The sequence below is a fragment of the Myotis myotis genome, unplaced genomic scaffold, assembly GCF_014108235.1.
Source record: "Myotis myotis isolate mMyoMyo1 unplaced genomic scaffold, mMyoMyo1.p scaffold_m19_p_6, whole genome shotgun sequence".
NCBI lineage: Eukaryota > Metazoa > Chordata > Mammalia > Chiroptera > Vespertilionidae > Myotis > Myotis myotis.
Window position 1 is genome coordinate 31,922,886 of NW_023416368.1, and position 144,179 is coordinate 32,067,064.

Consider the following 144,179-nt stretch of genomic DNA (forward strand, 5'->3'; position numbering starts at 1 on the left):
GCGAGAGGCCTGGTGACCCACCGCTAACAGCTCCCAGTTTAGTCTCTCAAGGAGGCCGGCAGCTTCCCAGCTGGAGGGCTGACGCACACAGCAGCACTGTGGGTCTCTTGGGGCCCATTTCCCAGGGCTCAGGCACTGCTGGGTGTGGCACACTGTGCGACACGCCTGCCACGCCCCGTCACCGAGATGTTCCCCAGGACGCCACTGTCAGACTCCCCAAGCTCCAGGACCCCAAGAACCCCCGAGATGGCCTCTCTGGGGCAGCGCACTCACCGACCCTGCAAACATTGTTTAATTTCTCCGTTCACTGACAGCGCTGAGGACACCCCAAATGTCTTCCGGACTCCACAGGAGCCTCCCCTGCAGTAAGACCAAGAGAGGGGGCAAGTCTGGGACAGGAATGGCTCCCTTCTTTAATTCAGTGTGTGCACGCGCTCCCGAGTTCTAAGACTGGCAGCACACTTGGCCTGCAGAGGCAGGAGAAAAGACTAGCACACAAGGAGGGCTGAGGATCTGAATTAATTAATCTTTCTCCAAAGAAGTCTTCCTTAGGACAGTGGTTCTCAATCACGGGCAGTTTTGCCCCTCAGGGGGCATATGGCAGTGTCTGGAGGAGCCCTGTCATAGGGCAGTGCATGGACGCCCTGTCCAGTCTCCTGAGGAGTGGCCGCTGCCGAGGACAGAGCCTGGCTGGTGCGCTCAGCCACTCCTCTGGGACGGGGGTGGGGCAGCTTAGGGCTAGACTATTGGATAAACGCCAGTCTTTCCTCCTTAGCTCAAGGAAGCCCGTTTCATGTGCAGCATTATTTGTGTGAGGTTCTTATCAGCAGACGACCTGATTGGCCCAGACTGCAGATGGATTAGATTAGAACTTTCCTGTTGCCTTAGCTGTAACTGCTTCCAAACTAAACAAAGCTCTCTGGTCCAGGAGACCTTGGAATCTCATCAAAGCTCATCTTCCAATAACAGCAACCAGTCCACCCAAATCAGGGTCTGAGGAGAAGCACAGCCTGCTGGGAGGGTTGCATCTGGTGTCTAAGTTCAAGTCCAGGCTCAACCACCATGGAGCTGAGAGGAAAGCCCTTAAACTCTCTCCTTCTGTGTAAATCAGAAATAACAGCAGTCTTGGTGGTAGTGGCTCCCCACCCAGTGCCTCATCCATGGAAGAGGAAACTCCAGTAGTGAGAGTGGTATCAATAATTCCTCAGCCACAGACGTCATCAGGAGATGATTTTCTCATTTGTATCCTGCAGGGCTGTTCCCCCAGACTGGTGGTTGGCAAACCGTGGCTTGAGACCCACATGCGGCTCTTTGGCCCCTTGAGTGTGGCTCTTCCACAAAATACCACATGCGGTATTTTAATACCACATGAGGGAAGCTTTTTTTTTTTTTAATATATTTTATTGATTTTTTACAGAGAGGAAGGGAGAGAGATAGAGAGTTAGAAACATCGATGAGAGAGAAACATCGATCAGCTGCCTCCTGCACATCTCCTACCGGGGATGTGCCCGCAACCCAGGTACATGCCCTTCACCGGAATCGAACCTGGGACCCTTCAGTCCGCAGGCCGACGCTCTATCCACTGAGTCAAACTGGTTTTGGCGAGGGAAGCTTTTCTCAACAGGTTTCAGGAATTCAGAAACAGCAAAGCGATGTTAGCCTTTGTTAAAAAAATACCTCTCAATGCTACTGTTACAGAATTAAATTTTTCTCCCTTTAATATTGACATTGGCAACTTTGAAATGCAATTGCTGGATTTAAAAAACAAAGAACTGTGGAGCTCGAAATTTGAACGTCTTTGTGCTGATACAGAAATATTGGAGAAAAACAAATGTGAACTTAGTTCACAGCACAAGTGGTCTGCTTTGAAAGACCTGGAGAAGGAAGATAGGTTGATTTTTAACACCTGGAATAGTTTCCTGACTCATATAATCAACTGAAAAAACTAGCGTTTGCTGTTCTTTCCTTATTTGGGTCTACATATTTAGGCAAACAATCATTTTCAAGCATGAACCTTATCAAGAGTAAATTGAGAAGTCGTCTTATTGATGAGAACCTGGAATCGTGCCTAAAATTAAAAACAACAACATACAAACCTGACTTACCCAAACTTTCCAAGGAGATGCAAGGCCATTGTTCACATTAGTGTTTGTCAGTCATTGTCATGATTTAATTTTATGGATATTGTAAGGTAAATTGTAAGGAATTTAATTTTATCAATAAATAATATCGTTATTAAGTATGATATCAAGTTTTATTCAACGTACCTATAGTTTAACTAAGACTTAAAACTTTAAGTAAAGTTTATTAAGTTAATTTTAGGGAACGTTGTGGAGTGAAGGAAGATGTAGTGTCGAAAATTGAGAAAGGTATGTTGAGATGGTTTGGACATATAGAGAGGATGAACGAAAGGAGATAGTGGAAACACGTATACAAGATGAGTGTGGATGGGAGAGTTGGAAGGGGTCGACCTCAGCAAACGTACCTCAATCAGATTGAGGACATTTTTAGCAAAGGCCAGCTTAGGAGTACCCTAATTAAGTAAATAATAGTGTACCTACCTATATAGTTTAAGTTTAAAAAATTTGGCTCTCAAAAGAAATTTCAGTCGTTGTACTGTTGATATTTGGCTCTGTTGACTAATGAGTTTGCCGACCACTGACCCAGACTATGTTTTATGCTTGTGCAATTGTGTTTGTTTTCCAAGGACTGTTATTTAAGTAAAAAATGCTACTTATTTTTTTTCTTTTCTTTTTTTCAGTTTTATATATATATATATATATATATATTCTTTGTTGATTAAGGTTTTACATATGTGTCCTTATGCCCCCATTCTTCCCCCAACCTCCTGCTCATACCCTCACCCCCCTGGTGTCTGTCCATTGGTTAGGCTTATATGCATGCATACAAGTCCTTTGGTTGATCTCTCCCTTTTACCCCTGCCCTCCCCTATCTTCCCTCTGAGATTCGACGGTCTGATCTATGTTTTTCTGTCTCTGGATCTGTTTCTGTTCATCAGTTTATTTTGTTCACTGTATGCCACAAATGAGTGAGATTGTGTGATATTTATCTTTCTCTGACTGGCTTATTTCACTTAGCATATGCTCTCCAGGTCCATCTATGCTGTTGCAAATGGTAGAAGTTCCTTCTTTTTTTACCGCAGCGTAGTATTCCATTGTGTAGACGTACCACAGCTTTTTAATCCACTCATCTGCTAATGGGCACTTAGGCTGTTTTTTATTGTGGTAAATATAACATAAAATTTATTGTTTTAAAACATTTTTAAAAGATAATGACTCAGTGGCATTAAGTACATTCACAATGTTGTGCAACCATCACGATGTTTCCAGAATTTTTTCACCATCCCAAACAGAAATTCTGTATCCATTAAAGAACAGCTTCTCATTCCCCACTCCCGCAGCCTCTGGTAATTGCTATTCTACTTCTGTCTCAATGTGTGTAACTTTGGTAGGTACCCCAAGTAAGTGGAATGATAGCGTACTTATATTTTTGTGCCTGATTTACTCAGCATACTGTTTTCAAGGTGCATCCGTGTTGTAGCATGTCAGCGTAACTGAATTCCAGCACCTTCTTTGTGCCAGATGCTGAGGGCAAAGCCGTGAGCTTGGCTTTGCCTGGTGGAGCTTGCTTTTCCTTGATGTGGCCTCACCCCTTGATGTGGACTCACACCTGTGGTCCTTCACAGAGGAGGCCAATTTGGGACTCAAGTCCTATCCTGACTCAAATCCAGCTTCTCTCCACTCGGCCATGCCACCTACTAAGTGCCCGGCATTTTACTTGGTATTTCCTACATATTCTCTTTCCATCCATTTGGGCTTTAAAGTTGAACAGACAGGGGTGTGGTTTTAATTTCTAGATCTGCCACCTACCTGCTCATCTATAATAATAAAAGCGTAATATGCTAATTAGACCAGACATCTTCCGGATGTCATTCTGGATGTCCTTCCTGATAAAGCCGGGCCTCAAGGGAAGCCAGCCCAGGTCCCGGGTGCCTGCCAGTGGCCAGAGGAGGGAAGCCCAGGTCCTGGGTGCCTGAGGGAAGCTGGTGCCGGCAACCGGGGGAAGGAAGGCCTACTCTTGTATGAATTTTCGTGGATCAGGCCTCTAGTCTTCAAATAATACATGAAACGGATTTAGCACAATGTCTGACGTATAGTAAACATACATAAACATTAGCCACGTTTTTATTCAGTCATCAAATGCCGATCATCTGGATGTGACCACGAAGCGTCCATCAGGCAGGAACCATACGGCCTGGTGCTTGGCAGTCAGTGTTTGCTGAAAGAGAGCACAGCCAAGGCCTCAGAGCTGGGTAGGCACTCCAGAGGCTGAACTCTCTCCACAGCTGCTGGGGAGGCAGACAGGCCCACAAAGAATGGCCACAAAATGTGACACTAGTGACTCTCCTTTGACCAGGGGTCAAAGATGCTGTGTTGGCACTTAGAAGGGAGGGGATTTCACAGGACTTGACTTTGGTCCCTGCTCTGACTTTGATGGGCAGGCTTTTACCTTATTGACCCTGCGCTGCTAGTAACTTCTGCTATGGTAAGATCAGAAAGAAGAAATTTCCTCACCTGTAAACTGGGATATACAATTTCTACCTTTACCATTCCAACTATGTTTTACTCTAACTCTATCAAGCTTGAGGGCCACCCCAGAGATCTGAAGACAAAGGATTCAAAGGTGCTTGAAAAGAGGAATGCCGAAGGCACATTGATTTATTGGATAAACATGTAATGATCACCTACTGTGTGTCAGGCACTGTGCCAGGAATGCAGGGGCTAGTGAAGTACTGCCCCTGCCCTCAGGCCTCCCTGTTTAGCAGTTTTCATTTTAAATAGAAGACAGACAGCAGAGGTCACGGTGTGGCTTCAGCATCTTTCCCCAAAACGGCCTTGCAGAAAGATCATTAAATTCTAAAGAACCAACTACCCAGAGAAGTTGGGATGTTCTGTGAGGGAACTGAACTTTCCTTGCCCTTTCATGAAAATGGTTTTAATTCCACAGAAAATATAATGACGATGTAATGGGTGACAATTAAGAGCATTAAGATCTGTCACTTGGAGAGTGAGAGTGCCCTGGAAGTATCAGGTATGAGAATTCAGAGAATTCACTTTGCAGAGAGAGCTTCAAGGAAGAGCAGGAAGTTGGCCTGGCAGGGCAGCCTGTTGCTGAAGGACAGGTGCCCGCACACTGGGCCCAAGGGGACATGTGCTACAGGCTTGTCGGGCAGGGAATACCAAGTCCATCCTCTCGGTCTATAAAACCTAACTTTATTCACAGTGCAATAGGCCACACTAAATTAACAAGATCATTGAACGGAGGAGATAGCCAATGGAAAGAGAAAATGAGTTTGGTGGCAGGGAGATGTGCTTTCTGATCTGACCCTATAATTAGTAGGTGTCCTTAAGCAAGTAATGTTTTTATGCCTATAAATGGGGCTACCAGCAGCTACCAATCTCGCAGGGTTATGAAAAGGATGTCCTGGTGCTTGATAAAGGTACCAACCCTGTAAGCAGTTTATAATACATAGATAATTACATATAGTTATACATGTAATTATATAGTTTTATACATATGTAGTACATATAGAGACAGAGAAAGAGGCAGTGTGTGTGTGTGTGTGTGTGTGTCTAAGGGATTGGCTCAGAGGATTATGGAGACTTGGCAAGTCCAAAACCTGCAGGGTAGGTCAGCAGGCTGGAAATTCAGGGAAGAGTTGTAGTTGGGGTCCAAAAGCCTTCTGCTGGCAGCATTCCCTCTCTTCCTGGGAAGGTCAGTCTTTTTCTATTAAGGCTTTCTACTGATTGAGTGAGGCCAATCCACATCAGTTTATTCATACTTTGTGTGACTGCTAACATATTTGGGTTTAACTTAGTATCTGTCTATGTTTTTTTCTATTTATCCCATATATTCTACAATATTTCTTCCTCTTTTGTGCTATTCTTTATCATCCTAAGTGTTAAAATGTAACAGTATTTTATAGTATAAATTGGCTTTTTTTGTTTGTTTACGAAACCTCACCCGAGGATATTTTTCCATTGATTTTTAGAGAGATTGGAAGGGAGGGGGAGAGACATAGAGAGAGAGAGTAACATCAATGTGAAAGAGACATCAATTCGTTGCCTCCCACACCCACCCCTGACCAGGGTTGAGGATCAAGCCTGCAACCGAAGTACGTGCTCTTGACCGGAATCAAATACGGGAACCTTTAGTCCAGTGGTTCTCAACCCTCTGGCCCTTTAAATACAGTTCCTCATGTTGTGACCCAACCATAAAATTATTTTCGTTGCTACTTCATAACTTTAATGTTGCTACTGTAATGAATTGTAATGTAAATATCTGATATGCAGGATGGTCTTAGGCGACCCCTGTGAAAGGGTTGTTCAACCGCCACAGGTTGAGAACTGCTGCTTTAGTCCACAGGCCGGTGCTCTATACATTGAGCAACACTGGCCAGGGATGGATTGCTAACACTTTGTTTTCTGTGGCTATAAAATCTATGACCAGCACTGAGAAGACATTTTTAGGTACAACAAGTTCTGAACACTTTGAGACACTAGAGGGCAGAAAAACCACACTCATAAAAGGATGCACAGGCTGTTGAGGCTCTTTACAGTGAGAAAAAGGCTCTTGCTAAAGTGCATGCTTTCCTCCTGCCTAGGTGATTCTGCCCTGGCTGCCAGGCACAGCTTTCCCTCATCACTTTTATCTCTGACATAGGTCAATTTTACAACCATCTTCCTGCTCTTAATCCTCACTCTTAGTTGACATACAATATTATATTAGTTTCCAGTGTACAATATAGTAATTCAAAGTTTATACAACTTACAAAGTGACCACCAAGTCTAGTAACCATCTGTCACCATACAAAGTTACTAGGGTGTTATTAACTATACTAGAGGCCCGGTGCATGAAAATTTGTGCACTCATGGGGAGGGGGGGTCCCTCAGCCTGGCCTGCACCCTCTCGCAGTCTGGGAGCCCCAGGGGAGCAGGCCTAAGCCATTAGTCAGACATCCTTAGCACTGCTATGGAGGTGGGAGAGGCTCCGGCCACTGCTGCTGGGCTGTCCAGCAATCAGGGCTGATCAGGGCCTTCTAGCTGCCAGCCAGGGCCTTCCTTCATTCCACACCACCCCCTGGTGGCCAGTGTACATCATAGTGAGTGGTCAAACTCCCGAGGGGACAATTTGCATATTAGCCTTTTATTATGTAGGATTCCCTATGCTGTACATTGCATCCTCATGGCTTATCTATATATATAAAAGCCTAAGCAACTGTTCGACCATTCGACTGGTAGCTATGATGTGCACTGACCACCAGGGGGCAGATGCTCAAGGCACAGGCATGGAAATATGGAACATGATGAGTCTCAGAGGGAAGGGGGTAAGGAGGAGGGCGGGAAGAGATTAACCAAAGATCTTATATGCATACTAGAGGTGGGGTCCCTCGGCCTGATCTGCAGGGATCGAGCCAAAACCAGCAGTCCAAAATCCCCCTGAGGGGTCCTGTATTGTGAGAGGGGGCAGGCCATGCTGAGGGACCCCACTGGTGCATGAATCTGTGCACCTGGCCTCTAGTTTATTTTATAACTGAAAATTTGTATTTCTTAGTCCCCTTACCCTTTTTGTCCATCCACTCACCCCCACCCCTCTAGCAATCATCAGTTTGTTCTCTGTATCTATTAGTCTGTTTCTATTTAGTTTTGTTTTCTTTTTAGATTCCACATATAAATAAAATTATTTAGTCTTTGTCTTTCTCTGATTTATTTCACTTAACATAATGCCCTCTAAGTCCATCCATGTTGTTGCAAATAGCAAGGTTTTGTTTTTTATGGCTGAGTAATACTCCATCACACAGGGTGTGGCAAAAGTAGGTTTCAGTGATATGTGAAATACAGTTTATTCTTGTATCATTATTTATTAATTATTGTATTACTTCCTATAGGAACAACTGTAAACCTACTTTTGTCCCATCACACCCACACCGTCCCTCTACTCCCCACACATACATACACATACCACATCTTCTTTATCCTTCACCTATCAATGGACAGCTAGGTTACTTCCATATATTGGCTGCAAAAATAATGTTGCAATGAACATAAAGGTGCATATATCTTTTAGAATTAGTGTTTTCATTTATTCTGGATAAATACTTAGAAGTGAAATTGCTGGGTCATCTGGTAGTTCTATTTTTTATTTTTTTGAGGAACCTCCATACTATTTTCTACAGTGGCTGCACCAATTTGTAATCCCAAGAATAGTGCATCAAGATTCTTTCTTTTCTCTTCATCCTCACCAACACTTTTGTTATTTGTTGTCTTTTTTTATAACAGCCATTCTAACAAGTGTGAGGTGATATAGTGTTGTAATTTTTACTTGCATTTCCCTAATGACTAGTGATGTTGAGTATTTTTCATGTCTCTGTTGGCCATCTGTATATCTTCTTTGGAGAAATGTATTCAAATTCTCTGCCCATTTTTTTTAGACTTTTTAATTGACTTTTAGAGACAGAGGAAGAAGGGGAGAGAGAGAGAGACAGACAGAGAGAGAGAGAGAGAGAGATAGAGAGAGAGATCAATGTGAGAGCAAAAGATTGATTGGCTGCCTCCTGTGTGCCCCATTCCAGAGATCAATCCCACAACCTGTCCTGACTAGGGAATCAAACCAGCATCCTCCCAGTATATGGGATGAACCCAACCAACTGAGCAACACCAGCCAGGGCTCTGCCCATTGTTAAATTGTGTGTTGTTTTTTTTTTTAGAAATATTGAGTTGTATGAATTCTTTATATATTTTTTAAATATTTACCCCTTATCAGATACAGCATTTGCAAGTATCTTCTCCCATTCAGTAGGTTACCTTTTTTTTTATTAGAAATAAATTAAAGGATATACTCTTCTCATGATTAAAAAAATTAATATCATTAAAATGTCCCAAAGTAATCTATAGATTTAAAGCAATATCTATCAAAACATCAATGGCATTTTTCACAGACCTAGTACAGATCATCCTAAAATTTGTATGGAACCACAAAAGACCCTGAGTAGCCAAAGCAATCTTGAGAAAGAAGAACAGAGTTGGAGGGAATCCACTCCCTGATTTCACACTATATTACAAAGCTATAGTAATCAAAACAATATGGCACTGGCACAAAAACAGACACATAGACACATGGAACAGAACAGAGAGCCCAGAAATAAACCCACACTTATACGGTCAACCTATATGATATAGGAGGCAAGAGTGTACAATAGCAGTCTCTTCAATAAATGGTGTTGAGAAAACTGGATAGACATATGCAAGAAAATGAAACTGGACCACTTTCTTACACTATATAGAAAAATAAACTCAACATGGATAAAGACATGTAAGACCTGAAACCATAAAAGTCCTAGAAGAAAACATAGGCAGTACAGTCTTAACATCAGCCTTAGCAATATCTTTTTTGACGTGTCTCTTCAGACAAGAACAACAAAAGCAAAAATAAACAAATGGGACCATTCAAACTAAAAACTAGAGCACAGCACAGGAAACTGCAGTGACTGCTTCCATGACTGAAGTTTAGGACTCCTCATTTGGAAATAGAACGTAATATTTGAAATTGGACTGTTCTGAGAAATCTGACATAGGGTTGTTAGAGCTAATAGCCTTCCGATCGCAGTCCCTTCTGGTTCAACTCATGTACTGAATCAGAGTGGAATAAGTAAACTCACAGATTGAGCACCAAATACTTGTTTGTAAGTGATGGCGAGAGGGCACAGAATAAAGGCATTTGGGGGATGTTGACCCCTGGCACTCTGGTGGTCCCAGAGCTGCGGAGCTGAGGCTGGGAACCTCAGTGTGAATGTGCAGCAAAAAATCAGAAACCAGAGGAAGGAGGATTTAGAGCTTGTAACAGTGAAGGGCTTCTCCTTGTCTGTTAAAAAACAGAGAGTGCAGCAGCAGACGTCAAATACAGCAGCAGTAATTTTGATTTAAGATCAAGAGAAAAGGTCCCTGACCCTGAGGTATAAGCTGTCCTGGACAGAAGCTTATACTATTAATCAACAGGATGCAAGGGTGGGAAGGGCCCTTCAACTGTGTAGGCCCAACCTACTCAGTATGTAGATGGGCAGATTGGAGCTTAGTGAGGGGTTATCCTGAATGAATGCTCACAGCAAGCCTATGGCAAAGGCCATCCTTACTGCAAGTGTTGGTCCAAGATGCTAATTCCTTAAAGTTCAGATTTAGGGAATAAATAATTTGCGGGCGACCAGCTGGTATCCTGTTGTTGTTGGCGTGCTTCTCAGAACATGCTGAAATGGCCCACGCTAACTGGATGGTGCAAGTTCTAGCTGATCGTAAATGGAGACGCTAAAATCATCGTGCTCCAGAACGTACTTCCAGACAAGGTCTTTGCTCAGTAGGTCGGTCCCTTTCTTGTGCATTACAACGCTTCCATCATTCAAAAGGTTTGATGGCCACTGAGAGAGGCTGTAGGCTTTTTTTGTGACCAAATCTCCCTCCCACCCTTTGCTTTGATAAGGGATGACAGCTACCTTACTCAACCTGATATTCCCACCTTCCGTCTTATCAAAGAGTCTGCTTTTTGCCCTCTCCTATAAGTGGAAAGATGAGCTTTTTAATTAGTCCAGGTCACTTAAGAGGAAAATGGAAGGGGGCTAATGTATATCTTATACTCATTATGAACCAGTTAATGGGGGGAAATGGAGGACCTATATAATACTTTCAACAACAAATATTAAAATAATAATAATGCATTCTAAAAGTGATACTTTGAGCATAAGACTTTATTCAATTCTCAAAAAAATCCTGGTTAGAGAGAAACTATAATGTCATCCTATTTTTCAGATGCAGAAACTGAGCTGCAAAGCCCAAATACAAAATCTGGTAGGTTTGATTTTAAAATTCATTCTTGTTCAAATAAAATGAGAACCTTGATTAGGAAGTTAGTACTGGAATATGGGACACCCAGAGCAGGGCAGAGACAACCAGAGAAGGAGGGGCTCTCAGACAGGAAGAGGATCTCCCCAGGCTGGCTCAAGGCTGAGCCCTGTGATGTAGACTTAGATGGACAGGGCTGTGGTTATGAAGTGGAGGCCTGCCGATTTAACAATGCTGGATGCTAATGCTTCATGATGCTTCATACTTCATGAAGCACTTTTATGTGTGTTATCTTATTTGTTTCTCACTGCAATTCTGCGAAATGGGAGGAAATGGTGTTGTAAACGTGTGGCTGTGTTTGAATAGATTATTATACAGTTTGATAATTTTTCAGAAGGAAGGAAATAACAGGGCCATGATACAGTCTCCCATGTCCAAGATTCAATAGCTGGGGTTTATAAGAATGAATTTCACTGTCATGACAGCAGAAGGCAGCATTGATATATGACAGATTCTTTGACTGTCAGCCTCAGAGAAGAAAAAATCCTCTGGGCAATGCCCAAATGAGCCTCTATTTTGCCTTGTGTTTGCAACGAATACACTGCATGAAGGCTGTGTATCGCACACATGTCATTCTCATTTATTTGTCCACACATTCACCCATCTTCAAATGGGCATTGAGCACCTGCTAATTGCCTGCTACTGTGCTAATGTTTAAGTAAAATGGTGGGCAAAACAGATTCTGTCCCTTCCTCATGGAGCTGGGACTTTATGTGTTGTGCCAATCAATAGGTATGTCCTGATCGCTAATTGTGGTTGGAGTTTTCATTTCCGGGTCACTAGTGATCAAGTACCTTTTCCTGTGGGCAGCCATTAAAATGCCTGTGTGGGGAGTGAAATGAAAAGATTTGCATTTCTGTAAGGTCTCTCTGCTTCAGGACAGGGAATGAACTGAAGGGAACCTGCTAGGAAGCTGGTTCAGCAGGCCCAGCCAAAGATGGCAGCTCAGTGTCGGGGCAGAGATGAGAGTAATGGGCTCTAAGAGAAACTTAGGAGATAACATTGCAAGCAATGTTTCCAAATTCCCTGGAATTCCTGGGAAGTCTCTAAAATTTCTGCAATCATGAGTTTTACTTAAAATACTCCCAACATTTTTTATATTAATTAATCATTATTAAGGTTATCTGGAAATTTATTTGATGTGTATGAATAAATAAGGTTAAGAAATGTAAAGTCTAATGTCTTTATAAAGGACTGTAACTTATAGCAATAGTTAAATATTATAAAAATGCCAGCAAACATTACAAGATAGTATCCCAATACTGTAGCATCCTAGCAAATTTAATGACAACACACAGAACCACGTCAGACCTGCCAATTTAAGGAATTAGTTTGCAAAATTTATATCTTGAAACATTACTGATAGGATTTGTGCAAAGCCTACTATGTGTATAAGTTTCAAAATATACATTTTATTTGCAATAATGACTATTAGCAGTAGATAGGGCCAGTGACACCCACTTACAAACATGGCAACATGTTTAAAAGGGTTTTGAGAAATGCCCTCCTTAACCTTGTACTCTCCTTTTCAGCTTTTCCTGCTCTTGCTTTGAAATTGAAGTCAGTGGATCTCTTCCCACCAGTAATGCCTCTAAATTCCTCAAGTTTTCATTCTCAAAAGAGATTTATAATACTATTTCCCATTTTTCTGACTTTTTGATTAGTTCTTCTCAGAACTGGGGATTCAGAAAATTGAAAATTACCTGAAAAGCACTGTTCAGAATTCCAGTATGTGCAGGAGTTGTTGTAGACTGGCATGTTGGCACAGTCTGGCTTAGAGGTAGCTGATGAATTTCCTGTCATTTTTATCAGCGTTTTCTCCAAATTGATTAGTCTTCCTAAGACAGGTTATCAAGGAGCAGGTCACAAACAAAAACAATCAGATAAGTAACCAACCCCATCCTACTCTCCTAAGTGAGAAATAAATCTTCAAACATCGCTCTTGCTCCTTTGAGTAAAGACCAGAGTAAACACCTTTTGAAAGACCAGAGAACAGACTGAAATTCAAGACTTTCTGACATCCAGCACTTCCCCTAACCCCCTGCCCCCACCAGACCACAAACTCCGGATTGGAATGGAGACAAGACGGGTCAGCTGGAAATTTGATTCAATTCCTAGAGGGTGACTTTTTTGTAGGCTTATTACAAAATATTTTTTGATTTAAACCCTGAAACAAAATATTTCATTCACTCATGAGCTATTCCTGAATATTAGGAGGTTGACCCACTTGTAAAACACGTTTAAGTATTTCATACTGAACTATAACTATGCATGATTTAAAATATAGGATCAGGACAAAAACAATGCAGAAATGAATTGATTGAGATAAAAAAAAAAAGAAAAAAAATGGGATTTTTTTGGGTTTCTCTTTCTGTGAGTTCATTACTGGTGTATAAAAAAGCCATAGATTTCTGGGTGTTAATTTTGTATTCTGCTACATTGCTAAATTCATTTGTTAAATCTAGTAGTTTTTTGATGAAGTCTTTAGGGTTTTCTATGTACAATATCATGTCATCTGCGAATAATGACAGTTTTTCTTCTTCTTTTCCAATTTAGATGCCTTTTATTTCTTCTTTGTATCTGATCGCTAGCATTCTCAGTAATGTATCGAACAGGAGTGGTGAAAGTGGGCATCCCTGTCTTGTTCCTGTCCTTAGAGGAAACGGTTTTAGTTTTTGCCCATTGAGTATGATGTTGGCTGTAGGTTTGTCATATAAGGCTTTCATTATGTTGAGGTATAATCTCTCTATTCCCACTTTGCTGAGAGTTTTTATCAAGAAAGGGTACTGGATTTAGTCAAATGCTTTTTCTGCATCAATTGATATGATTATGTGGTTTTTATTTCTCAATTTGTTTATGTGATGTATTATAGAAAGAGAAACAAACAAAATAAAAATCCCATGTACCATTACACCAAAAATAATTAAGATACCTAGAAATAAACTTAACTAAGGAGGTAAAAGACCTGTTCTCAGAAAACTATAGGACATTTAAAAAAGAGATAGAGGAAGACATAAACAGATGGAAGAATATACCATGTTCATGGACTGGTAGAATCAACATCATTAAAATGTCCATGCTACCCAAAGCAATCATAGATTAAATGCAATCCCCATTAAAATGCCAACGGCATATTTCACAGACCTAGAACAAACACTCCAAAAATTCATATGGAATAATAATTTAAAAAAATACCCCAAATAGCCACAGCAATCTTGAGAAAGAAGAACAAAGTTGGAGGGAATGCAATACCAGATATCAAGCTATATTACAAAGCCACTGTTCTCAAAACTGCCTGGTACTGGCATAAGAACAGACATATAGACCAATGGAACAGAATAGAGAACCCAGAAATTGACCCAAGCCATTATGCTCAATTAATATTTGACAAAGGAGGCAAGAATATACAATGGAGTCAAGACAGTCTGCTCAATTAATATTTGACAAAGGAGGCAAAAATATACAATGGGTCAAGACAGTCTCTTCAATAAATGGTGTTGGAAAATTGGTCAGATACATGCAAAAAAAAAAAGAAAAGAAAAAGAAAGAAACTAGACCACCAACTTACACCATAGATAAAAATAAACTCAAAATGGATAAAGGACTTAAATGTAAGATAGGAAACCATAAAAATCTTAGAAGAATCCATAGGCAGCAAAATATCAGACATATATTGTAGCAATATCTTTACCCATACAGCCCCTAGGGCAGCCGTGGGCAAACTACGGCCCGTGGGCCGGATCCGGCCCGTTTGGCTGGTCTCTCCGGCCCGAGGAGCCGAAAGAGTGGAGGGTTCTCTTGCTCTCCCCTCTGCTCCTTCACCAGCAGCAGTGTTAACATGGCAACGTCGGGAAACACGGCCGTAGCTCCTTCTTCTGAGTCCAGTTTAAGAACCCATTGTGGCCCTCGAGTCAAAAAGTTTGTGCACCCCTGCCCTAGGGCAATGGAAACTAAGGAGAAAATAAACAAATGGGACTACATCAAAATAAATGCTTCTGCACAGCAAAAAAAAAACACAAAAAAAAACCAACAACAAAACAAGAAAACCCAATGCATGGGAGAACATACTTGCCAATGTTATATCTGATAAGAGCCTGATCTCCAAAACTTATAGGGAATTCATACATCTTAACAAAAGGAAGATAAACATCCAATCAAAAAAATGGGCAAAGGATTTAAATAGACACTTTTCTAAAGTGAACATACAGAAAGCCATGAGACATATGAAAACATGCTCAAAGTCACTAATCATCTGAGAAATACAAATCAAATGACAATGAGATACCATCTCACAACTGTCAGAATGGCTATCATCAACAAAACAACCGACAAGTGCTGGCAAGGATGTGGAGAAAACAGGAACGCTCATGCACTCCTGGTGGGAATGCAGACTGGTGTAGCCACTGTGGAAAACAGTATGGAGTTTCCTCAAAAAGTTAAAAATGGAACTCACATTTGACCCAGTAATCCCACTTCTAGGAATATATCCCAAGAAACTAGAAACACCAATCAGAAAGGATATATGCACCCCTATGTTCATAGGAGCACAATTTACAATAGCTTTGGATTGTAAGATTTGGAAACAGCCTAAGTACCCATCAACAGATGAGTGGGTTAAAAAGCAGTGGTACATCTACACAATGGAATACTATGCTGCTGCAAAAAAGAAAGAACTCTTACCATTCGCAACAACATGGATGGACGTGGAGAGCATTATGCTAAGCGAAATAATCCAGTCAGAGAAAAATAAATATCACATGATCTCACTCATTTGTGGTATATAATGAACAACATAAACTGATGAACAAAAATAGATCCAGAGACAGAGAAGCATTGAAGAGACCATCAAACTTAAGAGGAAAGGCACGGGGGGGGGGGGGGGGGGGGGGCGTAGAGATCAACCAAAGGATTTGTGTGTATGCATATAAGCATAACCAATGGACACAGACACTAAGGAGGTGAGGGCACATGCTGGGGGGTGGAGGTGGCCAGAGAGAGGTCAATGGGGGGTGGGGAGACATATGTAATACTATATGTAATACTTTAAACAATTAAGAATTTTAAAAAATAATCATCATCACCTGATTATCTCAAGTGGTAATAAACAAAGTCTCTAACCAAATAATCTCAATCATTTTCCTTTTATTCTGAATCCAAAAATTTCCACCCCAGATGCATTCAAGATTCAGAGCAGAGATGAAAGCAGAGATTGGATATTCTACCTATTGGCTTATATCAGTGGCCACTGGCAAAGTTTCTAATAGCAGGGGTTTCTCTAGGTGCTTTTCCAGGATTGTGACATGCACACTTATCTAGGAATGTGTGGTGACTGGCAGTGCTGAAATTTATACCTGAGCTGGAAAGACTCTGCTATTTTTCCATTCATTCATTAGGTCCTTATTAAGTTCCCTCTGGGCACTTGGCACGGTCCCTTTGTTTTGGTGCATTCGTCATAGCTTTCCCCGTGGGGAAATATGTTCCAGACTGAGTGGGGAGAAGGAAACTGGTAGGAAAATGAATGCTGCAGAGATCAGAGGAATAAGGTGCTAGAAAAATCTTAAAGACCCAACAGCTATTTATAGATCTTGAAATAAATGGCCTTCCTTTGATTGGAAGAGGCACTTCTAAAAGAACTTTAAAAAAAATAGGACAAGAAAATGGTGATGAAGTGGGAAAAAATTATCTAAGACCTGTCTGGTACAAGTTTTTCTTAGGAAAAAAATCAGAATTACATTATCGCATGTACCAAAAAATAGTCATTTGAAGAAGTGGTAGTTCTTCCAAAAGGTTTTTTTTTTTGGGGGGGGGGATGTGCCGGCGGGGGAGGGGGGACTAGAGAAAAATCAGGGAACTGATTGAAAATTGGAGAAGAAATCTTTGGCTGGCTGCTGTTTTTTTTAGAGTTGAAGTTTATTTTGCAAAGGCATTGGTGGCTAAAGAAATTGGATAGCATGTCATTGTATTATTAAAAGACATTATATGCTGGGAAGACCAGGAAATACATGGACAATTTTATGCATTTTTTTAAGTGTAAATGAATCATTTAACTCCAGTTTACGCTCAATTTGAGAAAATCAGTGCAAGTAAATAAGGATACAGCGTATCAGAGATGGGCAGTGAGAAGGATGTGGAGCGAGGTCTGAGCTGACTACATGGATGAGGGTATAGAGCAGATTATGAAAATCTGCCAATAATTTAGGAAATTCAAAGTCAAAGGAGTATTTTAGAGCAGTGCCTGCCTATTAAATCACTAGAAGAGTTAATGATGTTTATTTTTAATCTCTGAAGTGTGGTTCTCATCAATTCTTATTTAATTGGTCTGGGATGTGGCCTGAAATTAAGATTTTTAAAAGCTTTCCAGATAATTCTGATATCCAGCCAAGAGAGAGAACCACTGCTCTGAGAGTCTGGTCAGGACAGTAAATTAGCAGTATGTCTGTCCCTCCGCAATCTCAGGTTAACTGAGGACTTGTCCTGGGCCAGACAAGACAGACTTACAGAGGACTGTGATACCTCCCACCGGCCGGCTCCTCTTCTGCTTCCTGTAGGTGTAATGCTGTGTCTCTGCCCTGGTTCCTGAGTGGTTCCCCATCATCAGGCAATCGAATGCTTACATGATCTGTGCAGCTGGGGTTGCAACTCCACAGTTATACGCATAGTTTTTCTTTTCCTTTTCTTTTCATGCTTTGTTTTGCTTTGTATTTACCTTGATTCAAAATACTGTGAATCTCACATCAACATAAAACAAATGAAACTCTGACTTTTGCTTCCCAATCCACATAGCTAGCTTTGTGTAAGGTCATGTTTCAAACACTGAAAGCTTTCTGGAAAACCATTTATATCCTCCTGTCGGATGCAGCCCTGTGACCCGCCAATGCCCCCAACTGCTGTGCTTAGGCAGCCTGGAGCTGTATTGTGGCGGTTGCGCGCAATGAATTTCAACAGGGCTTTAAACAGAGCTCCTAATCAATTACCCACTTTCCTGATTTTGCATTGCTCAGTTAATGAGGATACAATGTCTGGGGTCAGTAGAAAGTGTGTTTGCAAACCAGGCAACTCCTTGCACATACCGTGTATCTGCACTTGGACTGCGTGCACATTAAGAGCGGAGGCTCGACCTGACCTGAAGCGGACACAGAGAAGCTGCCTCATGGGAAGGGTGGCTCCCATTCTTTCTCTGTGAAGTTAAATCTCTTGCCAGCACCTGCAATTAGAGGTTGGCCAGGCCTCAGCGGAGAAGGGAAGCGCCTAGGACAAGGGGTGGGGTCTTCTGAGTCCCCACATTAGCCACCCCCTGGCAACTGCTTCTTCCTCCTCCCTCTTCTTCCTCCTGCCAGCTGTCACTGCGTCCTGTCGGGCTGTGTGTGGGGCAGAGGTAGGGGGGAGGCCACATGCCCTCAGAGGGGCAGGCAGAACAAGTGTGTCTGTTTTTGATCCTGAGACAGTGAAACCAGATCCCCACACATGCACATTCAGATGTTTGTAGCTTGGACAAAATGAGTAAGTCTGGGTGCCCTGGGCATGCTCTCGGTTGGCAGTGTCTCCCTGGGCACTGGCCATTAGAAATCCTACAGCCTGCCACTCTGGGGCTAGGCTGGCCTGATGGGCTAGCCTGATGCACGAGACTAATGCTGCTCCCTGTCTGGGGTCTTTAAAGGCTCAGTGGTGTGGAGCCCACCTTTGCCCTCTCCGCGGGAGCCAGGCCTCAGGCAGAGAATCAGGATCAATGTCAGCGACTGCTGCAGCTCAACAGGCACAGGCATCGTCAGCCCAGGCCACCCCCAAATGCAAGATGACACCTAGTGAAGGAAGCAAGTCCCTTCTGACATGAACTTGGGTTGGTTTTGAGCAAATTATTAATTAGCTACCTAGAACAGTGGCTCTCAGTTTCCACGTCACTAGGGAATTTGTTAAAAATGCAAATTCCCAGACCCGACTCCAGACCTATTAAAGCAGAATTTCTGTGGATGGAGCCTTCCAGGTGATTCTGAGAGCCACTGCTTTTGGGTACTGTATCAAAGTCTGAACAGAGAAGAGGAAATCAGACTGACTGGCCTGAGATCCCATGAGCAAACGACCTAAACTAGGACTCCGTGTCTGGATCACAAACAACCCCCTGCGAGTGCTCTACAGTGAGTTGTTTCAGCCCAAATGTGCTCTCCCAACCTCAGTATTCAAAACCAAAGGCATAGCTCTGAAATCAGTTACTCCCACAATCCATGTCAGTCAAGGTTCTTCAGGAAGCTGATGATACTGATCTAGGAAATGAGCTAGTGCCTTCACACCATGCCCCCTGGCTTCAGTGGTTGCTTGGTTTTGCCCTCTCCCTACAATGACTATTTTCTTGGTGTCCGGAGGTTTTAGAGGTGCTTTCTTTTGACCCTGCATAATTTTTCCCTATCTAAGTAGCTCTGAGGCTAGTGGCCAAAGCTCACATGGACCCAAATATGAACTTGGATTAGCATCAAGGCCCAACCCAGCACTTTATTTCACTTTTATTCTAGCTATTACAGATAACAATTACCAAAGGATTGTATTTTACCATGCTTATTATTTTTCATTTTCTTATATATCCAGTGGTTCAACTCCCCAGGAATTTGATCCATCTCTAGATTCCATTTTTAACTTTTACATTTAGTAACTGAGTACAGCACAGCTGCTATTCCATACCACAGGTGACTAGTGGCCACCTAGGCATCAAAGGTTCTTCATTCCTGCCCTTTCATCTTTTCTCTTCCCAAACACATTTCTGTGAGACATGGCTGTCTAGAAAATTCCACTTCTAACACCAACTAAAAGAGATTTGGGACTCAATTCCAATAGAGGGGGTGGGGTGTCCCTCCATACCACCAAGCAATTCTACACCACCAGCTGGGTAGCCTACAATTCAACTCAATTCTGACACTATCCACCTAAAGAAAGCATGGTTGCATGGAACAGACTGACAGATATCAGAGGAGGGGGGAGGCAGGAACAGATTAACCAAAGAACTTGCATAGCCCATGGACATTGACAATAGTACGGTGAAGGCCTGAGGTGGGATGGAGGCTGAGGGGAGGGGCAAATGGGAAAATGGGGGACAACTGTAATACTGTCACCACAACATGAGGAACTGTATTAAAGGGTTGCGGCATTAGGAAGGTTGAGAACCACTGCATATAGGTTCTCTTGGCAACCAGTCCCTAACCTCAGGTGCATTCCGAAAGCCACCTCATAAACCCCACACAAGACACCTTTATTTCTCTCATTACTCATGAAATTCCAAGAGGTTTAGGAGCTCTATACCAAGAATAGTGGAGTAGCAACAAAAATATATGTCTTATTACACATCACAATATCACACTTTACCTGTGATCACATGCTGTCTTATTTGGTTTCATTGCTCCTTTGTGGATATGTCTTTACCTTCTGGTGATATTATATTATTTTTATGGAGTACACTGTATCCCTGACAGCCCTAGTAAGAGGGGTAGGAATATGGTGTCTACAGTGTTTAAAGAAATTATGGAAAAGTAAATAAATAGCCAGCTCAGAAGTGCAGTGAGCCTACACAACCACTGGGGGGTGGTGGAGGACTAGCCTGTGATCTTGGCTGGGTCCTCTAGACAGAAACCCAGGTGAGTATTCAGGTACCACTGGCCCCCTCACAGCACAGCCAGGGAGGATGACCCAGGGAGAGACTCTCCCAAGGTTGGGAGGACTAAAAACTAGGAGAGGAAATGACCCAGAGACAGGCCCCTTCTAGTCTTCCCACACTTGTAGGTATATCCGCTATCACTCCATAAGTGCCTGGAACTTCTTCTGGGGAGCCCAGAAATGCGGGGGGAGGTTTTACCAAATGAGCACATCCCCGTTGTGCCACACACAGCACTGATATAGTGGGGTCCTCTCCTTCAGGGCAGCCACTTTAACCTGGGCAAGGACCCAGCCAGCATCATGGGGAAGAGACCACACTGCCTAAGGCCTCAGGAAGCCAAGAAAAATACCCCAGAACAGGGGAATCCAAGGTCTCAACCAAGTTTTCCTCTGAAAGCTGCTGCTAAAAACAAAAGCTAGCACCAATAGTTCCCAGAAAATATGCCTGACTGGCACTCTCCCTGCTGGTGTTCCCAGCATAGCTGTCCTCCCTGCTGGACCCTGCTCCCTCCTCTGAGCTGACAAACTGACTCCTCCCACTGGTGAGGTGGGAAAGTGGCCCCACGGGGCCCACCCACACACAGCCTCAGACAACCTTCTGGGGGAAGAGAGAGAACAGGGCTCAGGGGGTGGGTGGAGGTTGCGCCACAGAAAGTGTTTCAGTATCTCTGAGTAGTTCTATTTCCTTTAGGCCTTGACCTTGGCAGGAGAGCTCCTTTCTGAGTGTTCAGAGTGAGAGATGAGAGGTCAGGAGGCCTCTGTGGAGAAGCAGGCCCAAGCAGGGTGGTGGGGCACCAGACACAGGGACTGGCCCTGCCGGCTGGACCCCGTGAGGCTTCTCTCAGATGCCTGTGAGGGCGCCTGGGAACTGCCTTTGCATGACAGATGTGCTGCTGCTGTCTGCCTCTGCAGCCTGGAGAAGGAGCTTTGCCAGTGGCTCTTGGCAGATGATGCGAGTCTTCCCTGTCCTGGTGGGAATTCACTGCACCTCTCCCTCTCCCTCTGCTGGCCACGTGGAAGGGAAGCCAGCCCAGCCTGCCTGCCTACCTCTCTTCTCTCCCTGTGGGCCTGGCCCATTTGAATATTGTAGAATATTGTAGACCATGTTAAGTGGTACAAATGTTTTGGGTTTTTTTTTTAGCTAAGAAGCCACTGGAAAGCTTTAAGCAGTGAAGGCAGCAATGTGCCCTGGAGTTCACCGTGGATGTGGTGAGAAGAATGACGGGAAGCAGACAGCCACTGGTGGGACAGCTCAGGAAAGATGCCAGTGGCTGGGACCAGGGTTGTGTCAGTGGTTACATATGAAGTAAAGGCTGGGAAGAATCTGGTGTCCAGGGCCACAAGGACTCTCTGTGTGGCCCCAGCCCACTGTGATTTGTCCTTATCAGGTTGGGCATCAAAGATGGTCCCACTGCTGGCTCCTGGGCAGAGGCAGGATATTCTCTGAGTTCATCTTGTGCAGATGCGAGTTTGAGCTGAGCCCCCCGCAATCTTCCCCGCGTGTCCGATGACAAGCATGGGCTATGCTGTTTCTTGCTCTCCCACCCCACTCCTCACACATGCACCCCTAAATGTGTTCAACACTGTTGCGGGCTGGGGTCTCTGAGTGCAGATGCTGACACAGACTGTGAGGTACCAGATGGTTATTAGAGAAGAGCACGTGTGAAAGGAAAGGGAGGAAGCAGCACTGGACAGAGGGAGCAGCTGAATTACGACGTAGGCCTCACAAAGCCTCAGGCAACCTGGTGGGGAGCTCGGAGCCAGCATCCTAGGTTGGGCAGAATGGTGGAGCCTCACCCCACTGAATAGACCTGCCCTGGAAGGGTGTGACCCAGGTGAGGTGAGGCAGACCCTGAAGGCGCTGACAGCAGGAGGCATCTGTTGCCAGCATTCCCTAAGTCCATCCTTGAAGGGACCTGAGTGGCATCTCTGTGTCTGCCATGGAGAGTATCCAATGGTTGTGGGTTGTTCAGGCAAGGCCCACAGTCCCTCCCTCTCAGGAAGGGTTTCTGCAACAGGTTGGCTCTCTCTAGGCCAGTGGTCGGCAAACTGTAGCTCGTGAGCCACATACGGCTCTTTGGCCCCTTGAGTGTGGCTCTTCCACAAAATACCGACTTCTGTGCATGGGCCACGATGTTTCAATCGCACTGTACATGCGTGCCCACACGTGGTATTTTGTGGAAGAGCCACACTCAAGGGGACAAAGAGCCGCATGTGGCTCGCGAGCCACAGTTTGCCGACCACTGCTCTAGGGCTCCCAGCCAACTGGCCTGATTGGGCTCCTGAATAAGCCACTGGCTGTGTATCAGAGCATCTCTTCAAACTCTAGGAAGTGCTTACAGATGGAGCTAGATAACCTGAAATTCATGTAGAGGGCTATTTCAGTGCATTTCAGCAGCTGATGAGTCGTGGAAAGATACAGGTTTTGTGGTCAGACAGTTTTCCAAGCCTGTGTCTGTCACGTGTCAGCTCTATGAACCCAGGTGAGTGACCAAACCTCTGGAAGTACTTTCTTTCTTTTGTAAAATACCTGGAATGATGTTCAAAAGATAGGCAACTTGAGATTAAGGGCTGTGTCTTAGTAGTCCTGTCCTCCCATTTGTCAGGTATTTGAGGTCTTGTCATATGCAGGCCACAGCAGCTGTAAGCTAGGGGGTGAGGGGGGGTGAGGGGGGAGGCTATTATTCACATGTGCACAGGTGTGAATAGGAGTTGCCCCAACACTAGTACTTCTCACATGGCCTGAAGTTTATTTGTCTGACTGCCACTTCAGCCACCGTGGGCACTGCCAGGTTCAAGGCCGAGAACTTATGCCCAACCTCAGGGCCCGCCATGTTAGCTGCCATAATTGGAACCTGCCATAACACACTGAGGTGTCAGCAGCACCCCAAGAATTAGCTCACCACATACTCTGCGAATAAGGCCCAACCTTAACCTGGCCTCAGCCCATCTTTCTGGAACCTCATTGGTATGGCAGACAGCATGCTGCCTTGTCTGGATTATTGGTTTCTTGATGAGGGAAGCATTTGCTACTGCTGCTGGTTCACTGGTGGTTTAGCTTCAGTCTGGTGAGCCCTCCTGAGCTCCTTCCTGTCAGTTCTCTCTCACTCACAGATATCTGCTTTTTCTTTAGGTCGTGAGAACAAAGACTTTAGTGCCACAGAGGAATACACAGCCTTTGGTAATACTGCAAAGAATCTAGGTTTGTTCATTTCAGGAAATTTCCCTCTACTTTTTCCAAGCAGAGACCTTTTTTTTTGTTGTTCCATAAAGTCTGGTGTGCTGGGATAAGCACCTGCTATATGTCTAGCAAGACCTGAGTTCAATTCCTGGGTGGTACTGAGCAAGTCTGCCCAACTTCTGAGCGCTTCCATCCTCTTATCTGTAATGGTGATTTTGCAGGTCGGTTGAGGGTTTAGGAAAGTAGTTGCTTGAGACAGGGCATCTGCTCACTAGCACAGTTTTTATTTCCTTTGCCAAGGTGAGGGGACAATGGGTGAGCAGTGCTGGTGTCTGTCTTACAGAACGCCATGTGACTTGCACTGGATGTGAGAGATGGAAAGTTCTGGCATCTGTGGCACATCATGACTGAGGAGGTGAGCAGGGGCCTGGAAGGGTGCATCTGTACCCTGGTCCCGAGAGGACTGTCCCAGGCAGTAGGAGCCTCTGACCAGTGACAGAAGACAGAGGGTTGTGCTTCTCTCTAGCACTGTAATTCACATGTACACTATCCTCTCTCCAGCAGGACCAGGAATGTGGCCCAGACATACCCTCTGTTTTCTACATGCAGGGGAGGATAGCTATATACCCCAAACACTGAGAAACAAACTCTTAGATTTCTCCAGGTAGTGAGAAGGCAGGAAGTTGGGCCTCATAAACTTATAAGCTCAACTGGAAGCTCCTTAAGAGCAGGAACCATGACTATCTGGTGACTGTTGAATTCTTAGCACCTAGCACAATGCCTGGCACAAAAGACATAGGCAATATCTGTTGAATCTAGGCATTGTGTATAGATTTTTATTCATCCATCCATCCATCCATCCATCCATCCATACATACATCCATACATCCATTCATCCAGCAACCATCTGCTGAGTGCATCCTCTGTCTTCAGAGACAAATAAAGCCAGTCTCTGGCAGCTCACAGCCTAATCAAGGGGGACAGGCACTTTAACAGACAATCCTGTGTTGTGGGGAGGGGACAGTGTTCTGCTAGAAGGAAACTGAGGGAGCTGTGGGAGCACAGGGGACACACTCCACCTGTGAGGTGGGGAGGGAGGCCAGGAGAGCTTTTTCAGAGGAGGGGACATCTAGGCCATGACCCAAAAGGAGAGTAGGCAAAGAGAATAGTAGTAAGAACTTGGGGTCAACTGACTTATCAATCCAAGTAGTGCTTCTATCAGATTTGACCCTTAATGACCTTTGCCTATTTTCCATAATTTAAATCTATCCTCCATAGACAAAGATTAGGCATCATTGAGGAGATATCAAAAGAATGTTCCATAACCTTGGGAATTAATTTTGAAGTTGGAATTAGCCAAACATTTTAACAAAAGAAGCATTTTTAGGATAAGAATCAAGTCTACCAAAGAGACTACTTTGAAGAATAACCCTCATTTTGTCATTTGATTTTTTAAAATCCTCACCCAAGGACATTTTTTTCCCATCGATTTTTAGAGAGAGTGGAAGGGAGGGAGGGGAAGAGAAGGAGAGAGAGAGAGAGAGAGAGAGAGAGAGAGAGAGAGAGAGAGAGAGAGAGAAACGTGAGAGACACACTGATTGGTTGCCTTCCCCATATGCCCCAATTGGGGAAGGGAATGAACCTGCAACCCAGGTGGGTGCCCTTGACCAGGAATCAAACCAGCAACCTTAGGTGCTCAGGCCCAGGCTCTACCTCTGAGCCGCATCAGCCAGGGCTGTCATGTGATTTTTAATTCTGTGCATTAAGTTTCCAGGTTCTTGGTCTACATACCTACCAGTGATACTCTGGAATAACAGGCTGGGATATATGTGGCTTCTAAAAGGCTCCTTGGGGTCTTCCATACCTTCTTGGTCAAAAGCAGCCATTGCTGGTGAGCCAGGCTTTGATACACTGCTATTTGAGACCTGTGTCTCTTGGCCATATCTAGAGGACTCAGTCAAACAATGGGGTGAGGGTGGGGGACAATTTAACAAATGTCAGAAATGCCAGAGAAAGTTATTGTTGGCAGTTGCCTGTTTGGGGCTATATCAAGAACATCCAGACAATCTTCCCTTTGGTTACCATAACACTTTCAGATTAAGATGTTGTCTTAAAGAACAACCTAGAATAAATGGATAAATGTCTAGAAATATACAACCTTCCAAGACTGAATCATGAAGAAATAGAAAATGTGAAGAGATCGGTTAGCAGTAAGGAGATTAAACCAGTAATAAAAACCTCCCTACAAACAAAAGCTCAGTACCAGACAGATTCACTGGTGATTTTACCAAACACTCAAAAAAGAGTTAATATCAATCCTTCTCAAATTGTTCCAAAAAAATAAAAGAGGAAGAAACACCTCCAAACTCATTTTATGAGGCCAGTGTTACCCTGATACCAAAACCAGACAAAGAAACCATAAGTAAAAATAATTACAGGCCAATATCTCTCATGAACATAGATGTAAAAATCCTAAAGGAAATATTAGCAAACCAAATTCAACAGTACATTACAAGAATCATACACCGTGATCAAATAGGATTTATTCCACAGATGCAAAGATGGTTCAACATCCATAATTCAATCAATAGAATACACCACATTAATAAAATGAAGGATAAAAAATCATCAGCAAAATGAAAAGATAACCTACTGAAGAGCAGAAAATATCTGCAAATCATATAGCTGATAAGGGGTTAATATCCAAAATATATAAAGAACTCATATAACCCAATAGCAAAGAAAAGCTATCCTATAAAAATTGGGCAATGAATCTGAACAGACATTTATCCAAAGAAGACATAGAGATGGCTAACAGGTACATGAAAAGATAGTGAACATCAATAATTATCAGGGAAATGTACATCGAAACCATAATGAGATATCACTTCACATCTGTTAGGATGGCTATTCTGAAAAAGATAAGAAATAACAAGTGTTGGTGAGGATGTGGAGGAAATAACAAGTGTTGTGCGCTGTTGGTGGTAATGAAAATTGATATAGCCACTACGATGGAAAACAGTATGGAGATCCCTCAAAAATTAAAAAACAGAACTAGCACATGATCCAGCAATTCCATTTCAGAGGACTGATCCAAAGAAAATAAAAACACTAACTGGAAAAGATATACACTCCACCCCCATGTTCATTGAAGCATCATTTACAATAGCCAAGATATGGAAACACCTTAAGTTACCATTGACGGGTGAATGGGTAAAGAAAATGTGGGATTAAACAACAGGCCTGGACGGAAATGGCGGCACTATAGGCAGATGTGTCCCAGGTCGTGTCCGGAGCAAATGGAGTGAGCAGCTGAAACTAGTAACATCCACCCCGAATTGGCGAAATTGCTCAGCTGGTGAGACGGTTTGCAGCCGGGAAGAGCAGAGCTCCCCTGGAAAGGTAAAAAAAAACAGGGATTTGGGCAGGAAAGTTTGCCAGACCTCTGAGCCCAGAGAGTCGGAGGGAGACCGCATGGCAGACAGCCGCGTCCCTTGGGACAGGCACAGCCCCTGACAGGAGAAAGGAGAACCGCGGGATTCATGGCGCCGCCAGGGGAATTGAGAGCTGGTTCTGTGATCACAGAGGACTGAGCCTAAAGGGGGCAGCCTGAAGAGCTGACCAGACCATGCAGTCCCAGTAAGAGAAGAAGCTTACAGAAACCAAGCCTTTCCCGTTTCCACGGCCGGCGTTTGTTTGTTTTTACTGAATCCTGTTAATGGGACATTTCGGATACAGACACTCACCTGTGCTGAAGAGAGGGAGAGTGTGCGGAGGAGTGGAATCTGGGGAGAGACTGAGGAGAGAAGGGGGGCCGGGAGAGGTGGCAGCGAATTGAGTGCTGAGACACCCCTGAGCCCAGGACTGGGACAGCCATTCTCTCCGGAGAGTGAGACTCCTCCCCCCAGCCCCCAGGCAAGGAGCACAGCCACACCCAGATTCCACCCTATATGAGATCAAGGATTAAAATAACCTGATCAGTCCCTGGGAGTTAACAGGGTCTGGCCTATAGAGGGATTTTCAATCCCAGCAACAACACAGCGCCAGTAACTAACTGGCCAGCTCTGGGCAGTGAACTTCCACTGGACAGAGAGGCCCTATAGCCTCAGAGGCCAACCCCAGAACACTGCCACCCAGAGGCTGACCCACAAATTGACTCTTTGCTAAACACAAAATAAGGCAGTCTGGGAAACAAATGCGGCCTGTTTTAAAATAAGGACTGTGGTTTACACACAGAGGAACAGTGTATCGCAGGGAAACTCAACACTCTCCTGAATACCTGGCAGGTCTAAGGTGAGCCACACTGAAGAATAGAAGAACCGAAGGACCTTCACTACTACAATTTTTTTTTTCTTTTTTCACCTTTTAACTAAGAAACCAATTTTTTTTCTTCTTTTTTTTCCCTTCTTTTTCCATCACCTGATTTTACCCTTTTAATTACTACCTTCTTATTTTTAACCAGTATTATTACTGCTACCATTTTACAATTTTTTTTAAAGTGCCATTTTATTTTCTCTTTATTTTATTTTGGGATTAGTGTTCTCCATTCTATTTTCATCGTTATATTATTGGTTGTTTCTAGTTTGCATTCATCTCCAGGGGGCTGTTGCTGGAATTTGTTGGGATTAATGGCTGTTCTATAGGAGTATTCTCCTCATATAAAAAAGTCTCTTCCCCTCTTCCACTTCATTCTCTCTTTTCACTCTTTTTTTTTCTTTTCTTTTCTTTTCTCGCTTTTATTTTCCCCACTCCTTTTTCCCAATTTCATTTTTGCACTCCTTTTTTGGTCCCTAATTTTCTTTTCTTTTTTCTCTTTTATCTTTTTCTCTTCCTTCTTCCTTATCCCCTAATTCTCTTAATTCAGGTGGTCACCTTTATTTGGGGTTATTAATATCGTGAATATATTTGTGTAGAGTTCCTGGTACGTGGTGCCTTATTGTGTTGTATTTTGTGCCTTTAAATCAATGCAGCAGATCCAAGCAACAGCAACCTCCTGAGCACCACACCCTCTGCTGAGGAACAGCAGCTGTACGTGAAACCTCGCCCCACCAGCCAGAAGAGCCACCACAGCTGTGAACAGCACCCACCAGAGGAGCTGCTGCCAACTGAAGAGCAGCTGCTACCGCAACCGCCCGAAGAGCAACCACAGACCAAGGAGTCACTGCCACCAAGGGAGCAACCACTGAACGACTCAACGTCTAGATATGTCAGTGAGATCAAACATGGGTAGACAAAGAAACCCCCAAAGGAAAGAGAAGGAGGACTCTCCAGAAAAGCAGCTAAGTAATACAGAGGCATGCAACATGACAGAAAAAGAATTCAGAATAAGGGTCATAGAGTGCATAAACCGGATGGAGGAAAAAATCGACAACCTCTGCAAGAAGCAAGAAGAAACAGATGAAAAAATCGATAACATATGGAAGAAGCTAGAAGAAACAGATGAAAAAATCAACAACTTAAGTAAGACCCAAGAAGAAATGAAGAGTGATATAGCTGCAATGAAAAACTCCATTGAAAGTATCAACAGTAGACTAGGAGAAGCGGAGGACCGAATTAGTGAATTAGAAGACAAGGAAGCAAAACACACCCAAAATGTACTGCAATTGGAGAAAAAAATTAAAAGAAAGGAGGAGAGCCTAAGGGAGCTTTGGGACAACATGAAATGAAACAACATATGAAAAATAGGGGTACCAGAACAACAGAAGGATGAACAAGGATTAGAAAACCTATTAGAAGAAATAATATCAGAAAACTTCCCTGAGGTGGGGAAGAAAAAAGTCACACAAGCCCAGAGAGTCCCAAACAAGGTGAACCCAAAAAGACCAACACCAAGACACATCATAATTACCATGGCAAATGTTCAGGACAAAGAGAGAATCTTACAGGCTGCAAGAGAGAGACGGAAAGTTATATACAAGGGATCTCCCATTAGATTCTCAAATGATTTCTCAACAGAAACACATCAGGCCAGAAAAGAATGGACAGAAATTTACAAAGTGATGCAAAGCAAAGGACTGAATCCAAGAATACTCTATCCAGCAAGGCTATCATTCAAACTTGAAGGGGAAATAAGAAGCTTCACAGACAAAAAGAGGCTAAGGGAGTTTATCACCACCAAGCCAGCAATGCAAGGAATGCTAAAGGGACTGGTATAAAAATAAGAAATAAAAAGCTCAGAAAGAAAACAGCCACACAAAAACAGAAATGGCTACAAACAACTACCTTTCAATAATACCTTTAAACGTAAACTGACTAAATGCTCTAAACAAAAGACATCGAGTGGTTGAATGGATGAAAAAACATGACCCATACATCTGCTGTCTAAAAGAAACCCACCTCATTAGAAGGGACTCACACAGACTGAAAGTGAAAGGATGGAAAAATATCTTTCAGGCAAATGGAAAGGAAAAGAAAGCTGGGGTAGCAATACTTATATCGGACAAAATAGACCTCAAAGTGAAGGCCATAACAAGAGATAAGGAAGGCCACTTCATAATACTAAAGGGATCAATACAACAAGAAGATATAACCCTGGTAAACATATATGCACCCAATGCAGGAGCACCCAAATTCATAAAAAAACTCCTGGAAGATATCAAAGGAGAGATCAAAAACAATACAATCATAGTAGGGGACTTTAATACACCACTGACAACACTGGATAAGTCCTCTAGACAAACAATCAGCAAAGATATGGCAATCCTAAATGACTCACTTGATCAGATGGACTTAATTGACATCTTCAGAACACTTCACCCCAATGCCACGGAATATACATTCTACTCAAGTGCTCATAAGACATATTCAAAAATAGACCATATATTGGGTCACAAGCAAAGTATCCCCAAATTCAAGAAGATTGAAATCATAAAAAGTGTCTTCGCAGACCACAATGGCATAATATTAGAAATAAACTACAATAAAAACAACCCAAAATACTCAAACACCTGGAAGCTGAATAGCATGCTATTAAATATTGATTGGGTTACCAATGAAATCAAAGAAGAAATTCGAAACATCCTGGAAACTAATGACAATGAAAACACAACAATACAAAACCTATGGGACACAATGAAAGCAGTCCTGAGAGGGAAGTTTATAGCTCTACAGGCCTATCTCAAAAAACAAGAAAAAATGGTAGTAAATCATCTAACTCTACAACTCAAAGAATTAGAAAGAGAGCAACAAGAAAACCCCAGAGTGAGCAGAAGGAAGGAGATAATAAAGATTAGAGCAGAAATAAATGACATAGAGACCAAAAAAACAATACAGAAAATCAATGAAACCAAGAGCTGGTTCTTTGAAAGGATAAACAAGATTGACAAACCTCTAGCCAGGCTCACCAAGAAGCAAAGAGAGAGGACCCAAATAAACAAAATCAGAAACGATAGAGGCGAAATAACAACAGACCTCACAGAAATACAAATGATTGTTAAAAAATACTATGGACAGCTCTACTCCAACAAACTAGACAACCTGGAGGAAATGGACAAATTCCTAGAAAAATACAACATTCCAAAACTCAATCAGGAAGAATCTAATAATCTCAACAGGCCAATAACTATGGAAGAAATTGAAGCAGTCATCAAAAAGCTTCCAGCAAACAAAAGCCCAGGACCAGACGGCTTCACAGGGGAGTTTTACCAAACATTCAAGGAAGAACTAAAACCTATCCTCCTCAGACTACTACAAAAAATTCAAGAGGAAGGAACACTTCCAAGCTCATTCTATGATGCCAGCATCACCCTAATACCAAAACCAGGTAAAGACAACACAATGAAAGAGAATTACAGGCCAATATCCCTCATGAACATAGATGCCAAAATCCTCAACAAAATCTTAGCAAATCGGATCCAGCAGTGCATCAGAAAGATCATACACCATGACCAAGTAGGATTTATCCCAGGGATGCAAGGATGGTACAATATCCGCAAATCAATAAACGTGATACATCACATAAACAAATTGAAAGAAAAAAACGACATGGTCATATCAATTGATGCAGAAAAAGCATTTGACAAAATTCAACACCCATTTTTGATAACAGCTCTCAGCAAGGTGGGAGTAGAAGGATCATACCTCAACATAATAAAAGCCATATATGACAGGCCCACAGCCAACATCATACTCAATGGACAAAAACTAACACCATTTCCCCTAAGAACAGGAACAAGACAGGGATGCCCCCTCTCACCACTCCTGTTCAACATAGTACTGGAAGTGTTAGCCATTGCAATTCGGCAAGAAGAAGAAATAAAAGGCATCCAAATTGGAAAAGAGGAAGTAAAACTGTCCTTATTTGCAGAGGACATGATATTATACATACAAAACCCTAGAGACTCCATCAAAAAGCTACTAGACTTAATACATGAATTTGGCAATGTAGCAGGATACAAAATTAACCCCAAGATATCTGAGGCATGTCTATACACCAATAGTGAACTTTCAGAAAGAGAGATTATAAAAACAATCCCGTTTACCATCGCACCAAAAAAATTAAGCTACCTAGGAATAAACTTAACTAAAGAGGTAAAAGACCTCTACTCAGAAAACTACAGGACGTTGAAAAAAGATATAGAGGAAGACATAAACAGATGGAAGAACATACCGTGTTCATGGATTGGTAGAATCAACATCATTAAAATGTCCATACTACCCAAAGCAATCTATAAATTCAACGCACTTCCCATTAAAATACCAACGGCATACTTCATAGATCTAGAACGAACTCTCCAAAAATTCATCTGGAATAAAAAAAGACCCCGAATAGCTGCAGCAATCCTGAAAAAGAACAAAGTAGGTGGGATCTCAATACCAGATATCAAGTTGTATTATAAAGCCACTGTTCTCAAAACTGCCTGGTACTGGCACAAGAATAGGCATATAGATCAATGGAATAGAATAGAGAGCCCAGAAATCGGCCCGAACCAATATGCTCAATTAATATTTGACAAAGGAGGCAAGAACATACAATGGAGCCAAGATAGTCTCTTCAATAAATGGTGTTGGGAAAATTGGACAGATATATGCAATAAAATGAAACTAGACCACCAACTTACACCATACACAAAAATAAACTCAAAATGGATAAAGGACTTAAATGTACGACAGAAACCATAAAAATTCTAGAAGAATCCAAAGGCAACAAAATCTCAGACATATGCAGAAGCAATTTCTTCACTGATACAGCTCCTAGGGCACTTGAAACTAAAAAGAAAATGAACAAATGGGACTACATCAAAATAAGAAGCTTCTGCACAGCAAAAGAAACCATCAACAAAACAAGGAGAAAACCCACTGTGTGGGAAAACATATTTGCCAATGTCATATCTGATAAGGGCCTAATCTCCAAAATTTATAGGGAACTCATACAACTTAACAAAAGAAGATAAACAATCCAATCAAAAAATGGGCAAAGGACCTAAATAGACACCTTTCAAAAGAGGACATTCAGAAAGCCAAGAGACATATGAAAACATGCTCAAAGTCACTAATCATCCGAGAGATGCAAATCAAACAACAATGAGGTACCATCTCACACCTGTCAGACTGGCTATCATCAACAAATCAACAAACGACAAGTGCTGGAGGGGATGTGGAGAAAAAGGAACACTTGTGCACTGCTGGTGGGAATGCAGACTGGTGCAGCCACTATGGAAGACAGTATGGCGTTTCCTTAAAAAACTGAAAATGGGACTCCCATTTGACCCTGTGATCCCACTTCTAGGAATATATCCCAAGAAACCAGAAACACCAATCAGAAAGGATATATGCACCCTTATGTTCATAGCAGCACAATTCAACATAGCTAAGATCTGGAAACAGCCTAAGTGCTCATCAGTAGATGAATGGATTAGAAAACTGTGGTACATCTACACGATGGAATACTATGCTGCTCTAAAAAGAAAGGAACTCTTACCATTTGCAACGTCATGGATGGAACTGGAGAGCATTATGCTAAGTGAAATAAGCCAGTCAATGAAGGAAAAATACCACATGATCTCACTCATTCATGGATAATAGAGACCATTATAAACTTTTGAACAATAATAGATACAGAGGCAGAGCTGCCTCAAACAGATTGTCAAACTGCAGCGGGAAGGTCGGGGAGGGTTGGGGGGCAAGAGGTAGAGGGGTAAGAGATCAACTAAAGGACTTGTATGCATGCATATAAGCATAACCAATGGATATAAGACACTGGGGGATAGGGGAGGCTAGGGGACTGTCTAGGGCGGGGGGATAAAATGGACACATATGTAGTACCCTTTGTAATACTTTAAGCAATATATTAAAAAAAAAAAAAAGAAAGAAAACAAAATGTGGAATGGAATATTATTCAGCCAAAAAAGAAGAAAACCCTGCCACTTGTGACAATATGGATGGACCTTGAGGGCATTATGCTAAGTGAAATAAGTCAGACAGAGGAAAACAAATACTATATGATCTTACTTATATATGCAAGCTAAAAAGATTTTTTAAAAAACAAAGAAAACCTCCCAAGGTCAAAGGTATATAGAACAGCTGGTTCCCAGCTGCATAAAGAGAGTCAAAAGGCACAAAATTCTAGTTAAAAAATGAATAAGTCATGGGGATATAATGTACAGCATGGAAGCTATAGCTAATGACACTGCATTGCACATTTGAAAGTTGCTAAAAGAATAAATTTTATAAGTTCTCATCACAAGAAAAAAATATGTAACTATGTATGATGAAGTTAACAAGACTTATTGGTGATCATTAAGTAATACAGTTGGCCCTTGCACAACACAGGTTTAAACTTTGTGATCCTTTTATGCAGATTTTTTTCATCTTGTAAACAGACAACTTAAAGTTACAGTATCAACAGGTACATACAGTATTGTGTATTTTTACTTCCTTGTGATTTTCTTAATATTTTCTTTATTCTAGCTTATTTTACTGTAAGAATATGCTATATGATACTACAGCATATAAAAATGTATGTTAACTGACTGTTTACTAGTATATTATCAGTAGGGTTTCCAGTCAACAGTAGGGTATTAGTAGTTAAGTTTTGAACAAGTAAATAATTATATATAAATATATGACTGCATGAGCAGTTGGTGTCCCTAACCCCTGCATTGTTTAAGAGTCAACTATATATGCAAACATCTAATCATTATGTTGTACCCCTGAAAGTAATATAATGTTGTATCTGAATAATGCCTCAATAAAATAAAAGTAAAAATAAATAAGAACTTCATGATTTAAAAATAATTAATTAATTAATTAATTAGACATTAGTGGCAAAAACCAAGAAAGATGTAGTAAAGAATTGAGAAACAGATAATACATATTTTAGGTTCCTGTTGGGAAGTATTTTAGTTAGATTGATACTTCCATGTAGAATTCACAGGAAAGGATCAATCACATCAAAGAAAAACAAATGAAAAATGATTGCTCTAAAGGAATGGTTTTAGAATTATAATCATTTGATCTACAGAAGGGAAAACTAACATATAAAGTTTGGTTTAATTATCCGATTTAATAAAAGCCTAATATGCTAAATGTCCGACTGTTCATTCAACCGTTCGACCAGTTGCTATGATATGCACTGACCACCAGGGAGCAGATGGTCTGACCAGTAGGTTAGCTTGCTGCTGGTGTCCAGCAGATCAGGACTTGGTGAGAGGAGCCGGACTCGCCCTGGAGCCCTCCCGCGGTTCCTCCCCAGCCCTGATCATGCACTGGTGAGGTCTCTTGACCTGGCTTATGCTCTCTGGCAATCCAGGACCTTTGAGGTTGGAGAGCCAGTTTCGGCTGGATCCCTGCAGGCCAGGCCAAGGGACCCCATCAGTGCATGAATCCATGCACCGGGCCTCTAGTAATATAATAAATAGTTTGAATTATAACAACATAAAATCCCCAATGATTTTATTCTTTTATAAAATTTATCTTAGTCCAAAAAAAATAAAACTGTTGTCTCAAGGAGCCCCTGTTAAAACAGGAATACATACAGTACCTGGAAGTAGAACACACTAATATCAGCTACTAACAGTTACGCAGGAAGTAGATCACATAGTCACCAGGAAGCTGCTTCAAGATTCTGTGGAGTGAAGGTTGGGAAGGAGGCAGCAAAGATGGCAAAGGTCTAGCAGATGGGGCTCTGCTTAGCAGGGCATTCCTGGAGGCACAAAGGGAACAATGAGATACTTTAGGTAGAGCCCAGAAAGGAGGCCTCTGGCAACCTGTGTTCTCATCTCTTACCAAGGTGTGGCCTTGACTAATTTGCAACATCACTGTTACCTCTCCTATCAGCTTACCTGGGAAAGCTGCAGAGGACAGCTGCTAGGTGGGGATTAGGTTGGAAAAAATTCTACTTCCTATTCTTTCCTAAGATAAATCCAAGTAATCTCTCTCTAAGGGATGATGCCAACCTATGATTTGAAGCTGCAGTGTAGTGTTGCTAGAATGCTGTCTTTTATTCAAGCCAGGAGGTGCCTAGAGCCAAAGGGAAATCTTTTTTGTGTCTTTTCAACTTTGTCTTGTGATTTCTGACAGTGCTATGGTCCCATGCAAGCTGCCTTCTGCAACAACGACCCTTCAGCTGTCAACAAAGCCCTCTCCTGGAGAGATGAGAGCAGGACAGTCAGGCTGGGCACAGCATTTGGAACTTCCTTTGCCAATACTACTAAGCTTTTTTAATGCCTTTATTTTCAGTAAAAACTTTCTCAGTCATCCTGGTGCACAAAATTCCAACTATATTTTTCATCTCTACTGGCTCTCAGAATCCACTGTCATCACATTCAAGAGAGACCCTTCGTTGTGCAGGTGGAATAACAGCTCTGGCTCATAGAGAATGAAATGAGGGGCTCTTTCTAGAATCTGGAACCTGGAGTCTGGTCTCTGTGGCTATCCTGCTATATGATCTTTGAGTAACCATTTCTGGCTCACTTTTCTCAAAGGCAAAAAATAATTCAGAGTGATGCCATTTTGTTTTATTTCATTTTTCAATGCTTAGGTTTATGTAGTGTTTTCAAGCTTCTCAGTGTTGAGGGAAATAAAAACATTAAAATGAGAATTGCAAAGGCAATAATAATAAAACCTTATTCAATAACAGATGGAAACTAGGAGGGTGTAGACAACTGTTGGTGAGGCTTCCTCATAGCTCATCTGGATGCAGCCTACACCAGTTCAGCATGTAATAAGACCAGACTTTAAAAATTCATTCTAAATCTCACAGCCTCTTGTCCATGTACAAATTCCATGCCAGTTTGGGGTAATTTCTGCAAAGTGACTGTGCCTTTCTCATAATTTATGTTCTTTTTCACTCTGTGGGGATGAACGCAGATGCCTGCAGGAGTATGCATTTGATTAAGTCACCACAGATTCTGGCCTGCGTGGGTGGTTCTGTGCTGCTCCCAGCTGGGCTGGCACTTCCAGACCCCCCGGGCAGAGGGCTGAGGAGGAAAGTGCTCAGACTGTGCACCAAAAAGAGTGTGATAGCCCAGCTACCAACCCCAATAACCTCAAGGAACAGAGTGATCCTACATCCCCTTATCCAAAGAAAGCTCTTTTATATTCCTCCAAGGGACACCCTGGGCCTGAGCAAGCTGTTGGAAAATTCAAAGGATGATGGGTCAGTGTAATGGGCCTGAAGACAGCTGGAGAATTTCCTGATCCAGAAGCATGGGGGTGGGATAAAGGGAGGTGTGTGTGCGCACTGGGGAGGTAGGGATAGGAGAGTCTGCCATTGCTGAGAATCCATGTCCTTTTGGGAGTAGGTTGCTTGTACCTGTGATGTGATGAAGCATGTGTCCCCAAAGAGCTGAGTCCACAGCCCCCTCCCAGGGAGCACCAGGGCCAGTGCATGGACTCCCAGACATTTCAGGGAAAAGGTCTTTCCTGGCTGCAAAGTGAACCTCTCTGGGTAGCTTATCTCACTATCAAGACATTATTCTTTTATGTTCAATTCTGCCCCCTCAAAAGGATTATTCTTATTGTATCACAATTCTATTCAAGTCACCAAAGAACACCAAGCCCCTATTTCATGTCTGCATCAGAAACTGAGGACAGTGGTAAACATGATGGTGGTTCTGATTTCAGGAACTTACGAAGCAACAATAGCTTCCCATACATTAGCCATATACCAAGCTCGGTCCTAAGGCCTTAACTATTTAATCCTCACTATGGCCATATGTAGTGAATGTATTACTATTTTAGTGATAAGAAAATCAAATCACAGAAAAAAGAGCAGTTACCTTACCAGCTAGTGAGGCAGCCAGATACTACTTCCCAGGTGAGGTCTAAGTGGGCTAAGTTGACTTAGTTGAAGAGGACTAAACAGCCAGAGCCAATTTGTTTAGCACCTGCTATTGTCAGGCATGGTAAAGACAACATTAATTACTACAAGTAAGGTAATGGAGATTGTAGTCCATAAAATGAAATGATACTACCTCATCTCGCTAATTAAGAACTAAAAGTAGATGAAAAGGTGAGTAGCAGGATCTTCCAATGTCAGTTGGGACACTATTAACAGATTCACGCAAAGATTTTTTATCTAGACTCATGAGTAATGTGCCCGTGTTTGATTTTGCTATTTACTATAGATATGAAATCAGACTTGTGTGAAGTTAAATGAACCACATATAGGTATCTATCCATTAGAAAAGATATAAGAGGTTATTATTTTAATGGCCTGTAGGATATTAACAGATTGGACCTCTATCTCGGTTTATTAGTTTTTATTGTTGCCATAACTAATTATTACAAACGTGATTGCTTATGACGATGAAGATGTATTATTTTACAGTTCTGAAGGTCAGAAGTTCAGTTCAGGTCTCACCAGACTAAAGCAAATTGTAGGCAGATGGTGTTTCTTTCTGGACACAACAGGGAAGAGTCCTTTTCCTTGCTCATTCCTGCTGCTGGAAGAACTCAGTCCCTCCAGGTGCAGGACATAGATCCCTGTGTTTTTGCCAGCTGTAAGCTGAGGGCTATTCCCAGCTGGTAGAGGACACTGTGTCTCTGGGGTCAGGGCCCCCTTCCTCCACTTCAAAGCCAGCAACAGCAGGTCCTTCTTGCATGGCACCTTTCTGACCTACTCTGCTGCCTCCCTCTTCCATTTTTAAAGTCTCATGTGATTAAAGTGAGCACATTCAGATAATCCAAGATCTCCCCATCTCAAGATCCTTCACCTAAATTGCATCTTCAAAATCCTTTCTTCCATGTAAGGCACTTACAGGTTCTGAGCATTAGAGTGTTGACATCTTTGGAGAATCAGTTTTCACCTACCACATTATAACAACTGCCATTACTTAAGAATACCTTTGGAGGGCATAAACTGTTTTGCCAAATGAAACTTTAGCATTACTACCTTACTGGTTCCCTTATTAATGTCAGGAAATCTTTGACACGTGTTCATTCTATATTTTTATATGTTTTAACTTTTTAAAAAATGTAAAAACTATAACTATAAGTTTTGGAGGCTTCACTGAGATTGCCAAGTGGACTAAGCTGCCAGTGCCAATTCAACTGAGCAGCACAGGATGGGCACCTCATGGATGGTTCAGCCTAGCATGCTATTTTGGCTCTGGGATAGACCCCAAGTGCTAATAAAACTTTGTTTCCCCTCCCCTCCATCTCTCTCTCCTCTCTCTCTCTCTCTCTCTCTCTCTCTCTCTCTCTCTCTCTCTCTCTGACTTAATTCTGTTTTTCTTATATTTCTGGTCCTTGAAATAGTTTTAGCTGTGGTTCTGATTTAAGCATGCCAGCATGTCATTCCACACTGGTGGCTACAATGACCGGGGTCAGTGTTATGGTCTGGTCATTTGGTGATTTTTACTAGGATGATGGAATCTGTTCTCTGTTGGGTGGGAAACAGCAGAAAATCCAGTTTGTTAGTCTTTTCAGCCCTTGGTGAGCTCAAATCCACTAAGAACGTGTTTTGTGCTTCCTGGAATTAAGAATAGCCCGGTGAGGTCTGACCGGTGAACATGTGTCTGTTCTTGACCTGGGACTGAGTTTACAGAACGGACACTGCAAGTTCTCTGTAGGTTTGTGTGTCTGCAGTAAAGAAAGTTCTCATTATACGAAGTGTTTTCCTCCTTCTGAAGGATATTAATAAATTAGATTGCAATGTCTGTCAAATTTAATTAGTTGGTTCAGAGAGATTTTAAGCACTTACATAAATAATATTCCAAGAATTCCCCCAAAATAAAGAAACTGAATTTCTACTATTTTAAATAGACTTAATACTGTAAATGATTTACAAAAATTCTTTCTTACAATAAATGCTAGCTAAGAGGCATTTTTATAATCAACATTCAAGTAATCAAGTTGAATCCTTAGGCAAATTAGATTGATTTAATTAATTTTGGCATATATATGTATATATAGCCTCTGGTGTTATCAGAATGGGGTATAATGTAAGATTTTTTTAAAAACAAGATTTTGGTATGCTTTTCATGAACAGAGAGGTTAATCTTAACTTCCAAAACTTTTTACACTAATTTACTAATGTTAATAGCTAATTTTATAACTACATAATATTTAGAATTTTGGAAAATGTAAAATTACAATCAAATTGAATTCTATATCTGATAAACTATTTACATCAACAGCAATTAGGACTGTAGCATGGCAGTTTGAAGATAACTCCTAACACAGCGGTTCTCAACCTGTGGGTCGCAACCCCTTTGGGGGTCGAACGACCTTTTCACAGGGGTCGCCTAAGACCATCGGAAAACACATATATAACTACATATTGTTTTTGTGATTAATCACTATGCTTTAATTATGTTCAATTTGTAACAATGAAAATACATCCTGCATATCAGATATTTACAATATGATTCATAATAGTAGCAAAATTACAGTTATGAAGTAGCAACGAAAATAATTTTATGGTTGGGGGTCACCACAACATGAGGAACTATATTAAAGGGTCACGGCATTAGGAAGGTTGAGAACCACTGTCCTAACACTTGAACTTGAAAATCACAGGCTAATGTAAAATTGAGTTAATTAATGAATAATTTTGATACCTGGATAATTTCTAAGTAAACTAGAATACATCACTCTTGGTTATAGCGTACATTCTTAATATATAAGTATATATACTTTGCTTTTTATTCTCCTATTTTATTGAGACACTGCATCTTTGGGTCATGTTAATGGATGTGTTCCTTTTTACCACTTTGAGAAGGTATAAAGGTATGTGGGTCATACTGTATGTTCTTGTGAGCTTTTTGGTCTGTATAAATGCTTGTGTAAAACAGGTAATTCCCAATTATCTACCTGCCTCTAAGTTGTGTCTTTAAATTTGGTTATTTTAGCTAAGTTTTATTGGGTAAGACTATATACTAGGAGTAATGGCAATGAAATTCAACTATTTGCAAGATAATGGGATGTTTCTCAAGGGAAGACAGGGAAGTTTTGACCTAAAGTCTCTGGCTATTTCTGAATGTAAAAAGGAATAAGGAAAACTTGTATTGTGTTGTAGAAGGTTTGTAGAAATGAAATTTTATTTGCCTTAGTTTATAATACTTGCAAATTCGGAGTCTGAATAATTTCAAAGGAGTGTGCTAAGATTTTGGAAAAGTTTGCTCAGTGTTAATGGGCTTATTCAGAAGATGTTTAATAAAACAGCAGGAGTGTCTGGAACAGCCTTATTGTCCAATCTGTCATTAATGTAAAACTGGAATTTTATTTCTCTGTTAAAATGATAAAGGGATCTTAGCGCATTTAGTCTGCCTTTACAAGAGAGAACAAAAGATCATTCTTTACATTCTGTGTTATCCATCTGGTCAGCGAGGATTAATTTTCACCAGAATAATTTTCTGTCCTTGTACTGACTTTATGCCCTCGATTCTAAAACTAAGCTACCATGAAACTGTGCCATTTTTTTCTATGTTTAGAATATTATATTGCCACTTTGATTAATAGCTAACCAAATTATTGTTTCTATCTTAACTGAGTGCCCAAGTTTCCTTTCATAGCTTTGCTTCCCTGAAATTGGCCTCTTTTGGTGCTATCACCAAATTAGACAGTAAGTTAGAAAAAAATTGGAATTTCGTTTACCCCTAAACATCGTTGCAGTGTCCCAAAACTCCCACCAGGACTCACCAAAGTTATTCTCTAATCTTATTTTATAAAGGGGGAGGTTAGAAATAATTAGGTTTGTTTTACATATTTCTTAATTAGCTCCACCAGTTGTAAAAGCTGAATGATAAAAACTGTTTTGTCAAATCAGAAAATAGTTCTATAATGGTAGAATGTTATTAATATGAATGTTTCAAAAAGTGGCCATGTTACAGAAGGGGTTAGGAGGTGTAGAGATTTGCCAGTGCTCTCATTGTCCTTCAGGCGTTCTTGCCCAAGGAGGGGACATTACTTGAATTCTCGGGGGGTAAAGTTAAGCATTATATCCCAACAAAGAAATGAACTCTCCTCCATTTTGATATTATTTACTGTACAAATGAGCCACAGACACACAGTCTCATCTACAGGTGGTTTCCACTCTCCTCTGGCATTTTCCCAAAGGCCCCCGGGCTAGAATCCGGACCTTTAACCAAGAACAGATTCAGTCTGAGGAAGGACTGGACTGGGTGTCCACTAATACTGAAATCTCAAGGACTAGACACTTGAGGATGAGCCTGAAGCCTGAAGCTGAGTGATTTAGACAGCGGCCAGACTGTGTTGGGGAACTGGGCACAATGTCCAGGACGTTTTCCATTCACAAGAGGCCAATTTCAGAGAAGCAACTCCTGACTCCCACCCCAGAGGAATGAACTTAATGACCAAGGACTGAAAGTCATTTACTTTGGCATATTGTTTTTTTAATATTCTGTTTCTGATATGTTTATGAGGAAATCATTTTTTCTTTCTTTTTAATCTATCTCTAATTTAGCAGGCTCTGCTTTGGCAAACTGAAATATGACACTTTCTGATAATTACTGACACCTGATAAAACAGAAACTAATACCTCTACTGAGTTTCTTTACTTTGCACAGCAATATAATTGTTTGCTTAGGTTCAATGAAAATCTGGTCTCCTTTCACCAAGATATACTTTGACATATTAACTGTGCAACCCAGGCCATATCTGAAGTATCATGTTAAAAATTAACCTCATTTAATAAAGTGTGACAAGCTCACCTTTAAAACGGTATACTTAACATGCAATGTCAATATTTACAAAGTGCTCCAGGAAACCTGGCCCGAGACCTGCTCTATGGCTTACAGGGGTCTCTCTCTCTCTCTCTCGCTCGCTCTCGCTCTCACTCTTGCTCTCTCTTCTCTCTCCCAGCCTCAGAGGAGGTATAGAAGGGCACTACCTGGCATGCCAGTGATCTTAATAAAATTTGCAGGATCTTGAAGAGAATTCACCAATATCTATTGTGACTGCATGTGAAGTCTGGTAGTTTCTTGGGCTTAATTTCTAGCCTGGAGTTACAAGAACAAATAGTCAAGCCTTTTAAAAAGCCCAGCCTGAGATTCCTTAATGAAATTTCCAGACATAAATGAATTATCTGGCCTTAGAACTTTGTCAATACTATCTGCTCAAGGAGTTTTAAATGATTAATTGATACCTCTTCCTTCACCTTTGTTAAAAAAAATGGGACCAGCCTTTTCTGTTATCAAGAATAATATCTGAATATTCTGTATGATCAAAATAAGTAGGCTGTTAGGAAAAATCTTTTAGAACTTGGAAAAGAGGGGGGCAGCATGTGTCTTTAATGTTATACTGGAGAATCATTTTGAAGGCTTCTGAGGATTAATTAACTAACAGACTATAGCTACATTTGGCTCTGCTATAAAGGGATTAGACTCACTGAAGTTACATGTAAAATGTAGATTTCTCTCAGGTAAAATGATAACCTTATAGCTTATATGTTACTAGAGGCCTGGTGCACAAAAATTTGTGCACTTGGGGGCTGGGGGGTCCCTCAGCCCCGCCTGTGCCCTCTCGCAGTCTGGGACCCCTCAGGGGATGACCACCTGCTGGCTTAGGCCTGCTCCCTGGGGGATTGGGCCTAAGCTGGCAGTCAGACATCCCTCTGGCAGCCCGGGAGCCCTCAGGGGATGTCCACTTGCCAGCGGGGACCAGGCCTAAGCTGCAGTTGGACATCCTTAGCACTGCTGAGGAGGCGGGAGAGGCTCCCACCACCACCGCTGTACTGGCAGCCGTCAGCCTGGCTTGTGGCTGAGAGGGTTCCCCCTGTGGGAGCACACTGACCACCAGGGGGCAGCTCCTGCATTGAGCATCTACCCCCTGGTGGTCAGTGTGTGTCATAGTGACCAGTCATTCCCAGTCCTTCTGCTGTTAAGGTCAATTTGCATATTACCCTTTTATTATATAGGATAGAGGCCTGGTGCATGGGTGGGGGCCAGCTGGTTTGCCCTGAAGTGTGTCCCAGATCAGGGTGGGAGTCCCGCTGGGGTGCCTGGCCAGCCTGGGTGTGGGGCTGATGGCTGTTTTCAGGCTGGCCACAGCCCCTTCAGGGTGGGGGTCCCCGCTGGGGTGCCTAGCCATCCTGGGTGAGGGGCTGATGGCTGTTTGCAGGCTGGCCACAGTCCTTTCAGGGTGGGAGTCCTCAGTGGGGTTCCTGGCCAGCTTGGGTGAAGGGTTGATGGCTGTTTTCAGGCTGGCCACTGCCTCCAGCCACCAAACTCCCAGTGGAGGCCGGCTGGAAGCAGGTACCTGGGATTTATTTATCTTCTATAACTGAAACTTTGTTGCCTTTAGTGGAGGCTGCAGCTGGCCAGGCAGGTGGGAAGCTTGGCTTCCTCCATCACTGGGGCAACCAAGCCTCCTGCTTGCTCCAGCTCCGTGGCTGCTGGCTGCCATCTTGGTTGGGTTAATTTGCATATAGTCGCTCTGATTGGCTGGTGGTCGTGGCTTGGGGCATAGCGAAGTTATGGTCAATTTGCATGTTTCTCTTTTATTAGATTAGATTGTCCTATAGGAAATTCCAGTTTTACTTCTAATGCAGCACATGTATTTCAGAGGCCTTTTCTGGTAGACTGTATAACCCTGTTCTTCAAAAAGGTCTTTGAATCAGCTTACAGGCCCCCTCATTATTTCATTGATAATGTTTGACACATATTCATTCCATATTACAAGAGAGTCATGCTTTTGATTGTTTTAAAATTATAATTGTACACAGCTTGCCTATCAGGATAAAAGCATGGAGAAGAAACAGCCGCTTGTTCGTTCCCAATGCCCTGGCTTCTGAGTTAATGGCACTTCCACATCTCTTCCCATCTCCCTCCTCCATACCCAGAGCTGTGCCCTTGTTAACTGCCACAGAGAGTCCCAAGCCTGCATTATGATTTATGCCTCACTTCTCTGGGAGTAAATCAGCCGCTGCCCTAAACTGCTCCAGACATAGCCAGGCAGGCACAGGTCATCTCACCCCCCTGACAGGGCTTTCGTTTATTTATTTATCCAATGATGTATTTATTTATCCACTGTTTATCTCTGCAATGATTTACTCAGTATGCATTCACTAAGACCTTAGAAACTGGCATCAGAACCACAGTGGATGGTTGAATTAATTAGGTAAAACCTTAAAAGCTGCTAATTAACTGTATGTGGTGAAGTAATCAATAAAGCAAATAGCTTTTCTTGGTATATAGCCAGACATTTTTATATGCAACTGGCGGTTATGAGAAACCCCAAGTTTTCTGCAGCTGAGCTTGGAAGCTTGTTTCTTATTCTTCAGGGTCCAATCTGCAGTGGAGACATTCATTCAGGAATCCAGGCCACATGTTCAAAGTGTGGCTTCTTCCTAAGTTGCCCTGGACGCTGGCACTCAGTTGACAGATGGGTGATGAGAGAGACTTGAAGATTGGGTGAGAGGTTTGCATGAGCCGGGCTGGAAAAGGTATCTTCCACCCACATCCCATAGGACAGACCTCGGTGACGTCACACCTACCTGCAAAGGAGGCAAGGCACTTGTCCAGCTGTGTTCCTGGGTGGAGAGGGAAAAGGCCTGGTAAACACCACGGAGTCTCTGCCACAGCTTCTAGTAATATCCCGAATCCCAGGGTCCTCTCAGCCCAGGGGCACTGACTCTGCAGGTCACCAGAAGGAAGCTGAGGTCATGTCCATTGAAAAGCTCATCTCGCTCCATGGAGCTGCTGGCTTGGCAGCAATTGCTACCTTTGAAAGCATATAGTGAAAGTGACTTACTTCTCACCTGCAGATCCTGAAGGCAGAGATAGTGCTCTCCGTCTTTCCTTTATCCTCGGAGACGAGAGCTTCCACTGCTCTCTCAGAACTCTGTCAGTAGGTACTGGGACCTGACAGTTCCGGGGAGGGGACTGACATGACCCCATGAAGGTAGCTCTGCTGATGGCACTGGCTTCGCCTGCAGTGCCTGGTGGATGCTTCAGGGCACCTACAACTACAGGATTTCAGAGAGTCACTATTTGGCACCTTGGTTTCCAGTTTAGCAGAGGTTGAGAGGTCTCCCTAAACCTCCAGCCCACACTCTTATGCCAGGCAGCACCTCCATCAAGCAGTGAATGACTTATTTTTTTATTTTAATGCAAAATCTAATGAAATGTGGAGTCACTAGAAATATTAGTGAATTTTCTGAACTAAATTTTCTAATTAACTCGTTTTAGCCAGGAGGTCTTTTATTTCAAACTGTGGGGTTGAAAATCGCCCTAAGACAGACCAGTTGGCTTTTCTGCCTTAATAAGCAATGTTCCAAATGAGTAAATAATATTGCCTTGATGTTTTCCTGCTGTCCATATGAACAATTATTATTTGGAAAGAGGGAGGAGATGGCCATTTTCAATAACCTAAAGCTCAACCATGGTGACCTGAATAAACTGTGAAAGTCTGTTTGCAGGTGTTTTCTCCCTTCAAGAACCTTAAATTTCAGAATTCAAATCAGAGTGCCCAAACTACTTAATGTACGTTCTTGCTATTAGCAATGGGAGCCTAGGAAATTAATACATCTTTACCTCGGCCACTTCCTCACCCACAGTAGAGAAAAGGCCAATCCAACTAGGCCTCTGAATACATTTCAAAAATAATAGAGTTCACTTTGTGCTTTGTTTTTAAGTAATATACATTAAATAAGAACCATGCTAATTATGGTTTCCATAATCATATTTCGGGGTGACTTTTAGGTCATAAATCCATTCAATGAGTGCCTGTATTGAATAATAATAAAACCTTTTCCTTATAGTTATCATTGCTTCTCATAATTTTAGATTGCTTTTTTCTTAAAAATATATTATTTTATTGTTACAAGAGTCTTTAGGCATGCTTCCTTATAGCTATGGAGGAGTTGAGGCCTGGAAATGTGAGGTCGCTTGCCCAGGATCACAAGATAGAACTTGTGACAGCCCAGTGCTCCTGCTTCAAGTTCAATGTCTATCTCTCCATCCAGGATAAGGACGACACAAAATCACCCATTTTCAGCTAAAGCCTGGGAATGTGTCACCCCTCTTTCCCTGGTAGTTGGACAATAATCATTTTTGTAAGGAAAAATCCCATGGCCATATAACTGAGTACTGGGATACTGGGATGGAATTTCCCTTTTCAAGATGGGAACAGTACCAAGGAAGACAGTAGAAGAGATATTTGTCTTATTTGGGCCAGGGAGCACCTCTTTTTATTTTCACAGTGTTATCAGAGAGATGTCATCATCTCCACTTTATAGATAACAATATGGTAGCTCTGAGTTACAAACTTGCCCCAAATCACAAAATTAGTCTATAGAAAACCAGACTGAAACTTGACCTATCTGGCTACATCCTTGGTGGGACTCCTCCCTCCCCGTCAAGCTACCAGAGGGTCCTATTCATTCCCTAGTTTACTGCTGGTCTTCTAGTCCAGCTACATTGCAGAGCGGGTCTGCTGAACATGACTCTTCCCAGCCTGGCCATTGGGCAAACTGAGAAGAAACTCCCAGAGGTCCCCAAATTCTCTTAATGCTTAAAAAACGACATGGATTAAAGTTCCCAAATAGTGGGAGGACCTTCTCCCAAACCTGACATCAGGTGTGTACTGTCCAGAGACATCACCGTGCTAAGTAAAATCTTGCAATCTGGGGATGTGTGGGAGTCTTCAAACTCAAAGCCTTTTCTTCTATTCATTCCCTTTCAAAAATATCTTATTGTGAAATTACTTGGAACACACAGAAAAGTACTATCATCCAGTCTTTAATTTTTAGGTTGGGCTCCTGTCATGCTTACTTCAGATTTTTCTTTTTTAAAGGAAAACCCAAAACTGATGTTTATTCTTTCATTCATGTTTTTATATTTTTACCAAGAAGTGCATCTATACATAGTCTTTGTTTGTCTTTTTAAAATTCACAAATATAGTTTTATCTTTCTGCAGGTTTGCTTTTGCACTGGACCATTGTTTCCTAGACACACCCATGTGGATCCACTTAGCCCTGGTCCCTGCTTGTTCACTGCAGTTCAGTACCCCAGTGTATGAATGAACCACAGTTTCCTGAGCCATTCCCCTTAGGAAGGACTCTTAGGTTATTTCCCTTTTTTTTTTGTTTGTTTGTTAGTATAAACTACGATGGTTAATTTTATGTATCAACTTGACTGGGCCATGGGGGTGCCCAGACATTGAGACTAGCACTATTCTGTGTGTTTCTGTGAGGGTGTTTGGAATGAGAGTAACATTTAAATCAGTAGGCTGAGCAAAGCAGATAGCCCCCTCCTCCCCCCTAATGTGAGGGGGCTCATCTAATCAGGTGAAGGCCTGAATAGAATGAAAGTCTCACCTTCCTGAGTAAGACCTTCCCTATCTGGCTGCCTTTGAACTGGAACATTTGCTTTTTCTAGGTGTGGGAGATTCCAGCAAGTGTTAACATAGCCCTGCCCTTGAGGACCTGCAAGTTCAGCAAGAGTGATGCACAGGTAAACAAACCTCATACATGAAGGTGGGGCCTGCACACAGGGAGCCACACCAGGTGCAAGAGGCCCTGAGAGGGAGTTAGGCCAGGCTCACCCTCAGGAAGCGGAGGACTGTTAGAGCAGGATTTGTGGAAAAGAAATTCTGCAGCCAGGTCTGAGGGGATGTAGGGATTTCTCAGCTGTACCCAGGAGAAGGAGAAGAATGGAAAAGACATTCTAGATAGAAGAGTTAGTATAAAGCTTGGGGCTAAGAAGTAATTGAGTGCAATCAATTCAAATGAGCAGAATGAGGCCTGAGAGAGAGGTTGGGAGGGATGTTGCGGGCCTGCTTCCCCAGAGGAGAGGCCTCTGAAGACGTTAAGCAGGACTATGTCGGCCTCCCCGAGCCCTGGGCCACAGTGGTTCACTGCTCACCTGGTTTGTCTAGTTTTGATTCATTGCTAACCGTGTGATGTGCATGCCGGGAGAGATTTATACATAACAAACACTTCAGCTAGAAACAATATAAAGTGGTTCCTATTTGGATTTTCAGATTATCCTTAAGATCACATTTCTGAGAGTGAGAATAGAGTCATGAATCTGGCCTGGTTTTGCCTCATTTGTTCTACAGAGAGGCGGGGCTTGGCGGGGCATGTGACCTGAGAGCTGTAAGAGCTTCCTTTTGACAGGAAGGGGTCTGAGACTACTAGAGACACCAGCTCTTTTTTCAGAAACACAATTGATTTACTTGACTCATTTCATCAGCATTTTCTTGAACTAATGAGGAAAAGAAAATTCATTTTGAGAAGTGGCTGTTTTATTAGGTTTTCCTGGCTCTTTCTTCTAAAAAGGAGGTTCCCCTAATTTAAGGACAGAAAGTTGGGTCTTGGCACTGCTACCGAGGGAGGGAGGGCCTGCTAGTGGGAACCTCGCTGACTTCAGGATGCTCTATCACTGCAATGAGATTAATTCACTGAAGGAGCTTATTTCTACCTGCTGTTAAAAATCACCTACATTACGGCACACAGGGTAACAAATGCATTTTGTGGGCTCATTTCCTTTTTCACCACACAGCCCCTCGTCTCCTCTTTCTCATTGGTAGTAAAATGGGGAAAGTAAACAGAAGGTGCCATGACACCTGGGGATGCCACGCTTCTCTTCACATCTGTGCTCCTCTCTGTCCACTCCCTGCTGCTGGTGGCCTGTTTAGGTGAATTTGCCCGATCATTCTGATTGTAGAAAGACAAGAATCTTTCTTCTTTTCCCTTTTCTGTCTCTACCCAGAGCCCAAAGTGTAAGAGGTGATTTTTCAAGATGCCACTCCTGACGCTGCATGATATTCCGAAAAATCATTTCTGGAAGTTGAGTTCTGCTAACAGTTGTTAGTTAAATAATGAGAATGCACTGAATTCTTACTGGGAACTTTGTACTCATAACAGAGAAAAGAACAACAGTTCTTGCTCTTTCCTTGGCTGCAGAAGACCAAAGCAGGCTGAGTGAAATGAATTGAGAAGAATTTACACAAAACTAAAAGAACACAGTATGTCTTCATGACGTAGGATAATTAAGTGGACAATAACCACCCCCTTTTGAGGCAGCCTGTGTTTTGAGATGCTTGTCTCCAAGGGCAAGCTCATGTTGGTGCTACACCCTCAGCCTCTGGCGCACAGAGGAGCTTGGGAAGCTTGTGGAGAACATGGGGAAGAGAGAGCCTGTACAATGCAGTCCTGTTCTTTTGATCCTCACAGCTGCTGTGTGCACATTTATGGTTTTCAAATTCAGTTCTATGACAGGGGCATTTTTTTAAATTTAATTTTATCTTTTTAACAAAATTACAGGTTCAGTGATAAGGGTCCAGTGGCTAAGCCACACCTCTGGCACATGTCTGCAGCAGGATTTGATTCTGAGTGAGCCTGTCACCAAAAATTGTGCTCTTCTCAATGTACCAGCTGCCTCCCAGCAAAGAACGGCTGCAGTGGGGGTGCAGGTGGCTGCTCTGAACAGAAGACCAGGGAGGGAAGCAGGGCTGGGTTGCACCAGGGCTTCCCCTTGTGGTGGTCTTTGCAGACCCTGATGGATATTCTGTGCGGGGAAAATGCTTGCATTAAACGAAGAGAGAGCTATTCCTCAACAAATACCTTCCTCAGTCCCAGCATCAGAGCAGGGGAATTTCTTATATGATCACCTGGTGGTTTCTAATTTAGGCTGCAAACACTGACTGTTAAGAGCATCCCTTTCACTGTCATTCAAGGTCAGGTAAGGGCATTGCAAATCAAGGCCATTAAAATAAGGATGAATTGGATCATTCAGTGGGAAGCTAGATTGCCTCCCCTTTTTCCTGTTGAATCATGTATCATTTAAAATTGTAGAAAACATCTCCTCTAGGCAAAGATACTTCACAAAAAGAAAAAAATGCGTAATATAAACACTGTCTTTATCTGGCGTTCCTGAGTCATGCAGATGGTTATCTTGCCTTTTTGCAGGCTGTGCTGACCCTTTTAAAAAAAGTTCCTGTTATGGCTTTTGTTCTTAACCTACAATGTGAGTACAGAAAGGTCAGCCAGCCCTATAGGTCTTTGGAGAGCCAGGTGACTGGTCAGAGAATGCCAGTGTTTTGAGAAGCTTGTCTCAGTGTTTGCTCCATGGGGAAGGTCATGCTAGCTTAGAGAGGTGCTCAGTCAATGCTTACAGAGAACAAGAGGAAAGGAAGGGAAGGGGCTGCAAGCATCACTTTCTTTTTATCCACATACTACCTGGATATTGGTCATGTTTATGGTTTTCAAATTTGGTTTTAGAATGCCTCAGGATAAATGTCTGTTTCAAAATTAATTACAGAAAATATAAATGTTTTTTTATTTTTAAATAAAAGGCACTTGCTAATGCATCCTCCCTCAACCTAAAGAGGGGGACTGGGGTAACCAGTTTACCCATGCTCAACAAGGTAAGGAACACGCTGTTGACATTTTCTGATTGCATCATGGGTGCCAGCACCTCAACCTACTACAAATACCAGTTTTGGTTGTCTGTGCCTTTAAGACCAAAGGAGGTAGAAATTCTAAGAAGGGGAAATTGAAGATGGCCTTGGCCTCGCTGGCCTTCAATCCCCTAGAAGTCACTTTTTTTCCCAGCTGGCCAAGGATCTGCCCTGAAATCTGGTCTTGTCTCCCTAACAAGCTCTGCTTGCCCTTGAATCTAACTCTAAATTCTAATTTACACACACTGCTCAGATTAGACATCTCCTGTGGAGCTGCTCTAGCCTCAGACTCCAGACCCCTACATCCTCCCTGCCCTAGCTCAGCCTCCTGTCACACTCCCAAGTCTGACATTCAGTCCCACTCCACCCTCCCCCACACCTGCCCTTGGCTCCCAGCTTTGTGTTTCTCCTACCTCAGTCCTGACAGCTGGTGTCACTGATTCCAATTCAACTGCTAAGGAACAGCATCTCCTTCCCACCTGGGTATAACTGAGAGTCCTGGAAGGGAGATGGGGCAGCCTATATCCTCCAAGCTGTGCTTCTGACCTCACCCAGATATTAGAACAGACCAGCCTGCCCAACTTAGGCCCACAGCCCCATGATTCTGTCCAAAAGTAGACCCAGAATTCTCTGCTTGGGAGGAGAGCACATATGCACATATTAAACGATTCATAATATGGGATCCTACAAGGATTGACCTATTTTGCAAAACCCTTAGACTTTTTATTTTCTTTAAATTGTTTTCTAGTTCTTTTTATTTTTTTGCTCATCATCAACCCCACCCCCAAAGAGGCTGAGGTATATGTGGTTCTGTATCAGAACCAGAATTCTCTAAAAAGTCATGGCTCATGGGCATGCAGGGCCACTCTGTCCTGATTCTTGTCCCAGACTTCTGAATGTGTCTCCCCTCTCCAAGAGCAAGATATGATCAGATTCTTGCTTCATAAAATCACATGGCTTCAGTGTGAGGTTGGATCAGAGGAAGACAAGGCTGGAGAATTAAGAGACTTGCAAAGAGTCTTATTAAGAGTCCTGAGAAGGGACATTGAGGACATTTATTGTCCTTGAACATTTGTGATTATTTAGTTAAGCATAAGTAATTAGACAAAAGAGGCCATCAGAATAGTCGGTCTACTCCTCACCTTCCACTCCCCCAGCAGCCAAGTCTTGAATCTTATTGTTATTATGTAGGAAAGACATCCACCAGCTACAGCAGGAGAGACTCTACCTGTCCACTAGAGCCTGTTTATGCCTTATGTTTGTAACTTACTGGAAAACGAGTCCCTGAAATCAAACCAATCAGATTACTACCTTCTTCAGAGTAAAATCAATGGAATTAGAGGGAAACTTTGATTTGATCTCCATTTTTTAAAAGAAGCAGAAATTATTAGTCAATTCCTAGGAGTGTTTGGGCTTAAGCGTAATTGAGGCTACTTATGCCCATTCATTGGCGTCTTGGTGGGTGTCCTGGATGGGTGTAGTCAGAGACAGCACTGGTTGATCAAGTTCCTTTCCTACCAAGACAATAAAGAGAGATTTAGGCCAAACCTGGAAAACCAAGGAGAGAAAGGAAGTGTTCTAACAGAGGCAGGAAGGTTTGAGACTTCATTGAGAGGAATATTATTTAGCAAGAGCCTCAGAGACAGCACGACAGAGCGGGGCATAAAATATTCCCGGGACAGTGGGTGACAGCATTTAGTTATAAATTAAGAGACACTGGAGTCAGAGGCACAAGTATGTTTATCACATAAGACTCTGTATTATTAACAATAAAATAGGAGGTCTAAATTACTCTTCGTTTAAACTTCCCAAAATTTGATTTATATGAAAACTATTAAAGAATATGAGCTGGTGGGGAAAAAACAAACAAACGATAACCCAAAAAGAGAGAGGGAAGACACAGGTGAGGAAGACAAGAGAACAATGCTCTCTCATCATTGGTGCATAGGAGTTAAAATGAAGGAAGGAGAGAAGATACATGGCAGAGCATTAGGGACTCAAATCGGTAAGTGGCATCTTTCTTAACAGGGTGAAATCTATGGATATGCAGTCAGGCTTAGAACAGCAGGAGAATCCAGTAGGAAGCCGTAAGATGAGGACATTACAAAGCAAGGTTCACTCATTTTCTGGTCCCAAAATGGCAAAAGGTCAAAATCTTTGTACTAATTTTATGATTAGGAGTGGCTTCTTAAAACTGTGCATTGAAAATCTGAGGCAATATCTGGATCAACAGTAGAGCATTGCAGTTGATTAGTGATGTTTCCCAAGGGCCCAGGGTTGGAGAATGGGCACAACTAATGCGGGAGAAAGAAATTCTACTTGTATCCCAATCTCCAAATTGGGGTTTAGGGTCAAAAGCCCAGCTAACACTAAAATGAATCTGGCTTTATCTTTGTTCTATACATTATTTCTCATGAGGATTCCTATGGTGGGTAGGTAGTGTTCCTGGACCCCATGGCACTGAAAAACCTACTCTGGATCCCCCAAATTTAATATGCTGATATTTTTGGATCTTGGGACCTAAACTTTTCCCTGTAGGGTCAGATAGCACTTCCAGAGGTCTTGGTGGTAACTTGGGAAGTAGAATGGGGATGGGAACTCTGCGTGAGCTTCAGTGAGCAAGAATTGTTCCTAGGCTCCGATCCTATCCCTCATCTGAGAAAAGTGATCCCCAAGTTTCTTGTTCTACAGTGCAGGACATTATGGATCCTGATACCCCAGGCCAGGAGAACCTAGGGGGATTTAAGGACTTGAGTTGAAACGATTTACCTTCATTTAATGCACAAGTGTCCTGGGGAGGATGTTGACATTATCTATCTGAATCTTACCATTGCTTTCCCCCTTGACAGACAGAGATAGATGTTCAGGCATCCATGTGAAAAGCTTCTTGGAATAAAAATAGATTGAGTATTGATTCTCATTTATGTACTCAGGGGTCCCCCTCCAGGAAACAGGATAAGGAGTCTACATGGCAGACCCAACAGCACTGACCTTTCTCAGAACAACAAGGCCTAAATGTGAGCACAAATAAAACCCCCTTTGGGTCAGAGCTCATTTTATTCCTTCATAAGAATAAATCAAAAACTTTGTCAAGCGCAAAGTACCAGGTCAATAAAACTTTGGTTTTGTTGTAATGTTTTCTCTTTGTCATCAAGAAAATAAAACAAACAAGACAAAATAAAACTACCATTTTTAAAAAATAAAAATAAAAAATTGAAAGACCAGGTAATTATTTGTGCCTGTATGTTAAGTTCCTTTCCTACATAACATGTTTTGAGGGCAGCATTGTATAACTCATCTGTATCCCCCAAAATGTCTTGAGCTTGAAAGAACTGGTAAGCTGAAAGGAGGAGTTGCATTGTTGAGAGGTGGAGGGAGCCCTCTACTTACATTTGAATTTGTTTCCCCGCTGTATTCCCAGCCCCCTAAATGATGTCTGGTGGAATCTCTTACCAGCAACATGAGCTATACGGGATGGGCAAGCTTGTAACCTGTCTGAGTCTCAGCTTTCTTAAAAGTAAAATGGGGCTAAGTAGGTCTATACTACTTCATGCCTTTGCTCAACATAGCTTCCTCTTCCAAGAATGCCCTTGACTCTCTCATTTCAAAACCTTGCCCAGGGTAACTTTTTTATTGACGCTTTCCTTGACACCATCTATTACTCAGGAATAAGTGTCATCTCCCTCCTTTGGGCTCTGCTAAATCCCATAATCATCCTATCAAAGCACCCACAGCCCTTTGTAACATTTATCTACTTACAAGTCTATCTGCCTCTGCAAAACAGTGACTTTCTAGAGGGTAGGAACTATTATATATTCTTATTCATTCCTGAATGCCAGGAACAATGGAAACCTGATATAATTTCTGAGTGAATAAAAGAATGAATAATGAAGGACTATAATCAGCTGAGTGATGTGATCCATTTGGGGTTTTAGAAAAATCCCCCTGGCATGGCAAAGTAAATGGGCTAGAGTTCAGAGGGGTTACATAAAAAGCATTAAGACTCTTAGAGCTTAGACACTATCCCCAGGATGCTTCTGTTAATTTCATAAGCAACCCAGGATCATGCAAGCCAGTATCTGAGTCTGCAGAGTGGAAGACATAGAATACATGGCATGAGGGGTCCAGGAAATAATTGCTGGAGCACAAAGCCCCTTGGGAAGGGATCAGCCTTGGTGGGTGTCCTGGGTGGGTGTGGTCAGAGACAGCACTGGTTGAGAAGTGGGCACCTGAGACCCTTCATTCACTCACTACAGAGCTCTCCCAGGGTGCCTTGAAAACATCTTCTGCTCAAGGGTAGTTGGTAAAATAGAACTGTTTCTCAAAAGCAGGGACACATCAGTCTTTTATTTGGCTCATGAGAGTCCCCAAACCAAATGGAATATAGGGGTCACCAATGCCCAACACTGCCTGGAGAAAAGGAGGGCACAGAGGCAGCATCTAGTGTTGTCCTCTAGGCAGAGTCATAGAGGGGCAGATGTTAGCCCAGTATTCCATTTTTTAAAAACAACTTTATGGGGGTATGGTTTACCCACAATAAACTGCACTAAGCTAAAGCATACAAATTGATGAGTTTTGACAGATTTATACACCCATTAATATGGACTGAACCCTGTCCAACTGAAATTCATATGTTGAAGCTCTCGCCCCCAGTGTGGTTGCATTTGGAAATGGGGTCTACAAGGAGATGACTAAGGTTAAATGAGGTCAGAGGTGAGGTCCTGCTATGATGGGACTAGTGTTCTTATAAGAGAAAGAGACACCAGAGTTCACCTGCCTTCCCTCCTTATTAACCCCGCCCTTTCTCCCTCTCCCTGCCAGATGAGTACACAGTCAGAAGGCAGCTGTCTACAAGCCTGGAAGAGAGAGCTCCCACCAGAACTTGATCATACTGGCACGCAGATCTCAGACTTCCAGCCTTCAGAACTGTGAGAAAATAAACTTCTGTTGCTTAAGCCACATAGCACATGACATTGTGTTATAGCAGCCTGAGCTGACTAATATATCCATGAAACCACCACTCAAGATATAGAGCCATTCCACTGTACTCTTGACTTCTTATTCTTTTTCACAATAGACTGAAAACTCTAACCTTAACACCAGGAGAGAGATGTCTGCTGTAGGAAAGAGCACTAACCTTTCCAAAATACCCCTTGAAATGATTTGTTGCCTATAATATCATTATGTCAAATTTTAATGAAGAAAGAAGCCATTATGCTCAAGGCAACGAATTCATGGTAACTCAACCCTGAGCATCCAATTAAATTGGTCATAGTTTAACCAGCTCTGAACTGGTTCTGATAACCTGCAAAAATCTGCCAGATGAAGCTTTTCATCAGAAGCAATAGGTTCCCTAAGAATAGAGAATTTCAGAATGTTTTGGAGAAGGGAAGCCTTTGATGTTTTTGGCCTCTTCCTTCCTCACTTCTCAGGAGCCAAATTCCCTTCTCCTCCTTCTATAAATGTTTTCTTAACCCTTGTCATTCCTCTGGGACCTCTGCCCCAGGCAGAGTCATGCAGCCTCTATACCCTGGCAGAAAGCCTCCTGTGCTCCCTGCTGTGCCCCTAGGCCTGACACAGTGTCCACCAAGAGCTGCTGCACCGGGAATATTTGAGGAGGGAATTCCTGATTAAATGAACTGAAAAGGAGTTGACCAAAGGAATGGCAGCCTGAGGACCTAGAGCTGGATGTTTAATGCACATTAACGCAGCCTGGAATGTCATCTGGTAAGTTGCCTTTTGATTTTTATCAGGTCTCTGGGCCAGCAGAGCTGGCAGAACAGAGAAGTTATTCTCTTTCCTAGAGGGAATGTCCTGACCACCATATCATGGCATGCAATGCCCCTTTGCTTGGTCTCATCCACACTTCTAGCCCCAACTCCCACCTCCCTGCAGGTACCCAGCAGAGCAGATACCACAACTGCTTATTAAAACTTAATGTATGTTCTGTTTCTTCTATGCCCAAGTCCAAGCTCTAAGTTTCCTTTCCTTTGGAGCCTTCTCTGACCCCAATCTCACAGCACACTGCTCGCATGACCACTGCAGGTTCTTATGTGGTTTCCAATTTCTGTCTCTAGTTTGACTTTCACACTAGATACTGAGCCCCTGGAGGAATACTGATGAGTCTTAATAGTGTTTTAAGACCACAACCTAATCCAGCGCGATGTCCATAAAGGCTCTCAATAAACACTTGTAGAATTTAATTGCCCAATAAGCTCTATTTCTCTTTCCCATGTTCTAAAGGAAACCCCCTTTAGATGATCTCAAAGTCAACCTTAATTAGACCTGTGTACAGTTCTTTTGCCATATAACATAACCTAATTATGAGTGCTGCCCCGTCAGATTCAGAGTTTCTGTCCACACTCAAGGGATCACTGCCCACCCCACTTACTCAGGCTGCTTCCCCCATTTGATGTCAGTTTCCTTTGCTGGAACACAGTATAAATGAATCTACCTCCTATACTTGTGGTGAAGATTAAATAAAAAATATGAGGGTCACTTGGTGACTGCAGGTCTCTTCTCTTCCTATTTTGTCTGGGCTCCTGTCTCATGACTATTCCCAGGTTACCCAGAGAACACACACCAGCTTGACCTTGTGCCTATGAAGTGTCTCTATGAGACCCTTAGTGGCACATGCGGATTTAAAAAAGAAAAGAACAATTGATAATAACCAGTGATCTGATTTTCTGAGAGCAGTAATAGCTGAGATCTCCCAGGATTAGCTTATGACTCAAGTGATGATGATTTTATGAAGAATGAAATCCAAGTTTCGCAAGTACATTATTGCTTCAAAGGCTCAAACCATTATTTGTCTTCATAAAACAAAAACACTTGCTCATACCACCTGAGCTTTAATGAATCGGATGCCATGAGAAAGAAAACCCACGACATTGGGTTTTGATAAGCTAGATGCTTTGAGCCCAGCCATAAAGATGCTACTGGAGACAGGCCTTGCTGCAAGTATCTACCGCTTATGCTGACTGCCTGCCCAGCTTCCTGGGGACCTTCACAGTAGTGTCCCATCTTGTTCTCCCCTGGACATTATTGATTCCTCTCCACAAAATTTATCACTCCTGTGTTGTAGCCCTTCAATGCCCCTCTGGGCCCCTGACTAAGTAGATACAGGATGAATAAAGATGTCAGCCAATGAGAACAGCTGAATATGACAGTCTCTTCTTGGTTACATCTGCGCTCCCCAGAGACCTTCTGTGTTATTCAACCAGAGTACACTTATTCCCTTTCAGGTTCAGCTTCCCCAAACACTCAGAACCACATATCCCACCAGCTACAATAGAACCCTAATGCTTACAGAGCTCATGGGTGGTCTGGGAGAAATATGCCTATAGAGATTCCAGTTCCATCACCCTAGATGGGAACTTATCATTTGCATTTTCCAAAGGGCCCTTGTCCTTTATCTCACATCTATTAGTCAAGATGGCACCTCTGGGTCAGAGAAATGCAAATAAATAACAGTAAAATGCAATTTTTAAGTACAAATTGGAACCTAAACCATTTTGTACCAATGGATTTTTAGGTAAAAGGAACCTTGACTATATCCTTTAAAGTCTATATTTTACAAACTTCTGTTTTATTTAGATAACCAGGAGGAATAAAACACCAGCGTTCCTTCTTTTCTGGCTTTTTATAATTAATTTAGAGACACAAAAATCCAATTAACCCTCATCAAATGTGTGCGTGCTTCAGTCAGGGACCTGTATGCTCTAAGGCTGAGCTGGGCAATGGCAGGCGATGCCCAGCCGAAGCACTGAGACGCTGTATCACCTAAGACAGCTTGGCTGTCCCAGGGAATTAGTGGCCCTGGTTGGGTGGCTGAAGAAGGCTAAAGCTTGACAATTGGAGCTGTGGAGCTTCATGGTTGGCTCGGGGGGACTCTTTGGGAAGCAGTCTGGAAGCAGTAAGTGGCACCACTTAGAACTCTGTAGCTATGTTGGGGTTGGGAAAAGAAAGGTGGTCCATAAGGACATGAGATTGACATAAGCTTTGAGGCAAAGCAGTTAGCTAGGAGTGATAAGGCCATCTGAGCTCTTGGAACATCCTAAAGGAAGAGTGACCATAGACACTCTGCATCAGCACCTCAGTGTACGTCAAGGGCAGGCAGCCATCCTGGCCAACAGCATCTATCATACACTTATTGCGAGATCCTAGGCCTGTCCTTCCACCAAGAAAAGTCTCAGCTTCCTGTTGAAGAATGTGTGGTTTAGCTGGATTTTCTGGCTTCTCCCATCTATGAGTAAGAGCAGTGATACCTAACCCACCAGAGCCCGAACATCCTCTCTGCCCAAAGCTTAGCTCTCTGCTTTTGACTTAGTCTGAGGGGGCTCATGATTGAGTTAATAAATGAGCTTCTCAGACCTGAGGTTTCACCAATTAAGATGGTAGTTCTTTGCCACCCCTAAAATGACAAATGAAAACTGACTGGAAATAATCAGGAGATGTTCTCTAGGTCAGATCTGTCAGTTTCTCCATTAATCTGCTCCATCAGCAGCAGTAATATAAGGTTCTCAGAAGAAGAGTCCATGCCAGTTTCACAAAGCCACACTGGACTCAGTGACCTGGTCCTCAACTGGCACAAATGTAGGGTAGTTTGTGGGCAAAATGTGGGTTCTGGATTTTACAAACCTCTGTTTTAACTTCCTTCCCTAGTTGCATACAAACCAGGGAAGAAGGGTAAGGGGCCCATCCTTTGCTCTCATATCCCTTGGTTGAGGGGTGAGGAGGCTGTAACAAAGCAAGGGGCTCATTTCACTTAACTAAAAATGCCCAATAAAAGAGAGTGACAAACTAGGAACCATGCTCTCAGATTATATAATTTACTTCGGACAATGTTACATAAAATAGGGGGAAATGATTGTATAAGATACTTTAAGTGAAAGAGCAAGATGCAGATTTGTATTTGTAATGTGGTCATAATCATGCAAACAAACAAAAGAAAATTCCTCAGAAACCTATATATAAGGACAATGGTAGAATCATCATCATTGAAAATTATTTTTTCTCTACTTTCCTGGTATTTCTGAAAAATGACTATTTTCATTTATAAGAAAATATCTTATAAATGAGGAAGGGTCTTTAAGGGACATTTTGTCCAGTGGCCCTCAAACGGTTTTGCTGAGTACCCAGCTGGCTGCCTTTGCATCCCAGGGAAGCTTATTAAATATGCCAGTGTCCAAGCCACAGCCCTAGAGGTCCTGACTTAGCAAGCCTGACGCTTGGTCCAGAGATCTGAATTTTTAAAGTTAAAACTAAAAAAGCTTTCCAGGTACCTCAAAGTGGAACCAGGTTGGAGGTGGTTATTCTAATGCACAATGAGGAAACGAAGGCCTCAGAGAGTGGGGTTACCTGGCAGGTGACAGAAACAAGACAACAGCTCAGTACCCATTCTGGCGCAGCACAGTGGACGCTGGGTAAGCAGATAAAGAATTGTGTGCTGTGTGGACTCTATGACGCTTCTGTGCTTCTTTTTGTTGTGTGGTGTACCTTTCCAAGGGCAGGCCCTTCTGGAGTAGCCTGACCCTCAAGACTGCTCATGAATGCTTTTCTGAGTCAATGTACTCTTCTTGTAACCTTTCATGACAAAGGCATTTGGCTGTCTGAATCTGAAATGTTAATATGGAGGAACTGCATAAAGGGGCTCTGATTTTGCCCCTCTCCCTAAGGGCTGGCATTAAAATGCCTGTTTATTTTGACCTTCAGGGCAGAAAGTGTAATTGCTCATAAAATGGGATGTGAGTAAATGGGGTGCTGGAAGGGCAGGCTGGCCCCAGCTTCCGGCCAGACCTCTGCTCAGTGAGGGGATAACCTTTGGCCTGGGAGGGGCAGCGGCAGTCAGAGCTGCTTGGCCATTGAAATATAAGAGATGATGAGTGCCAATCTGCATCTTCCTGCCTGCCATCAAAACAGCCGCACCTGGGTGGTGTTTTTTCTCATCTCTGCAGCAGCAGCTGCCCTGCCCACTGTGCGAAGATGAGAGGGTTTGGGGATGAGCCCATGTGCTGGCCAGAGGCTCCCTCAAGTTACTACAAAGGGAGAACGGCTTTATTGTTGGGATACCCAGGGTCTGAAGCAGCGACAGAAAAGCAGTCAAGAAGCATGCAGTTGTAGGTGCCAGCAATAATAATGATGGTGATAACAAAAATAATAATTAATGGGGCACCTTATGCTTCCTTTCATCTATCCCATCATCTTTCCTTGCATGCCTCCCCCTGGTGAAGAGGGTGTCTGTAATGAGACAGAGACAGACGCTTTCCTGAAAGGTTCACAGGGCTCAAGGGACATCTACACTCAGCATCTGATGACCCGCCGTTGACAGTCAGGAAGAGGTTCAATGTGACCACAGAGCAGGCACGCCTTTTGGATGAAGATGGGGCCAGAGGAGAGGATAGAAACTTGGCTTGACAGGATAAAGAGACAAAAAGAGTTAAGGGCAGGGTGAGTAGAGAACACAGGGAGGAAAGGGTCTCCTACACAGCCCTCCAAGACAGCAGACTATTTATACGCAAGCAAGTCAGGGGAAGAGTTAAATATTTGCATTATTTTTCTATTCTCTTTACAGAAATTTGAATTATGAAATCATTGTCATATGAAGGAGGAAAGAGAATACAAACAAAAATGTAGGAAAGGAGATGATTCAGGCAGTTAATAAACATGGTTATTATACAACAGAATGTTATTTTTCTATTTTTTTATGTTTGAGATATATGTCAGTCTTTTAAATTTTATCATTTCTTGTGATTTATTTTCTCATTCTAAGTAAATTTTCTCTCCCTGTGTCTTAGTATTTATAATTTAATGTTACTTTTCTTAAATACAGTCTCCCAAATTGTGTAAGTTTCATGCCCAAATCCCTCCTGGTTGATGTCACCAGCCCATTCATATCTGAAGAAGATCTTGGAGCTAGACCCAAGCATGTCGGCTGAACAAGGCCCAAGTTGTCCATGATTGTGTCAAGAGTGTTGAAGTGTGTGCAGAAGATGGATGTGAGTACATGCTGGGGAACCAAAAAGATGACTGAGTGAACACTACTGCTTATCCACTCAGCAGCCATGTCCCCTCTTCCTTCCTTCATGCCAGGCAGTGGGTAAGTAACCCTTCTCTCTAGACTCAGTGATGGAAGGCCCGGAAAACATTACTTTCTTTCTCCTTCCTCATTTATATCCCATATGGTCACAGAATTTGGCTTTTCCTCTACATGTATTTTTATACTGGTTTTTTTTTTTATGCTTAATATTTTCGTAAATATTTGCCCTGTGATATTAGGTATTTTATATTTAAAATCATTTTTCAAAGGTGCATCAGCATCCATCCTGAGCATGTATCATTATTATTTAACATCTCCCCAATCTCCAGCCATTATAATGTTGCCATGTACATATATGTGCACAAATCTTTCCCTAGATTTCTGTTTTCCTAGCACAGACTCCAGACGGTGCAGTTTCTATTTCATAGGACGCAGAAGCTCAACAGCATGTTGTCTGCAGCTACGGGTTCTGGAATCACAGCAGGGACCGGAATCTCAGCTTAGCCATTTTTAATCAATGACTTTGTTCTAAGCCTCAGTTTCCTTATCTGGAAACAGATGAATACAGTGTGCAGGTCACAGGATTTTGGTTAAACTTAAATGAAATGATGCATGTGTCAGCAGAGCTTCCAACACACCAGCAGCATTCAGTAAATGATGTAGAATCATTACAGAACAAGAAAATAGTAACAATATATATCTTGAGAATTTGAAAAATGCCCAAGTAGAAAGAAGAAAATGTCGCCCATATTATATTAACTTTTCATATGTTAACATTTGCTTCAACTTTTTTTTAAAATATATTTTATTGATTTTTTTTACAGAGAGGAAGGGAGAGGGATAGAGAGTTAGAAACATCGATGAGAGAGAAATGTTGATCAGCTCCCTCCTGCACACCCCCTACTGGGGATGTACCCACAACCAAGGTACATGCCCTTGACCGGAATCGAACCTGGGACCTTTCAGTCCGCAGGCCGATGCTCTATCCATTGAGCCAAACCGGGTAGGGCAAGCTTCAAATTTTTGTTTCTGGAATTACTCAAATGATATATGAATACCTTCTCCCTTAAGAATTACATTACAGATAAATATAAAGCCAAAGTATCACTTTCCCAATCTTAACAAAATCACTAGTTCAGTTATATTTGTTTTTCTTAATCCATCTTTGTGCCAACAGTTTGCCAGACTTTGGAGTCACTTCTGCTGTCGCCTATACCTGAAGTTACTCATCCTAGGCTTCAAATAGTCAATTACATGGAAATGCACTTCAAGTCTATTGCTGCCCTTCACTTTTGCTCACACTCTTTTGTTCTCTTGAACCATTCCTTACCGTTCCAGCACTGGAGCACATCCCTCTCTTTGCTTCTCTCAGAGTACATGGTATCTGCACTCTGCTGCAGCTGAATGAACAGGGAGCCATTGGTCGAGGTGCAAAGGACTGTCACCTGCAGAGCTGTCAGGAGGGCTCCCTGGGGAACACTCAGTTTGTGCAGTTAACCATAGTGCTCAGGCTGCGGGCTGGCCATCAGCCTTTCAGGATCAAGCACCTCATGTTGTCTCTTGGGACAGACTCATATCATTTCATCTCTCAGAGCTTGAAGTAAACTCATTGGGCCAATTTTTAAATTTATGGTGAAAAATATCACTTGCCTGGTGCCATGCATTCCCAGTGCCATCTCTCCCTAAATGAGATAAACATACTAATCCAGGTTTAAAGGCAGAAGTTGCTCATCTTTATAAATTAGGATTAAAATATCTTAGAACATATTGCCAAGTCTTTCTAGGAGGGTGGTGCCAACTTAGGATCTCCATGATTGTAGATCAGTGCCCGTTTAATATGCCCCCTCGCCAACGCCAGTTATGACTGAAACAGTTTTAGTTAATTTGCAGGCCAACACCATTCTTGTGTCAACTGGCATCAAGTAACATTTGAAAGCTCTTCATATCTTTGGGGTATACTGTGTCCTGACAGTACCACGTCAATCAAGGTGATGCGCAGCTCTGTTGAAGAGGCTGGGTGGGTCTTTGGAAAATTCCACAGTATTGGAAAGAATTTTTTTGCTAGGAAAAATACAAAAACATTTCTGATTCTGATGCTAGAGCACTGGGTTGTAATCCTTCCCAAACCTCATGCACATCCTATGCTTAAACTTTCCGAGCACAGAGCATCGCTTGAGTCAGCTTTTATACATCCATAAGAAGTTCAGTTATGGCATATAACTTCTAGCTCTATCATCATAAAAAGAATAAATTAGGGCTGAAAAGTAGAAAAAAGTGAAATAGAATGGAGATGTTTATGACAAAGACTAAGGAGGAGGAAGAAAGGCTGACGGGGGTGGACCAGGGCTCAGAGCGATCTCTGACCCTGCTGGGAAGAGAGCCGAGCGCACAAATCTCTGAGAGGACACTGACAGGCTCTGTGCTTAGGGCTCCACCACTGGGACCACAGTGAGCCAGGCAGATGGCAGTGAAGAAGTCTGAGTCATCTAATAAAAAAGAAATTAAACATTTGGAATGAAAATCAAGGAGGAAAAAGTAATGTGATATTTATGACAAAGTAAAATGAATTTCCAGGCATTATTCTGAAGCTTCAAGGAAGAAGGATACAGAAATTAAATACAATACCAGTTACTATTAATTTAAAATATACCAAACACAGTCAGTAGTCTTTTAACTGTATCAGGTTGTATTTATTTTGTGTTGATGAATGTAAAAGTATTATAAGGGCATTCATAGGGTTTTCTGGGATGTTGGTGCTGGTAACTCTTTTAATTATGGTTTTAAGATCCTTAGCCATGTGTTTTCCTTCAACTGTGGAAATTTTTAGAGAAGAGTCTATATATAGTGAGTGGCGCTGGGACACCATGCTTTCTTCCTCCTGCTGTGGTTCCATTTCCACAAGCATCACCTGCTAGAGCCCAGTCAGCACAACACAAGGGTGTTTCCATTTCCATCTAGGAGCCAACAGAAGCCCTTGAGTCCAGAGCTGCTCTCAGAAGAGCCCTGTTGGGTGAATTGTTAGGGGCTTCACCTCGCCTTCTAATCCTCTGATTTGTCAGTTCATTACTTTCCTGGTTTCATGTCAGTATCCTAACACCCCTATTTATGTCCCCCCTCTGCCCACATTCAGGCACACACCCTCTTGTCTGCAGTCATTTGACACAGAGTCATTTCAACAGAGACTTCCTGGAATGGAAGTTAACCATTAACTTTTCTCTCTCCCTTCTCCGGCCTCACGGGAGAAAGTCCTGCAACAATGAGATAGGTCAAACTGACAGGTCAAATTCATAGGCTTGAACATTAAACTGATACGGCTTCAATTTAAAAAATGAGTATTTATTAATTATGTGACCTTAGGCAAGTCAACCTGTCAGAATTTTAGTTTCCTGAATTTTATCTATGTCAAAGAGATACCGTAATAGCACCTACTTAGAATGTTAAGCTAAATGCTGGGCATACACCTGGTGATCAAAAAGCATTAAATGTTATCACTAAGCCGTGATGCTGGTGATGAACTAGGTGGCCTGCTAGGAATTGTATTTCATCTAATCTTCACAGCTATTTTCTTTTGAGATGATGATGCCTCCATATTATAGATGAGAAGGATGAGGTTCCCAGGGTAAATGAAGAGGGTTACTTTATAAAGTAGTGTCTCTGAATCATAATTATAGGACTCCAATGCCCATTTTCTTTCTCCCATATCACATGGTCCTCTCAGTGTGCATTTTTAAATAAATAAAAAGTTATTTTTTAAGGTAGAATTTACTGAGCTAAATACCAGGAGTTGTGTTTTCTGCTTTCCTTCTGTCATCTCATTAAACCCTCACAACATCTCTCTAACTACTAGTGCAATTATTAATTATACACAGTTTTGGAAAAACCATTCACAAGTCCAGTAAGCACTGCAGGCATGAAGGACAATCATTTTCCTCTTCCACCAGGGGAAGCTCCAGGGTCTGCCTGTGCCACATGACCCCTGCAGGCCCCACAGGTTGCTGAAAGCCGTAGGCTGCAGCTCTCATTCTGTTTTCCCCTGGCTTCTCTGCCAGCTTATTTTGAGCTGCTTTTCCATTCCCCTCGAGTTGGAGCACTTTGAATTACTGCCAAAACAGATGCCAATGTTTCAGTGGTAAGACAATGCAACTAGAATGAAATTAAAAGTGTGTCAACAGTGATGCATAATGGAAGCATTACTATTGTTTCTGGTTAGATGTTGTATTTTGTTTCATTATAGGATTCAAATTAACTCATAAATATTGGATGGTATGTGATAAATATCCCATCTAAGTGAAGAACAGAGATTCTTCAGAAGTGTGACTTTGAATCCACTCGGGAGGACCCACCCAGGAGCTTGCTGGGTGCACGGCTCACTCCAGCAAGTCCTCAGCATGACAGATAGGCTGTGCTGAGCACAGTGGTTCCGCTACCACTCAAGTAGGTTCCTAGTGAACACTGAGCTGGGGTACTGCAAGGAAGGAGACCAAAGTCCACTTACTTGAAGGACTGAGCACCCTCATGGGGAAGTGCTCCTCCCAAGGATAAGAGGAACCTGGCCCTTCAGCATCACCCAGTTACAAAGCTTTGCTATCAGAGTGGAGAGCTACTGTGGGCATGGCATGGTAGCTGCCCTATACTGGATGTCCCTAGCTCAACCTCACCCCCCTGCACTCATGCCTGGGTTTTAAGGAGAGAGGACACTGTCAGCAAATACTGAAAGTGCCACACTGCTAAAATAAAATAAAAAACAAAACCCAAGATGGGTAGCCCTTCTAGGATGATGTACCACCATAAAGTGGTGGAGACATGCTCCTTCAGATCAACCTAGACACTGTGCAGCGCCTGGATGGTGCTGGCAGCCCCTACAGAGGTGGGGGAAGCAGCAGCAGTGGATTATGGGAAGTGGTAGCATTTGATAGAAAAGTAGAGGCGTGCCTGGCAGAAGTGTCAGTGATTTAGAGGTGGTTTAGGTCTGCCCAAGGCAGTGGATTTCATTGGACTTGATGGTACCCAGTTGAATGGGATGATGGTATGTGGCAATCAACTATAGTGGCTGACTGAACTTGCCCATGAGCATATGGGAGGCCTCCTAGTCCTCCCAAGAATGGTGTCAGGTACTTTATAAGAGGTTGTAACAAAGGGAAGAAAGAGCCTGGAAAATTTAGTTCATTACTATAACCATGACTCCATGCGTGGGTGACCAGATAAGGCCGGGCTGCCTCAAACATCAAGAAACTACGTCATATAACGGTACTAATTATAAAAGTGGTGCCACAATTGAATCATAGTCATAAATGTTAAGACCTAAAACTATAAAACTCTTAGAAGAAATTATAGGAGGAAAGCTTCATGACATTGGATTAGGCAATGATTTTTGGGAGATGAAACCAAGGGCATAGGCAACAAAAATAAAAACAGATAACTGGGCTGCATCAAAATTAAAAACTGCACATCAAATTAACTGAGTGAAAACACAATTATGAAATGGGAGAAAATGTTTGCAAATCATATAGCTAATAAGGGGTTAATATCCAGAATATATAAAGAACCCATACAACTCAACAAGAAAAAAAAACCAAGTAACTCAATTAAGAAATGGTAAAAGGAAGTGAACAGAAATTTCTCCAAAGATATACAGGTCAACCAGCATATGCAAAGATGCTCAACACCAGTAATCATTGGGGAAATAGTATATTTCCTCCCAAATACTTCAGCATGAAAATCATTAAGTTTAATATTTGTGCATAGTTTTATTTTTAATGAAAATTAACATACAATGAAATGCACAAGCTTAAGTGTACATTCTGAGTTCTGACAAATGTATGCACTTGAGTAACCCAAACCCCTATCACGATGAAGAACATCACCATCAGCCCAGAAAGTTCCAGCATGACCCCTCTGGCACGCCTACTCTCAACAACCTCAGAGGCAACAATTGCTCTGATTTCTTTTATCAACTTAGTTTTGCCTGGTCTGGAAGGTCATATAAATGGAATCATATCCTTTCACTCAGAATGTTCCAGGTTGATCCATGCCATGGTATGTTATCAATTGTGTGTTCCCTCTTACTGCTGTGTGAGTGCACACTGCATGAGTGCTCAGTTTGATTATACATTCTTGTATTGATGAGTGCTTAGGCTGCTAGGTATATTTGGGTATAAGTCTTTCTATGGACATGTTTTCATTTATCTTGGGTAAAGGCCTAGGAGTGATTTATATCATATGCATATATTTATGTCATAAGAAACTGAAAGCCTTCTTTCAAAATGTTGGTTGTACAATTTTACACTCCTACCAACAATGCAGGAGAACTGTCTTTGCTCCAAGTCCTCACCCATGTTTAGTATTGTCAGTTTTTTTATAACTTATTTTTAAGTTGAGTTAGAAATTTAAAAGTGCCTGTGGAGGAAGGCAGGCACGGGAAGGGTATACAATGTCTGTAGAACACTGCCAAGGGCCTGCTAAGTTGTTGTGAAACATTTCCTAATTAATCCAGGAAGGGACTGATCCACTTTCTTTGACATTTAAGAGCTGTGATGTCCCTGGAACCTGGTAAAGGTACATGAGAAATTAGCCATCGGAAGCTACACTATCAACTTGTGACCAGCCGGCACCCTCTTAGCGCAGCAGGCAGCGCGTCAGTCTCATAATCAACTTGTGACCAGAACAGGTGAAAATGGAACTGGTCCTCCTCTGCCTCTTATCACTGAGGAAGGGACCTTCAGAACTGAGCAACTGACAGTGTAGAGGCAAAATTGCAACTGCTTTTACCCTGGCTGAGAAAAACGTCTAGCTCTCTATTCCTTTAAAACACTAGCTTGCACAATTGGTGCTACAGAGACAAAGCAGGATGAGAAGGAAAGTAGGCATCCAGCTGTAAAGAACACAGTGACTCATTGCTAAACTGATAGTGCTTCCTGAGGGTGGCGAAGCCAGAAAAGAATTTCAGGTGCATGTGTCCAAGTGAGCTCAGTGTCGCCGAGCCCAAGACTAAGCTGAGCAGTGACGTGAGGAACATGCCACAGTGTCTACCCTCATGGACCATGCAGTTGGATAGCAAATGTAATGACTGAGGCTAGGAGTGAATAGCATAAGGAATGTACTCTTGTCCCTCATAGGAGGGATTACACTATTCTGACAGGCAGGGCCAATTTCAAAGGCAAGCTAGGAAACCAAAGGCCATGGTGCCAGAAGGATGGTCCTGTTGATGTTTGATAGTCCAGGGAACAGGACATAAAAAGGCAGAAATACTTAAGAAACTTGAGTGCAAATGAAATAACTTCAGTTTAATTCATTCTGCAAAGATGAGCCAAGGAAAAGTCAGCAGAGTGGTGTCCTGAAAACGATGGTCTGGAAAAATGAGTCAGAGTTCAAGGTAGGCATGATTAGCAGAAGATATTGGAGCTTCTAAAACCAGCTGCAGGGAAGTTAGAGATCGACTACAGCAAGCCAGGGAAAAGGAGGTCAGGGCCGAATGCAGACATCAGCACAGAGGCTGGAACAAAGGCGATAGGCAGGAGAGATACTGAGGGAAAATACCCAGGTGCTTGCATATCACCAAAGGGCAGAGACAGGCAGTCTCTTCCCAAGGGCAAGAATCCTGCAGGCCAGCGGGAAACAAAGGCCTGCAACTCTGCTGGCCCCCAGGCCACTGTCACGCCAACCTCCACCCTCCGAGCTGCCTCATCCCTCATACACAGAAAACAGTGCTGATGTGCAGCAGACACCCTTGCTGCTTTCTCCCCCTTGGGATACAGACAGGAGGAAGGTGAAGTTGGTCAGGTGGCTGAGAATGCTGAGAGCCATCCCCTCTCACCTTCACTCTGGTATCCTCCATCCATTTCTGTTTCTTCCATCCTTTATCCTCCTAGAAGGCAAAGGATGATCATATTATCCCTAGACCCACCAGGCCCCACTTAAACCACTGCCCAGGCTTCCCACAGGGCTCAGGATAAAATCCAAAGTCTTCCCCTTCCAAGCCTCTCAGTCTACTAACCTTGACCTCCCTCTCTAACCTCTCCCACCTCTCCTAATAGCCTTAATAGCCTTCTTGGCCTTGCTCACTGGCTCTGATCATGCTAATTCCTTGAGGAACATGTTAAGCATCCCCTCCCCCACACAGAGTCCCCTTCCTGGAATACCTTTCCCCAACCACATCTGCCTCATCCCTTAGATCCAGGTGGTTGCCCTGATCCTCTCCCACAATCCAATATCAAGGAGATTCCTTCTACTATTTCCTCTCATAGTACCCTTCTATCTCACACCCCCTTATCACCATTTGTAATTAGTTATACATTTATTTGACTTTTATCATGTCATGTCCATCCTCATTTGGCCTGTGAGCTCCATAAGGCAGGGGATGGTCCCAGGGCCTGGCAGAGGCTGGATAGGTGCTCATGATATGCTTATGTTAGTGGAATGGATGGAGAGTGAGTCCTGAGCTCTGGTTTTCCATGGCCACTTCACCTCCCTCAAAAGCTCATTTGACAGCTCACTGGAACCAGTCTGCATTTCAGACCTTTTCTGAGAAGGGGCTGGCCTTCCATAGAAAGAAGCCAGTCATTTTCCTGGGAGTTGTTGAGTCTTCTCACAAGATATTATGCATGCTCATTCACTGTGATTTTACCTGGAATGTAAATTAAACTTTTCCTGGCCCTGCTAGGTGGGAAAGGCTTCCCAGAAGCAAGGCAGGTGTAAGACAGAGATAAGTAAGTGGGCTTTATCTTTGCTGTAGTTGCACAGGAGCTGTGTGTATTCCAGTTCCAGTTAGCACAGACTTTAGAAGATTAAAAACACTCTATTTTTAGAAGAGCCCTTCATATTACAATGCCATTTATGAAGTGGCAGCCTCAACAGCTGTAGGGATTAGTATAAACAGTCTGAGACACGGCGCCAAGCCACTACACCTAACACACGCCCTTTGAGGAAGCACAAGCATAGGGATCTGAGCTACAGGCACATGAGCAATGCTGTGTTACGGAACATATGTGCAATACACTTGCCAATCACACCACAAAGGACGTGGGTGGGAGCAAAGCTGTATTGGTCCAAGAAAATCACTAGAGACGATAGAGCAATAATTACAACAATGTATTCTTGGATTTATAACATGAATAGATGTAATATGCATAACGATAGTACCACAAACAAAGGGGAAAGAGAAGAGCCCTAGAAGAGTAGCATTTATATACAGCACTGGTAGTAAGCTAATATAAACTTGAAATGGATTATCTTAAGTTAAAACATATATAGTAAATCTTAGAGCAACCACTAAAAATATAACTAAAAATATAGAGTAAAAAGAACACTAAAGACATTAGAAATGCTAGTTTTAATTTATAATGTTTAAGAGATAATATCTTAAAACTTGAGAACAGGTAAGGAGTAACATCAATTTAAGTTTGGGGGAGTTCACCTTAGGCAGGAAGAAGAGGCCAGGACTCCTCCTAACATGGCTGAGTTTCTCCCAAGACAGCAGATTCTGAAGGTGGCTGTATCTTCAAAGGTCCTCCAAATAGAGTATTTTATCTTGTGCTATAAAATAGTCTTATTTTTATGTAAAAAATGTCAAGTGGGACACTGACTTACTAATGTTATTAAACAATTTAGTAAGCATAGTTTCATTTATATAGTACATTATTTATTTACAATATAAAGGTTAAGTGTGCAAAAAGGGGATGCTTCATTTATCTAGTAATTGGTATGACCGTCTGAAACTGTCCAGCCTTTTGAGAGATTTTAGGCTTATGGGATGATAGTATCTCTTTCTCCTAAAATAAGACTATTTAACACTCTGGCATTAGCAGAAAGTTCCAACCACTAAGGGCACTAATAAAAGAAAACTGCCTTCTTTGTTACCGCTCTCGTTTAATACACATCAATATTTCTTGAAAGATGGAGAACTGCATAATCACCTGACTATATATAGTATGGAAGAGTGACTACTCACATCTGAATCATACAATTTTTAAAAAGCAGCCGTAACTGGTTTGGCTCAGTGGATAGAGCGTTGGCCTGCGGACTGAAGGGTCCCAGGTTCGATTCTGGTCAAGGGCATGTACCTTGGTTGCGGGCACATCCCCAGTGGGGAGTGTGCAGGAGGCAGCTGATTGATGTTTCTCTCTCATCGATGTTTCTAACTCTCTATCCCTCTCCCTTCCTCTCTGCAAAAAAATCAATAAAATATATATTTTCAAAAAAGCATAACCATAGAAGCAAATGTATCACTTTTTTAAAGATCTAATCATTTAGGGGAAAAGTTAAAAGTAACGAATAGGAACTGTATACAGAAAATCAAAACAAAAATCAAGTAAGACTTAAAAGATATGGCAGATGAAATGTAGTCCTGAATAGGAAGTCATATGTTATAAATATTTTATTATCTTGGCATTATTTTATACTTTTAATGTAATCCCCCCCAACAAAGTACAACCTAGGGAGACTTGGGGGGACATTTCAACATGATTTTAAGATCCATATATAAAAAGAAATCAGTGAGAGTAACCAAAAAATGTTTGCAAAGTAAGAATGAAATTGGGCTTGTATTGCAAGATAATAAAAGAGTTACAATTACTAAAATAGCTAGTATAATTCCAATATAAGGAGACACAGATAAGACATTCATGAAAAAGAATAGGAAACTCCAAATTGGTGCATGTATAGTATTAATATAGATAAGGGTACTAAGAATTAATGGGGAAGTTTTGTCCTTTACAATAAATTGCATTAGAATTTGCATACAGTTTTTAAAAATTGGGTCTTTATTTCATATTATTCATCAAAACGTGTGTTAAAGAATTAATATTAAAAATAAAACCATAAGCCCTAGCCAGTTTGACTCAGTAGACAGAGCGTCTGCCTGTGGGCTGAAAGGTCCCGGGTTTGATTTCGATCAAGGGCACAAGCCCAGGTTGCGGACTCAATCCCCAATGGAGACATGCAGGATATAGCTGATCAATGATTCTCTCTCATCATGGATATTTCTATATCTCTCCCTCTCCCTTCCTCTCTGAAATCAATAAAAATATATTTTAAAAATATGTATAATAAAATGAACTATGAAATAACTAGCATAGATAGTATCTGTCTTCTCTGTGACGAAATACTTACTAAGCACAAAGCAAGGAAAAAATCAGAAAAAAATATTTATATGTTAAATACAGAAAATTTTCAACATGTGAAAAGTTTGGAAATAGAAAACATATTTGTAGCACTTACAACAGAGGGTTAATATTTTAAATGTAAGGTATTTTTATAAATCAGCATAAAGGCAATATCCCAACAGGAAAATGGCAACAGACATAAAAGGCAATTCTCAAAAGAAGCAACATGAGTGGCCAAGTTGAAAACAAATTCAAGCTTGCTGTAATCAAGAAAACGAAAATTAAAACCATTACATATAATTTATGCTTATTAACCAGGTGGTTTTTTTTTTTTTTTTCATTGCAATTTACAGAAAACTTGACTACATGTAGCTCAGAAAATCAGAACGTTATTATCTCACACAAAGGAGTCTGGTCTGGAGCTGGCTCCCGGTGGTTAATTTGGTGGCTCACAGTGCTGTCAAGGACCCTTTTTTTCCATCTTTCCCTCTGTCATCCTCTGCACACCCTCTTGTCCTCCATGGCCCCTCGTGGTCACTCTTGGGGTGCAACAGCTCTAGTTTCTAGACATCCCCTTCCACTTCAGGAACTAGGAAAATGGACAGTGTTCCCTTCTGCATCTCCTTTCATCGAAGAGGAACCCATTTCCTAACAGCCTTCAAGAAGATGTCCCTTTCAGTTCTAGCAGCCAGAATCATGTCATGTGCCCATGACTAGTCAATGAAAAGGGATCTGGATTTACCACCATTGGCTTAGACGACCTAAGATATATCTGGAGATGAATTAAATCTTATAGGCTAGTGGTAAAATAGAAATTGATTACAAACCTCCCAGGTAAAATATATATCAAAATCACTAGAACTATATATACCTATTATTCAACAATTCTTATTCTTCCTGAAGAAATACTCATAGATGGGCTCACAGATGTAGCTAGAAGGCTGTTCATCACTTAGTTGTTCATAGAATAAAAAAAATCAGAAACAAGCCACATGTACAAAAATTAGAGGCTGATTAAATAACTAAGAACAAGGTGGAACCACAAAATTATGTTTTATATACAACTATTTATGTGGACATATGTTCTATTAAGTGGAGAAATAATGCTAAAATACCCCATCTTTTAAAAATATATGTAAAATTTTGGAACTATACCAGTATCTTGATAGTGACCTATGAGTGGTGTGATTACAGTAAATTTAATTCTTCTACTGTATTGTTGGGTGTTTTCCAATATTTTGTGTAAATATGTTATTTTACAATTAAAATGATAATAGCATTAAAAAGGAAAGATACTCCATTTTGTTATGTCCTTTCTTTCCTTTTACAGCTGAGATGAAGGAATTGGCCACTATACAATGATGGTCTGGAATGTTTGCCTCAATGAAGCAGAGGCTGGTTCAGCTTCTGTGCGGCCTCATTCCTGGCACCAGGAGCAGTGAGGACTCAGGCTTCCTCTGAGCCTGGGCCATATCATCGTTGTCACAGGAGATTGTCTCTCCCTCTTTCAGTTCTTAAAGTGAAATAGGAATGTGGTTTTGCATTATTTTTCAGGAAATTTAAATAAGTATACATGCTTGTTCTGAGAACCAGCTAATAACAAGAGAAAAGAGCTGAGGGAAAGAAATCTATAGAGTGTCTGGTAATTTTGTTTTATTATTAAACAGTACAAATCTCCATCCTTTTATCTACTTTCTGAGTGAAGTTTGGTACCAGACTTCCAAGTTGCTGCCAAATCTCTATTTGGAAGGGTTTCAGTAACAACCACAGTGAGGCCTTATTGCTGCACTTACTCTGTCTGCCTTGCTAAATTCTTTGCACATTTATTGCATTTAATCCATGTAGGAAGGTGATGCTGTTTTCATGCTCTTTTCCCCAAAAAGGAAGCTGGTAACTTTTTATGGTCACTGTGCTAGGAAGTGGTAGAGGCCATAGTGTGTCTTTATCTGTCAGGCTCTGAAGCACAAGCTGTCCACTTCTTTACTGTGTTGGTGTTTAAACTCGGGGAGAAGGAGTTTAGGGTCGTGACATGCAGCTGAAGAGCAGGGTCAGAGAAGGTACAGTATCTGTGTCCTAAATACCTCCAGGAAAGGGTGCGTTAGAGAGTTAGCTGTCAAACTGGAGGCTTTATGTTGGGGAGGGGGAGGTGTTCCTGCGTATGCATGCTTATGTTTGTGTTTGTAGCACACTGGGCCTGTTTCCCTTGGGCGAAACATACAGCATTTCACTTGGCCTTGGAGTTTAGAAGCAAATCAATTGCAGCTACATTTCTCAAAGGCTATGAACAGTCTTATCAGCTTTAGTATCCATGTCTATAACCCTTGACCCTTGGTTCATAAAGTTGCAAGACTGTCACCCTATTACCAACGATTTTCCCATATGCTCCTGTTAAAAGACACATATTCTCACACATACTCACTCACACACCAGGACATGTCAGTTTAAATTTTTTGGGTCCAGGAGAGCTGAACATGTAAGCCTTAAGGAGCTCTGGACATAGGGCTGTCTGATCTCCTGAACACATTACCTTACAGTAGAGGTCTCCTTCTGGGTTTTTAACTTTGAATGCTAAGCCTAGGGACACCTTAAACACAAAAATCACCATGGCCACCACTAATGCAATGACATTTGTACAATGCTCCAAAACAGAAGAAACAGAAGTGATGTAACAATGATCTTATATGTCACCTCTCCCCCTCTCCCTCTCTCTCTCTCTCTCTCTCTCTCTTTCTCTCTCCCCCATATATATTATCCTATCTAATAAAGAGGGAGTATGCTAATTGACCCTCACACCATCATAAAGATGGCAGTGCCCACAGCTAGTAAGGAGGGAATAAGCTAATTGTCCTGCCCTCAAAGATGGCGGTGCCCACAGCAAAGGAGGTAATATGCTAATTGACTACTCTTCCCTCAAAGACAGCGGTGCCTACAGCCACAAGATGGCGGCGCTCAGTCCCCTCAGCCCTGCAGGGGTGGCAGGTGTGCGGCAAGGCCTGCCCGGCCACTCCACGCACCTGACTCTGGAGTCCCCCAGTCCCCTCAGCTTCCCAGCCATCCAGGGCTGCCTGAGGCTCAGGTAACCAGGGCTGGCTGAGGCTTGCACTGCTGGCAGTGGCAGCAGCAGAGGTGTGATGGGGCATCACCTTTCCCTGATGGCCTAGTCACCTCCCACCTGAGGGCTCCTGGACTATGAGAGGGGGCAGGCTGGGCCGAGGGACCCCCTCCAGTGTATGAATTTTCATGCACTGGGCCTCTAGTATATATACAATTGTGAATATGTGAAAGTTTATTCTTGTATTATAATTGTATTATTTTCCATATGAACAACTCTAAACCTATTTTGTCCCACCCTGTATGACCTTTATATATATTACATATCTCTTAACTTCTGAGTTTCTTTGTATGAGTATTACTTTAGTGTTCTGTACATATGACTTCTAGAAATGTCTTTCCAGATTCCTTGAAAAATTTAGGAAATTGGTTCAGGTAGCATTCTTCAGTAAGCTGTGATAAATCTTCATATTTTAGGATGGAAAGATTATCATTCGCTATCTCATGATAATAATTTAGGGCCTAAAACTTCAATTATCATCAAGTTTACATTGGAATTCCTTGTTCTCACCACCATCAGATGTCCACAGTGCTCTGGGCATCTCTAAGGCTGGCTGTGTTCTACTGTGTATAGTTTCTACTGTGAAGAAGTAATTGTCTATCATTGTTGCTATATTTAGTTTATTTTCAGTCCTGAAAGCCAATGAAATGTGTTAAGAGCAAACGTATTCACATCTTTGTATCACACCATCAATTTTTATCTTTTAAAAGTTTATAAGAGGCAGGTCAATAAAGAGGAAAAGCCAATAAATGTGTGGAAATGTTAAAAATATGTAAATCAAAAGAAAATTAAAATAACCATTTTTATATTTCAAATTGACAGGTTTTGTAAAATGACTATACCATGGTTAGCAATGGTGAGGGGAAACCAGAATTCACCTGACAAGAGTATAAATTGGTCTAGAATTTCTGGTGAAAAATTTGACAAGATGCAACAAAAGCCCTAAAAAATGTGCATATTCTATGACTCAAAACTTCTTCATCTAAAAGTTCTTTTTTAAAAAATATATACTTTATTGATTTTTTTACAGAGAGGAAGGGAGAGGGATAGAGAGTTAGAAACATCAATGAGAGAGAAACATCGATCAGCTGCCTCCTGCACACTCCCAACTGGGTATGTGCCCACAACCAAGGTATATGCCCTTGACCGGAATCGAACCTGGGACCCTTGGGTCTGCAGGCTGACACAGTATCCACTGAGCCAAACCAGTCAGGACTATCTAAAAGTTCTTATAAGAACAACTATAGCAATATGTTTCGAGATATTTATCCAAACATCATTTAGAATATTTAAAAAACTGAACTAAGTATCAAACAATTTATGAAGTGTTAACACCATACAGCTATTAATTAGAATAATCATTACTAGTATGGAAATACAATATTTTTCTCAGTGAAAATAAAGGGCTACACATATTCTGCACATTATCCCACTTGATTTTATGTAATACTATGTGTGTGTATGTGTGTGTGTGTGTGTGTGTGTGTAAATACAGGGATAAAGGGTGGAGTGGACAGAGAAACAGAATGAGAGAACATATGTCAGATTATTATGCTCTCCATCCAGTCGTATTAGAAGCAATTTAAGGATTGGCCAAGAGAAGCTTTAAGGCCAAAAATGTTATTTCGTGGCATAATTTTCTATGTTAAAATAACCAGTTGTGCTGTGGCTTCACTGACCCAGTCAATACCTTTTGGAAAGCTGATATTTAATTTCCTGAGACTGCAAATCCAACTACAGGCTCACACAAGTCCCAATGTCAGGGTCTCAGTAAATAATGGTCTATTTGACTGGACAGAATTCTCACTGAAGTCCTTTTTATTAATAAAAATTATCTTGTGATGAATACTTAATATATCCTGAGCTCAGTACTCTGTTCAGTATATAAATTCATACTATCCTTTCACTAACCCTGAAACACAAATAAAACCAGTTTCCTTATTACTGAAAACCCCAAGCTTGAGAGAGATGAAGAGGCCTGCCCAGGCCACACAGTCAGGCATTACCAGAGCACTTGAAACTTCCTGTTGCTGTGTTGTGATTGAAGTTATTACCCCTTCAGAAAAAACCTTGCAGCTCTCACATGGGGATTCTCGACAACATTCATTCGTCTACCATTTTATTGAGTTTTTTCTCTGAGTCAGGTAGAGAGCTAATTGTTAGAACTATGGACTTATGGTGATCAAGGAATAGTGCCAAGAATTCACTTGGGGTGGGGGAGGAATACTTCATTACACTACTCCCTCAAGGGGATTATTTCAGAACCACTGGTCCACTTATGCCTATAATCACATGTAGCTCCTTGTGAATGTCCTGGCCTGGATCCTGCATCCCTCTGTCCTATGAGGTAAAATGAGAGTTAAGTGTTCTTATAAAGTAGGCTTTTTAACTTCTCAGGTAGAATGTACAGGTGGTTATGGTACACACTTATTAGGAATTGGCAGTTTTTTGCAGGCAAAGCTTTGAAGGCCTGTTGGTTCATACCATGTAACTAACAGCAGTGGTGGGATAGAGGATTTGCATAGAGCTTCCTGCCTTCAGATGTGTGGTGAGACCATGTACTTCTTGAGAGATGGGAACAGGGGGTTGATGCGAAAAGGACACAGCTTAGCATGGCCATTAACTCACCACAACTAATTGATAATGATGGCACCAGCAGCTTCATCATCCTCATTACACATTTGTGGACATTCTTGGGAAATGATGACAAAGCTTATCCTTTTGCAAGGCTAAATTCTTGCATAAAAATATTTATCATACAGCTTGTAGAGCTGGAACTGGAGAGTGATTGTTAAAAGGGGAAAAATATTTTTAAAGATGTGAAGTGAAATTTGAAACCTAGGTTCACTTTAACTGTTAGAAACACCAAATCCCTGCTTGGCAAGATCATAGCTGGTGAGCCATCTTACAAGGGCGCTGCTCACACCATAGCAGGGGAAGGATGAGAGTCACCATGTGAATTCAGTCACTAATGTGGCTCCTAAAATAATCCTTAGAGCAAAAACACTAGAACACTAAGGAGGGCAATCAAACTGGCAGTTCTACAAAGACCAAAGTTCTATTGCTGGACAGAGTCACCTTGCTAGTGTTTTTAGCCATAAATTACATTTTACAAAACAAGCCCTTTTCTATGCTAAAAGAACAGCCACCATAACTCAGAAACAGGCTGATGTAGAGTGAATCTGGTTAATCCAGATAATGCACATAGAGCCCTTACCATGAGGCGAGTACATAACAAGCATACATATATTGCAGGGAGTGGTGGTCTTACTATTATCATTCATCTTTTGTTATCATTTCCATTTCGTTCATGTGTAAGTCATGAAAACAGAGCCTTTACAAGTATTATGAGATTAAAGGATTGGATAGAAAAGTTAAAACATAGAAGTGGGCACTGGTGACTCAGAGAAAGAGTCACTCGCGACACCTACCTGACATACTGGTGAGGATGGGCAAGTCAGAGCTTGTAGGAAAATATAAGACGTCATGTGTACCTGGACACTACAAAGGTGCAAGTCTTGGAGAGGCCTGGGAACTCCTGTCTCTGTGGCATTAATTGCCCCTTTGGGATCCACCTTAGCCTTTGGCCAAGCACCTGGCAGTGGGCGTTAGGTTGCCGTTAGGTGGCAGAGACAGATGACTTACATGAGCACAGGGAGACACAGGAGCTGGCTGAGGCTTACCAGCAGCTCTGTGCTGGCTAGTCATCGTGCCGTACTGCTCCACCTTTATGTGAATGGCCTACGCCTCACTTCCACTTCCCAGATCTCACGTAAGTTCCTCCCCTGGCCCTAACTCAGCACCATAAGAGGAAGAAGTCCTGAGAGATATTCCCTGCCTTAGACAAGAGAAGCAGTGCCATGTTAACATTGTCTATCTCAGAGTCGTGATGTCATGTGTGAGTTCTGGAATCAGACTGCACCTTCCACGCACACCTCAACCACTTACCGGCGTTGTAACCGTGGCAGGTGTCTTCCCTTTGTGAAGCTTCAGTTCTTTACATGGAAAATGGAGGTGAAAATAGAATCGATCTCGTATGTCTATTGAAAGATTAAATGGAATAAGACACATCAAGGGCTTTGCTCAGGCACAAAATAATAATCATCAGCAGCACTATAGCTTGCCTTGTAACAGCCAGCGTATTAAGTCCAATATGGCCTTCTATGGTCAGTACTCCAGAAATAGGCCAGGGCTGTACTGATTAATAGCTATAGCAGTGCAGTCTGTTCCATATTCAGTCTCTGACAAGATGCCATGGTCTACATGATAATGTATTTTGTCCTTTTCTTCTAAGCATGAGCCCTAGCCAGTAAATTACAGGAAGAAATGTGCTTGAATCCCAAGAAAGCCCTCGGGTCAGCTGTGTGCTCAGTGACATATTGAAGAAGTGTAGATGACACTCAACATGCTGTTTGGCTTGAAAGATGCCACAGAGAGACTGACTGCCAACCTAGACACAAAGAAACTGTTTTAAACATTGTGAGTTGCTTCTGATGCTATCTAGCCAATTCAATTCTACTCAATCCAACAGCCACACATGAACATTTACTCTGTGTGTGTGTGTGTGTGTGTGTGTGTGTGTGTGTGTGTGTGTTCAGTAAGCCAAGAATTTCCATTTATCGAGCAACTACTAAGTGTCAGGAACCAAGTTAGGCACTGTCACTTCATTAAATGTCACATTAAAATTAAAATTTAGTTTGGCCAGTTTGGCCCATGAGCATGGTTGAGCATCTACCCATGAACCAAGAGGTCACGGGTTTGATTCCAGGTCAGAGCACATGCCCAACTTTCGGGTTCGATCCTTAGTAGGGGTCATGTAGGAGGCAACCCATGGATGTTTCTCTTTCATCACTGATGTTTCTATCTCTCCCCTTCCTTTCCTATCTCTCTAAAAATCAATAGAGAAACATATTTTAAAAATAAAATTTAAATGTATTTCAATGTAAGGGGTTAAATAAGATAGTTCTTGTCCTCAAAAAGCTCATAACCTAACAGACTAAGGCAAAAGAAATATCACATAAATAATGAGAAGTATTCTGCAAGTGGTACAAATACATTCTTTCCCAGATGAAGGAAAGAACACACATTAAAGTATTCTAGTGTTGGTCCACATTACCCTCTCAAAAAGGTCTTAGTCTAAAGTATTCTATCTGCCTATGTCACAATACTCTTTATTTTTCTCATAGCCTTATGGCAATTGGTGATTTAAAAAGAATAACCTTTTCTTTACTATTGTCACCTTCAATTACAAGACAAACTCCACAAGATGATAGAATTTAGCTATTTTGGTTGCTGCTAATTCTTCAAGGACTAAGACTGTCACTGAAAAGATACTCAACAACTATGTTAAATGAACATTGAGGTGATAAAGCAGAGAAGGCTTCGTAAAACAAGTGACATCATTCCAAATATCTTTAGAGAGGAAGGATTTCAGAAAGTAGGCTTTGGAGTTAGAGTAGAGGGGTCATTATGGCAGAAAGGAAGAGTGGGGACAAAGCTCCAGAGGTAGGTCTCTCAATTTTCAAGGAAACCAGATCGTCAGCAGAGGCACATGCCTTGGGGTATGAATGTATGAATGCATGTGTTAAAGGTGGCCAAAGTGGGCTGTGCTTCCTGGGATATCTGAGTTTGATGTCAGGAACTTACTGGCCCTGTGGACAGATTCATTCTTCTTGGGAACTCACACAGGAGCCCAGAGGCGCCAAGCTGCCACAGGAGGTACATGAGCTTTCTGATAGGAACAAACTCTTCCAGCTAGAATGCAACAATTAACTTACTGCCTGGAGCAGAGGCTGCTACTCCTCACTAAATATTCATATAACAGCTTGGTGTAGGCATCATCCGACTAATTATTTACTATGTGTAACTCCATCTATTGAAAAAAAAATCTGCATTATTAACCAGTACACCTAGTATCCTAAAAGATCTGGTGCCCCTAGTAATAGGCAACTAAGAATGGGAACACTTTCTTTTTGGTCCTTCTCTTTCTTCTATGCAGTCAGAAGAAAAGACTCCAAGATAGTGAACTAGCAGAATAGAAGAGGCCTCAGCCCCTGAGTCACTGCTTGGAGAAGACTCACTCAGCAAAGTCCCTGACCCACATCAGACTGATAAAAGGGATACACCTTTGTTGCTGTAAGCCTAAGAATTGGAAGTGTTTATTTTACTGCAGCATAAACTAGACTAGCCAACCTAATAAACTCTTTTAAAAAACTACTTGTCCACATTTTCCTTTTTTTGTGGGGGAGCTCAGCTCTAAATTTTCATATATGCTATAATCATAATTGACAGTCATTAAACCATTTAGCCAATCAGACAAATGACCCTGTTTTAAACCTACTATTCCTAATTCAAACTTGGCATATTACAATATAACATTAGTAATATATAGTATTGATTTGATCATTATTTTCCATAATTATCATCAGTAGACATCTATTTAGAAGGTGAAGTTTGAGTACTATTTTAAGAATTACAGAATCTGCTGCGGGTAAGGTATTCAAATTTCCCTACATTTTTTTTACCACCTCCTATGATGTCTATATTGACCCCTACATCATGGTTAATATAAACAATTCTATCTAACTGAATCATGGAAGTATGTATGATGGGAGGAGAGAGGTGAGGAGTCAAGTAGAGCCAGAATTTGTGTGAAAATCAGAGCTCCCTCTCCTCCAAGGGCACTGCTCACCAGCATTTCAAAGTTAAGAACACCATGATCTCTGGTACCAGAACTCTTTTATTATTAAGCAATTACTCACATTTATTTAATTTTGTATATGTTCAATTCCACACTTGCCTACTCAGCACTCCTATTCTCAAGTCACAAAAGCAATACAAAATAGCTAGTTAAATTTGGAGAACAGTTATATCAACAGAAGGACCCTAATTTTAGACTCCCGAGAGAAAATTACTAGTGTCAGGACATTACTGCTTTCTGGAAAACAGTCCCTGAGGTGCCTGGGAGAGAGTGCTCCGGGTATGCTGGGGTACAGGTTGGCTGTGCAGTTTGGTGGCAATGTGAGAAACGTAGCAAAATCAAAAACCCATAATGAGTTATAAATGCCAACCCCCTAAAATACAAATGGATAAAATTAGAACAAGGTCTCTGAGTAAAATAAGCTTGTCTTTAGAGAAAGACAGAGACTGATTACTGCACATACTGAAGTCTCATCTTCTGAAAATGAAGTAACATCTGACTTTAGACCCTCTGGCTCATTTCATTTGTGTGCCTTTGCATTCACACTTAACGTGATTTCCAAATAATTGGTACAATTATTCTAGATATTGGTTCAATAACTATATAAGATTTGAAGTTTGCATTTAGAGAGAAAATTAAATAAATATGAAAATTCATATTCACTTAAGTCTCAATTATTCGCCTCAGAGTTTAAGTAATCAAAGCTCTAATTCCCACAGTCTAAAGTTTCTTCTAATATGAATTTTTTAATGAATATGTATGTGTGATCCATGTTCACTAATGAAAACTTAGACAACATAGAAAAGATAAATCATGGGAAACAAATGTCACTTGGGATCTGCCATCCACATCCACCTACCGAACATTTTTCTGTGTATTTTACAGAATTATGATTATATAAAAAAGTATTAGATTATTAATAAAATGTATAAATTACATTTTTCGTTGCTGTGTTTCTCTCCAAATCATTAGAAACGTTTTTTAAATGTCTTTAATGGCTGCATAATAGTCCATATCGTAATGGTATCAGTATTTATTTAATCCTACATATACTAATTCTTGCATATTTAGATTATTTTTAAAGTATACTCATTTGCTGTTACTAATAATTATTTTTATATATAATCATGTTATAAATTAATATATCTTCTTTTCATGTGCAAATATAACTCAAATATAAATTATATTAGGACTAAACAATTACTTTTTATATTAAAATGTTCTGGTGCCCCTTTGATCTTAGCCACCAAACACCCAGGTGTGGGCAGGTAGGAAGAATGGAATGTCTAGCCTAAGGCTAGGACTGGATTTGCAAAAGAAGGAATGGGAGAGCATAAGTGGACCATGCTGGCTGTGCTGAAAGCAATCTGCTTTGAGCCAGCCCCCTTGCTCAGTCCTTCACAGTTAACATTTTCCTCTGAGCCTCCTAGAAAGGCTCTGTCACTTCACTTCCAAGTATTTTCTGCCAGCAGAATTGGCTTCTCTCCAGATACCGTCAACAGAAATCAAAGTGGTGGTGGTTGCCCGTTCCAAAAATAATCACTTTAAAGATGTCTTGAATATATAAAATCAATAACAGAGCAAGCCATTGCAACCCATACAATTAATCATTCCCAAGGAACCCAAATTTTTTCTCTAAACAATTGTGCTAGGAGTCTGGGCTGACAGGATCTCCTTGGATGCTCAGCTGAGCTCCAGAATAACCAGGGCTTGATTCAGGTTCAGCTTGTCCTTGTGGTAGTCAGGGCTTCTAGCTCAGACAACAAAGCCAGAGCTCCAGGTATAGAAGGGAAAAGTTCAGGTGGGAAAACGAACTGAGAGTGGCCAGCGATTATCTGATGGGGTGACTAGTCACATTGGCTTTATAAAAAGATTAGTTAATAACTTAGAAAAGCCATGACAAGACAGATCAAGTTAAGAAAATGAAGAACAGTGTGGGTAAGTGGTTAAGCATCGACCTATGAACCAGGAGATCATGGTTCAATTCCCTGTCAGGGTACATGCCTGGGTTGTGGGCTCCATCCCCAGTGTTGGAAGTGCAGGAGGCAGCCAATCAATGATTCTCTCTCATTATTGATGTTTCTATCTCTCTCCCTCTCCCTCCCTCTTTGAAATCACTAAAAATATATATATTTTTTAAAAGAACAGAGTGGAATGGGAAAATAGGAAATTTACAGGGGACAGACCTGGCAAACACTACCTTAATCAGGTGATGAAGGTTAGCTTCACCATTGTTATCATATGAATACTGTTTGTCCCCCAATATGATACGACTTCACCTTCCTGTATTTCAAAAATCCCACAACTCCATTCTAATAATGAGGAAAACATTGGAAGAACTCAGATTGGGGGACTTCACAGGTTACCAGGCTAGTAATCCTCAAGAATGTCAAGATCATGAAAACCAAGGAAAGACTAAGAAACTGACACAGATCTCAGGAAACTAAAGAGACATAGCAACTAAGTGCAATAAGGTTCCTTGGATTTCTCTAAACCAGAAAGAGAAAGTTAATGTAAAAGCTAATGAAATCCACATTAAATCTGGAGTTCAGTAATGTGAACAGCCTGAACTTCTCATCGAAAGTCTCAATAGCAGGAAAGATGACATTCATCAAGGCCAAGCTCCACCTGGAGTTGATCTCCTATGATCACTAAGAGGCTACCTGACCTCCACTTGCCTTCTTACAATGATAAGGTCACTTCCTATGACTGTTCATTAAGAAGTTCTTCCCTACATTTTCCTAAATACTTGGGATAATGATCTGTCCCGGGTGCTGATGGGCACGTAGAACTGGGTACTGAGAAGGCAACACCAATGCCTTGTAATCTCCTGGATGGATATCTTTCCCCCAGACTCTTTCTGACTCTTCCTCATAACTATTCCCACTGCTGACAGCTTGGGAGCCTGGGCATCTTTGAGTGTGTAATGGGCCAGAGCCAGTGCAGGATGCTTTCATTAGGACAGCTGTAGGGTCACTCAAGTGGTTTATGACATAAGAATATAATTTGGGCAGTTTTCTCTTTATCCTGAATGCTTGTAAGCACCTTGTGTTGTCAGACAGGAATTCCTGAGTTTTTTTAATAGCAGCAGGAATAAAACATAATTTGGAAAGGAAGTAAAATTTCTGGATTATTGATACTTTGATGTTATCTGTAAGTTTTCCTTACTTCTAATGTCTTAAAGAGAATATTTTAGAAAACTGCAGTATATGTCTTAAGGAGGAATGATATGGTAATAAGATGCTAAAATTAACATATATCATTAATAGTGTCCTTGAAATTAACATATGTCTTTAATATGTATTATGTAATCTATTAAGTTAACATGTCTTGAATATGAGCGTGTAGTGCCTTGAAATAACTGAAGACTTCATTGAAATAAATATTCTGTGGGGGTGTGCCCATTCTGTATGAGCTTCACATTATCAGAGAAGCAACAGAAAGGGGTCCATGGAAACAACCAGATGCAACCATTTCCTCTTACAGAGGTGAGACCTAAGATCCAGACAGTAGAAGGAATTTGCTGAGAGTCGCACAGTGAGTTACTAATACATATGACTGGAGCATATTTCCTGCTACTCCCAGTCCAGGGCCCATTCTCAGTGACCTCTAGATATAGTAAAAGTGCTAGCTTCTAATTATATATAAATAATTGGTCACTGCCAGAAACAACAGAGGAAAAATTCCCTCCCATCCTAATCCTTTTCCTTACCTCCTGTAATTGCTCACTTTTTCCCCACAGATTTTTTTTCTAGGCCTCATAAAACAAACAAAACCAAAAAATAAAATAAAAACTAACAAACAAAACTTTACTTAAGAATTATTATAGTAGCTATTATTTAATGAGTGCCACCTGCGCACAATTTGGTACACACTTTTACATAATCCTCCCAACAAATCTTGAGATAGATAGTATTTATCCATTTTGTGTGGATACCTGTGTTTTAAGAACATAGGTAACCAGAGTCAGATAACTGTTGGTCTGAATTCCTGCTTATGCAAGTTAGTTGCCAGCTTCAGTCTCAGTTTTGTCATCTCTACAATGGAGGCCAGATCTGCTCTGTGATGTGTATAAAGTACGCACACAGCATACTCCTGGCACAGAATATCTAAGTAATGGTAATTATTATTTATGTCATTATAAAAAGTAGAAATTCCATTGATTAAAGTCATGTAGAGCTGGGATTTGAAGCCAAACTTTTCTGACTCTATACTGTGGCCACATAGGTCACACACACACACACACACACACACACACACACACACACACACACACACAAAATAGAGACTTTTTTCTCATGTAAAATAAGCCCAGAGCTGACAGTCTAGACTGCTATGGTGGCTCTGTGATGCCTTTGATGGCCCAACCTCCTTGGTGCTTGGTAACAGAATAGTCACTGTACCCTCCTCATATTCAAAAAAGGCAAAAAGAGGATGGAGCAAAGGGAAAGAATAAAATTTGTCTCTTGGATGGCTTCTTAATATTTGGGTTCAAATACACTGCCTGTCATTGTGTGTATGCCAGGTATTACGACATTCCTAGTCCCCAAAATGAAACTCAGTAGGAAAGCTTTCCCACCTAGGGCTGTTTCCCTGTGTGTGGTATCAGGTCTAGTGGAAAGAGGGACAGTTAAGACCATGTTTTTAAATCATACTGTCCACTGAATAAGACCATCTTTCTCTCACATCTCAGTGTCACTACCTATGAAAGGAGGGGATGAGATCTTTTTGAGCCCTATCTGGTACACTTGTTTATACCAATATTCCTCGAATTCTCAGGCGAAAGACAGAGCATTACTGTTGCCAGGTGGCCACCTGCAGCACAAAGCAGAATGTCAGTGCGAGTCACACAACTGGTCATTGGCTGTCACTGTTCATTGCAGGCCCACACCTTGCTGTGAACAATGGAGCCTGGGAGCCAAAGTGGTCCCTGGAGCCCTTCCATTCGTTCTCTTCTCTGCATGCCTTTAGTTGTCCACATGCCTCCAAGGTCCCCACTCTTCACTGCTGCAACCAGAGGTGTGCAGGTCCTGGGACCATCATTTTTCCTGCAATTTTCCCATCATTTTTTCTATTCCTCACCATTGTCCCTCATGTCCCCTGCCCTCTGATATGATGAATCTAGTGAAAAACTCTTCCTATAGTGTTAACAGTCAACTGTACCTCACAAGGAATGGGGAAGGCAACAAACATTTTCAAATACCCTAAGTGCCTGTCATTGAACTATTGCCACCTTCCCTCAAATGAATCTTCACATTAGGTTTGTGGAAATATCCCTGCTTTATAGATGAGGAAACTGAGACTTAGAGTGGGAAAGTAAGGTCATAGAGCTAGTGTGATGCCTGTCAGGATACAAATATAGGTCCATTTGATTCCCAAGTTCTTGAAATACTTGCAACTTTAGGAAATATTTATATTTCATTAAGCCCTGCAGACACAACAGTAGCATTTCTGGCTCCCTCTCAAGTTTGAGATATGCATGTTTTGTGCACAAAGCTGTTTTCTTGTGCCACAAGGTCATCCTTTGCCTGCTCCATGCTCAGCTCTGAGATTTAGCAGCAACAGATAAGCCTCGTTTATTTTGCAGATTGACACAGGTTTACAGCTCTGTGTGTCTCTTCTCTCTCCTCTTACCTGCTAGTGTGAGAATCAGGGAGTGCCCAGGACCTCTTTGCCAGCTGGTATGGTGGCCTCAATGTCACTTCAGAATTCTAAACAGGACATGTGCTCTCACCACACAGGCACAGATGCCCTGAGCTGGGTCCAGGAGAATGCTGTCAAGTCTCCATGCTGTGAGGCCCACTGCATAACTCACCTGCATTCACTGCCCCTTGAAAGGGGTCTTTTCTTCACCCTCTGCAACCAGATAGAATGGAAACTAGTTTGCTAACAAAGAGACCTGAAAAAATGTACCAAGAAAGATGTTCAAAGAGAGAAGAAATCAATAGCACTGAAGAAAAGCACGGATGAATGTGACACCTGCAAACATCTTTTCCCCACCAGTATTGTCATCATAGTCTAAAGAATAACCAGATGAAAGACTCCCGCCTGGGGTTGCTGAAAACAGCTAATTACAGAGAAATATTAGCTTAGTTCAGTCTCTGAAATGTGTTTAGCAGAACACTGATTTTAAAAAAGATGATTAAAAGGTCTTCTGCAGAGAAAAATAGTCTGTAGTCAGAACAATTTGGAAGAACCTAGGTTAGACAAAAATTAAATAGATTTCTTTATGAAGATTTTTCAATCTTTAATATGCTAATGAGCATCGTGAATTTCCAAGAGGGGAGCTACAGCCAGTCTGCAGAATTTTCCAGACTTCACTACCTTCCTTGACTACACAAAGTAGGTTCCACCTGTTATTCTCAACAACCAAACCATGTTTAGTCTTTCCCCAGACTGTATCACAATTTGTAATTTTTTCTCGGTTTACTGATCTATGGGTCTTCCTCATAGGACTCTGTGACCTCTGGGGGATAGGGAAAGGGGAAGCACCAGATCAGTTTCATTTATTATAGCATTCTGGGCATCTAGTGCCGGGTCTGACATACAGATGATGCTGCATAAATATTTTTTCACCTTTTTCTTTTTATGTTTAACATTTACCAAATGTTTTGTACATGCTGGACAATTTTCCAGTTGATTTAATAGATTATCTCATGTAATCTTCAGTGTAGATATGATTCCTATCCCCTTTTTATAGATAAAGAGACCAAGGCTCAGAAAATTCAAGGTCACACAGGTAGTAAGTGGTGGAGATAGCATTTGAACATGGGCATTCTGGTACCAGAGACGGCATTATCATATTAAATGAATGTATCAGGTCTCTGTCCAAGCCCAGGAGGGAGGCTAAAATGAATGGTTACAGCAGCCTTAGCTCAGAGGCTAGCCAGGGTCCTTGGAATTAAGAGGAGATCATCTGGTGAGTTCTCACTGACACTTACTATGCAGCAGATCCTGTTTTCCACATTCCCTCATTTAATCCTTACTGATGCACTTCAAGCAGTAGTTAATGTCACCTCCTTCCACTGAGAACCAAACTGAGGCTCAGAGAACTTGAAGGACCTGCCCAGTGTGACTGGGCTGGGAAGCAGCAGAAGCAAGGCTTGTATGGGTGGCCCAGCTACAGTTTGGAGAACCGAGTCTGTAGGGTGTTCTCACAACAAAAACTATACTCTCAGATTCTTCCCTGTTCTGTTGCCTATGCCATGCCCCCATTCCAGATATCATGTGGCATCAACATTTCAGCCCTGATGTTGCCCAGGTTCTAGCTTAGGGATAGAGAGCAGCCACCCCTACCCCCGCTTCATCCTCAGTTTGTTACCTGGCTCACCTAGCCTTTCTGATCTGGCTAATGGTGTGGACTCTGGAGCCTGAGGTTACACCTGCTTCTACCACCTACTAACTCTATGGCTTGAAGTAATTTTGCCCCTAATACTAGGTCTGACTTTACTAGATCATTGGAACAATGAATTGAAATGATACATAAATTACTTTAGCTCATTGCCTGTCACATTTTAGATAACCCTAAATAGGCCATGGAACATCAATACCTCATTCCCTCAGCTGGGGACACAGGATATGTAGGCAAGCACAGCACTTGGTGCAAAGAAGGTGCTCAATAAATGTTTGCTGAGCTGACTTGGATTCTTTCCCAGTACCAGAAAAATGCTCAGGGGGATAGGTTTTTAGTGAGACAGAGGCCTAGTGAGCCTGAAGCAAGTTCTACTGGAGCAAAGAGATGAAAGAGAGAAAGAACCCCAGAAGCACAGCCACCTTATGTTTTTATAAAAGGGGACTCCTCTTTCAAACAGTAACATCCCTCCATCCCTCCACGTGTCCTATCCATTTTCAGCCATCAATAGACCTCAACATTAAAGCTGTATATATGTCAATAGCTTAATTATTAAGAATTACTCTCTGGAGTTCAAAATGGTGGCTGAATAGACAGACGTGTCCTGTGCCTTCTCATGGAGCAGATAGAAGGAACAACTAAATCAAATAACATCCTCCCAGAATTGGGAAATTAACCCAGTGTCACTCTAAGTGTCTATGGATGCGAGCAGCGGACCTTCCCTACATGCCACGCATGTCTATCGCTGCAAACCTTGCATATCAACTCTGGTAGTCCAATTTTAAAATCATACTTGTTAGTAACATCTCTGAGGTTATAAAGAAAATTATGGTAAATTAAATTAGTAACTATTCCAGTGCATATGGAAGATATGGGGGTGGTTTCCATTTTGGATATGTGGCAGTTAACTGGTTAAACACAGCTGGTGAGACAATCCACAGCCGGAAAGGACAGAGGATGCCTGGAGAATGGTGAGATCAGGGATCAGGGTTGGAGGGAGAAACATTTGACCACCTGGACTAGAGGGTCAGAAGGAACCTTCACTGCATCAAGTTTGCATCTCTTGGGGACACGTGTAACACTCAACTGTGGAAGGGGGTCCACAGGGCTGCTGGCAGCTGGGGAATCTAGATCTAAGTCCACAGCTGCAAGAGGCTGTGCCCAGAAAGGCAGCATGAAGAACTGCCAGAGTTGCGCAGTACTGGGGGGAGAGAAACTCACAGTGGCGTAGTTCCTTTGCCTTTATATTTTCCCTCCATTTATTCGCTAACCCCATTTCATAGAACCTTTCAATTACAAATACTCACTGAGGCTCAGGTGCAGGTAGAGGTGCAGTTTTGTGGAGCCTTGGGAGAGGCTGTGGAGAGGAGCAGGACAGGGAGAGATGACCAGGAATTTAGCACAGGGACATTCTGAACCCTCCAACCATAAGCAGCCATTTTTCTCCTGAAGAGCCAGCCTCTCCCAGCAGCACCCACAGGGCAACTGATGCAGCCACACTCAGCCTTGAGCTTTGCAGAGGAAATGAGGAAGGGAGCCCTCGAGGGTTGTATTGAAGAACTATTTGATCCGGGGAAACACCTCCAACCTAAGCCAATGTAAGAAATAGATGCTTGTGAAAACCTAGACCAAGATGGAGGCATAGGTAAACACCGGAAATTGCTGCCTTGCACAACCACTTCGAAAGTACAACTAAAAGACAAAACGGACATTATCCAGAACCACAGGAAGGCTGGCTGAGTGGAAATTCTACAACTAAAAGGAAAGAGAAAAGCACACTGAGACTCAGAGCAGGTGTAGAAGTAAAGTGCAGAGGTACGGGAGGCGCAGGAGGAAAAGCTGGTAACTAAGGACGTGGTTGTCTTTTTCAATCGGGAGGGAGTCTCAAGCTCCAGAATGCTCTGAACTCCAGTTCCAGGAGAGTCTCTGTGGACCCAGACTCATACGGGGAGAAATTGGACTGTCTGGCATTGGTGGGAACTCGAGGGCAGCTTTCTCTCAGAGGTGCTTGCAGCGACTACCTGGACACTGAGACACAGGGCCTCTTAGGGTAGGACTGAGGAGCAGCCATAGCTGCTTGCTCTGCCCTGTGACCCCCTGAGACCTCACCCCACCCAAGCTGTGCGCAGAGGCTTTTGCATATGAAAGGCTTGGCCCTTTGCAATCTGAAAATTACCTAACAAACTGCAGCTGGGTCAGAGAGACCCAGAACTTCCAAAAGAAGGCCCAAGGCCCCACAGCAGCTTGCATTGCTTCACAGCTGGGCCTCATCTGGGATCCTCCAAACCCCAAACAAAGAAGAGGGATCTGTAGATCTCTCCATAGCTCCTGCTGGGTAGCCTCAGGCAGAGGCTAAATTTGCACCTCCTTAGAGACCCAAGAGCCAGTGTACCCAGTGGTCAGAGTGGGACAATCTAGATTACAACTCCTCAGATCCATAAGGGACACACTCAGGGGGCAGACTCAGTGAGCACCAAAGCCTCACTGAAGCCCCACTCAGGATAGATTGCCCCAGAAGGATGTCTCCAGCACAGAAGTTCTCCCACTGCAGACACAGCTGATTCTCACAGCCAATTGGCCTGGAGGTCAATTCCTCCCAGTGATACCTACAACAATGAAGGCTTAACTACAACAACACTGTGCACAAAGCCCACAAAGGGGTGCACCAAGAGTGTCCACCTCAGGTAATTGGGGAGGCTGAGCCACTGGGCCCTATAGGACACCTAGCACAGAAAGCCACTCTATCAACACAGGGAAGCATAAAAAATGCAGAGACAAAGAAACAGGTCACAAATGACAGAAATGGAGGAAAACAAACTACTGGATATAGAGTTCAAAACCACACTTTTAAGGTTTTTCATGAATTTTCTAGAAACCACCGATAAATTTAGTGAGACCCTCAAGAAATCTAGTGAGACCCTTGAAGATATGAAAAAGGACCAACTAGAAATTAAGCATACACTGACTGAAATAAAGAATATTATACAGAGTTCCAACAGCAGACTAGAGGATTGCAAGAATCAAGTCAAAGATTTGAAATACGAAAAAGCAAAAACACCTAACTGGAAAAACAAAAAGAAAAAAGAATCCAAAAATATGAAGATAGTGTAAGGAGCCTCTGGGACAACTTCAAGTGTACCAACATCTGAATTATGGGGGTGCCAGAAGAAGAGAGAGAGCAAGATATTGAAAACCTATTTGAAGAAATCATGACAGAAAAATTCCCCTACCTGGTGAAAGAAATAGACTTACAAGTCCAGGAAGCACAGAGAGCCCCAAACAAAAGGAATCCAAAGAGAACCACACCAAGGCACATCATAATTAAAATGCCAAGAGCAAAAGACAAAGAGAGAATCTTAAAAGCAGCAAGAGAAAAACAGTCAGTTACTTATAAGGGAGTACCCATAAAACTGTCAGCTGATTTCTCAACAAACTATGCAGGTCAGAAGGGAGTGGCAAGAAATACTCAAAGTGATGAATACCAAGAACCTACAACCAAGATTACTTTACCCAGCAAAGCTATCATTCAGAATTGAAGGTCAGATAAAGACCAGCTGACTGGTCATTTTTGCTCTCTCTTCTCTCTCTTGCTCTCTCGTCTCTCTCTTGCTCTCTCTTTTCTCTCCTTCTCTCTTCACAGATAAGAAAAAGCTAAAGGAGTTCATCACCACCAAACCAGTGCTGGGGTCTAACCCCAGCAGATCCAGGGGTTCCCCAAAGGTGGGGACGGAGTCAGAGAAGAATGAATGACACAGAGGCTGAGTTCAGGTGATCATCATAGCCAGGTTCTCTAGCCAGGATCTCCAGCCAAGTTCTGTCTAGGATCTCCAGCCAGGTTCTGTAGCCATGTTCTCTCGCTAGGTTCTCCAGCCAGGTTGGGTCACCAGGTTCTGTGTTTTATTGTCTTGTTACATCTGTATTTATACCAGTTGATTTTAATCCTGTCAATTTCTATTCCAAAGGTTAGGGCGTTTCTTATCTCCATTCTAGGGAGTAAAGATTATGTAGCTTAAGCGTGATTGTTCATAGTTAAAGGGATTAACTACCCGCTTGGCACTTAGTTAAGGGATTTTATTCCCTCCCTAACTTCAGGGAAAAATCCCTACCTGGGGAAACAACCTTTCTTGGAGAGGTGACCTTGGTTAAAACACATAGCGCCAAGAAGGGGAGCAAACACATCAAGAACAGTATGCCATATACGCCAGGTCCCCCGAGACATATGCTGTGCAGATGTTTCTTCCCTGCAGCAACCGTGTCAAGCAACAAGGATGGACTGGCTTCCGGCAAACCAGTATTATATGAAATGCTGAACAGAATCCTTTAAGAAGAGGAAGAAGAAGAAAAAGGTAAAGATACAAATTATGAACAACAAATACACATCTATCAACAAGTGAATCTAAAAATCAAGTGAATAAATAATCTGATTAACAGAATAAACTGGTGAATATAATAGAATCAGGGGCATAGAAAGGGAATGGACTGACTATTCTCGGGGGGGGGGGGGAAGGAGTGCGGGGGGTGCGGGAAGAGACTGGACAAAAATCGTACACCTATGGATAAGGACAGTGTGTGTGGGGGGGGTACGGGCAGAGGGTGGGGTGGGAACCGGGTGGAGGGGAGCTATGAAGGGAAAAAAGAGGAAAAACTGTAATAATCTGAACAATAAAGATTTAATTTTAAAAAAATAAAGAAAAAAGAAATAGACGTTTGTGTAAATAAGTCTGAAAGCAGGCGGACAAAGTGGGCAGATTGGTCCTGCCTGCCGATAACCAAGGCTGAGGAAACAGACACAGAAGAGTGGTGGATCACTGGGAACTTCAACATGGTGATATCAACAGGAAATTGAGAAGTTGCAGATAGAACAGTAAAGAGGGGTCTTAAACCAGCCCCAATGGGACATTAAAATTTGCCTGAAGTGAACGACACTTCACTTTATTTTTATCTTTTACTTAAAAAAATTTTTTCTTTCTTTTTAAACCTTTTATCTTTTTGTATTATTTTTCTTCATTCTGTTTTTCTTTTTCCTATCCTTTTCTTCTTCACTTCTCCCTTTTTCATCCTGTTTCTCTTCTCCTGTCCCTGTTTTAGTTTTCCTCTCTCCTTGCTTCTTGTTAAAAATTTTTCATCTGTGTCTGTTTTATTGATGTGTTATGATTATTGTAGTCTTTGTTGGCCTACTCATATATCTAATTTCCTCTCCTTTACTCCAAGTCCATTCACCCTTCTCTTTTCTCTTTCTTTACTAGCCAATTTTATGCTTTTGTTTTTCCTCTCCTCTCTTGCTCTCTTCTCCTCATAATTGCTTAATTAGTTTCACTCCCTATACTCAAGCCTGTCTGCTCGCTCCTGTTATCCTTTTCCAAAATTAGATGAGTACACACATAAATAAATTTTTTAAAAAAATTTAAAATATATTTTTTAATTTATTGTTTTGTTTTTAATTTTTCTTCTTATCCACTCATTCTCTTTATACCTCCACTTTACTGAACTGTGGCATTCCCCTATTCATTCTTTACTTTCTAGATATATAAGCTCTGCCTCTACAGATTCTGACCCTCCCCCCCTTTTTTGGGTATTCATTGTTTCCATTTTTTGGTTTCTTTCTTTTGTGTAGTTTTCTGCCAATATATGTATATGTATATTTTCTCTCTTCTTTTTTCTTCTTTTTCTTTTCTCTTACCTTTTACTCTTTTCTCAATATCATTTTTGCTCTGTCTTCTCTCTCCTAATTATCGTTTCTCTAGTGGCCAATTTACTGGGGTTGCTGGTTTCATGAGCACAGTCATGTATTGTTCCCTTTGTTTTCTGTCTTGTTAAGCTGTATTTTGTACTGTTTGGTCAATGTGGTAGAGAGTAAGCCACATAACTAGACACCCTGAGAGGACACTCCATCCATGAACAGGACAATAACACTGAAGACCCAACTACATTAAGAGAAACCAAATAATCCAAGTAGGGGGCATCCCTAGAAAATCCAGCCTAGAAGACCTGGGAGACTGCCTCATGGGATCCCACAAAACATCTACAATATAAGACAAACTCAAAAAAATCTGGATGACATAGAAGTTTGATCTAATACATAGAAACAACCATAAAGGAACTGCAAAAATGGGGAGACAAAAAAAAAAAAAACAACAACTCCCAAATGAATGAAAAGGAGGAATCATCAGAAAAGGAAGTAAAATGAAATGGAGGCAAGCAATTTGTCAGAGAAAGAATTCAGAGCAATGGTTATAAGGATGCCAAAAAGAATGGAAGACAAATTCAACAAAATGTGTAAGAATCAAAAGGAAATGAAGAAGAATCAAGAAGAAAAGAATGACATACTACAATAAAGAACACAACGGAAAGTATCAACAGTAGACTAGAAGCAACTGAGGAGCACTTTAGTGAGCTAGAAGATAAGGCAGAAAAAAACACAAGCAGAGCAGCAACTGGAAAAAAAAAATTAAAAGCAGGAGGAGAGCCTAAGAGAGCTTTGGGATAATATGAAACAAAAAAACATCCGCATAATAGGGGTTCCAGAGGGAGAGGAAATGGAGGAAGGGATAGAAAACCTGTTTGAAGAAATAGAAAATTACCCTAATACCGGGAAGAAAAAAACCCCACACGAGTCTAAGAAGTACACAAAGTACCAAACAAGATGAATCGCAAAAGACCAACACCAAGACACATCATAATTAAATTGGTAAATAACAATGACAAAGTAAGAATCTTAAAGGGTGACAGAGAAAAACAGAAAGTTATCTTTAAGGAATCTCCCATTAGAATATCAACTGATTTCTCAACAGAAACACATCAGGCCAGAAGGGAATGGAATGAAATATACTAAGTGATGGAAAGCAAGGGACTGAATCCAAGAATACTATACCCAGCAAGGCTATCATTAAAAATTGAAGGTGAAATCAGGAGCTTCACAGACAAAAAAAAAGCTAAGGAAGTTTATTACCACCAAACCAGCAATGCAAGAAATTCAAAAGGGACTGTTGTATAAAGAAGAAGTAGTAAGGGAAGAAGGAATACACACATAAAGAATAAAAATGGCAACAAACAAGTACCTATCAATAATAACCTTAAATATAAATGGATTAAATGCTCCCATCAAAAGACATAGGGTAGCTGAATGGATAAGAACATGACCCATATATCTTCTGTCTAAAAGAGACCCACCTCAGAACAAAGGGCACACACAGACTGATGGTGAAGGGATGGAAAAAATTTTTTTTGGCAAATGAAATTAAAAAAAAAAATCTGGAGTAGCAATACTTATATCTAACAAAAAAGACCTCAAAGTCAAGGCCATAACCAGAGATAAAGAGGGCCACTTCATAATACTAAAGGGAACAATTCAACAAGAGGATATAACTCTGGTAAACATATATGAACCCAATACAGGAGCACCCAAATACATAAAAAAAACTTCTAGAAGATATCAAGGGTGAGTTCGACAGCAATACAATTAAGTAGGGGACTTTACTACCTCATTGCTGCCACTGGATAAATCCTCTAAACAAACAAACAAAAAAAAATCAGCAAAGAAACATCAATCCTAAATGATTCACTAGATTAGATGAAATTAATTGACAACTTCAGAAAATTTCACCCCAAAGCCACAGAATATACATTCTTCTCAAGTGCACATGGGACATTTTTAAAGATAGACCACATATAGGGACACAGGCAAAGTCTCTTCCAATTCATGAAGATAGAAATAATATCAAGCATCTTCTCAGATCATAATGACATAAAATTAGAAATGAACTACAATAAAAACAATGAAATAGAATCAAACACTTGGAGGCTAAATAGCATGCTATTAAACAATGATTGGGTTACCAAAGATACAAAGAAAAAAAATAAAAAGCATCCTGGAAAAAAATGACAATGAAAACACAACAATCCAAAATCTATGGGACACAGTGAAAGCAGTCCTAAGAGGGAAATTTATAGCTGTACAGGCCTACTTCAAAAAACAAGAAAAAATGGCAATAAATTATATTACCCTACCACTTAAAGAATTAGAAAGAGAGCAACAAGAAAAGCACAAAATAAGCAGAAGGAAGGAAATAATAAAGATCATAGTGGAAATACAATGCAAAGATCAATAAAACCAAGAGCTGATTCTTTGAAAGGACAAATAAGATTGATGAACCACTAGCTAGGCTCACCAAGAAACAAAGAGAGAGGACCCAAATAAACAAAATCAGAAATGAAAGATGTGAAGTAACAACAGACTCCACAGAAATACAAAGGATTATAAAAAAAGAAAGAAAGAAATACTACAAACAACTCTACTCCAACAAACTGGACAATGTAAATGAAATGGACACATTCTTAGAACAATATAAGTTTCCAAAACTCAATCAGGAAGAATAAAAAAACCCTGAAAAGGCCAATAACTACCATGAAATTGAAGCAGTAATCAAAAATCTTTCAGCAAACAAAAGCCCTGGTCTGGATGACTTTATAGGAGAGTTTTATCAAACATTCAAAGAAAAACTAAAATCTATGTTCCTCAGACTGTTCCAAAAAACTCAAGAGGAAGACATACTACCAAGCTCTTTTTATGAAGCTCATTCCAAAACCAGATAAAGACACTACAAAGAAAGAGAATTATAGGCCAATATCACTGATGAACACAGATGCTAAAATCTTCAACAAAATTCACTCCCCCACCCTGAAGGGGCTGTGGGCAGCCTGAAAACAGCCATCAGCCCCTCATCTAGGCTGGCCAGGCACTCCAGCGGGACTCCCACCCTGATCTGAGACACCCTTCAGGGCAAACCAGTTGGCCCCCACCCATGTACCAGGACTCTACCCTATATAATAAAAGGGTAATATGCAAATTGACCCTAACAGCAGAACAACTGGAAATGACTGGTCACCATGACACACACTAACCACCAGGGGGCAGACGCTCAATGCAGGAGCTGCCCCCTGGTGGTCAGTACACTGCCATAGGAGGAGCTCTGCTTAGCCACAAGCCAGGCTGACAACTGCCAGCACAGCAGTGGTGGCAGGAGCCTCTCCCACCTCCTCAGCAGCACTAAGACTGTCCGACTGCAGTTTAGGCCTGCTTCCCGCTGGCAAGTGGACATCCCCCGAGGGCTCCTGGGCTGCCAGAGGGATGTCTGACTGCCAGCTTAGGCCCAATCTCCCAGAGAGAGGGCCTAAGCCAGCAGGTGGACATCACCCAAGGGGTCCCAGACTGTAAGAGGGCACAGGCCGGGCTGAGGGATGCCTCTGAGTGCACACATTTTTGTGCACCAGGCCTGTAGTCTTAACTAAGGATGTAAAAGACCTGTACTCAGAAAACTAAAAAACATTAAAGAAGAGATAGAGGAAGACATAAACAGATGGAAGAATATACCTTGTTCATGGATTGGTAGAATCAACATCATTAAAATGTCCATACTATCCAAAGCAATTTATAGATTCAATGCAATCCCAATTAAAATACCAATGGCATATTTCACAGACCTATAACAAATGCTCCAAAAATCCATATAGAATAAAAAAGACCCTGAATAGCCACAGCAATCTTGAGAAGGAAGAACAAAGTTGGAGGGATCACAATACGAGATTATCAAGATATATTATAAAGCCACTGTTCTCAAAACCGCCTGATACTGACACAAGAACAGACATATAGACCAATGGAACAGAATAGAGAACCCAGAAATTGATCCAAGCCATTATGCACAGCTAATATTTGACAAAGGAGGCAAGAACACACAATGGAGTCAAAACAGGCTCTTCAATATATGGTGTTGGAAAAATTGGTCAGATACATGCAAAAAACTGAAACTAGATCCCCAACTTACACCATATACAAAAATAAACTCAAAATGGATAAAGGACTTAAATGTAAGATGGGAAACCATAAAAATCTTAGAGGAATCCATAGGCAGCAGAATATCAGACATATTTGTAGCAATATCTTTACTGATACAGCTCCTAGGGCAATGGAGACAACGGAGAAAGTAAACAAATGGGACTACATCTTTAGGAAGAATCTAAAAATCTCAACAGGCCAATAACTATGGAGGAAATCTAAGCAGTCATCAAAAAGCTTCCAACAAACAAAAGCCCGGGGCCAGATGGCTTCACAGGGGAGTTTTACCAAACATTCAAGGAAGACCTAAAACTGATCCTCCTCAGGCTATGTCAAAAGATCCAAGAGGAAGGAACACTTCCCAGCTCATTCTATGAAGCCAACATCACCCTAATCCCAAAACCAGATAAAGACAATACAATGAAAGAGAATTATAGGCCAATATCCCTCATGAACATAGATGCCAAAATCCTCAACAAAATCCTAGCAAATCGGATCCAGCAGTACATCAAAAAGATCATACACCATGACCAAGTAGGATTTATCCCAGGGATGCAAGGATGGTACAATATCCGCAAATCAATAAATGTGATACATCACATAAACAAATTGAGAGAAAAAAAAAAAACACAGTCATATCAATTGATGCAGAAAAAGCATTTGACAAAATCCAACACCCTTTCTTGATAAAAATTCTCAGCAAGATAGGAATTGAGGGATCATACCTCAACATAATAAAAGCCATATATGACAAACCCACAGCCAACATCATAATCAATGGGAAAAAACTAAAACCATTCCCCCAAAAAACAGGAACAAGACAGGGATGCTCCCTCTCACCACTCCTGTTCAACATAGTACTGGAAGTACTAGCCGTTGCGATCAGACAAGAAGAAGAAATAAAAGGCATCCAGATTGGAAAAGAAGAAGTAAAACTGTCCTTATTTGCAGATGACATGATACTGTACATACAAAACCCTAAAGACTCCATCAAAAAATTATTAAACTTAATAAATGAATTCGGCAATGTAGCAGGATACAAAATTAATGCTAAGAAATCCATGGCATTTCTTTACACCAATAGTGAACTTACAGAAAGTGAAACTAGAGAATCAATCCCATTTACCATTGCACCAAAAAAATTAAAATACCTAGGAATAAACTTAACTAAGGAGGTGAAAGACTTATATGCAAAAAACTACAGGACACTGAAAAAAGAGATAGAGGAAGACATAAACAGATGGAAGAACATACCGTGTTCATGGATTGGTAGAATCAACATCATCAAAATGTCCATACTACCCAAAGCAATCTATAGATTCAATGCAATCCCCATTAAATTACCAACGGCATATTTCACAAATCTAGAACGAACGTTCCAAAAATTCATCTGGAATAAAAAAAAGACCCTGAATAGCTGCAGCAATCCTGAGAAAGAAGAACAAAGTAGGTGGGATCTCAATACCAGATATCAAGCTGTATTACAAAGCCACTGTTCTTAAAACAGCTTGGTACTGGCACAAGAACAGACATATAGATCAATGGAATAGAATAGAGACCCCAGAAATCGACCCAAACCACTATGCCCAATTAATATTCGACAAAGGAGGCAAGAGCATACAATGGGGTCAAGACAGTCTCTTCAATAAATGGTGCTGGGAAAATTGGACAGATACATGCAAAAAGATGAAACTAGACCACCAACTCACACCATACACAAAAATAAACTCAAAATGGATACCGGACTTAAACATAAGACGGGAAACCATAAAAATACTAGAGGAATCCACAGGCAGCGAAATTGCAAACATATGCCGAAGGAATTTCTTCTCTGATACTGCTCCTAGGGCAATGGAAACTAAAGAGAAAATAAACAAATGGGACTACATCAAAATAAAAAGCTTTTGCACAGCAAAGGAAACCATCAACAAAACAAGAAGACCCACTACATGGGAGAACATATTTGCCAATGATACCACCGATAAGGGTTTAATTTCCAATATTTACAGGGATCTCATGAAACTTAACAAAAGGAAGATAAACAATCCAATAAAAAAATGGGCAACGGACCTAGATAGACACTTTTTGAAAGAGGACATACAGAAGGCCGAAAGACATATGAAAGCATGCTCAAAGTCACTAAGTATACGAGAGATGCAAATCAAAACGACAATGCGTTATCATCTCACACTTGTCAGAATGGCTATCATCAACAAATCAACAAACAACAAGTGTTGGAGAGGATGTGGAGAAAAAGGAACCCTTCTGCACTGCTGGTGGGAATGCAGACTGGTGCAGCCACTGTGGAGAACAGTATGGAGCTACCTCAAAAAACTAAAAATGGAACTCCCATTTGACCCAGTGATCCCACTACTAGGAATATATCCCAAGAAACCAGAAACGCCAATCAGAAAGGATATATGCACCCCTATGTTCATAGCAGCACCATAGCTAAGATTCACCATAGCTAAGATTTGGAAATAGCCTAAGTGCCCATCAGCAGATGAGTGGATTAGAAAACTGTGGTACATCTACACAATGGAATACTATGCTGCAGTAAAAAAAAAAAGGAACTCTTGCCTTTTGCACCAGCGTGGATGGAAATGGAGAGCATTATGCTAAGTGAAATAAGCCAGTCAGAGAAAGATAAATACCACATGATCTCACTCATTTGTGGATTATAGAGAACAACATAGACTGATGAAAAGGGACAGATCCAAAGACTGAGAAACAGCGATCAGGCTATCAATCCCCAGAAGGAAAGTAGGGGAGGGCGGGGGTAAGGGGAAGAGATCAACCGAAGGACTTGTATACATGTATATAAGCCAAACCAATGGACATGGACAACAGGGGGATGGGATCGTGAGTGTGCGGGGCGGGGGGGGGGGGAGGTTGGGGGTTAATGGGGGGGATGAGGACACATTTGTAATACCTTAACTAATAATAATAATAATAAAAAAACAAACAAACAAACAAAAAAAACTCTGGTACAACTACACAATGGAATACTAGGCTGCTGTAAAAAAGGAACTTTTACCATTTGCAACATCATGGATGGACCTGGAAAGCATTATACTAAGTGAAATAAGCCAATAGAGAAAATAAATATCACATGATCTCACTCATTTGTGGAATTTAATGAACAACATAAACTGATAACTAAAAATAGAACCAAAGACAGATAAACACTGAATGGACTGTCAAACCTCAAAGGGAAGGCAGAGGAGGGTGTGTGTGGGAGGGAGGGGCAGTGGGGTATAAGAGATCAACCAAAGGACTTGTATGCATGCATATTAGCATAACCAATGGACAAGACATTGGGGTGGTGGGAGCTTGTCCTGGAGGGTGGGAGTGGCCAGGGAGGTGGATGTGGGAAAAAGGAGATATATTTAATACTTTAAACAAAAAATAAATAAATAAATGCACAGATAGGAGGGTGTATATATCCATGGCAGAACCGGAGCAGTGTGGAGCAGCTGCACAATGGGATAGTCACCTCTCTTCCTTCGCTGTGTAAATCTCAAGACTTGGCTGACACACAGGCCCCGGTGGGATTGATCTACAAATTTTGGAGCCCTTTTTCAGGAAGGCTTTGCTGTCTCTGCGAGAAGGGTGTTTACTTGGCTCCTCAAAGGGGTTGTACAAGGTCAAAGGCTTCTCAGGGAGTAGATCAGCTCATTTAGTTTTGCCACCTTTGTGGGCTCTGTCTCCAATTATGCTGTGGAGCAACCTTCTAAATCCAAGGCCCCATTTTTCACACAAATGCTGCACCTGGGGCCAGAGTGATTCTGTCTGCTTGTCCAAAGACAGACTAATCAGTAGTCCATGTACTGGCACTGGCTGTGTCCTCGGCTGCCTGCTGAGACCCCACATGGTACCTCATTTAATTCTCACAGCCTCCTATGAGGCAGGTGAAGCACCTTTATTATATTGTGAGGAAGACGAAGCTTAAAGAGATTAGGGAATGTGCCCAGCCATGTCATTCCTGAGGGCTAGAGCCCTCTAACACCCATGCCTGCCTTTTAAACATTATGCAGTCCCTTTCCCACCACACATTCTTTTTCTCCCACCGATGGGCTGGCTCTCAGGAGTCTCGACTTCTAGTCCTAATACAGCCTCTAACTCATGTATACTTATCAAGCTTTTTCACTCTACTCAGCCACAGCTGCCCTATCAGTAAATTAATAGTGTTAGTAATAATAACCATTGGTTGAGTCATTACCAGGCACACTGCGAAATACTTCTTTAATCCTCACAACCGTGCTTTGAGGCAGAATCAACAACTTCCCTCATTTTATGGAAAGGAAAGGAGGCCTGCAGAGAGGAAGTGAATGAAGTTTCAGTGTCTGCAGATGGCTGGGCCAGGAGCCAACCTGGAGTCTGTCTGATCCCGGAGACGGATTGTCAGGCACCTCCTATCCAGCCTCCCACTCCCCGCGCAGGAGGGGTGGTGCTGCTACCACTGGAGCCCCTTCCAGGTCAATAGCTGGAATTCTAAGAAAGGAACCAAGACAGTGCCCAGGTCGCCCAGGCCCAGGCTCACTGGACAATCAAGTCACTCCAGGGCCCATGTTGGCCAGCCCATGCCTCTGCTCACACTCCGCCCTGCCTCACATGTGCTACTTTACATTATTGGAACTCCCCTCCTCCATGCTTCCAACCAAGTCTCCCTTCCCCTGGCCACATCAGAGACTCTTTTCACTTATTTGTACTGAGGTGGTTGTGAATTGCTACTTGATTCTATGCCCCTGGCCTTGGACACGACAGGTACATAGTGAGTCACAGTGTGATGACTTCACATGCATGTTCTACACATGTGCCTGCAGCCAGCATGCACCTCACATCCTCAGCTCATATGTAGTATGTGTTAATGTCACATTTTCTAACAAATCTTAAGTAAATATTGCCAAACTCAGTTTCTTTTTGTAAGTTTTGCCACCTTCCACTCCTCTTCTACTGCCTTTGAGGTAACTGGGGTCCATGTGGTCCCATCAAATAAGGGTGGGAAATGTCATTGGCAGCGCTGAACAACAAAGCCATGCAAACTGAGCTTCTTGCTCCAGACTCTCACACTCAGTGCTTGGGTAATCAGAAAAGCTTGGGTATGGCACAGCCAGTAAGGATACCCTCCTACTCCTTCCTTACCAGACCCTCTCAGCCTCTTCAGAGAAGCCAGACAGAGGCAGAGACATGGAGAGGACTGCCAAGGACTGAATGGAGGAGGGCCTGAGTGCTGCTGCCATGTCAGTGCCTCTGTCCTCCAGTGACAAGTGCTCATCTGGACAGTTATGGTTAAGAACTACCATTTAGCTTCAGCTCCACAATGAGGCTACTGAGGAAGCAAAGCATGCACCTAGGACAGATTCTCCTGTGTTTGCTTAATATTCCTCAGAAATTCCCACTTCTTATCCAGCCAGGCCTGCCCTGTGATGGGACATCGGCGGGGCATGCCAGACACCTACAGATGGTGGAATCTGAGTGCAGAGGAATCTCATCAAGGAACTTCAGATAATGTATCATGTCCTGGATGGATAATGGTCAGAAGCCTTTGTCACCCACCGGAGGCTCAAGGCTGTGTGGGCAGGGTGCAGAGTGGTCCCCTTCCCCACATAAACTTTCTGAGAAATCAATAATGGGAACATTAGGGGTACTGAGGAGGGTTTATTGGGATTAATGATTTATTAGATTTGGGAGTCAGGACTAGGTGGGAGTCCCACAGCAAGAAGGGGACTAAGGCTTGGCTGGCATGGCTCAATGGTTGAACATTGACCAATGAACCAGGAGGTCATAGTTTGGGGCACACCTGGGTTGTGGGCTTGATGCCCAGTGGAAGGTGTGAAGGAGGCAGCCAATCAATGATTCTCTCTCATAATTGATGTTTCTATCTTTCTCCCTCTCCCTTCCACTCTGAACTCAATAAAAAATATATTTTATAAAAAGAAGGGTACTAATGGCTTAATCAATTCAATTCAACAATTGACATGCCTTGAGTCTCTGTGCAACGGAGTGAGGACCCAGAGCTCTAACAGAGTGCTGGCACCCTGAGGGTCTCCAAGACACTGATGGATAGAGTTGGGAGGTATGGAGGCACAGAATTTACAAAACAGACTAAACCATCAGACTAGGTAGAGGAGGCTCCTTTGGAGGTCTGACTGAATCCCTTAATTACCTGTGGTGGCTCTTTGAACACTGTGAAATATTGCTTAAATGTTCTAGAATAACATCATTTGTTTTAGTTTTTCATATAATATTAAGTGATGTCTGCTAGATGCCTCCCCCGTTCATTCTCCCTGCTGCCCAAGGCTGCTTTGACCAGGTGTAGGTAATTTTGAGGAGACTCGAGTAACCTGCTCAGGCAACGCCACAGCGTCCTGAGGAGTGCCGAGGCCCGTGCCAAGGCAGTGGCAGAATCTCTTTCTCCTGTTGTTGCTTTGACCATCTCAACAGTCCATGCTCTTGGAGGTGCTGCTCTTTCAGTCTTTTCCTGTGTGAAAACTTTCATGTTAAGGTGGTTCTGTAATGACCGGAAAGGAGAGCGATTTCCTCAAGAGTAACCCCTGGCTGGTGGAGGCCCCTCAACAGTTTGGATTTGCTTTAGTTTTCTTTTTCAGAGTCTTGGGGAAGAAGCCCCAACATTCTATTATCATCTTCACCCAAAAGTCTGACCTCCATAAAATGGGCCTGAATATGTTAGTATTTCCCTTTCTCACAATGGGATCCAAGCTTCTGCTTGCTCCCTACACAACATCCAAGCGAGGTGCTCTGCACTGTTTCACACTGTTCCACACAAGGCAAGCCATATTCAGGAATGAGGGCAGCACCATGCAATCCTGCCTGCTGTTCAAGAGCTCTAATACAGATATGTATGCTTTCCTCTTTAGGATTTAGTGTTTATCCTTTAAAAAAAAAAAAAGAAGGCACAGGCCTAGGATAAACCCCAGCTGTGCTGATTATGGGCTGTATATCCCCATACAGGAAAGTAACCCAATCTCTCTAAGCTGCTTTATTCATGTAGAATGAAGATGATAATAATAATTACCTTGTAGGGTTGTTACCAAGGTCAAATTTAATAATGTATAAAAAGTGCTAGGAGCCCCATCTGTCAATGCCCTAAGCATGGTAGCTGTTACACTTGAAGATACAAAGATTACTGATGATTCACAGTAAGGGCTGTTCATTGCGGTCACCTCTCCATAACTCTCCAAAGAAAATTTAATTACTGTAAATTCAGAATCTCCCTTTGGCCTCCTACTAAAAAAAAAACAGGGAAATGCCTCTTTCCATTTCCCTCTCTCTGAAATCAATGCATGTCCTTGGGTGACACTGTAAAAAAAAAAAAAAAAAAAAAAAAAAAAAAAAAAAAAAAAAAGGTTTTTGTTTAGGGTCAACAAGATGAAATATTTATTTTTTTCCTGTTAAAAAAAAAACAAAACAAAGCAGGGGAATGCCTGTGCTGGGACAAGACTTCATGGAAGAGAGTGCACTAGGCAATGGTAACAGGACCATTTGAGAAGCCAGGTCTTTCAACATGCCTGGCAGGATCTCAGAGCCACCTCTCAGCAGAGCTGTGCTGCTCAGCGTTTCTGTGATCTGTCAGATGCTGATGGGCAGTGGAGCCAAGGTCCCCAGAACATGAAAACCTTAAGGTCTAGCTCACCTGTTAGTGATACCCCCATAGATCTGAAGGATGCCCTTGGGGCATATGCTGGTTCTGGATCTGGCTGAGAGAGTGAGGGACATGGGGGTAGTTTCCCCTGCATTTATGAAAAGGGTGCTTTTCATTCTTTTTTGAAAAAAATCTTGAAGGGGATTTTAGGGGCGTTCAGATGAGTAGGATTCCTTCTTTCTATTTTTGACTGATGTACATCGCCTTCCCCAGTGTTTTATTTTATTTTGTTTTGTTTTTTGGCTATGGTCTTCTTAGTCTATTTGTCTTGCTGACTGAAAAACTAGAAGAGGTATTATTTTGAAAGAGATTCTCTACTCAAAATAATGGCAGAAAATATTTAGATAACAGCACTTTTTATATGCCAATAAGCTAAAAAAAAGTATTACACACACACACACACACACACACACACACACACACACACACACGTATACTCAGATAGCGTTTAAACTTTATCTATGAGCAGGGTATATTTGCCTGCTATGCTTATCAAAAAGGAGCTAAGAAATAGTGACAAACAAGACCAGGAGGAAAGAAGAAAGTGAAAATAAAATTCACTGGATGTCTATTATGTGCTAGAAATAGGCCAATGTTTTCCATATATTATTGTTCCCTCAACAACCCTATAAAGTAGATACCATTACTATCCCCACTTTACTATGCAGAGATTGAGACTGTCCCTAAATTATGTAGTTTGTCTTAGCTCAGAGTCCATTATCTTGACCAACATTCTGTCACTAGACCCCAAGAGAATTGAGTAAAAGAATTTTGCATTTTCCCAGTAAAAAAAATAAAGTACTATCACTCAAGTATACAAGGTCTTACTGTGTTAATTTAGACTATTTCCAACTTAACATTTTAGAAGTTGTTTAAAATGCTTATACTCTGTTGAGGTAGAAAGGAAACTGAGAGATAAAGATAAGTTAATAAAAAATGAATTTACAAATTATTATTATAGTTATTATTTATTATTAATAATAGATACACAGTTTTTATCTACCCAGTTACATGAAAATTGAACAGATGAAGAAATGTGTGGTGGACAGAGTTTAAAACTGAATGAAATTGAGTTCAAATCTCTGTTAGCTTACTAATCAGCTGTGTCCTCTTAAGGCTAATTACTTATTTTTCTGCTCTTAAATTTGCTTACCTGTTAACTGAGAAAAATGACATCTCCCTCAAACAGTTCTTATGAGGAATGAATCACTTCAAGTATGTAAAGCACCTAGAACCAAGTATAGAGGACATATAGTGGACTCTAAGCATGAAACTGTGGTTAACATTTCCATCACTGATTCACAGATATTTATTACATCCTATATACTAGGCCTTTGCCAGATAATAGGTTTCTTTTTAAGCAGATCAGTTGTTCAAAGACAGTTGCACTAAACCTGGCCAATCAACTGGTAAATATGAAGTGAGAATATTTCCACTCTAGGAAGCTTTTCTCAGAAATATCCTACTGGGAGAGATTCACAATTACTACCTTCATTTGCAAAAGTGAGCACTTTTTCTCCATGGGTGGTTGCATTTAGTTTTCTCCTCCTACTTACATATACATATACATATACATATACATATACATATACATATACATATACATATACATATACATATACTTCAAAGTTTCCAGCCACTCATAATCACTGAGTTTACAGAAAAAGAAATCAATATGAGATGTTTCAAGAAGGATACTTTGGAAACAGATTTTTTTGCAGTTGTTTCCAAGAATTTCTCCTCCCTCCTCCCTTTGATCTGAAAGCATCAAACACTTTGGGACTCTTGATAAGATATTGCCAACTGGTTTTCCAACCTCTTGGCCTTATCCTCCTGGCCTGAGTGCTACTGTGAGTTGCTTGATCAACTTGGGCCTGAGTTAAGGTTTTTCAGTTGCCTGTTCAATTTTATGGAGTTTTCAAAGTGAAATTTAACAAGGCAGACTGGGAAGCTGCTATGTTCCTGTGCTCAGGTTTTTATTTGTTTGTTTGTTTTTCTTCTTTTTGGGCAGACTCAAGAACTTCTTCCTGAACCTCATTAGCCATCTCCTACTATAAAATGATTTTTTTGGCCAACTAATTAGTTATGCTATTTGTGAAGGGGAGAAAAGACTGAAAGCCTAAGCCCAAAGCCCTTTTATCACTTGCTCTTAATGCAATAAAACAAGCCAAAACCCATAAGGTATAAATAATTGAATCTAAGAACGTAATTGAGGCATGAACAGGAATTTAATAAATTTTCATGTTTTCCTTTCCTATACTTATAACATGTGGACACATTCATTGTTTGTCAGGGTGGGAATTACATTGGAAGTTAGGGAGGGGGGATTAGCCAATAGGAAATATGGCTGCCTGATTTAATTATTTCTTTGTGTAGAATAATATCCTCTGTAGTAAAGAACTGTAGTGTATTACCCTGTATAAGTCACTTTAGGTTAGTTTTCCTACCCAGTGGGAAAGGAAAAGTGTGCATCAGTTAGCTAACTGCCTATGGAGAGGCCATCAAGTGAATTTAGTTAATGAGATTTATTAAATGTATTTTTAGTTTCTGGACAAAGAAAAGGGGATCATTGAATAAAGGAAGTCATTGTTTTTATATTCCTAATGCAAACCTAATTCCACATTTATGTATATCTTTATAATGTGGTCTCAGGACAAGTAGAGTAGGTTAATTTGTGGAGATTAACTCTTTTTACATTCATGCTTTGAAATTTTTTTTTTTAAATATATTTTATTGATTTTTTACAGAGAGGAAGGGAGAGAGATAGAGAGCTAGAAACATCGATGACAGAGAAACATCGATCAGTTGCCTCCTGCACATCTCCCACTGGGGATGTGCCCGCAACCCAGGTACATGCCCTTGACCAGAATCGAACCCGGGACCCTCCAGTCCGCAAGCCGATGCTCTATCCACCGAGCCAAACCGGTTTCGGCCATGCTTTGAAATTTTAAAACATGAGCGGGACCCTGGATCTAATATATTCAATGATCACTATTTAAATGTTCTCAGCTATGGCTGGGAAAAGAACCTATGGAAATATGAAAACATAAACATTCATCTTTCCCACCTCATTCTAAAGTTCCTCACTGAATTCCTGATTCAGAGGGTCTGAGGGGCTCAGAGTCTGTATTTTAAAGTGCCCAGGTGGTCAGGATGATCATCCATTCTTGGGAACGAAGAATCTAGAGCAGTGGTTCTCCACATTTAGTGAGCATCAGAATCCCCTGTGGCTCAATGGCTAACACCCATCCCTAGAGCTTCTGGTTGGATAGGTCTTGGGTAGAGAATCTGCTTTTCCACAAGTTCCAAGGTGATACAATGCTGCTGATCCTGGGGCCACACTTAAAGAATCAGTGATCTAAGGCAGCTTGCCTCCTGTTTTTGGAAGCATCTTGGGCTTTTATTTGGGACTAGAGTCCCAGTGCAAGAAATTTGTGCACTCAGTCCGGGGGGGCGGGGAGGGAGGGAGGAGGAGTCCCTCAGCTCGGCCTGTGCCCTCTCACAGTCTGGGAGCCCCGTGATTGATCGCCCCAAAGAGGTAGGCCTTGCTCACCCATCTGGGGCTCCGCAATGGATCATCCCTGCAGAGGGAGGCCCTGCCCACCAGTCACAGCCTGCTGATCAGTGGCCTGGGCCTCCCTCTTTGGAGTGATCATAGAGTCCCCCGATTGATCAATTGCCCCACTGGCTTGTGGTCTGGGCCTCCCTCTGCAGGACAATGGTATTGCACCCACCTTGGTTGGCCTGGTGCCAGTGACTGTCATAGCGTGGTCATCCGGAAGGTTGTCCAGACGGTTGTTCTGCTGTTTGGCCTATTTGCATATTATGCTTTTATTATTATAGATAGGGTTGCCAGATAAAATACAAGGCACCCAGTTAAATTTGAACTTCAGATAAACAAGGACATTTTTTTAAAATCTAAGTTTACCAAATATTACATGTATAAAACCACTCTGGCAGTTTCTTACAAAGTTAAAGATACATGTACCATATGATATAGTCATTAATTCCTCCTAAGTATTTACCAAGATAAATGAAAGATATGTCCATACAAAGACTTGTATATAAATGTTCATAGCAGCTTTATTTTCAATTGCCAGAAGTTGAAAACAGTTCAAATGTCTATCATCAGAAGAAAGGATAAACAAATTGTGGTATGCAATGGGATACTACTCAGCAATAAAAAAGGAATGAACTGCTGACTCATGCAACAACATAAGCGAATCTCAAAATAATTATGCTAAGTGAGAGACATCTGACAAAACAGAGTACACTGTATAATTCCATTTATGGAAAATTCTAGAGAATGAAACTATTCTATCAAGACTGAAAGCTGGTGAGTGGTAGTCTGGGGGTTGGGGAAGCAGAGAGGGTTGGGAGGTATAATTTACAAAGGGGAGAAAGGAAACTTTTCGGGTGATGAATATGTTCATTATCTTGTTTGTGATGCTGATTTCACAGGTGTATGTAGATGATAAAACAAATAAAATTGTACCTTTTAAGGATGGGCAGTTTATTACATGTCAATTATCCCTCCATAATACTATGTGAAAACGAGTCTACCACTCTACCTCTGGTTTTATTCACTCCACTACCCCAAGCTCTGATCTGAGAATTAAGGCTGGAGCAGATGCTGACACTCTGGCAACAACTGCACTTATTTGAACTCTTTGTAACTGGGAGTCTAATCTCTCCTGTTAGACTATAATGTCCTGAAAGGCAAATCCTCATATTTAGACGCTCCTAGGCCATACCTGCTGGCTCCATGCTCCCCAGTCTGCCACTTTACTAGCAACTCCAATCTATATTGTATTCTCAGTCTCTGCTGCGTAATTAGAATCCCACCGGATTCCACCTAGGCACTGGCTCCCTGCCCTGCCAGAAATGCCTGCTGGCTGCTCAGAATCCCCAATTCTCAATCCTGGCTGGGCCAACCTCAGGCCGTGTCACTGAAGGACTTCCATGCCATTGGCTGGTAGGCATCTGCACCTGCCTAGAGGCTTCTCTTGGCTTTCTGGGTAAAGCCTTCCACCAGGGCCCAGAGAGTGGACTGAGTGAGCAACCTTGATCTAATCTGTCTGGGAGCAAGGTCTGAAGGTTAAAAAGGGAAAATGGCGCCATTGAATTAATGTCACTCCCCTTGGTTATCTGCCCTGATGGTTTGGCAGGATCTGATGGAAGCAGAGTATGTATAATCAGAGAGATGTCTGTCCTGTCTTCCTCCTGAAGGGGTGCTGAGACTGCTCCACTACAGAGCTCAGTGCTCACTGGGGCAGACATGAGGCCCCTTAATGTGGGCCACCACGGACTCCTGCCTCCTCCCAGGGCAACATCCATTGAGCAGAAGAAATAAAAATATTTTGCATGTTCTCCGTCCTGCAGTAGACACTTCATGTAGGTTGCTTTATTCAAGCCTCACAACCAGCCTGTGAATTAGGAGTTATTATTCCCACTTCACAGCTGAGAAAGTTGAGGATCAAGGAGTCTACCTGTGCTTCTCAACCTTTAGTGTGCACGTGATTCACCTGGAGCTCTTGCTAAATGCAGATTCTAGTCTGACTTGGAACCTGAGATTCTGCATTTCTAACCTGTGTAGCTCATAGCCAAAGACTGGGAGGTGTCCCATGGAATCAGCCATATTTAATCAGAGCTGGGATGGAACCCAGATCTGTCTGACACCAGGCCTGGGTCCTTCTACTTGACAATAAGTCATGTGAGGTATGGGGACACTGTGATGAATAAGGACCTGAGCTGCCTTTGAGGACCACCCACCAGCTCAGGCAGGCGGACACCTCCTCAGATGGCATGAGGCATGAAGTGCTGCCTTAATACTGGGAATAAATTCCTGCTGGTGGGATCCATGAATGCTGAGGGAGGGAGTAATCCTATCTGGAGAGCAGAGGATCAGGAAGGAATTTTCAGAGCTTAGCCTTCAAAAAGAAGCAGAACTCAATCCCAGGGGAGGAAACAGTTGGCATCAAAGAATCTTACAGTCTGAGAGGGCAGCACAGGCAAAGGTCCAAAGCTGTGATGATGGTGAGTGCTTGTTTCTGAACAGTGAGAATTCTGGTGTGGCTGGAGTGCATCCTGTGCTCCCCATCTGCACAGTGTTTGGCTTTTGTTAAAAATTTCTGGTGTCCTCCAGTCCAGAGTCCCTCACACTGCAGGCCCTGAGTAAGTAGGTCATGAGGGAGGGATAGGGGCTGCAGACAGGGTATGAGAGAACTCAGGATTTGCCCAGCTTTTGCCTGGATCTGGCCACCTGCTCAGGTCTACTCCCTCCTCCTCGCTGGCCATCCCAGACCATGTGAGACAGAGAGGAAGGTAAGGGCTGAAAATGCACTTAGCCTCTCTCTACCCTGGAAATTAGTTTGGGGACTCTGAGAGCAGAGGGAGGAAGCCCACTGTTGAAGGATTCTCAACCCTGGCTGCATAATAAGGTCACCTGGAGGACTTAAAATTAATTTTTTAAATTTTTTCTGCTTTAGTGGGTCTGGGGTGAAGTCCTGGCATCAGTATTTGAAACCCTCCCTAGAAGATTCAAATGCAAAGCCAGGGTTTAGAAGCCTTGATATGCACAAATTCAGAAAAGCTTGGGGCAAAAGGAGCTGGCAGGATTCCTGGGAGAGGAATAAATATTTCAGACACTGGCACAGCTGGGAAAAAACAAACTATACTTCTTTTATAATATAAAGAACAGAAACAAAAGAAGGTGAAAGGAGAGCACCTATACCACATGTAGTTTGTCAAAATTCTGTTTTTAGTAATATTTATGGGTTACATCTGATTATATCAGAAATATACAGGTGCTGCAGAATATTTGAAAAAAAAAAACCTTAAGTGCAAAGAAGAAAATAAAAATCTGACAACCCAGAGATAACCACCCTATGGTATATGTCTTTCTAGCCATAGGCGCGTTTGTAATACACACACAGCCTCATGTAGCTATCAACATAGGATAACATCACCCATACAACTCTCACTCCCTGATGCTACAGTTTCTTTGGTGGTTAATTGTTCTCCCGCTCCCCTACCTGAAAGAAATCCCTAAAGGCAGAAACTTTGTTTTTCTCTCCTCTCTGTACCCATGTCTAGAGGATCTAGCACATAGGCACTCCATAATTACTTGATGAGTGGAGAGTATGCTACCGTTTAAGGTCAAAGACATTGAAGTCAGACCTGGATCTGACCCCAGCCAGCTCTGCCACTTACTTGGACAAATCATCTAAATATGCTAACCCTCAGGTTCCCTCATCTATGCGATGGACATAAGTAGAAAACCACCCAACACGGCTTCTATGACATGCTCAGTACAGGGCCTGGCATGTAGTAAGTGCTAAGTAAAGAGTGGAGGGATGATATCCTGATGATAAAGAAATACAGAACTGAGAGAAAGAAGCCCTGAACTTCAATTGACCTTATCTATAAAGTTCTGTTTTAGAAGAAAAAAAAAGTCAGAGAGTATTCTGTTTCCTTCCTACATGAAAAGGACCTTGGGATACTGCTCAATAAAAAGCTGAAAGGCCCTGGCCAGTGTTGCTAAGTGGTTAGAGCATTGCCCCATACACGAAGGGTCATGGGTTCAATTTCAGGTCAAGGGCATGTGTTTGAGTTGCAGGTTTGCTCCCTGACCCACTCCATGTCAGGGATTGTGCAGGAGGCAACCAGTCAATGTGTCTGTGTCACATCCACGCTTCTCTCTCTCTCTTTCCCTCAGTCCCTTCCACTCTTTCTGAAGAGCAATGGGAAAAGTATCCTCAGGTGAGGATTAACAACAACAACGAAAAAAAGCTGAATGTTATTCAACAACCAGTTGTTTTCTTCTTCTATATTTTCATTCATAGGGCAGAATGGTGCTCTGGCAATAACACCTCCTTACCTGATACAGAAGGGGCTTCGCTGCAGGTCCACACTCCGGAAGGCAGCATTGCTGCTTCATAGCATGGCCTATCCCCTGCAGGACCCTCGTGTGGAAGAGGGCAGCATTGCACCTGGCTCTGGGGAAGCTGACCTGGGCCCCATGTCACCTTTTGGTCATCACCAGTTGTCTTTAATCACATTATGATCTGAGAATCTAATAGGAACTTCAGTAGAGAGAAAAATCCCCAGAACCTAGAACAGAGCCTACAACAAAGCAAGCAAATCATAAATATTTGTTGAGGAAAAGACTGAAATCATGCATACTGATTTTATGTGATTTGGTTTCTTTTCATCTTTTCAACTTTTGTTTCATCTCTACTAAACACAAATGGTTGGCCTTATAGGCGTGTTAGGGACCCTATTACACTCTGAACATGGCATGCTATCACATATATCTCTTCCTTAACTCGTTAAGTGCCCAGCCTGTTTTGTCTTTCAGACGGAAAGTATAGTGTCAGTCACCGGTGACTGACTGGGCGCTTAATGTGTCAAAAGTGCTCAAAACCTTTAACCTGCAAACAGAGAAAGACTGTACATTTTCCCTAGGTTAACTTGATATGGTTCTCTCTTATGTACCTGGGAAGGATTCCTGTTATGTAACTTGTACCTTTGGCCATGGCTCTCTTATAGTAATGATCAATCAGATGCATTATCCCTGGTCATTTTGGGGGTTATGGCCTCAAAAAGCTAATAAATCACAACAGGCTGGGGCAGTGGCCACTGAGTCAAACTGCCAGTGCTTACCAAGTGTTAACCTGCCTCTGCAGAAGCCTTCACAGTGGTAAAGAATATGAACTTTTGAATCATATAGTCATGGGTATAAGTCATGGCACTGACAGGTCCTTTTCTGTGACTCTGAACAAGTCATTCAACATCTCTAAGCATATAAAGTGACGGCATGAGTGCTGAACTTGCAAGCTCATTGTAGGGACTAAGTGGAATAAATGCGTAGCAAGGGTTTAGCAAGGGCTCTGCAATGTTGAAAAGATGCAACATCGTAGTAGTCATTCAAATCATAATTATAGGTTAAGGAAGCTACAGCCAAGGTCCATTATTGAAATAAAAATGGTACAAAGCTTTTCAAAGGGCCCCAAAGACATGCTACTTTTTATTTTTTTCCCCTTTTCAGCTGATAAATATGGAAGCTCAGCTCAGAATAAAGCAAGGAAGTGACAAGAGCTTGGCCTGGAGCGAAGAGCACTGCCCCCTCGGGCCCCGCCCCACCCTCCCCAGACAGCAGTGAGGGCCCCTTCCATACCCGCCCACCTCTGCTTTGCGTTTCATCTTCACTAAACCCCAAGGCCTCTAGAAAAATGGGAAATAAAGCCCTGTATGATAGTTCACCTAAGGGGAAAATAGGTTTCCTGGGATGAAACCAGTAAGACAAGCTGTTTTTTATTAGAGGTTAAATTCGTTGCAGGTTCAATGTAGAATAAATTTAGATCATAGCATTCAATGGCTAAACAGCTACACAGATACTAAACTGAGTAAAAATCTAATATCAGGGCACTGCCGATGAATGTAGTCTTTGCGCAAACCGCTTTTTATCATTTGCAGCATTTCTTTCAGCATAGAACTGCCTTTAGGTTGAGTTTTGACTCACTTTTCCTCCCATATGTGAATGCTTCAAAACCAAAAGTTGGGGTCAGAGAGGTGCAGATAAAGAGAGTGTTTGCTTGAAGGTGGCTGCTGGTGAAACAGGGTGGGACCTGGCCTAACCTGCCTTTTTCAGAATGGACACATGTTCAGTAAGTGCGCTGAGACTAATGTATACACCAGAACACCACTTTCTTACTTGCCAGTGAAATGAGTAATTAATAAGGGGGTCATACATGTCCTTCTTCTGACCTGCACCCTTCCCCTGTGCACCTCTCGTCGTGTGAAGGCCAGTAATAATCAGAAAGTGGCTACCTAAAGAGAGGATCAGAACAACTTGTTCACTCAATAACCATTTCTTGAACAGCTCCTGAGAGTGTGGCTCTGTTGCAAGGCACCGCGAACGATGACTAAATCATACCTCACTCTTGCCATCCTATACTCCGCAACCTACTAAAGAATATAAAAGGTAGACAATGATGTGACATGATAAGTGTACGAAGCTTTGGGAGCCCAGGGCAGAGGCATCTATCCCAGTACAGGGGCTGCAGTGGAGGGGAGTTGGAAAAGTTTGGAGGCAATGATCCTGTAGCTAAGTTCTAATTCTAAAGGATGGCTGAAAGGTAGGAGATGAAGAAAGGAGAGGGCTGTTGGGGAGTGGTAGAAAGAGGGAGCAAGGAAGAGTGTTCAACAATTCCTAGTTCTTTGGCTCATAAACTATGTGCCTTTTGCTCTGTAGGGATGTGCGAAGCTGGATACTATTTCTACAGGAGAAATATAGTTTCCTCCAAGTCCCAAACAGGTATCCTTGGGCACCTTTTCCTCTGAACATTGCTAGGAAGGCTGATGTCAGTTTCTCCCTTGTGAGAGTCACACTGAAAAGCATCCCTTTGTTAAAAAATTAAACCAATCTTTTTGGCCTGGAATATTTTCTCTTTGACTATACATATCTACCCTGATCTATTATGTTTTGGTGTTTTGCTCATTTCTCAGAGGGCAAATAGATATTTGTTATGGCAAAAGTTTTTGTCCAGGGAACATACCCATTGATACAGACATATGTATTACCTATATGATGATTTTTGAAAATTGCAAGGAAGATTGCCCCAGATTTGAGGGCCAGTGAGATGTAAAAGGTCAAAAGCTCACTGCCTATAGTTCTCTTATGTTTTAGTGGATACCACTCTTTCTCTGGACAATTATTTATTCAATCTCTATTTGCTCACTGGTAAACTTATCATTTTGGTATCCTGTCCCACAGAGTAGAGATTAAGATATTAAGTGAAAAGCAGACCAAGTTGAGGCCCTAATGGAATTCATAGTTCAGTGAAGGTAGCAGATAATAATCAAGTAAGCAAGGACTTAAATGAAAAAAAATGAAACATTGATAATGCTGTATATAAATAGACTACAGAATAATGGTGATGAGAAAAAAGGGAGAAGTTAAAAATAAGGAGTATAGATGTTTTTCATGTGATAGGAAAGGAGTTAGTTTCAGTCCGGGTAAGGCAAGAAGACCAACTCAAAGCAAGCAGTTACAATTGTAAAAGAGGTTACAGTTTTCTAAGAACTAGAAAAGGAGGTAGGGCCTGACTATAAGTTAGGGCTCAATTTTTAAATCTGAGGCTCAGGTGGAATTATTCTGAACAGGCAGCCAAATCTATAAGTATGCTGTCTGAGGCGAGTGACCCTGGCTGGCCAGAAATGGCAAATCTGCTCTCCTTATTTGAGGAAGTGTGTTTCACTCTGGAAATAATACTAGAGTTTGTAAAATGTATACAAAACATAGCCATAGTATTAACACTTCTGTATTTGGCTTTGAAAGATTTTACAATTATAGTCATTTGTGTGTTTTTTATTATTTATGGTAATGTTTCTCACCCTCTACCAGAAATACTGGGGTTGCCAACTGGAGAAATTTGGAACCCTATATGAGACATTAGTCTCATAAAAAAATTTAGAGTTTTTTGCATATATTTTACATAAGTCGGTGTGATAAATATAACCTTTCTTTCAAAAGTATATTTGAAGAAAATATAAAATGTAGAATTTATAAATAAAAATATCAGTCCTTAACAACATGAAAACAACATAAATTGCAATCAGGTTTTCTTTAAAATAGAAACATAAGATGAAGTAAACCTATTCTTTATAAAGAAATCTGACATAAGGAGAAAATTCCCAAGGACTAAGGCTTTGAGATTTCACCAGTCAGTTTGGTTTCTCCAAGAGCAGGGAAACTCACAAATGCCTGTAACACCAATATCACAACTCCGATTCTAACTAAAGAATGTCTTTTTAAGAACAGATCCTTCTTTCCTGTTTTTCTCGTATTTTCTCCTCTCTGAGGAGACAAAGAGTTCTGAGCTTTATTTTTAATGTTCATTTTCAGAAACATAGCAGCACTGAGGAGAAGAGCTTTCACAAGTGTGATAGAAACTTTGAACATAAAATAAAACGTGTTTAGGTACCAGTATGCCACCACACAGACCTAAACAGAGTTTATAATTCATATAGAGTTATTGAATATTTGGTATATGTTTATCATCAAATCCCTGTGTATCAGGAATCTTTAGGGAACATGGTATAGTAAATGTGTTAACTCAAAAGCCATCTTGTTTGTAAAGAGTATTTCGTGATCTATCATATAACTCGAGATATGCTCAAATGTCAGCTATTCTGTCACTATGTTCAGATAATATAACTAGCAGCATGGTGAGGTTCTTAGATGTTGGCATCTAGCACCAGGGGTAGTTGAAATCCTGACTTCTTCCCTGACCTTTGAACTCTGAGGTGCCTTTCCCCATCAGGAAAAGAATGCAACAATGAAGCCTACTTCAAGGGACTATAGGGTGGGGCAGAGGTAGATAAAGTGATGTGTGTTTGGTAAAGTGTAGGATACAGAGAAGTTTCCCCCAAATCAATGAATGATAACTCATAACATTAATCCTATCTAATAAAATAGCAATATGCAAATTAACCATCACTCCATGACAAAGATGGCAACGCCCATAGCCACAAGATGGTCGCGCCCAGTCCCATCAGCCCTGGTGCTGGAGTGTCCAGTTCTGTCAGCCTCGCGGGGGAGCAGTGACCAGGAGCGAGGACTTGGTGGCTCCACTGACTCCGGAGCTCCTGGCAAGTGTCTAAGCAACAGGATGGACACGGCAGTCTAGTCTCCTTCCGCTGTGGGAAGGTGGATTGCTGTTGTGACTGGAGCTGTTCACTTCGGCTGCCTGGCGCTGAGCACTGACAAACAAAATCCCGGCCAACGCCTCTGGGGTGGCTGCTGGGTCCCAGACGCTCCCCTTTCTCTCAGCACTACTGCTGTGCCCCAAAAACTCCGCAGCTCCAGCCTGTGCCCAGGAGCCACGATGCTCCCATCACTCACTGCTGTCTTTTTTTTTTAAATCACTGTGGTAGTCTCTGCAGAGGCTGCTGCCGCCACCACCACCACCACCTCCACCAGCCTGTGCGATTCATATGCTCCTCAAATAAATAACCCCAAGTCAGAAGTTAAACCAGCACCACCAGCCTTACATACCCAGCTGAGCCCCCACCCTCAGCCCCACCCCACACCGCCGCCCCGAGCCTGCACCTTGCCCAGAGAGGTAGGGCCACGGCCAAGCGCCAGGTAGAGGCGGCTGGCTGGTGGCATATTCCCATGCACCAGGATGAGAGCCCTCACTCCCATGTGCAGCAAAGTTTTCCGGAGGAACCAGGTTCCCGGGTCCCCGGCCCCAGTTACAGGTCCCCAGAGGTGATCCAGGCTTGGAGATGGTGGCTCCCAGTGTGGGAATGGGGAGAGGATGTCTTGGAAAGCAACAAAAACAGCGCTGCCAGTCGTTGCTTCTGCTGCAGCTTTTGCCGCATGATCCTAAGGGGGCTGCTCCGTGTTTGCCCGGAGCAATACAGAGAGAGCATGATTTTAAAAAATTGTTTTTAAATCCTACTGAAATATATCTGCCTGTGCTCACAGACACACACACGTGTATTTTGGGGAGCTTAAAAGTTCAGAGTTTTTGCAAGTGGGAAAACAGTGTTTTCCAACCTTCTATCCAGCCTTCCCATGTCTGAAACACCCCCTTCCATTTAACCCTTTCCTTATAATCACACACTTGACAATACCATGCTCAGTTGATGTCTTGAATATATAATATGCTCACAAAAATCTAAGGGCTTGAGTATGTGTGTGATTTTAATTACAAGGGAAAAAAATAAATTCCTAGCAAGCGCATTGTACCAAAAGAAAGTTATGGATATTTTTCCCCACTATGTCTTGGAAGAGAATTTCCTGGTTTCTTTTTGTCTTTCTAATATGATGCATGTCTGGCAACTGCTGCCACCCTCCATCTCCCCCCACTCCACCCCCAACTAACCCAATGTAACTATTGGTTTGTTGACATATAAACCCATCAATAACTTCGCATGAATTTAAATGCCTCACCTAACCCTTCTTTGTCCCATTTCTATCAGGGCTGTCAGGGGAATTTGTGCAAGCCCCCAACCTAATGCCAATTTCACAGTGTGATAATTATCTGTCACCCATTTGAAAGAAATAGGATCTGTCCAATTTTCCTTTTTATGTCCAACATTTAACAATAGGCTGGACACATAGTAGGAACTCTGAAACTGACTGATTTCTTTAACACAATAATATACTCAACTGAAGTTTCTCCATTATCTCCATTAACATTTTTCCTACTTAAGTTTTTCAAAATGTCTTCCCCATTTAGCCCCCTCTACCCCACTCCATGCCCCTCCTCAGGCCTTCACTGAATATAGTCTGTGTCCATGCAAAATGTCTTTTCATAATGGCTACTTCTACCTATGTCATTTTGCCTGCCCTTGAAACCTTTTAGGGCATTTTGAGGACATTTCCAAAAACAAGGTACTCTTAGGGTACTCATTTTAATGCCATAGATTTACATTGTTTGGTTCTTTTAAATAATTCCAGACATTTATTAATTCTCATTTATCCTTCTAGATTTTAGCTTAAAGTTCTTTAGAAGGAGAAAGTGGAAGCCATATTCACATTTTCTTTAAAGGAACATGAGATAAAGAACAAGTACCTATCATTGATGAAGAATTTTCCCATCCCTCCCTATCCCCTTCTATTCCCAGTGAATTTTCTTTAGTCTGTACCAGTTAATCATATGTTTGAAATATGTTTACTACCACACTAAATTTATTAATTTCATAATTTTGATACCTTCTTAACAAAAAGATGATTTATGTTCAACTTTATCTACCACATAGAATAATTTCTCTATATTTTATTTGCAAAAAAACAAACACAACCCAAACATCCTGTATTCCAATATCCTATATAAATAAAAGGCTAATATGCAAATCGACTGAACTGCAGAACGACTGGTCACTATGACACACACTGACCACCAGAGATGACAAGCACGGAACACCAGAGGGCAGATGCTCAACGCAGGAGCTGTCCCCTGGTGGTCAGTGTCCTCCCACAGGGGGAGTACCACTCAGCCAGAAGCCCTGAGCTAGGCTCATGGCTGGCAAGTGCAGCCGCAGTGGCAGGAGCCTCTCCTGCCTCCATGCCAACAATAAGGAAGTCCGACTGCCAGCTTAGCCTGCTCCCTGCATCACATATTCCCTGAGGGCTCCCGGACTGTGAGAGGGTGCAGGCCAGGCTGAAGGACTCCCCCCCCCCCCCCAGTGCATGAATTTCATGCACCTGGCCTCTAGTTATAATTATAAATAATTATTGGCCCCACTTTTATCAAGCTCTGCTCATGTTCCACTATCTTCATGGAAACCCATACCCCACCAAGTGCCCATGACCTTTCTCTCTGTTTCTGAATTCCCATAGGATATGCCATCTGAATTACATAATACAATTTTTTTTATCACGTACAACCATAAATTATTCTCCAGGTAATGTTACATATGTAATCCCTGTACTGTCATGAATTATTCTCCAGTAACATTGTATGTGCAATTCCTGTCACCTCCTCTAGGAAGTTCTCCATGGTACCTCTTAGGTCTCCTCCAGGCTTACCAGGTGAGTTCTGTGCTTCTCTGGTGTCCTATGCCTTCCTCTCTACTATAGCAAGTAATACTGAATTATGAATTTTAATTTTCATGTAAATACCTTCTTTATTATGTTGGATGCTCTTGAGAGCAAAGACTATACCTTACTCATCTCTCCATGCCCAGGACTGGCACCAAAAACATACTATGTCCCATGCTCCTAAATTCTTAGGGTATGGATACTACGTTTTTACTATGTTTTGGCCACTCACTAGTAAGGCCCAGCTACCTGTTTAATGATGCCTCTTCCACTAGCCATCCTATCCATGTGGTAAGCATTAGAACACTGATTAGGTGGGAGAGAGAGAAACATCCTGTGAGAGAAACATCAGATTGCCTTCCCAAACACGCCCTGACCGGGAATCAAACTTGCAACCTTTTGGTATATGGAATGACACTTCAACCAATTGAGCCACCGGGCCAGAGTTATGTTATATTCTTTTTTTTTTTTTTTAAATTCTCACCTGAGGATATTTTCACCTGAGGACTGATTTTTAGAGGGAATGGAAGAGAGGGGAAAAGACAGAGAGAAATATGTATGTGAGAGAAACAGATCGATTGGTTGCCTCCTGCACACGACCCTACCAGGGCCCGGGCTGGAGAGGAGCCTGCAACAGAGGTACATGCACTTGACCAAAAACCTAGGACTCTTTGGGTGGCAGGCCAATGCTGTATCCACTGAGCCAAACTGACTTGGGCATGTTACATTCTTTTAGAAACACTAGAGATACCAACATGGCCACAAGCTACCAATGAAATAATCCATACCTGCTGGGTTATCAAAACCTCTGACATTTAAAATCACATGGCTCTAATTTGTATGTTTCCCTGAACTATATTTGTGATATGCTATGTAAATAGTATGGTTTACACACATATATCCTGTATCTTTTTTGTTTCCTTCAGAGTTCTTATTGCTCCTTCCTCCCTTCCTCCTCCCCTCCTTTCTTTCTTTTTTTTATAATAAAAAATTGTAAATTTTTTATTGATTCATAAAGTATAGGGTTATGTAAGGAAAAGCATATCAGGTAAATGGCCTCCACAGCTTTGCTGGCACATACGCACTCTTTTGTTGTTGCCTGAGCAGTCACATTTTCAAAGAAGAATGGTCTGATGATGCCTCCAGCCCAAAATCTGCACCAAACAGTGACACGTTGTGGATGCATTTGTTTCTCAACAATCACTCGTGGGTTTTCTGAACCCCAAATGTGACAATTTTGTCGATTAACCAAGCCATCAAGATGAAAATGAGACAGAACCTGGCTGGAGAACCTGACTAGAGAACCTTGCTATTCTTTATTTTTTTTTAATTAAATCTTTATTGTTCAGATTATTACATTTGTTCCTCTTTTTTCCCCCCATAATTCCCCTCCTCCCAGTTCCTGCCCCATCCTCCACCCTCACTCCCCACCCACTGTCTTCATCCATAGGTGAACGATTTTTGTCCAGTCTCTTCCCGCATCTCCCACACCCCTTTCCCCCCCCCAAGAATAGTCAGTCCATTCCCTTTCTATGTCCCTGATTCTATTATGATCACCAGATTATTTATTCACTTGATTCTTAGATTCACTTGTTGATAGATGCATGTTTGTTGTTCATAATTTGTATCTTTACCTTTTTCTTCTTCTTCCTCTTCTTAAAGGATACCTTTCAGCATTTCATATAATACTGGTTTGGTGGTGATGAACTCCTTTAGCTTTTCCTTATCTGTGAAGCTCTTTATCTGACCTTCAGTTCTGAATGATAGCTTTGCTGGATAAAGTAATCTTGGTTGTAGGTTCTTGGCATTCATCACTTTGAATATTTCTTGCCATTCCCTTCTGGCCTGCAAAGTTTCTGTTGAGAAATCAGCTGACAGTCGTATGGGTACTCCCTTGTAGGTAACTGAGTTTCTTTCTCTTGCTGCTTTTAAGATTCTCTCTTTGTCTTTTGCTCTTGGAATTTTAATTATGATGTGTCTTGGTGTGGTCCTCTTTGGATTCCTTTTGTTTGGGGTTCTCTGCACTTCCTGGACCTGTAAGTCTATTTCTTTCACCAGGTGGGGGAAGTTTTTGTCATTATTTCTTCAAATAGGTTTTCAATATCTTGCTCTCTCTCATCTTCTGGCACCCCTATAATTCTGATGTTGGAACACTTGAAGCTGTCCCAGAGGCTCCTTACACTATCTTCGTATTTTCGGATTCTTTTTTCATTTTGCTTTTCTGGTTGGGTGTTTTTTGCTTCTTCGCATTTCAAATCTTTGCCTTGATTCTTGTGCTCCTCTGGTCTGCTGTTGGGAGTCTGTATAGTATTCGTTATTTCAGTCCGTGTATGCTTAATTTCTAGTTGGTTCTTTATCATAACATCGAGGGTCTCATTAGATTTCTTGAGGATCTCACTACATTTATCGGTGGCTTCTAGACAGTTCTTAAGAGACCTTAAAAGTGTGGTTCTGAACTCAATATCCTCCATTGACAGTTTTGTCCTGTTTCTTTGTCTCCGCATTTTTTATGCTTTCTTGGTGCACCCTCTAGTGGTCTTTGTGTGCAGTCTTGTTGTAGTTAAGCCTTGACTGTTGTCAGCAATACCGGGGGTGATTTGACCTCCAGGCCAACTGGCTATGAGAGTCCGCTGTGTCTGCAGTGGGAGAGCTTCTGTGCTGGATCTCTAGGGCGGTGCTAATCTAGCGTTTGCCTGAGGCTATCCGGCAAATGCCTCTGTGCAGGGCTTTGGCGGGGCGGGTCCCTGGGGATCTACAGGGTGGAGCGAGCAGTTATGGCTGCTCTCAGTTCCGTCCCTAAGGGCTCTGCCTCACAGAGTCCCAGCAACCGCTGCAAACCTCGAGAGAAATCTGCCTTCGAGTTCCGACTGAAGCCAGACAGTCCCACTTCTCCCGTTTGAGTCTGGGTCCCTAGAGACTCACCCGGAACTGGAGCTCAGAGTCTGAAACTCCCTCCCGATTGAAAACAACAACTGCACCCTCCACCCCCAGCCCGCTCCGCGTGCACTCCGCACCTTAATATTTCACTTCAGCACTGCGCCTCCTCTGAGTCTGGGTATGATATCCTCTTTCCTCCTAGTTGTAGAATTTCCACTCAGCCAGCCTTCCTGTGGTTCTGGATGATGTCCGTTCCGTCTTTTAGTTGTTTTTTGAAGTGGTTGTTCGAGGCAGCAATCTCCGCCGTTAACCTATGCCGCCATCTTGGTTTCTGAACCTTGCTATTCTCTCCCCTCCTTTCTTTTTATCCTTCCTCAATTACTGGGGCTTTTGCTTTCTCCTCTGTTTTCCTCCCTCCCTCTCCCTAGTTCCTTCCCTGTCTCCTTTCATCTCTCTATATGTGAATTTATTTGCTATGGTTCTCCTCCACCATACATACCATGAGAGAAGGAATTTAACTTTTCTTTAAAATATGTCTTTATTTATTTTAGAGAGAGAGAGAGGAAGGGAGAGGCAGAGAGAAGGAAACATGGATATGAGAGAAACTTTGATTGGCTGTCTCCTATATGCTCCCTACTTGGGGGACTGAGCCCACAACCCAAGCATGTGCCCGACCAGGAATCCAATGGCAATTTCTCAGTGCATGGGATGATGCTCAACTGGCCCGTGCTTATCTGACAATTTTACCACCAAAACTCCAGAGCCTAGACAGTTATGGCAAACCTATGACACGCGTGTCAGAGGTGACATGCGAACTCATTTTTTTGGTTGATTTCTCTTTGTTAAATGGCATTTAATATATAAAATAAATATCAAAAATATAAATCTTTGTTTTACTGTGGTTGCAAATATCAAAAAATTTCTATATGTGGCATGGCACCAGAGTTAAGTTAGGGTTTTTCAAAATCCTGACACGCCGAGCTCAAAAGGTTCGCCATCACTGGCCGAGAACATCACCTAGTGCAGTGGTTCTCAACCTTTGCACATTAGAATCACCTGGGAATCTCTTTAAAATCCTGATTTCTGAGCCACATCCTCCAGAAATTCTTTCTTTGTTATGGGGTGAGGCCACAACTTTAGTAACAAAGAAACAGAATTTCCAGAGGATGAGGCCTAGAAATCAGGATTTTAAAAAGATTCCCAGGTGATTCTTTTTTTTTTCCCATTCTTTTTTTGAATTTTAAAAGAATTTATTTATTTATTTTATTAATTAAATCTTTATTGTTCAGATTATTACATTTGTTCCTCTTTTTTCCCCCATAACTCACCTCCACCCAGTTCCCACCCCACCTTCCTCCCTCACTCCCCATCCACGGTCCTCATCCATAGGTGCACGATTTTTGTCCAGTTTCTTCCCGCATCCCCCTCACACGTTTCCCCCGCAAGAATAGCCAGTCCAATCCTTTCTATGCCCCTGATTCTATTATAATCACCATTTCATTCTGTTCATCAGATTATTCACTTGATTTTCAGATTCACTTGTTGATAGATGTGTGTTTGTTGTTCATAATTTGTATCTTTAGCCTTTTCTTCTTCTTCCTCTTTTTTTTTTTTTAGTTGGAACTAATCCAGCTTTTTTTTTTCTTTTTATTTATTGCTTAAAGTATTACAAAGGGTATTACATATGTGTCCATTTTATCCCCCCGCCCTAGACAGTCCCCTAGCCTCCCGTATCCCCCAGTGTCTTATGTCCATTGGTTATGCTTATATGCATGCATACAAGTCCTTTAGTTGATCTCTTACCCCCCTACCTCCTGCCCCCCAACCCCCCCCCGGCCTTCCCGCTGCAGTTTGACAATCTGTTTGAGGCAGCTCTGCCTCTGTATCTATTATTGTTCAAAAGTTTATAATGGTCTCTATTATCCATGAATGAGTGAGATCATGTGGTATTTTTCCTTCATTGACTGGCTTATTTCACTTAGCATAATGCTCTCCAGTTCCATCCATGACGTTGCAAATGGTAAGAGTTCCTTCCTTTTTAGAGCAGCATAGTATTCCATCGTGTAGATGTACCACAGTTTTCTAATCCATTCATCTACTGATGGGCACTTAGGCTGTTTCCAGATCTTAGCTATGGTGAATTGTGCTGCTATGAACATAGGGGTGCATATATCCTTTCTGATTGGTGTTTCTGGTTTCTTGGGATATATTCCTAGAAGTGGGATCACAGGGTCAAATGGGAGTTCCATTTTCAGTTTTATAAGGAAACTCCATACTGTCTTCCATAGTGGCTGCACCAGTCTGCATTCCCACCAGCAGTGCACAAGTGTTCCTTTTTCTCCACATCCTCTCCAGCACTTGTCGTTTGTGGATTTGTTGATGATAGCCAGTCTGACAGGCGTGAGATGGTACCTCATTGTTGTTTTGATTTGCATCTCTCAGATGATTAGTGACTTTGAGCATGTTCTCATATGTCTCTTGGCTTTCTGAATGTCCTCTTTTGAAAGGTGTCTATTTAGGACCTTTGCCCATTTTTTGATTGAATTGTTTATCTTCCTTTTGTAAAGTTGTATGAGTTCCCTATAAACTTTGGAGATTAGGCCCTTATCAGATATGACATTGGCAAATATATTTTCCCGCACAGTGGGTTTTCTTGTTGTTTTGTTGATGGTTTCTTTTGCTGTGCAGAAGCTTTTTATTTTGATGTAGTTGCATTTGTTCATTTTTTCTTTAGTTTCAAGTGCCCTAGGAGCTGTATCAGTGAAGAAATTGCTTCGGCATATGTCTGAGATTTTGTTGCCTTTGGATTCTTCTAGAATTTTTATGGTTTCCTGTCGTACATTTAAGTCCTTTATCCATTTTGAGTTTATTTTTGTGTATGGTGTAAGTTGGTGGTCTAGTTTCATTTTCTTGCATATATCTGTCCAATTTTCCCAACACCATTTATTGAAGAGACTATCATGGCTCCATTGTATGTTCTTGCCTCCTTTGTCAAATATTAATTGAGCATATTGGTTCGGGCCAATTTCTGGGCTCTCTATTCTATTCCATTGATCTATATGCCTATTCTTGTGCCAGTACCAGGCAGTTTTGAGAACAGTGGCTTTATAATACAACTTGATATCTGGTATTGAGATCCCACCTACTTTGTTCTTTTTCAGGATTGCTGCAGCTATTCGGGGTCTTTTTTTATTCCAGATGAATTTTTGGAGAGTTCGTTCTAGATCTATGAAGTATGCCGTTGGTATTTTAATGGGAAGTGCATTGAATTTATAGATTGCTTTGGGTAGTATGGACATTTTAATGATGTTGATTCTACCAATCCATGAACACGGTATGTTCTTCCATCTGTTTATGTCTTCCTCTATATCTTTTTTCAACGTCCTGTAGTTTTCTGAGTAGAGGTCTTTTACCTCTTTAGTTAAGTTTATTCCTAGGTAGCTTAATTTTTTTGGTGCGATGGTAAACGGGATTGTTTTTATAATCTCTCTTTCTGAAAGTTCACTATTGGTATATAGAAATGCCTCAGATATCTTGGGGTTAATTTTGTATCCTGCTACATTGCCAAATTCATGTATTAAGTCTAGTAGCTTTTTGATGGAGTCTCTAGGGTTTTGTATGTATAATATCATGTCGTCTGCAAATAAGGACAGTTTTACTTCCTCTTTTCCAATTTGGATGCCTTTTATTTCTTCTTCTTGCCAAACTGCAATGGCTAACACTTCCAGTACTATGTTGAACAGGAGCAGTGAGAGGGGGCATCCCTGTCTTGTTCCTGTTCTTAGGGGAAATGGTGTTAGTTTTTGTCCATTGAGTATGATGTTGGCTGTGGGCCTGTCATATATGGCTTTTATTATGTTGAGGTATGATCCTTCTACTCCCACCTTGCTGAGAGTTTTTATCAAAAATGGGTGTTGAATTTTGTCAAATGCTTTTTCTGCATCAATTGATATGACCATGTGGTTTTTTTCTTTCAATTTGTTTATGTGATGTATCACGTTTATTAATTTGCGGATACTGTACCATCCTTGCATCCCTGGGATAAATCCTACTTATTCATGGTGTATGATCTTTCTGATGCACTGCTGGATCCGATTTGCTAAGATTTTGTTGAGGATTTTGGCATCTATGTTCATGAGGGATATTGGCCTGTAATTCTCTTTCATTGTGTTGTCTTTACCTGGTTTTGGTATTAGGGTGATGCTGGCCTCATAGAATGAGCTTGGAAGTGTTCCTTCCTCTTGAATTTTTTGTAGTAGTCTGAGGAGGATAGGTTTTAGTTCTTCCTTGAATGTTTGGTAAAACTCCCCTGTGAAGCCGTCTGGTCCTGGGCTTTTGTTTGATGGAAGCTTTTTGATGACTGCTTCAATTTCTTCCACAGTTATTGGCCTGTTGAGATTTTTAGATTCTTCCTGATTGAGTTTTGGAATGTTGTATTTTTCTAGGAATTTGTCCATTTCCTCCAGGTTGTCTAGTTTGTTGGAGTAGAGCTGTCCATAGTATTTTTTAACAATCATTTGTATTTCTGTGAGGTCTGTTGTTATTTCGCCTCTATCGTTTCTGATTTTGTTTATTTGGGTCCTCTCTCTTTGCTTCTTGGTGAGTCTGGCTAGAGGTTTGTCAATCTTGTTTATCCTTTCAAAGAACCAGCTCTTGGTTTCATTGATTTTCTGTATTGTTTTTTTGGTCTCTATGTCATTTATTTCTGCTCTAATCTTTATTATCTCCTTCCTTCTGCTCACTCTGGGGTTTTCTTGTTGCTCTCTTTCTAATTCTTTGAGTTGTAGAGTTAAATGATTTACTACCATTTTTTCTTGTTTTTTGAGATAGGCCTGTAGAGCTATAAACTTCCCTCTCAGGACTGCTTTCATTGTGTCCCAGAAGTTTTGGATTGTTGTGTTTTCATTGTCATTAGTTTCCAGGATGTTTTTAATTTCTTCTTTGATTTCATTGGTAACCCAATCAATATTTAATAGCATGCTATTCAGCTTCCAGGTGTTTGAGTATTTTGGGTTGTTTTTATTGTAGTTTATTTCTAATATTATGCCATCGTGGTCTTCGAAGACACTTTTTATGATTTCAATCTTCTTGAATTTGGGGATACTTTGCTTGTGACCCAATATATGGTCTATTTTTGAATATGTGTCATGAGCACTTGAGTAGAATGTATATTCCGTGGCATTGGGGTGAAGTGTTCTGAAGATGTCTATTAAGTCCATCTGATCTAGTGAGTCATTTAGGATTGCTGTATCTTTGCTGATTGTTTGTCTAGAGGACTTATCCAGTGCTGTTAGTGGTGTATTAAAGTCCCCTACTATGATTGTATTGTTGTTGATCTCTCCTTTGATATCTTCCAGGAGTTTTTTTTATGAATTTGGGTGTTCCTGCATTGGGTGCATATATGTTTACCAGGGTTTTATCTTCTTGTTGTATTGATCCCTTTAGTATTATGAAGTGGGCTTCCTTATCTCTTGTTATGGCCTTCGCTTTGAGGTCTATTTTCTCCGATATAAGTATTGCTACCCCAGCTTTCTTTTCCTTTCCATTTGCCTGAAAGATATTTTTCCATCCTTTCACTTTCAGTCTGTGTGAGTCCCTTCTAATGAGGTGGGTTTCTTGTAGACAGCAGATGTATGGGTCATGTTTTTTCATCCATTCAGCCACTCGATGTCTTTTGTTTGGAGCATTTACTCCGTTTACATTTAAAGTTATTATTGAAAGGTACTTGTTTGTAGCCATTTCTTTTTTTGTGTGGCTGTTTTCTTTCTGAGCTTTTTATTTCTTATTTTTATACCAGTCCCTTTAGCATTCCTTGCATTGCTGGCTTGGTGGTGATAAACTCCCTTAGCCTTTTTTTTGTCTGTGAAGCTTCTTATTTCCCCTTCATGTTTGAATGATAGCCTCGCTGGATAGAGTATTCTTGGATTCAGTCCTTTGCTTTGCATCACTTTGTAAATTTCTGTCCATTCTTTTCTGGCCTGATGTGTTTCTGTTGAGAAATCATTTGACAATCTAATGGGAGATCCCTTGTATGTAACTTTCCGTCTCTCTCTTGCAGCCTGTAAGATTCTCTCTTTGTCCTGCACAACTGCCATGGTAATTATGATGTGTCTTGGTGTGGGTCTTTTCGGGTTCACCTTGTTTGGGACTCTCTGGGCTTGTGTGACTTTTTTCTTCCCCACCTCAGGGAAGTTTTCTGATATTATTTCTTCTAATAGGTTTTCTAATCCTTGTTCATCCTTCTGTTGTTCTGGTACCCCTATTATTCGTATGTTGTTTCATTTCATGTTGTCCCAAAGCTCCCTTAGGCTCTCCTCCTGTCTTTTAATTTTTTTCTCCAATTGCAGTACATTTTGGGTGTGTTTTGCTTCCTTGTCTTCTAATTCACTAATTCAGTCCTCCGCTTCTCCTAGTCTACTGTTGATACTTTCAATGGAGTTTTTCATTGCAGCTATATCACTCTTCATTTCTTCTTGGGTCTTACTTAAGTTGTTGATTTTTTCATCTGTTTCTTCTAGCTTCTTCCATATGTTATCGATTTTTTCATCTGTTTCTTCTTGCTTCTTGCAGAGGTTGTCGATTTTTTCCTCCATCCGGTTTATGCACTCTAGGACCCTTATTCTGATTTCTTTTTCTGTCATGTTGCATGCCTCTGTATTACTTAGCTGCTTTTCTGGAGAGTCCTCCTTCTCTTTCCTTTGGGAGTTTCTTTGTCTACCCATGTTTGATCTCACTGACATATCTAGACGTTGAGTCGTTCAGTGGCTGCTCCCTGGGTGGCAGTGACTCCTTGGTCTGCGGTTGCTCTTCGGGCGGTTGCGGTAGCAGCTGCTCTTCAGTTGGCAGCAGCTCCTCTGGTGGGTGCTGTTCACAGCTGTGGTGGCTCTTCTGGCTGGTGGGGCGAGGTTTCACGTACAGCTGCTGTTCCTCAGCAGAGGGTGTGGTGCTCAGGAGGTTGCTGTTGCTTGGATCTGCTGCGTTGATTTAAAGGCACAAAATACAACACAACAAGGCACCATGTACCAGGCACTCTACACAAATATATTCACGATATTAATAACCCCAAATAAAGGTGACCACCCGAATTAAGAGAATTAGGGAATAAGGACGAAGGAAGAGAAAAAGATAAAAGAGAAAAAAGAAAAGAAAAGTAGGGACCAAAAAAAGGAGTGCAAAAATGAAATTGGGAAAAAGGAGGGGGGGAATATAAAAGCGAGAAAAGAAAAGAAAAGAAAAGAAAAGAAAAGAAAAGAAAAGAAAAGAAAAGAAAAGAAAAGAAAGAAAAGAAAAGAAAAGAAAAGAGCGAAAAGAGAGACTGACGTGGAAGAGGGGAAGAGACTTTTTATATGAGGAGAATACTCCTATAGAACAACCATTAATCCCAACAAATTTCAGCAACAGCTCCCTGGAGATGAATGCAAACTAGAAACAACCAATAATATAACAATGAAAATAGAATGGAGAACACTAATCCCAAAATAAAATAAAGAGAAAATAAAATGGCACTTTAAAAAAAAAATGGTAAAATGATAGCAGTAATAATACTGGTTAAAAATAAGAAGGTAGCAATTAAAAGGGTAAGATCAGGTGATGGAAAAAAAAAAGAAAAGAAAAAAAAGAAAAAAAAAGAAAAAAAAATTGGTTTCTTAGTTAAAAGGTGAAAAAAGAAAAAAAAATTGCAGTAGTGAAGGTCCTTCGGTTCTTCTATTCTTCAGTGTGGCTCACCTTAGACCTGCCAGGTATTCAGGAGAGTGTTGAGTTTCCCTGCGATACACTGTTCCTCTGTGTTGTAAAACACAGTCCTTATTTTAAAGCAGGCCGCATTTGTTTCCCAGACTGCCTTATTTTGTGTTTAGCAAAGAGTCAATTTGTGGGTCAGCCTCTGGGTGGCAGTGTTCTGGGGTTGGCCTCTGAGGCTATAGGGCCTCTCTGTCCAGTGGAAGTTCACTGCCCAGAGCTGGCTGCGTAATAGTTAGTTACCGGCGCTGTGTTGTTGCAGGGATTGAAAATCCCTCTATAGGCCAGACCCTGTTAACTCCCAGGGACTGATCAGGTTATTTTAATCCTTGATCTCCTACAGGGTGGAATCTCAATTCGCTGCCACCTCTCCTGGCCCCCCTTCTCTCCTCAGTCTCTCCCCAGATTCCACTCCTCCGCACACTCTCCGTCTCTTCAGCACAGGTGAGTGTCTGTATCCGAAATGTCCCATGAACAGGATTCAATGAAAACAAACAAACAAACGCTGGCCACGGAAACGTGGAAGGCTTGGTTTCTGTAAGCTTCTTCTCTTACCGGGACTGCATGGTCTGGTCAGCTCTTCAGGCTGCCCCCTTTAGGCTCAGTCCTCTGTGATCACAGAACCCAGCTCTCAATTCCCCCGGCGGCGCCAGGAATCCCGCGGTTCTCCTTTCCCCCGTCAGGGGCTGTGCCTGTCCCAAGGGACGCGGCTATCTGCCACACGGTCTCCCTCCGGCTCTCTGGGCTCAGAGGTCTGGCAAACTTTCCTGCCCAAATCCCTGTTTTTTTTTATTTACCTTTCCAGGGGAGTTCTGCTCTTCCCGGCTGCAAACCGTCCCACCAGCTGAGCATTTCGCCAATTCGGTGTGGGTGTTATTAGTTTCAGCTGCTCACTCCATTTGCTCCAGGACACGACCTGGGACGCGTCTGCCTATATCGCCGCCATCTTCCGTCTTTCTTCTTCCTCTTCTTAAAGGATACCTTTCAGCATTTCATATAATACTGGTTTGGTGGTGATGAACTCCTTTAGCTTTTTCTTATCTGTGAAGCTCTTTATCTGACCTTCAATTCTGAATGATAGCTTTGCTGGGTAAAGTAATCTTGGTTGTAGGTTCTTGGCATTCATCACTTTGAATATTTCTTGCCATTCCCTTCTGGCCTGCAAAGTTTCTGTTGAGAAATCAGCTGACAGTCGTATGGGTACTCCCTTGTAGGTAACTGACTGTTTTTCTCTTGCTGCTTTTAACAGTCTCTCTTCGTCTTTTGCTCTTGGCATTTTAATTATGATGTGTCTTGGTGTGGTCCTCTTTGGATTCCTTTTGTTTGGGGTTCTCTGTGCTTCCTGGACTTGTAAGTCTATTTCTTTCACCAGGGAGGGGAAGTTTTTGTCATTATTTCTTCAAATATGTTTTCAATATCTTGCTCTCTCTCATCCTCTGGCACCCCTATAATTCAGATGTTGGTACGCTTGAAGCTGTCCCAGAGGCTTCTTACATTATCTTCGTATTTTCGAATTCTTTTTTCATTTTGCTTTTCTGGTTGGGTGTTTTTTGCTTCTTCGTATTTCAAATCGTTGACTTGATTCTTGCAATCCTCTGGTCTGCTGTTGGGAGTCTGTATAATATTCTTTATTTAGTCAGTGTATGCTTAATTTCTAGTTGGTCCTTTATCACAATATCGAGGGTCTCATTAGATTTCTTGTAGATCTCATTAAGTTTATCGGCAGTTTCTAGAAAATTCATGAAAAACCTTAAAAGTGTGGTTTTGAACTCTATATCCAGTAGTTTGCTTTCCTCCCTTTCTGTCATTTGTGTCCTTTTTCTTTGTCTCCGCATTTTTTTATGCTTCCCTTTGTTGAAAAAGTGGTTTTCTGTGCTAAGTGTCCTCCAGAGCCCAGTGGTTCAGCCTCCCCAATTACCTGAGGTGGACACTCTTGGTGCACCCCCTTGTGGGTTTTGTGCATAGTGTTGTTGTAGTTAAGCCTTCATTGTTGTAGGTATCACTGGGAGGAATTGACCTCCAGGCCAATTGGCTGTGAGAATCAGCTGTGTCTGCAGTGGGAGAACTTCTGTGCTGGAGACACCCCTCCGGGGCAAGGCTTGCTTCAATGGGGCTTTGGTGCTCACTGAGTCTGCCCCCTGAGTGTGTCCTTTATGGTTCCACGGAGCTGCAAACTGGATGGTCCCATTCTGACCTCTGGATTTCCTGGCTCCTGGATCTCTAGGGAGGTGCTAATCTAGCCTTTGCCTGAGGCTATCCAGCAAAAGCCTCCCTGCTGGGCTTGGGCAGGGCGGGTCCCACGGGATCAACAGGGCGGAGCTAGCAGTTATGGCTGCTCTCAGTCCTGCCCTCAGAGGCTCTGTTTCTCAATGTCTCGGTAATTGCTGCAAGCCCCACGGAGAGAAAGCTGCTCTCCTGTTCCAACCGATGCCAGGCAGTCCCGCTTCTCCCATATGAGTCTGGGTCCCTAGAGACTCGTCTGGAACTGGAGCTCAGAGCCTGAGACTCCCTCCTGATTGAAAACGACTACCGCGCCCTCAGCCGCCAGCCCGCTCTGCATGCACCTCCGCACCTTAGTATTTTACTTCCGCACTGTACCTCCTCTGAGTCTCGGTATGCTTTTCTCTTTCCTTCTGGTTGTAGAATTTCCACTCAGCCAGCTTTCCAGTCGTTCTGGATGATGCCCATTCCGTCTTTTAGTTGTATTTTTGAAGTGGTTGTTCGAGGCAGCAAACTCTGGTGTTTACCTATGCCGCCATCTTGGTTTCCTCCCCCAGGTGATTCTAATGTGCAGCCAAGGCTGAGAACCACTGACCTAGTGTAAACTAAGCCCTTGATAAATATTTAGAAATGAAAGAAATGTCCCTCCTTGATTGTGCAAAATTTAAATAAACACTGATCAGACACAAGCCCCAAATGATCTGCTTGCTAAACTGACCTATTATTTGACTTTTTAAATTTTAAAGAAAATCACCTTGTTGTTTAGGCACACAGCATAACAGTAAATATTCTATTGAAACACCAAATCAATTCCTAGACATATTATACTTGCCAAAAAAAGGGAACCCCCTGAGGCCTCATGTAGGGTTGAAGCACAGCTCAGTAAAGGCAGGGCTTTGGTAGATGAACCAACTGCTTGTCTTATACAGAGAAAGAGGTACCTTTTAATGGAGACATAAAGCTGTGATTGATGGGCCCAGGAGCACTGTGGGGAATTTCTATTTTGCTTGAATTTCTTTTTCCAGTTTCAAACTGCATTTTGTCTTTTTATAAAATGACTGATGGAAAACCAATGTTTCTCTTGTTGGTAAGTCATTCAGTATTCGTATTTTTCACTATTACTTAAGATCAAAGACCTAGTCAATCAGTGGAGGAAAACACAATATGTGATGCTGTTCATATTCTATCACGTTGCAATAAACAAGTAAGTTTTCCGGGACAGAACCCACTGCCCTTTCAAGAGATTTCTCCTAACCTGTGGTTGTAAATGACAGCATCTCTTCTAACATCTCAGGAAACTAGCCAAGGTAATTTTTTTGTGTCTCTTATTACAATAGTTTGAATGGTCAGATACTAAAACATATATGACTTAGGTTAAAGAAAATGGCAGCATTATATCACAATGCCAGAGAAGCAATTATTGTGAATGAGGACATTTACTAAAAAATGCCTATCTTAGAATTCACCTTGGCAGGAAAAATTATGGAAGACCTTCTGCCAGAGTCCATTCTTTTTTAATATTGCAAAGGGAGAGAAAGCTTCTGAAGCTCATTACTAAAGCATATTTCTATACAATACCTCTAGGGAATTTGTATACACAAATGCAGAGTTGTTTTTAGGTATTCTTATTTTAATAAACTAATGCATAAGCAACGTAAACACTTTGAAGGGAAGTAAGAGAATGAAAAATAAATTATAGTGCCATGGTTCAGAAATTTTAAACTATTAATATTTTGGTATGTTTTCCAGGTATTTTTGTGACCACCTCCATGTATGTGTGAGGATGAGACTTAGTATTATATTCATCTTAATTTTATAACCTGTTTTTTTTTTCCGCTGAGCATGATGATATGAATATTTGTCTCTATCATTAATTCTGACCTCTTATAATATCCCAATGCTTGGAAGTGATGTGTGGCTCATCGTGGTTTCAATGTAGTCCCACACAAAGCCTTTCTCAAACTATTTTGCCACATTCAAGGCCACTGGTGATGTGAAAACCTAGTGGAATCTCAAAAGAGTTCATCCCAGGATGCAAATCCAAAAGAGCACTGTAGAATGTGAAGGTCACAGCTTTCTACTCTGACACATCTATGTTTTCTGCATGTGCCCCCATCATATCCCTATCTTGATGAGTTCTGGGCTTGCTTCCATTTTCACTCTTCCTTTCATATTACCCTAGGCAGGTCATCCCAGCTTCTTTCTGTTCTTCTTGTAATGGGATCATTATTTTATGAAGAGTGGCTAAAACTGTATTCAGAAATTATCCCATACTTCATTAATTAAATCCAAACATAAGTTACAACAAATCCCTTTTCATATTGAGTTATGACATGATTACACTACCCACTACATGTGCTGGGTCCTTTAGGCTGGAATCTTGGTACCAATCTGGAGAGCAGAAGAAAAAAAGAGGAGGGACAACAGTGCGAATAGTTTATTTATATAAAAACCTTGGGTGTAACGTCATGTCAGAAGCTTGACCAACCGGAAGGAAGTCAGTTCTGCAGGCGTGGTCTTGGAAACAGCTGCGGCCTCCCCCAGCTGTTTCCTGGAGGGCAAGGTTTCAGGCAGGAACCCACCCTCAGGGCGAGGTTTCAGGCAGGAACCCGCCCTCAGAGCGTGGAAGTACTGAGTCCTGGGTTGCCTTGCCAAGGGCTGTGACCTCCTGGAGCTGTTTACAGCGAAGCCTAAGGGAAGAATCCACCCTTGGAGTGCCAGGAGCACCCAGCAGCAGTCAGTCCTGGGTTGCTGAGGCGGAGGCCACAGCGTGGTAGAACTCTGGGTCTGGCCCAATAGAGGGTATGGCCAGCCTTCAAACCAGACCCAGACAGTAGGGAGGAGGCAGCCCCATTCCTCACAGAATCTGCTGTTGGATAGCTTGCTGTCAGTGGCCTGCCAGCCAGGAACCCCATTCACCTGCACCCCAGACCCTGACAGGAGAGAGGAGGGAGCCCCATTCCTCACGGAATCGACAGGTGGCCAGCTTGCTGTCAGGGGCCTGCCAGCTAGGAATCCTACTCACCTGCATATCTGTATAAAGTTTTAATACATTATATTAGAGGCCATGGTGGTACTGTTTTACCCACAGCGTCTACAGGAATTGTTGCAAATTTACCTCTTGGTGCAAGCACCTTTCATTCCCAATATAAATGACCGATTCCATTAAATGAAACTTCAATTTCTAGACTTGATATAAACAGTGAAGTTGATAAAACTATTAAAAAGGCCCAACTTCTCATTATTGACGAATGCACCATGGCATCCAGTCATGCTATAAATGCCATAGACAGATTACTAAGAGAAATTATGAATTTGAATGTTGTATTTGGTGGGAAAGTTCTCCTTGGAGGGGATTTTTGACAATGTCTCACTATTGTACCACATGCTATGTGATCGGCCATAGTACAAACGAGTTTAAAAATGAGCAAGTTCAAAATTAAATGAAGACATTTGTATATACTCGATGGAGACTTTCACACATATTTGAATGATGATTCCATTGATTCCACAGATGAGGCTGAAAAGGAAAATTTCCCCACCGAATTTCTTAGTAGTATTACTCCTTTGGGAATGCCGTGTCATAAATTAAAATTGAAAGTGGGTGCAATCATCATGCTATTGAGAAATCTTAATAGTAAATGGTGTCTTTGTAATGGTACCAGATTTATTATGAAAAGATTATGACCTAACATTATCAAAGCTGAAGTATTAACGGGATCTGCAGAGGGAGAGGCTGTTCTGATTCCAAGAATTGATTTGTCCCCATCTGACACTGGCCTCCCATTTAAATTAATTCAACAACAGTTTCCTGTGATGCCAGAATTTTTGATGACTATTAATAAATCACAAGGACAAACTCTAGACAGAGTAGGAATATTCCTACCTGAACCCGTTTTCACACATGGTCGGTTATATGTTGCTTTCCCTCAAGTTCGAAGAGCATGTGATGTTAAAGCTAAAGTTCTAAATACTTCAGCACAAGGGAAATTAGTCAAGCACTCTGAAAGTGTTTTCACTCTTAATGTGGTGTACACGGAGATATTAGAATACTAGTAGCCCGGTGTACAAAATTTGTTCACATTAAAAGGGAATTAATTGGCGGAAATATTTTAATATTTCTATTTGCCCTTTCTCTATAATAGAAGTGTGAGAAATGAAAGGAAATTAGTAAAATGTATATGAAAATAATATATAAATTTATTAATAAACAGTAACAAAAGGATATAATAGCAACAGAGGCATGATATAAAAACGACAAAAACATGATATAAAAACAACAGTGACGCAAGCAATGACTGATAAAGTGATTCAACTTATTCTAATATCTCCCTGTATAAGATAGAATTCTATTTTATTCTTCATTGTCAAGATCATTTTAGCTATTCTAAAGCCTATGCCTTTCCATATAAATTTTAGAAGAACCGTATCTATGCCTACAAAAACACTTGCTGGGATTTTAATTAAAATTTCTTTAAAGCTGTGTATCAGTTTCAGGAGAATGTACATACTTAGTATCTTGAGTTTTCCAATCCATGAACAAGATACATCTCTTAATTTAGGTCTACTTTGCTTTCTTTCATCATCATATAGATCCTATACATAAGTACACATAAATATTTAATTTTCTTTGGAATGATCATAAGTAGCTTTGTGTTTTTCAGTTTTCACCTATTCCTTGTTATTATACAGAAATGTGGTTGATTTTTCTGTGTTTATCTTGCATCCTGCAATCTGAGCTCACTTACTAATTATAGGAGGTTTTTAAAAACTAGTTTGGGGGATTTTCTACACAGATAACCATACCATCTACAAATAGGCACAGTGCAAGTATGGCATTCCTTTCCAATGTCTTCCACTTATTTTTCTCACCTTATTGCAATGGTTAGAATTTCCAGTACTACGTTGAAATAAAAGTGGGGAGAACTGACTTGTCTGTCTCATTCCTCAAGCAAAGGGTTTCCCAGTCCTGGACAACTGGTCTCTCTTGATTGGGAAGGGGAGCTGGGCCTATGGAGATGAAGAGACGCCCCTGACTAAGTACCATGGTGGTCATCCCTCAGCCGTCAGGTGTCTCTGGATAGGGGAGGCACATCTCACAGTGATTAAGGCTCACAGGGCTCAAAAAGCTTCTCAAAGGGGCCACTTAGGGTGGAGGGATCTCTTTGACGGGTGGGCCCCAATGAAGTTGGTATCCCCAGTGGGAACAGGAATCTCAGGCCCAGCAGGGAAGGAGAATACTTTTCTTGGGCCCACTGTTAGTGGAACCAAGGGGCTGGTTTGGGGTTCACCTGGTGTTGTTGAAGGGACTCCTGTGGTATCATGGGTGGGCTAAGCCTTGGGTACCTGGATTGCTTTCTGATCCTAAGGTATAAGTCAGGAAATAATGCCTGAGTCACCTTCTTCTGTTAGGCTTTGTGGGGAGAGGATGTAAGATGTTCTACGCTGTGCTGTTCTTCCACTCTGGGGTCCCCAACCCACTCACCTTCCTCTCGCCACCTTTTAGAGTTCTCCTCTGCTTACCTCATGTGCTATTTCCAGGAAGTATTGTCACACTTAGCGGGAAGAACAACTCTATGCCATTTTGTCCCAACCAGAAGTTGCACAAAATACCTTTATATCTTGCTAAAAGTTGGAGTAAGTGAAAAGTCTTTTTAGTAGAATTCCAAGTACCCCATTTATGTATTGCTCTCTGCTGAAAAGAAGCTTAATTACTGGCTCCCCTCCCACTTGAGGGGGGCTAAATGTAGTGACATGCTTCCAAAAAGAGAGCAGGGGAAGGGAAAAGAGTAGCTTTGCAGGAGGAGACTGGAACATCCTACTCGTACCAAGTGATGACACGCTGGAGCTTACTGAGCAGACAGGTCCCAGGGCCAGTTTCTAGTTCTGACAAATACAATGCCATCCACGGGTGAAACTGGGGAATGGGCAAACGAGAACTCTCTGTATGTGTATCTTTGCATCTTTTCTGTAAATCCAAGATTATTTTTATATAAAACTCCATTTTTTAAAAGTTAAATCAAATAAAATATAATTTTATCACTAAATCCCAAACATATTTTCAACAAGAATTTCTCATCACACAATTGAACATCCTTTATTTTGACATTAACGACACTGATAGTGAAGGGCTTCTGCCCAAATACTGAGGACCTGGAAGCGTTTCACTCCGCACACACTGCTCCATCACAGGGACAGTACTGCCGTGAGAGTGAATAAAGGAGGAACCTACCTGTGTCGGCCTTGCAGTGGGTGGTGACCCAGAATCAGGCATTCAGGGCTGAATCACTGGCTCCTGGGAGCTGAGGCCACGGTCACTCAGTCTTCCCAGCATGAGCTTCTCTGTGTCAAGGGGACTATGACATGGGATGCTAGGAGGAATCCTGAATGCTTCTCCTAAAACATCCAGACAAGAGAGCCATGGCCCAGCACTCTGGGGGACAGGTGTCACCTACAGAACACGGAAGATGTGTGGGGGTCTGTGTCCAGGTCACCGCACAGTCATCAGTAAACGCAATGTGATCAGTATCCACTTAATCAAATAACTGCATCTAAAACCCTAAAGACTCCTATTAGCTGCTAGATTCAACCTGATCCTTGATAACGCCAATGATGATGATTGCTGATGGGAAAAACATCCCAGATGAAGCAAGTGCAACTACACATTAAAGAAGTAAGTATGAACAGAAAGAAGGCTAGGTTTTGAGGCATGCGTGCAAGCAAATGTTTGTGTGTGTGTGTGTGTGTGTGTGTGTATGTGTGCAAGGCAGGTAGGTACACGTGTCCGTGTAAGTACACCTATGTGTGTAAAGACTTATGACAGGTATATGGATGCCACAGTAGGACAGGCCAATGACGGTGACAATTTCTGAGTGTATGTGTAAGAGAATGTGGATATGTCTGCAAGGAGTGTCAGTATGAGTGTGTAAGGTGGAACATATAAGTATCATATGAAGCTCACGCAGACGGTTCAGTTTGTGATCATCAGGAAAGTAAATGTCAGTGTGGGAAGATGTAACAGTACATCAGCCTATGCTTAAGGCCTCCCCTTGGACTGAGGCCCTGGATAAATGAAACACAACTAACATTTCACAAGGTCAGTACTATCTTTATACTATCCTCGTCTGGCTGTACCTATCGCGGGTTGGGGTCTCTGGGGGCTTAAATAAGTGCCTGCAAGACACTGGCTTCCCCTTTCTTGGCCAGGTCCTCAGTCCCTGGAATCAGAATTTTCTGCCAAACTGGCCGTGAGCCAACTTCCAGCGCCTATCTGGGTCTTTTCTCCAGATCTCTCCTTTCAAGGTGGCCGAGGCTGCCAGGGAGGGCTTTCTAGGTCTAAGAAAGTTTGCAGTGAGGAGGGGGATTATGATCAGAGTTCGGACAAGAGGGCTGGG